Source organism: Balaenoptera borealis (genome assembly GCF_965194805.1).
Source record: "Balaenoptera borealis genome assembly, chromosome: 13".
Lineage (NCBI taxonomy): Eukaryota > Metazoa > Chordata > Mammalia > Artiodactyla > Balaenopteridae > Balaenoptera > Balaenoptera borealis.
In genome coordinates, this window is record NC_138870.1 from 12,933,893 (window position 1) to 13,078,071 (window position 144,179).

Sequence of the window (144,179 nt, forward strand, 5' to 3'; positions counted from 1 at the left end):
AGACAAGCCTCTCGGGCTGGTGAGTGCTGGTCAGCGCCGAGCCTCCGTGCGGGAAGTGCGGGAATCTCTCCGCTTTGCCCTCCTCACCTCTGTGGCTGCGCTCTCCTCCGTGGCTCCGAAGCTTCCCCCCTCCGCCACCCGCAGTCTCCGCCCACGAAGGGGCTTCCTAGTGTGTGGAAACCTTTCCTCTTTCACAGCTCCCTCCCACTGGTGCAGTCCCATCCCTATTCTTTTGTCTCTGTTTTTTCTTTTTTCTTTTGCCCTACGCAGGTACATGGGGAGTTTCTTGCCTTTTGGGAGGTCTGAGGCCTTCTGCCAGCGTTCAGTAGGTGTTCTGTAGGAGCAGTTCCACGTGTAGATGTATTTCTGATGTATTTGTGGGGAGGAAGGTGATCTCCACGTCTTAGTCCTCTGCCATCTTGGTCTCCCCTGAACATTTGTTTTAAATAGTTTTCAGGATGGCTTTCTTTGATGTGCCCTCCTTGCTGAATTCCCAACTGAAAGATATATTTCTTTTTCTGCTCAACATTTTTGAGATATAATTCACATACAATAAGGAAGCTAATTTTAAGTTTACAAATTGACGAGCTTTAGAAAATGTATGTAGTCATATAACTAGCACAGCAATCATAATAGGATAGTTCTGTCATCCTAGAAATGTTCCCTTGAAACCCTCTGTGGTCTATTCCCACTTGTTACAATTAATGTAGTTAAAAATATGATTAAGTTTAAAGCTACCATCTAGCTCTTATTTTCTATTTATCCCATCTGTTATTTGTTCCTTTTTTTCCTCTTTTTTTCTGTCTTCTTTTGAATTGTGTATTTCTTATGATTCCATTCTATAAACACTATTGACCTATTAGCCACATCTCTCTCTGTTTTTGTTCTTGCTTTTGTTTTTGTTTTTAATGGCCATTCTAAGATTTATAATATACTCATTCAACTTATCACTGCCTACCTTCAAATAATATAATTACATTTTATCAGCCTTTGTTCCACTGTACATATGTGTTTACATCCACTACCCCCTACCCTTGGTTGCTTTTAAAATGTTCTCTTTTTCATTATTTTTCAGGAATTTGATTTTGACATTCCTTGGTGTGTTTCCTCTGCTTTTTTTACTTGGTGTCTACTGAGTTTCTTGGAGCTGTGAGCTTATAATTTGAGAAAGTTTTTGCCATTATTTGTTCAAATACTTTCTTCTATCCCACCATCCCTTTCCTTTATTTCTGGGAATCTAATTATATGTATGTTAGATTGCTTGATTTTGTTTCAGATGTCACCGATTCTTTGTTTATTATTGTCTTTTTTCCTCTCTTTGCTTCATTTTGGATTGTTTCAAGTACTATGTCATTAAGTTCACTGGTAATATTTTTTAGGATCTCATCTGATGTTAATCCTACTCAGTGTTTTATTATTTCAGATATTGTATTTTCCATCTCTAGAAGTTACAATTAGGACTTGTTTATAGCTTTCATTTCTGTCCTCAAAATGTTCATGTCTCTTTCTACCTTCTTAGGCATATGTAGCATATTTATAATAATTGTCTTAAGTTCCTTGTTTGTTATGCTATCATCTAGCATTTCTTGGTATGTTTCTATTGATTGATTTTTCTCCTATTTATGGGTCATATTTTCCTGTTTCCAGCATTCATGGTAATTTTTGACTAGATGCTGGACATTGCAATTTTTGTTTTGTTGGGTGCTGACACCACTTGTTTTATATATTTGAAAGTTGCTAAGACAGTAAACCTTAAGTAGTCTCACCACAGAAAAGAAAGGGTAATTATGTGAGGTGATGGACATGTTAACAAACCTTATTGTGGTAATCATTTGGCAATACACACATGTATCAAATATCATGTTGTACACCTTAAACTTGCACAATGTTTTGTCCATTATATCTCAATAAGGCTGGGGAAAAAATAGACACTGAGTTCTAAACACTAACAGAAAATCTTCCTTCTGATTCTATTTTTAGACCCAACAGTTATATAGTCCCAGAGTACAGTAATGTCCAAACCAAAAAATTTATTCTTAATTTTGACCACCCCTGGGAGTATCATTATTCCAGTCACAAAGAAGCAAGTTTACCACCCTTACTACATGGTAATGCAGGGTGAACATAAAATTTACATGAAAATAAAGAGCAAATGCTCTCTGATCAAAAAAAAAAAAAAAAAAAAAGTTATAACAGGAGTAATTATATTACCAGGCTCAAATTTTAAAATACCATGGTTCTAGAGCATGAACAAACAAACAGACCAATGAAACAGAACAAACAGTCTCAAAATAGACCCATATATGTGGGAATACAGAATTTGCTAAATGTAGCATGTCAAGCCTATGGAGAAAAAAATATTTGTCTTTATTTTTTCTCAGACTGTCCCAATAAGTTATTAGCTCAGGACAACTTTACTCTGAATTCAACTTTACTCTGATTAAATTTGGCCAAGTGAACTGACGACTTTCTTATCCTCAAAGTGAGCATAGGCTGTTTTAATAAGAAAGCTTGGTTGCTACCATACTTAGAATGCAAGATGTTGCGTTTATCTTTGTATATGTACATATTACACATATTATTTAAAAGAAAGGCCCTGACTAATGGATCTCTTCTTTCAGTGCTGTGAGGCATATGAGTACAAACACAATATATAGAAAAAAGTCTTTTGACTCTTGAAAGAAAAGCAATTACCAAAAAGCAAACGTTGGTAGTGGTAGTGTGATACTAGCAGCCCATCATTATTGTTCAAGAACACACGTTTCCATCAATAAAATACTGTGTGAAAAAAACCCAACTTGTTTATAATCTTCATTTGTGGATAAACCTGAGGCGTGAGAGGAATAACTAATTTATATTTGTGCAATCTCATGTTCTTCTGTAATTACCACTTGGTACTTTTGTCAGTGGTTCTATGTTTTAACAGGTCTGGATTTGTATGCATATGTCTAAGGAAGATGCTGGCGTTGGTGACTGTGAATTTCACTTCCTTAGTGTTTGACCTAAGGTAGCATCCAGCTGTCACACTAGGCCTCCTTAGGAGCGTGCTGTTAATGGGCACTGGCTGAGCTTCATTCCCCAAGTATAGTATGAGAGAATGAAAGAGACTGTGTTTCTAGAAAAGGACATTTTAAAAACAATTTTACTCTGCTTTCATTTTCCCTACCCTTGTCTAAATGGACTGAAAATGAATTACAGCTAAGTTACCTACTTGGTCCTTTAAGATGTAATTACCTAAACTTGTAGTTTTATGAATTTTTGATATTTTTTCTTACTTCCAAATCCTTTATCCGTTTTCTTTCTCTTAATCCCTTCTCTCTGCTTCCCTTCCTTTTTCTTCCTGAGGAATGATACATGTGGCTCTCCAAACTCTTTTAATTACTAACTTACCGTCACCTTTCATGTCTCCATCTTTTGGTTCCATGCTATTCCTTTTGCCTAGATATTTTCACCATCTTTCTTTCCTGGATAACTTGTACATACAGTTGGCCCTTGCACAACATAGATTTGAATGGCATGGGTCCACTTCTATGTGGATTTTTCTTTTCAACAAACATATTGGAAAGATTTTTGGAGATTTGTGATAATATGAAAAAACCTGCAGACAAAACTCATAGCCTAGAAATATCGAAATAATTAAGAAAAAGGTATGTCATGAATGCGTAAAACATGTAGATACTAGTCTATCTTTACATAGGCATAAGGTGAGTGATATTTAATATAAAATTAGTAATGTGTTAGTTTTCTTACCATTTTATAACATTGTTTTCAAAAAATTAATTACAGTACAGTATACTGCTCTCTCGTAATTGAAGAAACTACCTGTCAGCCTATCGTCATGGTTAAGTGTTTTTTTAAAAAATGTAAATGTTTCCAATACTGTATTATGAATGTGACTGTAATACTGTATGCCATACTATTATAACTATTCATTCATTAGTGTATAGGCTAGGCTATCGTGAAGCAATCATTTTGATTACACTAGGCTACCATAAAGCATTCTTATTGCAGCTTCCTCGTTATCAATGCATGAAATAAATATGAATTTCTTTTTCACATGGTCTTTCCATTTTTGACACTTAGTGTTAGTAATACGTATAACATCTACAGTGTTTTGTATCATATAAGACAATATTGCTGTAGGTACTGACAGATGATTCATCTTGTAAACCGATGATGTAAACTTGTGGTATTGATAACTACAGTACAGTATTGTAAAAGTATTTTCTCTTCCTTATGATTTTCTTATTAACATTTTCTTTTCTCTAGTTTACTTTATGTAAGAATACAGTATATAATGCATATAACATACAAAATATGTGTCAGTCGACTGTTTATGTTATTGGTAAGGCTTCTGGTCAACAGTAGGCTATTAGCAGTTAAGTTTTGGAAGGAGTCAAAAATTCCACACAGATTTTCAACTGCGTGGAGAGTCGGCGCCCCTAATCCCCCCCATTGTTCAAGGGTCAACTGTATTCTTCAAGGTTCAGCTCAGAAACCATCAAATGGACTAACGTGTCAAGTTACATGCTCAGTTTATCTGTAAATATTTGTTCATGAATGAATGAAAGCATAAATGAAACAAGTCTTCCCTAAATTTTCTCCTTCCTGTGTTTTCATCCCCACAGCTCAAGAACAAGAGCCATATCTCAGCCTACTAATATACCATAGTGGATCATAGTATGGGCTCTACTGTCTGACTTTGCCTCTCTGGGTTCAAATCCCGGCTCTGCCCACTAAATAGCTGTGCAAACTTGTTTTCCCTTGTGGCTCAGTATCTTCATCCTTACAACTGTGATCATAATACTGTCTCTTGCATAGGGGTATTGTGAGAATATGATGAGATAATACATAAGGCGCCTAAAATAGCACCTAAGCACTCTAAAAATGTAGCTATTATTATATTCAAGTGGTTCCAATTACCCGACCCACCTCCACAGGACCTTCACAAGAACAGACCTGTTCAGGTGCTTCTTTTCTATATCACATTCACTGATTCGTCAGCTCTGCAATCCAACAATCTCTTGAAGTCTCTCCTAAAACTACAAACTTTTTATATTATCACAAGAAAGACTGCCTGAATGTGACCGAATGTGAAAATTTTGCTTTTTATTATATTCACATAAAATAGTCAGTTACACTGAGTTGTCCAAATGCGTTGGTGAATTAAAGCCTCCAACTCTTACAAATTTTTATACATATATCTATGCATTTATAAATACACACATATGTAAAAGATATATATTTTCTTCCAAAATAAAGTGCCCAAATCTTGATATATGGGGGCATAATAGGGAAAAAAGAATCGTAAAGCTTTATCAGTTATAGACTGTACTTTTGCAATATAAGAATCTGTTTTATATGCATTTATTCGGGTATAGTGAACTCTATAATCACTCATTCTTTTCTGAATTCTCCTAAGTGGATTAATTTATCTGAAATATTAGAAGCCACGTAGCCAACTTAATGAATCAAAGGATGATTCTTACTGTGCCTGCCACAAAGCCTGGGATCCCCAACGGAAGGGTAGTTAAGCCTCATTCTTAATTTTCCTGTTGTTTTGAATGTTGTCTTTCTTCTAAGATGATAAGCAGAGAGAGAAATGAACCAGACACCTCTAATTCCAAATCCTCTATTAGCATTCAATAAAGTCAGGGCTTGGTGAAAAGATTCCTTTCGTCTTTACGTTGCCCTGGGCTTGGTGAAAAATGGTCCAGGAGGATTTGAATTGAGGGGTCCTGCTGCCTTTGTTATAATTAAATCTTGTTGGAGCCACAGAAGAATTAGGGTGCAATGATCAATAGATCAAGGAGAGAACCAACTCAAATTGAAATGAAACTCTCTATGACAATGGAAAACTTTGTGAGAGCATGTTTGAATTTAAGAACAAAACAAGGGTTAAAGAAAAACTAGATGATTTAAGATAATTCAGAAAAATCCTCACTTCAAATAGAAACTAAGGCTCTATTCCCTGGTCCAACATCTTAGGTACTCTTCCTGTGTTCTCACTGTATTTTCTATTATCTTAGACTTTTAGGGTGATCATTTGTAGACTTTGACAAGGAATGGAATTTAAAAATGCCTTTGAAAAGACTTCCATCTATCGAAGCAAGGTGAAGATGCCTAAAAATAGCTTAATATGAACACAGCCTTTGCAGAATCTGGTGATTACATGTTCAAACTGCAATAGAGCATATTTTATTCAAGCAGGCAAAAGATAGATTGTCAGCACTGAAATTGCATTAAAACACTCTGTAACTTCCCAACATATGGGAGGCTGGGACCAGTGGGAAGCCCAGATGTTTCCCAGAGTCAGAACAAGGAATGGAGTATTTTCTTTTATTTGGTGGGAGAAAAAGGGAAAAAGGGCAAGAAAGTGTTTCCAATTACCCAACCCACCTGAGCAGGGCCTTCACAAGAACAGAGCTGCCTAACTGCTGATTTTGGTGAGCATCTTGTTAATGGCTTGCTTGACGTGCGTGGTGGAGCTGCGTCGCCTCGTCTTGCCCTGGACCATCCTCCGGCGACGTACCTCTCTACACAGCTCGTAGAATATCTCGGTGATGTTCCCTTCCCCGGTACAGGCAGAACACTCATAAAAAGCACATGCCAATTCTGTGGCCAGCTTCTCCCCTTCTTCTGTACTAACCTGTCTGGAGTGGTCTAAGTCAGCTTTGTTTCCAACCAAGATGAGAGTCACATTCTTGGGCTTTTTGATCTCATCCAGGATGTTCTTAAGTGGCAGCACTTCCTCAAAACTTCCTCGGTCAGTAACGTCATAGACCAGCACAAAGCCTTCCCCCCATCGCATGTGTCCTTCCCTCTGAATGGTGTCTTCCTGTTGGCAAGGAAAATACGGCAGTCGGGAGACCTGGAAGTAATTGCCATGTATAGATGCTGCAAATGCTAACGGTGATCCCTTAATGACTATTCCTTATATTCAGTGTCATTAAAATTTCTTGGTAGTCTGCCTGAACAAGCTGACCTTCCCAATCAGTTTGGAGTAGAAGCATTACTTAGGGAACTAAACATTTTCTAACTGCATAGAACCTAACTTTTGGCTTCTAATTTTTTCTTGTCACATCATTAAGTGTGTAATCCCAAGAACTATAAAGAAATTATACTCTTAGTTGAGCATATTGCCTCTGAGACTTTTCATCACAAATAAAGAATTGGCCAATAGGTAACAGACAAGTAGACCTTATCCCATCCTTTGAGATCAGAATTAGAGGCACGGCATAGTGGTTTTTGATTTTTTTTTTTTTTTAAATTTTTCCTCTCTTCAGATTAGAGACAATTAGCCACCAGGACAGAAAAACAGTGAAAAATTGTATAGAGAGTCAAACTCAAAGCCAGGGGATTTTGGCTTCTTTTTCTATCTCAACACCCTCCAAATATTATGCAGTTCCAATAATGACAGAACATCATTAGCAGTGATTCTCAAAGTGGGTGATCCCTCCTTCCTAAGAAGGTAGCATGTGTGATTTGAAAATGCATTGCCTTTATAGGCTCAAATGACTTCTGCAGGCAAGTATTTCCCTGCTGCCTCTCTTTAGAATCAGTGCTGGAAGGTGAGAGCATATATAGGGAGCAGGTAGTGATGAGAAGGAAAACTGTATAATTAGCTGCAAGTATATTTCTTGGATTAAATACTTTAATTCAAGTCTTCTTGGGATCCCAAGTAACTGAAAAGCACCATGAAATCCTTCAGCTACCTAACTCTCATTCTTAGTGGTCATGCCTAATCTTGGGAACCAAACCTACCTATGAACTTGTTTATAATTTCAGAACGACTGGCTACAAAACAAATTTATATTAGTTTCATTTTAAAATAAGTTACTATTGTTCAATGATGTGGCTCAAATTTTCAATCGGATGTGGTGAGGTCTGAAAAGAATATTACAGAAGGGATTCTTAAAATAAAGTATTCCAAAAAAAGATTCTAAGGTCATATAAGTTTAGAATATAATATATAGTAAATTTCTTAAAGATTCACCTTATACATAAGCATATTAAGGCTCTGAGAACTTCTCCAGTAATGATATCTGTTTAACTTTATCACAGCATTCCAATGGGAGTTTTGGGAGATCTCCCCAACTCCCCAAAATATAGGTGGGCAATTCTATTCCAGATGATATTATGTGAACGCTATGATATTTTCAAAACCCCTTTGGAGTACTGGGTAATTTACATAAGGATGCATATGCAAATAAGTTAATACTGTTGCAAATAAGTTAATATTGTATATAAAATAACTAGATAATTAAATTAAAAAGTCTTTAGGCATCATTAGTTAATTCTAGGAAAGTATCTTAATTTTGTTCATATTATGCACATCTCATTTTTATTTGATCCAGAAAAGATTTTAGCTTATTCCTCATTCACCTGGCCAGCAGTATCTAGTATCTCCATGGTGACAACTTCATCATCAATGGTTGCTTGGTGTCGGTAGGTTGATTCTGAGGGAAGGAGCAAAAAAGAAGGTGAAAAGGTAAATAAGTGCATGATTTAATTTGATGCTTAGGATTACAAATTAGTCACAGGAGTATGTCTGTTTTTATAGCGTAAGGGAATGTGCATCCTAGGAAGTCTTTGCCTCTTATTTTATTCTCCTATGAGGCCAGCTTCCTGATGCTCTCTTCCTTCTAGAATGAGGCCTCTACATCCTAAAATGAGAAAGTGATTCCTACAAGTGCATTCTACCTTGATACTCCTAAAAATCCAGTTTCTGGAATCATGTTAATTCCTGTTCCTGACAAGATGGCATATAGACAGAAGCTGTTCATTTCTATCTAGACCTCAACCCTAGGAAGGTAATAAACATCAGAGGGAAGTGGGTGGCTAACCGTGTAAAAAATGACTGTGTAAAGCTATGAGGGACCCTTGGGGCAGTAGAAGGTGGTTGGACCTCAGTGACTGGGGGTTGGTGAGGAACAGTTACCCAACATAGAGGAGGGCTGGGCAGCATGGAGGGGAGAGGGAACAAAGCAGAGTTCATGTTGCCTCTTCAAGGTAGAAAAATGGCAGCAGTTGAATACCAGCCAGAGGCTGGTAGGATAATATCAGCGTAGTCCCCAAGCTCTGCTGGAGTCAGGAGAAGTTAGCAGGGGCAAGAGCACTAGGTGACTGAGTGTGCCCCTGACATGAAATGGAAACCAGAAGTTAAAATGGTGCTGCTCTGTATGAAAACTAGAACAACTGTCATAAAGCACTCAATAAATGATTAAGTTGATGAAGTTCAGGTTGAAGAACTCTCTCAGAAAGCACTAGTAAATGATAAGAAGGAAAATTTGAAAGTAAAATATAAGAGATACGGATAATAGAAATAGACATGTTATTTTCTACTATAAAATGAGCCTCAAAGAGAGAATAAAATACATAGAAGGATGGAAAATATTTGAGGTTGTAGTGACTGAGAATTTCCCAGGATGAGAGGCATTGAACAACTTCATATCAAAAGGACTGACAGTATAGAATGGATAAACAACAAGGTCCTACTGTATAGCACAGGGAACTATATTCAATATCCTGTGATAAACCATAATGGAAAAGAATATGAAAAAGCATGTATATATGTATAACTGAATCACTTCACTGGACAGCAGAAATTAACACAATATTGTAAACCAACTATACTTCAATAAAATAAATTTTAAAAAAGAACTAATGGGACACACAAGGAAAAAAGTCCCATGTCTCAACCTGTTACAACAAAATGTAAGGATATCAGTGACAAAGAGGAAAATTTTAAAGGATCTAGAGGAAAAAATCACATCACCTACAAAAGCATGTGATTCAGATTGAGCCTGGGCTTCTCATCAGCAAAACTGAATTCAAGATCCTAATGGAGTCAAGCAAAGCAATGAAACGGCACCAAAAGCAATCCAGAATTACAGTTCTAGATAACAACAATATATCAGTTTGGAGGTGGGGGAAGAGACCAGAGGCAGATTTGAGTGAGCTAATGTACTTGTCTTACTCCAAATGATGACATGATAAAAAGGAAGAACTGAAAAAAGTGAGCAAATTATTCAGCTCAACTGTTAGAAGAGGAAAACAGACTAAATCCAAGAAGATATGAGGAAAGAAGTAAAAGAGAAAACAGTAGAAAAAATTAGATAAGGTTAACAAAACCAAAGCATGGTGCTTGAAAAATTAAAAAAAAAAAAAGGTGGGTGGAGGAAAGGTAAAAATCTGACAATACTGACTAATAAGAGAGAAGGTGCGATCAAACAAAATTTAGCATAAAAAGGGGAAATGATTACACATTCTGGTGAAATAGTAATAAAAATAAAATAATATTATGAACTGTATAGCAAACAAATTTCAAACACTTGATAAATTCTGTGAGAGAAAAAATACACAGATTGGTGCAATGAGAAATAGAACACAAGTAGATCAATACTGGGTAAATAAATTTAAATGCTGATTGTAGATTTCGCTTTATCATAATGAAATAACTACACTCAATTGGCTTTATAGGAGATTGCTATTAAACATTAAACAAGCTGTTCTAGAAAAAAAAAAAAAAGAATAGCTACCCATTACACAAACTCCAACAATAAGTATTGCAAAAGTAATATGAAGAGAAAAGAGAAAAAAATTGTAGGCTAATTTTATTCTTAAACATAGATTCAAAAATTCTAAATAAAATATTACCCAGTTGAATCCAACAGTGTAATAAGAAAAGTACATCATTAACTAGTAGAGTTTATTTCAGTAATGCAAAGTGTTTATAACTATTAGTGCAATTAACACGTTAAAGGACTAAAGAAAAAAAAAACACATGATTACCTCTATAGGTAGATCTACAGCATGATAAAATGCATACAAACTTAAAGTATATGCATATATAGAAAAATACTTTTTTCAAAAAATATGTAATAGCTAGCACATACTGCTTATCATTTGAACACGAATGGTTCTAAATGCTTTACTTATGTTAACTCATTTATTCCGTACAAATATTTCATGCAGTATGTATTACTATCAGATCCATTTTATGTGAAGAAACTGAGGCACAACAACATTTAATAAGTTGCTGAAGGTCACACAGGTGTTAAGTGGTAAATGGTACAGTTGAGACTGGAACCCAGAAGACTGGCTTTAGGAATTTAGGCTTTGAACCACTGTGCTAAGTAGCAACCATATTAGATTATGTACCTATGGGAAAGAGGAGGGCAATGATATCAGAAGAGGGGATGCAGGAAAAATAAAGTGAAATAATATAAAGGCTTCACATACACATGACATGGTGCCAGGAAAACAGCAGCATGATTAACTTAAGTAATAACTCAATGAACTCAATTATTTGCACTTCAAGTACCCAAATCACTAACCAAGCAACTAACTAAAACCTAGAAGTTTCTTTCTCATCAGGGTAGCCAGTAAACCAGTGTTTTTATTTCATTTCCTCTCTATCTGTCTCATGTTTCTGACTTTCATTTTTTCAGCTCATCAACTATTTTACAGTTCTTTTCTGACCACAGTTTTAAGTAACTTTGTTGTAAATCAAATCTCCTACTCAAAATAGAAACCACAGAAAGGGAACTTAACTAAGCAGCATAAGCTAGCCAAGCTAGCCTTCGACCTGCCATCAGTCATGTGTAATGATCATTGCCATAGGCACGGCCCATTGCGAATGTATTTTCCAAAAAATAAAATTTTAAAATGAAGTTTTGTTTGTTTTGTTTTTTTTAGACTCCACATATAAATGATAACCTGGTAATGGACATTTAGGGTGCTTCTATATTTTGGCTATTGTAAATAAATGTACAGTACAGGGAATATAGCCAATAGTTTATAATAACTTTATATAGTGTGTAATCTATAAAAAATTGAATCACGATGTTGTACACCTGAAACTAATATACTATTGTAAATCACTAGTCCTCCATCTTAAAAAATGAAAATGGGATTATGTTCAATAGATTTTAACAAGTGTATTTTACGTTACAGTCCTTTTCCTATAATACATAATCCTTATGTGGTATGTACAATGATTCTCAATTCTAGATCATTCCATCCCCCTACTCTTCTATGTTAAATGGGAGATTATTGTTTTGTCTAATTGAATGCTCTAAAATACCATTTACAGTGACTACTCATCTAGAAGTTTTCTCTCAGTTATTTCCTTTTCATCTTCAGTGCTCCAGCCTGAAGAGGAGAGGCCAGAGGGCAGCACACAGCTAGGATATATGCGCTTTTTGTTTCTCTCTCCACTGTTCTGCAGTGACCTTTGCGCTGCCTTCCCTTTGAAAGGTCTGGCATCAGCCCTGGAGCCTGGAAAACAGAGTTCTGGGCTCTGGCCCATCTCTTTGCACCAAAAGTTGTCTGACAGACAGGGACATTTTTCTCAGTTGCCCCCATGATAAATAGGATATGTATTTCAACCACAGAAGGTCACAGTAGGGGGGGAATAAAATATAGTGAAAATGGTATGAAGTTGTGTGATCTTTGGCTGTTTGTTAACCGAAACGGAAACGTTGAAAGGCAGGAAATGAGGGAATGCTAGCCACAGACAGAGCAGCGGGTGACAGCAGTGATTTCATTTAAGCTGAACACTGGTTTCATGCCATTTGAAGCATTTTTTTCTTTAAGCCCCTTCTCTCTCTCATTAGGAACCCATGTCTACATGTAAAACAGTGGGAACATCGCTTACAGAGGCAAAACGTTGTGCATCCGTGTGCTAGAATTATCCGAAGATAATTCTAAAAAATGTACTAAGTACTTTGGAGTGAAACTCTACTATTCATTCTAAAACATAAGAATAGATGTGTATGTGTTTGGAGGGTGAAAACACTTTTCTTTTTTTCATACTAACAGAGAATGATAATTTTTAGTCTTTTTTCTTGAAGGGTAGGGAGAATGATTGTTTAAGAGATACTTTGAAATGAACCAAATATTGTATACTGTAAGGTCAATATTAGTTTCAAGATGGAATTAGGCATATTAAATATATATATATTAAACATATATCTGAAGTTCACTGTATATGAGAGATACATGATTTCTAACCTTTATTCATTACCATTTTGTAAACAGAAGTATATTTTGTATACTAAAAGAAACTGATGCTCAAAGGGATGTTTTGTGTGATTAATCCTTTCACTAATTTAGCTCTTCTGCAAATTTCAACATATTAATATGGACATTTGGCTAGTACAGTAACAATGGCAGTTAGTAATGTTGATTTATGCTATAGTGGGAATTGTACTAACTGGAGTTCTACTGCTGGTCTAACCACAAACTAGCCATGTAATCTTGGATAAATTTACTTCTTTGGACTTGTTTCCTTATTTGCCAAATGACGATCTCAAAGTTCCTTGCTGTGCCAATATTAAATAGTTCTGTGAGTTGTCTGAGCACCTCTGCTTTAGTATCCAGCGGAGAGCATTTGTTCTGGGTGTGTCTCTCTCCTAGAATGAGCCTCTCCAAGCAGAGGGAATTGTAATGCAGGCAGGAAGAACCAATCTCAAAATCAAAGTGTCAGTGTGTCCAATATGTCTCCCACTTCCTACCCTCACTCTTGTCTGAGCCTTTACTAACCAAGTAGAGACACCATAATCCATTCAAACACAGAGTAGGGTGCCTCCTAGGTAGTAGTAGGCGCTCTCTCTCTCTCTCTCCAACTGCCCCCAACAAGCAGAAGTACATGTACACACACAACTGTACACGATCTAAGCCTTTGTCTGTGTTCTCTACCATGATCAGCATTTTCTGAAGGTAATATGACTCTCAGAGGTAGAGATTCAGTTCTTTTTTTAGAATCTAATCAGAACACAGAAGCTGTCCTGCACCCAGAACACTGCTGACACCTCCATCAATCAGGGGTTTTTCCTGGTTAGGTGGTCCAAGTCCCAAATCCTATAGCCTTCAGTGGTGGTTTTTGAATGCAATTCACAGACCAGCTCTGGCCTCTGACAAAGATTTCACTGGTCCATGGCGAAATGAGAAAAATTTAAGGAAAACTAAAATTGTCCAATGTAAGGGATTGAACTTTTTTCTTGGATTATATCCTTCAAAACACTTGGAGGCTAATAATATTTCCTTCTTTTATGAAATGTAAGTGCCACCAGAATGTGAGTTTAATTCTCCCTCACCCTCTGAGCCTCCATCCCTAATTGGAATTCCTGTGATAGTTCTTCTCCTTAAAGAAAAAAATCTAAATTTGGGGAATCACTTGCTATTATAGTAGCAAGCATTTTCTTTATAGAATTATCTCAGAGCAATAGATATTCCCGTGTTGTTAACATGTTGAATGGTGTTCATAGTCTTCAGCTTCTCATGGAGCAATAATTCTGTTACAGGCTGAAAAACGGCCCCATGTTTTTGAGGAAGGCTGTGCATTCAGAATTCAAAACTGTTTTTTGCAAATATGCCATTTTACTTTCTAAGGTAGCTTTCCCTTTGGGTGGTGGTTTTGAAACTCTATAATAATAGTATGAAGTTACATACAGGAAATGCTTGGTTCATCTTGAATCAGATGGATTGGAAACTCCTGTAGGCTAGAACATTAGTGACTTCTAGTACATGAGTGTACACACACACACACACACACACATCCAGTTTCCAGGGTGACTGAATGAAAGCCTCACCTGGGAGTGAGTCATCTATCTGATACTCCTGAAATCACTCTTGTTGCCTAGCAGCTGCAATCCTTTCGCAGCAGCACGGTACAAGGTTACTCAATAAAATTTCATTATTCTTAGTGAAGGAAGCCTGAGTTACAGATAACTGATGCAGGAGATTTCTATTAATAGCTGTCGTTTTTCAGAAGGAATAAAACCAGAGGGAAAATGGTTCACCCAAGACTAATTAAAAAGTAACATTAGTTACTAGAACATATTCAGAGAGAGCTCAAAATTTTATGAGATCATTTTTTAGAAGCTTCATCTTTCATTGAGACGTACTGGTACAGCTAAGTAAAATTAGTATTTTTCTATTTAACTCCCATAAATTATTAAGATTCTCAGGGACTATAATCTTTATAAAACTTAGATAAGTAATAAAAATATAAGAGGAGAGTAAGCATTTACTTAGGTGGGGCAAACAATAGATAATGATTTTTTCAAACCAAGTGCATTTTTAGATCCACATATATCATCTTAAGATTAGATTGTGGCTATATTAAAACATGTCAAAAATTACTGATGTTGAAAAACTTTTTATTTAAAAGCAAAAACAGAGATGATTAATGAATGTAGAGACATGCTGTTCTCTTAGATTAAAAGATTAAATATCTTAAAGCTGTGAATCTTCTCAAAGTAATTTATAGTTTTAATGCAATTCCAATAAAAATTATGTCATATTATGATAGAGTTTTAAAAATTGACCTGGAAGAATAAACTAGAGATAATAGCCAAGATAATTCTGTAAAAAAGTAAAGAAGGAAGGCTTTCTCTACTGGGTTTCAACATGTTCTCAGGAACATACAATTATCAAAAGAGTGTGGTACTGGCATTGGATGTGACAAGCAAATCTAGAACTGCATCCTCACGTACATGATCCCATGTATGAAAAAAAGGCAGCATTGGAAGCAGTGGGGAAAGGTGGGGATTGTTTAATAAATAATAGGAAGACAGTTGGTCAACTATTTGGAAAAGATGTTGGGTCTTCACCTTTTATTTCTCACTAAAATAAATTCTATAGATTAAAAAGTTAAAGATTAGGGGCTTCCCTGGTGGTGCAGTGGTTGAGAATCTGCCTGCCAATGCAGGGGACACGGGTTCGAGCCCTGGTCTGGGAAGATCCCACATGCCGTGGAGCGACTAGGCCCGTGAGCCACAATTACTGAGCCTGCGCGTCTGGAGCCTGTGCTCCACAACAAGAGAGGCCGTGATAGTGAGAGGCCCGCGCACCGCGATGAAGAGTGGCCCCCACTTGCCACAACTAGAGAAAGCCCTCGCACAGAAACGAGGACCCAACCCAGCCATAAATAAATAAATAAGTAAAATTTAAAAAAAAATAGTAGAAAAAATGTTAAAATAAAAAAAGTTAAAGATTAGATAAAATATAAGATCACTCTCTGTCCCCTTCCCTGTTCAGTTTCCCTTTGTGATGCTTATTACTATTTGACATGTATATATTTGTTTATTGACTCTTCTCTCTTCATTAGACTGTAAGTTCAACCAAAGCCCATGTTTTCTCCCTCTGCTTATTGATTTATCCTCAGCACCTAGAATCATGTGACACATAGGAGGCATTTAATACATACTTGTCAGATGAATGAGTGAAAGCAATGAAAGGAGGCACAAGGGGAAAGAAAGCCCCCTTCTAAACTGAATGTGTGTAACCTTGTAGTGATAAACACAAAAACAAAAACCAAACCAGGAATCACCTTGCCCCACTTCATCATTCTGAGTAAGGCCAGCTTGGTCTGGGACACTGTGCCTGGTAACGAAATGATGTTTGCCTCTCCCTCTTCATATGGATTTCAAAGACGTTGACCTTTACAAAACCAACTGAGGTCCCGAAGCATAACAAACAAAAACTCAGAGGCTTAATTCAGAGTCAAATCTTAGCTTAATTTGGAACCCATGGATTTTCAGTGTTATTTTGAAGATGAGAACTAAATAGATTACGAATAAGTACTCTGCTTTGGACTATGAAAAATACATGTGACGAATACCTCATCCGTTAACACTACTGCTACTTTCAAGATCTACAGATATCAATTTTTGCTGCTTCTTTTTTGTTTTTTAAATAGGCTTAAATCAGATTCATTGGAGAGAAGAGAGGGAGAAACATAGTTTATTTATACATTTTCCCCAAATGAGCATTCACAAGTTTAATATTACTGTTATCCTCTCCTCCCCATGCCATTCTCTCCCACACCCAATTAGCCACGACCGCTGCAACCTCTTTCTCCCACTAGAATGATGCATGCTACGTTTACTGATGGAAGAGCATCAAGTTGTACCCATTTCCTTCTTGTCTCTGGTTTGACCTGATTTCATTCTACGCATTAAAATTCCACAGGGTGGGGCTTCCCTGGTGGCGCAGTGGTTGAGAGTCTGCCTGCCGATGCAGGGGACACGGGTTCGAGCCCTGGTCTGGGAAGATCCCACATGCCACGGAGCAACTGGGCCCGTGAGCCATAGCTACTGAGCCTGCGCGTCTGGAGCCTGTGCTCCGCAGCAAGAGGGGCCGAGATAGTGAGAGGCCCGCGCACCGCGATGAAGAGTGGCCGCCACTTCCCGCAACTAGAGAAAGCCCTCGCACAAAAACGAAGACCCAACACAGCCAAAAATAAATAAATAAATAAGTAAATAAAGGAGTTCCTTTAAAAAAAAAAAAAAAATTCCACAGGGTTCTAAGCACAGATGGCATGCAACACACAACCATCTTCTTACAGGGCTTCTTCGCATGATTTGATAAAGCACTTCCCAAATAGCTGCAAGATGCTTAAAATTGTTGCAACAGAAAATGTCATTCTCTCTTCTGGGTCAAAACTTTGATCGGAGAGAAGGATGAAACAAAATTTGACCTACCGAGGGTGGGATCATATTCCCAGATGAACCGTTTGGTCAGAAATCTCACTACAAGAGCTGTGGAAAAAAAGAACAACATTTCAATCAAATTTGTTAATTTCCTTATAGTTCTTACCCTCATCAGGAAAGAGAAATAGCCCATACAACTATATGTGTTTTATGTTTCCTGGGCATATAAACCCAATATAAACCCGATATACCGATTTATGTTTATTCAGATATTTTTAAAATTTCATATTGTGGCCTAAAAATTAGTGTGATGTTTTAATGGTTTGTTGTGCATTAATGAACATCTTAGATTTGTTCCTTTAGTCACAGAGTTAAAAACATCACAATGTGAAAATGCGCACATACAGAGTTTTTAGCAAAACAATGAATTTAGCCATAAAGCATTACAATATGGGTGTCTAAAGTTTGAATACTGATGATGATTGATAAAGACCAGTTAAAATGTGATGATTTTTACTGTAATGAAAAGATATTTGTATTATGAAAAATATTCAAAATTACAGATTTTATTAGTGAATCATTAAAGCTTCTCAAAAGTAAGGCCAATGAAGTACTTACAGTCAGGATGAGGATATGGAACTATGCTATTCACTTCACTTGCATGATCTCCTCGACCAGCACTTCACCCCTGAGAGGCAGGTACTTGGATTGACCCCATTTTTCAGATAAGGAAACTGAGGCTCTGAGAGGTTAACTCATTTAACTAAGCTCACCTAGCTAGTTAGTGGCTGAGTCAGGATGTGAATTCAAGAGGCTGTTTCCGAAGCCTGTAATTTCTCCATTGTCTAAACTGAATTTAAGGCCAAGGCCATCTGGCTAATATTTAACTAGAAAGTGAGTCAGAAAAAGAGCGATGCTTGAGAGAGGTGGATTCTATTGTCCTTAAAAAACCGATGGGACACATGCTGAACATTTTCTTATTCTTGTATTATAGTTGAAAACAATGGTTTTTAATCTTTAAAAAAACTTTTTTTGGAGGAGAGTATCACAGACAGTTTAAAAATAGAATGTAAGCTTTGGACCCTTTCCCTGGAAAAATGTATATACACACAGTCTAGTATATAATTTCAGCAGGATCACCAGCCCTCTGAATACCCTTGATGGTCTTCCTGGGATCCCACTGACCCTAACTAAAGAATCAATGTCTACTGTATTTTATCATTTAAAAATGTCTATTATGGTAGTTTTACTGAAATGCCCTGTATGTAGTAGTCTATAAAGATAATCCTTGGAGAAACAAGACTATTTAGTTGAAAGTCACTGTCAGTCTCTCCTTTGTCTGTTGCCTCTGTTAAGATCAACAGGGTATATACCCCCCCTACTGCAGTGGTTTATATGAGAGATCCCAGTGCAAATTGCAATGAAAACCTCATAAAACAGACTACAAGTAAACGTGGCTTGGCTGGAGACTGAAAGCAGCAATGTTCTTTCTAATTACAGAGTGTGAGGCTGGATTTGAGCCAAAATATTTGCAGTGCCTAAAGTAGCTAAGGCCACTGACCCTATAATACTTCCCACAGTGAGTGTACTTGTGGTTTGATCTTCAACTTGCAGAGTCTGTCACTGTCCACTCTCTTGAGACTGTCTTTTTTTTTTCGTGTAAGAAACTGTAAGCCCTAGACGGAGATATTCTTCTGTTTTTCAATTGTCAGTGTTAGTAAACATAACTGCTTGCAGTATTCAAAGAGTTTCACATTTTGTCAGAACATGGTGTTTTAACTCAAAAGGTTGTGACCTAGAAAAATTCATTTATCTGGCATCTTCAGGCCATGAGCTATTAAAATTAACAAAATTTTTTACATAACTGAAGTTTGAAGTACCCCAGTTCCCAGACCATTTAAATTTAATCATTTCTCAAAGAAATCTTTATAAAATGTTTTAGACAGGCCATTGCCTTTCAAAACCAAGCATACTGAGTAGAACTAAATCACTCTTAAAACGTCTGGATCTTAGTTAAGAATCTTGATTAGTGCCCTGTGTAGTTATGTGGTGATACTTTTAGAAGCTGTAGAGTTGTTGAGGCAAAACAATTCTTAAGTGCTAGGGCTTTTGCATATTTTTAATTTTTGGTTATATAAATATATTTTTCCATATACACGCATATATAATTTTTTCCTCCCTGAAATACCATGGCTTTCTCTTTTTGCCACGGTTTCCGAGACTACCTCTAATAACCTATCTATAAATGTACTTTGTTACTTTTATTATTCCAAAGATGGATAAGCCATATTAACAAGCTTGTTAGAATCAGATCAGATCATTGTCTAATATTGGAGTAAATTAATTCTGGGGTTTGGTTTTAAACAATTTGTTCCAAGAATATAAAAATGATTCTGGTGCACCTCTGAGTTATCATTTTGTTGTTGATAACGTCATTCCTGCTGACTCCTGGGTTTTGGGCTTAGTTTCAGATTGCCACCTTGCAATGGGCAGTGCTGCTCGGCTTAATCAATGAAATCAATCTACACGTTTTTATATTCTTTTTAAAGGGATCTACATCTTTATGTCATGGTTATTTTAACAAAAGAATCACACATTAAAAAAAAATTCAATCTACTTCAAATGCAGTAAAAATCATCAAAAGCCATTTTGAAAAATGGACATGTCATATATTCATTTTTTGAAAACATGTTTTCATCTCTCACAGATTATTCATGGAAAAGACAAATGCATTTTATATATTATTAAGTTTTCTATAATATAATGTAAAATTATTAGTCGAAAGAATGAAAATAATTTTACATCTTTGGAAATGATATCTGCTAAAGGCTCTATTGTTATTTAAATTGTCTGAGGCGTGTAAGTGACATTCACCATTTATTGATGTAATTACAAAACTTCACCAGTATTATTTCGTCCCTAGTTTTATTATAATTTTATTATGAGATATAATTTTCATATGGGATATATCTTACCAAGTCTCACCTCCTCCACCACGACTACTCTCATCACATGGTTTTACCTCTTAACGATAATACAATTGCTTTCTCAGTGGTGTCCCTATTTTAACTGCACCCCCCAGTACTCCCTTAAACTACTCTCCACACAGCAGCTAATGATTCTGTTAAAACTTGAACCATCTCTCACATCTTTTCCCCAAACGCTCGCTGACCTCATCTCATCGAATAAGTATTTTTTGAGTAACTTCTCTGTGCCAGGTTCTGTTTTAGGTGTTTGTAATAATCCAGTAAACAATTGAGACAAAGATCTCTGAACTTACCAAGCTTATATTCTTCTAGGAGGAGACAGATAAAAAACACATAACCATAAAATAATTAATTAATTATTTAAATAATTTAATTAAAAATAATTATTAATTAATTAATAATTAAAAATAAACTACAATAGTCTGTTAGAGGTGTTAAGTTCTGTCAGATAAAATAGGAAGAGCAAGGTAAGGGGGATTCAGCATTGGGAAATGAGGGTGTGAGAGTTGTTATTTAAGATTGGGTGACCAGGGTAATTCTGGATGAGAAGGTGATAGAAGAAAGAGATGAGGGAAGATATGTGGGGGGAACAGTGCTTCAGGAAGAGGAAACAGCCAGTGCAAAGGCCCTACAGCAGGAATGTGTGCTTGATACGCTCAAGGAATATTAAGCAAGCCAGTATGGCTAAAGCAGAATGAGCAATAATAAGTATAGTAGTTGATTAGATTATTTCCTGTCTGTCATGATTATCAATGTAAGCTAGTTTCCAACAAAACAGAAAATTCACTAAGTAGAACTTAATTGAAAGAAATATTATTAAAAGTGACATCAAGATAATAAATAAATAGGATAAAATTCTGTTTATAAGCAAGAGTTAGAAGGGAAAATTTCTATATTAAAATAGCCATACTATTTCTAAAGGTTAACAAGACTGGGCTAGTTTTTCAAAATAATTGCTGATGTCATTATCACGATGAGGCAGACATCTGAAGTACCAGTTTTAATGCTTAGAATGATATTTTTAAATGAAAATTGATTGGATGTAATCTGTGCAATAAACCAACTTTTAGAAAGAAAGGAACTTTTCAAGGTAAATGAAAGCTAACACACATGATATTCTTATACTTTAAAAAAATTTAAGAGATATACTCAAGAGAGATTCAGACAGAACTTTCCAAGGTTACTTTTTAGACTCATATTCTTAAAAAAAATCCTGTTACGTATGTCATTATTTTTCACTTATACAATCATGAAAAAGCTTGATTAACAATCTGTATAATACAACTGCGTTGTAAGATACTTAAGCATATGAGACCCCCTAAATATTTGTGATCATTGTCTTTTCCATAGGTCTCTTAAAGATGTATCCTTATTATTAAAAATCTAGTCTTTTTGTCTGAAAGGAACTTTTATCTCTTTACTGATGCATATTGAATGTGTTCTCAGTTAAAGCAGTTTCCAATTACCTGTCCTCTCCAAACTCTGGCTTTCTCATCTATAATATATGGATAGCAATATCACCTTGCGGCTCATAGTTGATTCTTTTGCTTCTTCTGGATCCTCATATACCTCTGCAACATGAATTTCAATCATTTCCCATAGCACTCCTTACATCACCCCACCAGACTGATTGTACTCCTTACTAACATCACGCATATTCATCTCTTAATGCCTCTAATCACATTGTTACTGCTGCCTTGAAAGTCCTTATCTAACTAATAAAATCCTAATCATCCTTCAAAATCTAGTTCAAATATAACCTCCTTTATGAAACCTTTCCTTTCTTTCTGTATCGGTTAGCAATTGCCATGTAACAAATACAACCCAAAACTCAGTAGCATACAACAATAAGCATTTATTATGGGAAAATTATCATATGCTTATAGAGTCATGGTCAATTGATTATCTTGGGAAAAAATCCAGCTGAAAGTGTTTAAAATAGTTAGGTCAGAATTTTTAGGATAGGAAAAGAATTTCTGCTTCAATTGAGAGTACTTCAAGGAACACTAATTTTACCTACCCATTTTGACTAACTTTTGAACTTGCCTTTGATCTTGGTAACACACCCAGTGAAAACCCTTAATTTCATATTGTGCTAAGATGGTGCTCATTATCTCCTACATTCATATCATAATGAAAAGTTATTATGAATATGTATTAAGTGATGTATATGGTTTTTATTCTGTAACCTGCAGTACTTTCATACAAAATATATTTATTTTTAAATTGTAAGACCAGGTAACTTTTAAATACTTTTAAATGACCTTCCACAAGAGTCTATTAAATTTAGAGCAATTATTTCACGAAGAGTTTTAATTATTCTGTGAAAAACAAACAAAAACTTTTGTTATAGGAAAAGAAAGCAGATATGGATAATACTAGCATAATCAGAGTCCATTCTGGGTTGTAAGTATATTTACTGCCCATTATCTGAATTATTTTCCCTAGTTTTTTACAACCAAACTTCTCAATGTTTAATACAAGTGTTAAAGCTTAAAAACCATGAAACAATATTATAATAAACTTACACGGTGTCCCAAATGTGAAACTTCTCAAAATTATGATGCATAGAAGATAGAATGTCTCTCTTTTCCTCTTCTTCCCATTTCTACTTCATTACACTACTCACAGTGTAACTACTTGGCCAGCAAAAAATGTGAAACAATGGTATACATTACCAAGCTTAAATAGGTGGCAAAAGTCAACACTAAATTGCTTTCAGTTTGAATTTTATGAGTGATAGGGAAAATGTCACAATAAGTAAAATATTTGAAAAATAATGAAAAAGAGAAAGAGGAAAGAGTTTAATACCACTTGGGAATGGTTTCCTCACTTCACTAAGCACAACCTCAACTTAAACTATATCATAAAAATTATAATGGGAAAACAGTAAGAAAAAAATAGTGCAGTTTTGTCGGTATTGTTATCCACCTTCCTTTATTGAGTGTGTGCTATCAGGTCAGGTGCTGTGCTATATCTTTACATGTATATGTTTACTCTTCATTGCCCCATAGCATGGAATATATGCATGTGATTATGTATATGGATACACATATTATAGGTATGTGTGTACCTCAAGGAAGAAATTGAGGCTCAGATTGTTTACATTTCTTCCTGAAATATGTGCCCACTCTTGTCTGACACCAGTGTGTCACCCTCTCTCATTTAGTGGAAGCCCCTCGTTTTACAGATGAGGAATTTGCCACTAGAAAGCTGACAAGTCTTATTGGTATAGTCCTCTATTGTTACTAAACTCTTAATTTGAAAAATTTCAGGGAGAAAGTTGTATGTACTTTAGAAACAGGGTCTATTTTGAAGAAAATATATTGTTTAGTCACCCAACACTGCTTTTGTGACCAAAAAAGGGATCAAAACCCTGGTGAAAATAAAGGCTTGAAATGTCTCTAGAAAAAAGTGAGTTTCTAGGCGCTTCTGAACATTCCTGGGCTTCCTTTCTTGCCTTCGTGTGGGGCACTGAGCCTACTCCTTTCATTCTGTAATGCATGGTGTACTAACGCACAGAGAGAAAATGCAATCATCCTCATGGTATCATTTGGCTTCATCGGAACATGGTTTGCTGTATGTTTCTTCAAGGTTGCTTTCAAGGTTAATAATTATTATTTTAAATACAATGCAGAGATCCTTACTCATTTTGAGTGTCCCATAAATAATTTCAGGCTGATTTCTTTTTTAACTTTGCACCCTGGAAAGTCCAAAGAAGCTAAAAACTAGTCAGCATATTAAGTAGGTAACCCAGAATGGAACTAAATCAATGAAAGGGAAAAAGAAAGATGTATTTAGAAAGCAATAGACTCATAGATAATGTTACTATTCACCAGAGCATTTCTACTTGTGGTAACCAGTGAAGGATCACCTCCTCTTTCAAGTCTTCACTGTCCTTCCCAAGCCATTAATCACCCCCTATGTGATGTGAAATTGTCACTTGTTTCTTCTCTATTATAAAACGTGCACAGCTGCCTTGTAAATTATTCACTTATACTACCTTATGTGTTACAAATTGTGAGTGACCTGAGATCAGAGATTAAGCCTTGTTCACCTATATCTCCCATGGCTGGCATACTGCCTGATACATGATATGTGCTCAATAAATATTTGAAGAAACCAATGAGGAAACAATTAAAATCTGGATAAATTATTTGGCCCCCGTATTACTACTGTACTCAGGTTGGTACTCTAGTGTGTTTTTATTATCTGAAAACATCTTCTTTACAGCGGAACTTCCAGTGAATATATGGCACAACTTCTCAGGTTCAATGCCTACTTCAGATGTCTATTGAAAACCTGATTCGTCAACCTACAGGACCCTCCAGGCCCCTTCTCTCGGGCCAGAGGAAACCACAGCCCCAGACCTCATACTACTATCAGCCCTAAGTTTAACTCCAAACCTTTGGTGGTCATAAGCGTCAGAGAAATAAAAATGAGCTTACTTACAGAAAAAGAGTGAATTCTACCTTAGACCTGTGGAGATAGTTTATTGCTGAATAAATTAATTTTGTAGAACTAAGTACCTATTTAATAACGATATGAGCTGTTGGATTAAAGTGTATATACTCTTAGAAAATACCATTAAGTAGATTTTAGTTATGATTTAAATAAAGACATTAATGGAACTTCTGGAATGCTAACTATCAAAAGGGTAGTTTGTATTGAATATTGACTACAAGCTTATTTATTTCTCATAAACACTCTCAAAAGTAGGAATTAATGTTCCTATTTTACACATAAGAAACCTGAACTGAAAAGTAAATAAACTTGTCTATTTTGCAGAGCAGTTAAGTGACAGAACTGATTGAACCCAGGTTTATTTACTTTAAAATGCATGCTTTTTCTAATGTCCAATATTTACCACTATATTTTAATATTTCTATGGATATGATTTAATTCTGAATGGTTGGAATTGTTTTCCCTTTGAGCTTACATCTGACAAAGAGGCATGCTTTGAAGAGTGCATTTTTTGTTCATGACTAGATTTCTTCATCCTCAGTGGAGGCAATATCCATGACCAGAAACCATGGCAACATAGAAAGAGAATATGAATTTCAAGATGCAAGAAGGAAATTTTATATAAATAAGATTTTTGTTTGTCTCTTGAAAAGGTCTTTAAAAGATGGAGCAAAAGAAAAAAACAAGTGTGTAATGATACAGACATAAAGTAGTATGTGATAAGCAACTGTTTTCTTACTAGTTTCCTCAGTCATTAACAAGTTCCTTCTTTCAACAACACAGAATAGAATGTCAGGAAACATTTTAGGCAGTGAAGAAGACAGCACAGAAAATAAGACACGGTTCCTATTTTTGAGGAGCTGAGAATTTGCACTTTTGCATGTTCCAGGAAAAATCAAAAGACATGTGGGTAATTTAGAATATTGTCTAAGTCCTGTTATGATGCCTGGGTGAAGGAAGGAAGGCCAGATTGAGGCGAGTCTAACCGACTTAAGTGCCTCAAAGCGAGAAAACCTTCTTGTGTTTTCCAGAAGAGAAAGTGTAATAGACAAAATCAGAGTAATATGTATAAAGTGTCAATCCTATGATTGCTTCTCTTCCGTCTTTGAGATGGATGGGGTTTGGCTAAAATATAAGAGGAAGTTCAGTTTTACCTTTTTCCTTCCCTCACCCTGACCTCAATCATCCTCCTGTCAAATCCAGCCTCCAGATAAAAGTTCCCTATTCCCCACCCCCTGGATCTGACACTTCTGGCCTTTTGTACTTTATTCCTGGGTCTCTCTTCAACCACCAAGCCCCAAGTTCATGTTCTTCCTTTTAGCAGGCTTCTCTTTCTATGACTACACTAGCCTTCCCCAAGAAACATGGGTCATTGCACCTCAAATCAAGGAGTGAACTATGGAAATCTCAGCACAAAGACTTGATCTAGAAGGACCTGTGGGGGACAGCACAGCTCTTCGAAGTTTGAGCTTAACAGCTGCAAGTATGGCTGAAACCAAGAATGTGGCACTTTGGAATCTCAGGACCCCTAGTCAAAGCAGACTAAAAGTCTTTTCTTCACTGAAAGGGGATGGAAATAGGCTGCACTGGAAACGAGATGTCAAAAAACCACCCGGAAATTGTGTGACTTGAAATGTCAGATCTTTTTTTTTTTAATTTTTAATTTTTAAAAATTTTATTGAAGTATAGTTGATTTACAATGGGCTAATTTTTGCTGCACAGCAAAGTGATTCAATTATACATATATATTCTATTTCATCCTCTGAAATGTCAGATCTTAAGGAGAGGGGCTCAGAGCAAAGATGTGTGCACAGATATCAGATTTCAGATTTACTGATATCTAAATTTAATATTTTCAAATGCTTCTTGTATGGCTCTCTCATTAAGTCTTTCTCTCCTCCCCACATATATGAGATTTACACACATTAATTTAATCATTAAATATTTATTGATCACTGTGCTAGACATGAAAGAAAGCAAGACAGAAGATTCCCTAAGCAAGATCTTTGCAATGACTTCATATTAGACCTAAGTTGTGAGCTAAGTCTTGGATGAGTTGAACTTGTTAACTTAGGGAGAGTACTGTAAGCAAAGAGCATATGTTCAAAGGCCTCCCATGAGTCATGGGAGACCCTGGTTCATTTAGGAACCACAAGCGGTTCAGCGTAGGTTGAGTGGTGTGTGGATGGAGCTATGTAGGGGGTAGGTTGTGAGGTTCTTCACAGCCCAGACTATGAAGGAGCTTATATGTCACATTGACAAGCTTGGATTTTACTGTGAAGTCTATGGGCACACAGAGGTTCTGAGTAGGGAGATGGCTCAATTTGAGCTGGTTACCTATGGAAATTGTTCACTGATTAGATGTGCAAAGTGTGACAGAGGGATTGGTCTATATGGAATAAAAGTCTGAGTTATTCTCTGAGGCAGAATATAATGGAGAAATGAGTTAAGTGCAAGTGAGGTGGATTTGAACACGTTGAACAAGAGACATTAATGAAAACATCCAGGTAGAGAAGTCTCATCTCTCCATCCATCTACACATCCATCCACCCATCCATCCATCCATCCATCCATCCATCCATCCATCCATCTTCTATTCTATTTATCTACCCATCTATCATACATTCAACATTTATTTATTAAATGCCTGTCATGTCCCAGTCACTGCTAAGCACTGTCCCACAGGCAGCTGACATCATAGCATGAAGCTGGAGAGAGTTGATCATTGCTAGAACGATACTTTCTAGTGATTGGCAAATGCAGTGGGCATAGTTAAGATGCTCAATGTAGATAAAGAAAAGAGGACTTAGCAGAGAAGTGCTATCTATCTTCAATGTCATCTCATGGTGACCTCTCTTGATTCCTATGTTCTCCTCCATCTCAACTCCTAAAATTTCTAGCTGAACTAAAAAATTTAACAGATCTAGTCAGGGGACAAAAATTTGTTCATATAGCCATAGTTTCTGAAGCAGTCCCATCCCCCATCCCCTACTCCTTGCTCTATTTCCTGTGATGGTCAAAATAAATTGACATAAAAAACATTTAAGCCCCATAAAAGCATGGAGATTGAGCAATTTAATGGAAATTTTAAATTAATGCAGTATAAAAGTGGATGCTTTATAATGCCAGAAGTTCAAATGAGAAGTAAATTAGTTCCAGATGGGGGTCTAAGGATTGCTTTTAAACTATTGTTTATTTAAGCCTGAACATTTTGACTTGTCCTGCATTCTGACAAAAATATCACTCTGAGAAAGAGTTACAGAATTAGTCAGTTCTCTGTGCAGGAAATTTCTTAAAGATAAATGGTGTAATCTCCAAGAATTATTAGGGAGATCCTTTTGTATCTGAAAACCTAGCCTCGGAGTCTAGCTTCAGTGCATTTCAAGTCTTGAAAATTGACTTACTTTGGTATGGAATGGTAAGGTAAGGATTTGGTACTGACAACAGTGCTTTAGGATGACAAATGAGAATGGGAAAAAAAGCAGGACCATGACTTATAATTCTTAACATGTTTGATAGAGAGTAGAGGTTTGAGAATGCTTGAAAGAATGTAAAATCAAGAAAAAACTTTATATTAAATTAAAAATTAGCTTGTATGATTGAATAACAATAAATTTTACAGAATTTAAATTGAAAGTAGAAACAAGGGAAATTAACTTTGAAATATGGTAATCAGCTGATTTGGCTTTGTCTCTTCATTTGTTTTTGAAGGTTAATATGTCAAAAGCTATGGATTCTGTGCCCAGGAATTCGAACCAGTTTTATATAAGTTGGAAATAATTATTCATTTTAATTATAATTCAATTTAATTATAATTTAATTATAAGTGATCCTTAAGAAATAAATTACCAAATTTCCTAAGCCAGAGTTTTTAATTTAATAATTTATAATTATTTTCATTAAAATAATATTTTATACCAAGCCGTTATATTTAAGAAGAATTATCTGTCTTGTATTAAGTATTTTTCTAAATTTTTCAAGAGATTTGGATATAAAATTCTAATTTTTAATTTTTACTCTTTTTTGGAAGAGGATCGTGTATGGTGTTAATGTCTGAATTTCTTTTCCTATGCTTATATTTTACGAGAACACACAAGAAATTGGCAACTGGAAACATATGGAATTTGTTGGAGCATAAAACTGATTCAGAATGACTAAATATCCCAGACAAGCAGAGGAATATCTCATATGATCCCCACTGAATGCTTTCTTTTATAAAGAACCAAGGATTTTACAAGTTATTCCTCTCACACATGGCCTCTGCTCCAGACTCATTTTGCTTCCTGCCTATATGGGCACAAATGGATTTAAGAGGCTGTGTCTATGACTCTGGTCTTGAAGACTTACCTCTAGCAACTGGGTGTCTCCATTTGTAGCCCCATCACCACTCCTATTGCTATCTTCATAACCTCATAAGATAAAAACAAAACATGGAGCCTTAAAAAAGTCAGAGTTTGTATGGAGAACTAGAGCTTGGCAAAATAAGACTGTAAGTGAGAGGAATTGTCAGAGATTGGGTTGGAAAAGGGCCCACACTATGGACAACTTATAAGCCAAGCTAAGATATTTCTACTTATGCTTAAGATGATGAGAAGCCATTAAGGTATTATAAACACAAAGGTGACATGATCATCTTTTTGTTTTATAAAGGCCACTGCTGTTTCAGTGCCAAGGTAAGGCTGGAGACAGGAGGACTAGTTAAGGAGCTATTCCAGTACTACAGAAGGAAAAATTCACTCCTATCCACCAGTAAATGTGTCAAGTCATAATTGGCATTATACAGTATATAGTCTTTTCAGTCTGACATCTTTCACTTAGCAATAGGCATCTTAATTTCTTCCATGTCATGTCCTGCCTTGAGAGCTTATTTCTATTTATTGCTGAATATTCCATTGTATGGGTATACTACAGTTTATCCAGTCACCAACTGAAGAACATCTTGGATGCTTCCAATTTTGGGCAATTATATTTTGGCCATAAATATTCACATGAAGGTATTTATGTAGACATAAGTTATCAGATAGTTTGGGTAAATATTTAGGAGCACAATTGCTGGATTATAGTAAGACTACATTTAGCTTTATAAGAAACTGCCAGATGTTTCCCAAAGTGGCTGTACCATTTTGCATTCCCATCAGAAATGAACGACAGTTTCTGTTGCTCTGTATCCTTGTCAGCATTTAGTATTGTCAATTTTGTTTTGATTTTTTTTTTTTGCCATCCTTTTAAGTGTGCATTGTTATCTCACTGTTGTTTTCTTACAATTCTCTAATGACAAATAAGGTTGGAAATAATCTTTCATGTAATTGTTTGCTATCCATATATCTTCTTTGGTGAGGTGTCTGTTCAGATCTTTTATCCCTTTCAAAAAAATAGACTTTATTTTTTAGAGCAGTTTTAGGTGTTCTGCTTTGCCATCCCTCCCCCTCTCCTAACTCCTGGCTACCACTACTCTTTTTATTGTCTCCATAGCTTTGCCTTTTCCCAGGATGTCATATAGTATGAGAGTTCCTGTTGCTCCACATCACTGTCAGCATTTGGTGTTGTCAGTGAGATTTTGGCCATTCTAATAGGTGTGAATGGTTTATCATTGTTGTTTTCATTTTCAAATCTGTAATGACATATGATGTGTAACATCTTTTTATATACTTATTTGGCTTCTGTGTTTTTTCTTTGGTGAGGTATCTTCAGATATTCTGACCATTTTTTAATTGTGTTGTTTTTTTTATTTTTGAGTTTTAAGAGTTCTTTGTATATTCTGGATAGCAGTCCTTTATCAAAATATCCTTTGCAAATATTTTCGCTCAGGCTGTGCCTTGTCTTCTCATTCTCTTGACAGTGTCCTTCACAGAGCAGAAGTTTTTAATTTAGAAGTTTTTAATGATTTTCATCAATCATTTCTTTCATGGATTGCGCCTTTGGTATTGTATCTAAAAAGTCATTGTTATACCCAAGGTCACCTAGATTTTCTCCTATGATATATTCTAGGAGTTTTATAGTTTTGCATTTTATATTTAGGTCTATGATCCATTTTGACTTAATTTTTGTGAAGGGTATAAGGTCTGTATATAGATTTTTTTTTTCATGTGGATATTCAGTTGTTTCAGTACCATTTGTTGAAAGACTATCTTTGCTCCATTGCATTGTCTTTGCTTCTTTGTCAAAGATAGTTGGCATTATTTGTGTGAGTTTATTTCTGGTCTTTATTGTGTTCCATTGATCTATTTGTCTATACTTCACCAATATCACACTGTCTTGATTACTGTAGCTTATAGTAAATCTTGAAGTCAGGTAGTATCAGCTCAACTTTGTTCTTCTCTTTCAATATTGTGTTGGCTATTCTGGGTCCTTTCCCTCTCCATATAAACTTTAGGATTAGTTTGTCTATGTTCACAAAATAACTTGCAAGGACTTTGATTGGGATTGTAGTGAATCTTTAGGTCAAGTTGGGGAACGTTGTCATCTTGACAATATTGAGTCTTCCTATATATAAACATGGAATTTATTTAGATCTTGGATTTTTGAAATCAGAGTTTGGTAGTTTTCCTCATATACATCTTATACATATTTTATTAAATTTCTACCTAATCATTTTATTTTGGGGGTGCTAATAAAAATGATATTATGGGCTTCCCTGGTGGTGCAGCGGTTAAGAATCTGCCTGCCAATGCAGGGGACACGGGTTCAAGTCCTAGTCCGGGAAGATCCCACATGCCACGAAGCAACTAAGCCCCTGTGCCACAACTACTGAGCCTGCGCTCTAGAGCCCACGAGCCACAACTACTGAAGCCTGCACTCCTAGAGCCTGTGCTCCGCAACAAGAGAAGCCACCGCAATGAGAAGCCCGCACACCGCCATGAAGAGTAGCCCCCACTCACTGCAACTAGAGAATGCCCATGTGCAGCAACAAAGACCCAACTCAGACAAAAATAAATAAATTAAAAAAAATGGTATTATGTTTTCAGTTTCAAATTCCACTTGTTCATTGTTGGTATAAAGGAAGGCAATTGACTTTTTTTAAAATTTAATTTTATTTATTTATTTTTATGCAGCAGGTTCCTATTATCTATTTTATATATATTAGTGTATACATGTCAATCCCAATTTCCCAATTCATCCCCCCCCCCCATTTTCCACTCCTTTGTGTCCATACGTTTGTTCTCCACATCTGTGTCTCTATTTCTGGGAAGGCAATTGACTTCTGTGTTTTAATCTCATGCTGCAACCTTGCTATAATCATTTATTATATCCAGGAGGTTTCTTTCTTTTTGTCTCTTCTTTTGGATTTCCTAAATATATGTGATGGCATTATTTCCTTCTTTCCAATCTGTATACCTTTTATTTTCTTTCCTCGTCTTATTGCATTAGCTAGAACATCCAATACAATGTTGAAAAGGAGTGGTGAAAAGGTCATCCTTTCCTTGTTTCTGATCTTAGCAAGAAAACTTGTAGTGTCACACCATTAATTATAATGTTAGCTGTTGGGTTTTTTTTTTTTTGTAGATATTCTTTATTAAGTTATTCCTCTCTATTCCTAGGTTGCTGAGAGTTTTCGTCATGAATGAGTGTTGAATTTTGTCAAGTGCTTTTTCTGCATCTATTATTGTGATCATGTGATTTTTTTTCTCTTTCCTGTTCATGTGATAGTTCCATTAGCTTATGTCTAGGTAAGCTAATCTTGGCTATAATTTTCTGTATTCACCTCTCTCTCTCTAGATTTCAGGATATGGTATATTGCTCAGCAACTTCAATTTTTTTGATTGGACCAAAAAAAGTAATTGATTTTGTTTGTTCAGCTTTTTTGTTCCTGTTGTAAGGATAAGAGTGATGATTTAGAAGCTCTTTACATTTCAGGGCTGAAATTGGAAGGTTGTTTAGAAGGTTTCAGAGCTTCTTCATCTTACTGTTATTTCTGCCTTTTCAGTATTCTCTCACTCTTCTTTCAGCTCAGCCATATGTGATATATATTCTAGTATTTTTCATGTGTGCAATGCAAAATGGATTTCACTGACCTACATTGGCATCATAGGACTTAGAAACAGAGTTCAATTAACAAGTATTTAATATTTCACCATTAGTTTTATTTAGTTTTTTCTAACTCTTTCAAGTTACTCATATTCACCTAACTTTAGACATATACACATACATATGATTACATACTCTTAATTATCCTCTACTAATAAATAAAAATGTGTTAAATTTTTTCATATACTCATAAACCTACATGTGTTATCTTTTAGTCTTAATAATCCCAGAGTCATTGTTTTCTTCAAATGAGCAAGTTATACTTCAGATTCACTTTGCTAGTCTTATTTTCTTTTCAACGCAAATGACACAAGGATATTCTCTTGCTAGCAATTTCTCTAACAGTAAATTGTGAGACAAGACCAATATCTAATATCTAGAAATTAATGAACACAGAACAATGTTTCTATGTTGCTCACTAGAGTATTTTATAAGAAGATTTCACTTTATAATTACCTTTGTTCTGAAATAAATTAATTTTAAAAGCTCACCAAACCATTGTCATGTTCATTTATTTATTATATACATGATCCTAATATGTGTGTATGGCTGATAACGCTCATGTGGTGTAATTTGAGTGTCAACTATGGATTATTTGGTGGTGAATTATCAACTAGTCTCTTTTTCTATTTTAATTTTTCTAGCATCTTCTCTGGATAATAATAATAATATTTGGGGTCTAAAAGAGGAGAGAAGAGAGGGAGTGTGGGGAGAGAAGGAATAAAAAAATGTAATACCAGTCCCTCTTGTTAGATAAAATTAAACTACTAAAAAATTCATTGGCATGTAAGGACATTGATTGGAGGCAGAGACACATCAGACCATTATGAGAAAAGAAGTGATATGATCTGAGTGCTCTGTAGATAATAGACTATTGGGAGTAGGGCAAGGGAAGAAGTAGGGAGAACAATTTGGAGGTTTTTGTGATATCTGAGATCATGGCAGCTTGGACCAGGGGGGAGCCGTGGAGGTGGTGGGAAATAATCAGATTTGCTTTTGGACTGGCTACAGAGTATGAGAAGGAAAGAAGGTTGGAGGATGACTCCAAGGTTTATGACCTAAGAAACTAGAAAGATGAAGTGCCCTTTCCTTACATGGGGAAAAGCTATGAGTAGAGAAGATTTTAGAGGAAAGATCAGGAGTCAGTTTTGAACAAGATAAGTTTGTGATATCTTTAGGACATGCGATGGAGATGTGAAGAGGTAGAGGATATAGGAACCTGGAGTTGAGGGCAGAGATCCAGGCTAGAGATGTAAATTTGCAAATATGTCAGTATAAAGATGGTATTTAAAGACACGAGACTGGATGAAGTCACCTGAAGACCGTATCGATATAGGAGCACCCTGAACTCTGGGGCACCTCTAACTTTTAGCAGTTGGGTTGATGAGGTAAAAGCAGTGAAGGTGACTGGGAAGTTGAAGTAGGAGAAAATCGTAAAGGGTTTAGAATCATGGAAGCTATGCAAAGAAAGTCTTTCATGAAGAAGAGATTGATCAACTGTTTCAATGTTGCAAATAAGTAAGAGGAGGACTGAGAATTGGATTTAGCTATGTGAAATCACGGATGATGGCGTGGTATGGATGGCAGCTTGATTGGAGTGGGCTCAAGAGAATACAGAGGAGAGGAAATGGAGAGGTAAATGTAGGCTTTTAAGCTATTATCAAAACGTTCTGAATCACATAAAAATCACAGAGATGGACCCATTTCAAACATTTATCAGTCATCATTTTGTTTGACAATACCATTTTTAATCACAGAAATTTAAGATGTTCATTTACTATTTAGTAGTTTAAATGTGGAACGCCACAGAAAGAAGACTAGAACAAAATGAAAGAAAGTTGTAAAATGAAACAGGGGGACAATGTTGTGAAGCATTTACTCAAGTCGTTTTTTTTAGAAGATTTCTTGGATTTTTTCCCATTCTTTTTTCCCCTTTAAATTAGACCTTGACCTTCACTCCCACAAGGGAAGGTAAGCCAGAGCACAAATATAATACAAAGAGAAACCAGACAGCTGTTCCTGGATTTTAGCATTCCAGTGACCAAGATTTTGGCATTAACAATTAGATTCTAGACGGAACCCCTTGTCTATCCCTTCCCCTCCAAACACCCCCATCCTTAGATCCCTGAGATAAGCACTCTTTCTAGTCTAGGAAGAGAGAGGTCAGAGAGAAAAGTAAGTGAAAGAAATTCTGATGTGGAGCTATATCCCTTTCCTCTTCGGCTGAGCCAGAGATGTTGCAGAAGGGGCACGGGAATTCCTAGTTAGCTTTAGGAGGTTTAGAGCAAAGGGAAACCTCTCCTCCGCGACCTGTCTTGGTTCTGAGAGCCCTCTCCAAATCCCTCGTGACTAAGGAGGAACAGTAGGAGTAGCTCATGGGATGAGTGGGCAGATGCATCTCAAACAGGGTCGCAGAGCCACTGACCAAGTAGGACCCAGAGCACATACAAAAGCTTGCTCCATGGCTCGGAAAGTGCCACAGGCGTGTCATCAAGAGCCACTGGACCTGAGCACATCCTATAGTCTGACGAGGGGATTTCAGCAGCAGATGTGCTCAAGTTCATCAGCACAGAGGGATGGCCCTGCCTGAATACCAAAGCCAGCAGACACCTGCAGGGACAAACAGTGAAGAACTTCCAATGCTTGATGGAAGCCCCTGTAACTTCCACCTCACACCAGGGAATAAATAGGCAGCAGCAAAACCCCACAGTGGACCATAAGTCCACTATGAAAAATCTGAAGTTTCAGACTAAACTCATAAAAATTGACTATTTTAAGTTCATTCAGAACACAGAATATGATTGGAGATTGAAATTAGGTAGTTTTAGAAAAATGTATACCAACCACACGAGCCCACAATTACACAGAAAGTGTGTTTACAGGCTCTTTGGGAGAAATTGTGGTATAGGGAAATAATACAATTCACTCTACTTGAAATGGTAAGAATTAGATTTGAGTCCCACCTCTGTAACTTTCCAAAGAATTTCTAGCAAAGGTAATTATTCTAGAGCAAAGGTAATTATGCTCTCTGAGCTCTAGTGCTCTTATTTGTAAAATTAGAACAAGTAAATATATCTTACAAGACTGTTGTGGTTATAAAATGCCACATTACATATAAAAGTGTTTTAAAAAGTATAAATGTTCCAAAATAAAGGGTGAGCAAAGTGACACCAGATTCTGCAATGTACCAGGCTCCTTGTACTGGTAAATATTATATGTATTTTGTGTTGTATTTAACACATTATATGTAGCAATTATATGCAGCTACTATATTATATTATATTAGTTTATATTAGTTTATATTATATTAGTTAATATTACATTATATTTCTGCGTTGTCTGGGAGAGCCTTATTTTACTGCTATTGCCTTGGCATAATTTTTTAAAATGCGGCTTTTACACTCAAAAGTATTTTTGGTTTGGATGATAGCTAACATGGTCACCCTGTCTATACTTTCCATTTCCTTGCAAGGTAAAGTAGGTATTTTTATTTTCTTTTCACAGGTGAGGTACCTAAAGTTTAAATGGCTTCAGCAGTTTATCTATGCTCTCACAGCTGGTTAATGCTGCTCTATGGAAAATCAAATCTAAGCCCACCAACTTGAAAGGTCAGGCTGTTGTTCTATCTACTGTGCCCTCATGTAAGGTACAATGTTACTCTTTTGATTTACCTAAGAACTATGTGTATGTAAACAGAGGCAATTTCTCTGAGGCACAGAGGATGGGACCCACTTAGGCCGACAGCAGCAAGTCAAAAGCAGAGTGAAGGCTAATCCTTGAATTCCTGAGCAGGCAGCTTCCCAAATCCTGTTTACCTTTAGGGATTTGGCCTTTGCATTGGATTGGCAAGCAGTACAAAAACATGCAGATTAGCTTTAAGCAAATCAACTTAGAAATATTACCTTAACAACCCCTCTCTTCAGTTTTCTTTTCTTTTTTATTTTAGTCAAATATTCTGAAAAGAAAATCTCTATCTCCCTCAAATCTGCCTTTTCTTTGGTATTCTAAAGCTTTTAATTGTGTCCAGTTTGTAAATCTAATTTAGTGAAACCTCAAAAAAAAAAAAAAAAAAAAGCTTATGTTTACTTCAGTTAAGCCTGGAGTAAGGTTCATGCCAGATCTCATTTTAACAAAATGAATTCACTATCCCCTGGTAAATATTGGATGAAAGTTATAATTATACTGGTGACCAGAAAGACTCTGGCTCTGGTTTACAGAATTATTTGACCTTAAGTTAATATTATAAATCAAAAAGATGAAAATCTGGGCCTGAAAATGAACATAATTCATATTGTAAAATTTGCTCAAAGGAAAAAAGCATTTTGCAACATTCTTTAACTAAAGCTGTGTCTTTACAAGCCAAATGAGATGAATATTTGGAGGAATGGTCTTTAGTTAGTTCAAACTGAAATAATCTGAATAAAGATGGAGGAAAAGTGGAATCATTTTATAACTGTAATTGTGCAGATATATTTATTTTTCAGAATGGTGAGTGCATAAATTAGCATCCTCTAATACAGACACAAGACGAGAGAAACTGAAACTTTGAAAAAAAAATACATGTAAATGTAGAACCTGTATCTGAAATTATGCCCACTGACCCAGAATACCTCTATCAAAATGTGATGAACTATTTAGCAACATTCAACAGCAAACAAAGTATTGCTCCAGAATAATTAACTGAAGAAAAGATCTGAATACATTAGATGGTAGACTGTGAGAAATTCATGTGTTAAAATGCTGAACAAGACAAGAGAGACCACTGAATTGTTTTTTACTTGGAAAAATGTATGTTCATAAAATTGGGGCTAAGCCTTCTACCTTTTCTATAAAAATGTGTCTCTGGAACCAGACAGCATGTCTTGGAGTCTGGATGGATAATAGTTGTCTGTGTACATGAAACATGTCAAACATATATGTAAAGTACATCAGATTCCCTCAGAATAACGTGGAGGTGTGTTGGGATCTGAGATCTCCTCTCAAAGAGAGAGTGGTTAGGTAGATCCAAGAAAACACTGCCAAAGTTTTGTGAGTGCAATATCTTCTTAGATAATTGAACTAAGAGGGAAAAGCCAGAGGGAGAAGTTTTCCAGAAGACAAGGCTACAGGTGCATTCATAACAAATTGCAAGTGAATTGTAGATAATAAAGTCAAAGGACACAGAAGGCTAGGCAGACTGGGGACTTTGGGGGTTTTCAAAAGGACCACCAGCAATGCTAACTGGAATAAAACAAGAAGAGGTGAATAAAGAATGTAGAGACCCAAACCAAAAATGACCTAAAAAAACCCAAAAAACAAAACCAGCAAATGATGGAGAATGCCAGTGATGTCAGCACAAGAAGCTTCATAAAGAATAATCTTAGTGTATTAACAACTTAAAGAAAAAGCTTTATATGAGGTGACTTGATAAATCAGTCATTGATGCCAAGGGCAGAGGCACTGAGGGGACGTGAAGTGAATTAAAGAAGGTCACTTTTATTAAAACTACCGATTCCATAGGTATTTAGAGATTTTTTAAAACTCATATATTCCTGCTCCAATATTAATGTGTCTATTTAGCTCTGAAATTTTGGTCTCTACAATGAACATCAATGCTCTGGACAATGGTTCCATGAAACTCATTAGTGGTCCTTTAACTGTTATTATTGCCCCTAAAAGTAACTGAGAAAAACAAAGCAGTGTTTGTTTATTTGCTCTATATTAAAATCTAGAAAATTTTCTCCTATTTTTTTATTAATTCATCTCAGGCTTTCCTTACATAAGCTGAATTCTGACACTTAATTCTTAGCATTTCTTTAGAATATTAAAATGTATCATTATTATTTAAAGCAAAAAAATATGTATCCACATCTGTTATAGAAAAAGGAAACACCGTGTTAGGCACTGTTAGTTGGGGAGGGGAATGAAATATAGACACACAAAACAGAACTTATACCCAGGGCTTTGCAGTTCTGATGGGGAGGTGAATGCTCACTAGTAACAATAATACAGGGCAGAATGTGACCTGTGTCACACATCGGCAGGGCAGAGTTCTCCTCTGTAGGAGAGTATGGGAGATTTAACGCTAATGGAAGAAATTCCAGTTTTAGTAATTTATCCCCAAAGATGTTTTCGACAAATACAGAAAGGTATATGTACCTAGATGATTCCTATGTCATTATTTAGCCTATCTATACTGAACATTAGCCATCTTTACAGAATTTGGAGTTAATAGGAAATGAAATATTTAAAAGACGGTGTGTATACATACTTATGTATATGTGTATAAATGATATCTAGGGCCAGCCTACAGACCCTTACTATCCCCTTCTGTGCCTGTGACAGACATTAGTAACTGATCATGGCAGACTTTGCTAGCGCTCTCACCATGGCCTATGATCCTTCCTTCTTGACATATTGATCCTGAGAGTCGCTACCAATTGACTGAGGCGATGCAAGATGAGTGCATTTTATCATCCAGGATATAGGCACATTCTTGTGCCATGCTCCTCGGATCTGTTGTCGTCCTCGGGAGCAATGAAGGGAAGGCAGTGCAGATGGAGATCTGAGGTTTCTCACTTTTGCTTCTGCCACAGCAGCTCCTCTGTTTAACACTTTGCGCTTCAAAATAAGATTTCTTTGGGGCAATGGACTTGTTACTAAGAATTCGAAAAATATTAAGACTTTCCAATGTGGTCCCTTTCTGTCTTTCTACAATCTTCCTAATTGATAAAGACAAGATCCCTGATACTAAACAGCTGGTTCTGTGTGGAAAAACACAGTTTATGGATGACCGTATAACACGCTTCCCAGCACACCAGCAAGCGAACTATCTATTCCGTCCGTGAGATACTTTGCTGTAAATACCACAACTGTGCTTACTATTTTTATTCTTTTAAATTTCTTGATATTTCATTCACATTATGGTATTTAACTATGTCAAAAATGAGTTACTTTTATTGTGTAAGTAAATTTAAACTCGTGTACTTTCATGCTGCAGAGCAACTAAGCCCGTGCGCCACAACTACTGAGCCAGTGCTCTAGAGCCAACGAGCCACAACTACTGAGCCCGTGTGCTGCAAATACTGAGGCCCGCACACCTAGAGCCCGTGCTCTGCAAGAAATAAGCCAGCGCAATGAGAAGCCCGCACACCTCAACAAAGCATAGCCCCCGCTCACCACAACTAGAGAAAGCCCGCACAGCAACAAAGACTCAACGCAGCCAAAAATAAATAAATAAAAATAAATTTATTAAAAAAAAAAAACAAAAAAAGACTCGTGTGCTTTGCAGGAGCAACTGATTATTAACTGACTTTATTTTTTAAATCCAAAAATTATTTAGATCAAACTATCTTTTGTTCTAATGGTTTTAAAGATAAAAAGTGGCCTCTAATTCTCTTATATAGGTTAAAAGTTAACTCTCTAAAGAGTGTAAATTGCTACAATTATTTCAGAAAAGTATATGGCAATAAATACTAAAGCTAAAAATATGCTTACGTTATGACCCAACAATTCCGCTCCGAGTTATTAATCCAATGGAAAGGATTAATCCTTTCCAATCCAAAAGTCATATACAAGCATTATTTTGGTAGCAATATTCATATTAGTCCCAAACTGGAAATCTTCCAAATGTCCAAGAGTAGAATGGGTACATTGTGTTGTGTCAATGGCTATAACGCTATATAGTAACGTGGATAAATCTTGCAAACATAAAACTCAGTGAATGAAGTCAGACATAAAGTGGGTTGTCCTGTATACTTCCATGGATGTAATGTTTAAAAACAGGCCAACCAATCTATATGCTGGAAATGAACTTAGCAGTGACTGTTGGAGGCATTAGTGACTGGATGCAGGCACGAGGGCACTTTCCAAGGTCTGGCAAAGTTACGGTGCTGACTTCCCAGGTGATTTCATTGGTGAAAATTCGCACAGCTTTAAACTTATGATTTGTGCATTTTTCTGTATATAGATTATACTTCAATAAAAATTAAAGAAACGAAGTAATAGTTAACCCACCACATCCAACCACATCCAAAATAAGATGGCAAGCTCAGGCTTTATAGATAGTCAGATCTGGGCTAGGATTTAGGTCTAGGGGTAACTTGCCATGTGATTTGGACAAGTTACTGAGGTTCTCTGTTTCATGTTCATTATCTGAAACAGGGCAAAGAATATCTAACTCATAGGATTGTTATGGTTACATAACAATCACATAACAATTCAAGACTTTCCAAGCATGGGCTCTAGGCACGCAGGCTTCAGTAGTTGTGGCTCGCAGGCTCTAGAGCGCAGGCTCAGTAGGATTGAGCCTATAACAATCATAGGATTGTTACGGTTACATAACAATTACATAACAATTACAGAGTGCTTCCCAGGTAGAGAGCGTTCAGTGGCATAATGAATAAAAAAGAGCATAGTATAATGTCTAATATATCATCATGATATAGTAATAATGACATCTAATAATTACAGAATGCTTCCCAGGTACCCAGATCTGTTCTAGGGACTTAATTTTCTCCTAAAAACCCTGCAGGGCAGGGCCTTTACTTGACAAAGGGGGAAACTGTAGAGCAGACTTTAGACTCATCCAAGATCACACAGCTATTAGGGGGAAAAGCCAGAATTAAAATTCAATTGGGCTACATACTTAACCACTGTATTATCTTGTGTAATAAGAATCTAATAAATGGTAGTTATTACTATTACAAGAACAAATCCTGGCAGAGATATGGGAGGTTATAGGGAAAAATTGACTCTGGGCTAAATTGTTGTACTCCATGAGGCAAATGGTGACTCTCGGGTTAGGCTTTGAAATTCTGTGCTAAATAAATAAATAGCTGCTATTATTGTTATGCAATTAGCAGACCTAATTTGAGACAGAAAATGATAGTAAACAAATGCCGTATTATCACTGCACTTTATAAATTGAGAAAACAGCTGCGAAGAAGGTTAATGACATGCTCAACCTCAGTCCATTAAAGCCTGTTCCCTGAGGTTATACACTCCAGGGAAGCAGGATACCTTGTCAGGCTACATCTAAAATCCGTCTTGGCTTTGGTGGAATTCCAGATAATTTTTTTGCCTCTGTCTTTTCAACATTTTCTATAATGAACACACTTTATTTCACTGTGGAAAACTCACTTTAAAAATAAAGTGAAGTACAAACAAAGACCAATCTCTGTAAGGCAATAAGAACCACATGTCTTGTAAATGGAAAACATGCCGATTTCTCCTTTTTGTCTTGGAAGCAACTTGCCAGGCACACAGTCCACAGCTTTGAACCGTTTACATAAACACACTCAAGCCAAGGGTTTGCACGCAACAGTTAAATTGCACCCACACTGGCATCTGATAGACTTGGAAGGGTAAAAACTGGTATTCACTTCAGCTGAATTCACCTTAGGCATCTCTTACAAACCACACACCAGCAATATTTGTAGTAGACTGTAACATCCCAAGTCACTTTGAAAGAAAAGCCTATTAATGCTGAGGTGAGGGAGTGCTAAGTGGTAGCTAAAGGTAAAATAGACCGTCCAGGAATTGAGTGACGCAAGAGGATCGTTAATCCACCAGAGGGCACTACCAGTAAAGACAACAATTTCTCAGGAAAAGTGTCCATCCCTCTCACTCCCCAATCTTTTTTTTTTTTAATAAAGACGTATGAAGTTTATTTATTTATTTATTTAGGCCACGCGGCGTGGCTTGCAGGATCTTAGTTCCCCAACCAGGGATTGAACCCGTGACCTCAGGGCCCTCAGCAGTGAAAGCGAGGAGTCCTAACCACTGGATGCCAGGGAACTCCCTCACCCCCCAATTCTAAGCAGAGAAAGCTGATGGGATTAGGTCAACCTAATTCCACTTTTTTTCTGCTTGCTCTTTCTGCATAAATCAGGTGAGGTCTTTCCATCCTGTGAAGGAATCGATGGACTATGGGTTACCTTTACTCTTATGACTCAAATTGCCGTCATCATTTGATTGTAAACATGTCATTTTGCAATAAATGTCGAGTGTTTCCCATGGGCTAAGTCCTGAGCTTGTCACCATGACAATAATAAATTAACTACAAGACCACCCTCTTGCCTGCAAGTTGGAGATAAATAGCTTCTGAGATAACCAAGAGGCATATGAAATAACCCAGGAACTAAAAATATTAGAAGGTTGGTGTTATTTTGTTTTGCATTGCTAATTACTGTTGTTGAGTGGTGGGAAAATTGGCCACAGTCATTTTGGAAAGCCATCTGAGGAAAGCAGAGAAGGATGTACTACTAGAATAGGGAGAAAGGAAAGCAGAAACCAGCATTAGCAAAGTCACAGAAGTAGAAATTTCATTACTAAGGGAAACTAATGCCTTTCATTTAATATTTCTGGCTGTCTACATTGATTTAGAAAACTTATAAATGCATCAATTCACCTACTTTAGAGACCAAGTGATATATCTGTCCCACCTACTGTAATAAGTGGGCTTTTCATGTTTTCTGAAGCTGTTATCTATAGTGTTTTATTTTCCCTAACAGAGTAGACTCTGAAGCAAGCCATCTTTTGGAGACTGAGGTCCTCACTGTGTCCTGCCTGATCCTGGACAAAGTAGGGGTTTGCTTCAAGAACAAAGAACACATGACATCATCCCATTTGTGCCACTGAAATTCAAGTCATGTAGCAGTGCCCTAGGGGTGAAGTTTAACACTGACAACCTGAATTGAGAAAACCAACCCAGCTGGAACACCCCCCTGTGGTTTCCCATGTACTAGGAATAGAAATTTGCAATGAACAAATACAGTTTTTAAAATTTAATTTTCCCATAGTATTGGACATTTAACAGAACTTTTTTTTATTGGAACCAGATTTATACACATATTCTTAGATACTAAAGCTTAATACAATTGTATTACTATTTGGAGGAGAAAAAAGGATTCTTTTGTCATAGTAACTCTTCAGAAATAACACTGCTTTTCACTTATATTAAATTCTCTACTGTTTATGTTATGCTACTTAGGAAAGTGCTATTTTCTTGTTAAATTAATATGTGTGGACAAGCATTTACTCACCACACGTCAACATGACCTCCTTATAAGTCATCACTCCTAATATTTATGGTCTAAGAATGAGGTAGTTTGGGTGAGTCACAGATTTATACTTAGCCCAGAGATTAAGAAAAAAATTAACACCACAATTTCCCTTAAGTAATGGAAAAAATTTGACTTGTTACACATTTATTTTCTGGGTCAGTGTTTTTCCAGCAAGTCCACAGAGCCCTAGGTTTAGCCCAGGTTTCTTTATGTTTTCTTGAAAGGAAGAAAGGGGGGAGTTGTCATGGATGCTTAATTTTAAATTTGATTACAATCGTATGCTACTTTAAGAGAACATATCTAACTGTATCTAACCATCGAATGTGATGGTTACTATTCTGAACAACGAAAAATATGAAGCAGTGGTACAGACTTTGAATGTTACAAATGAATGAAACTGAATTAAATTTCCCAAATAGCAGGGCCCCAGACATGTACTTTACTTACAAAAGAGATCCTTTACTCACTCTTTAAACATTTGCTTATCCAGCATAGAAGAGGGAGAGTCTAGTGTTTATAAAATGAAGAGAGAGCGATGAAATTCAGAAAAATGCCAACAAGGTCTATGAGAAAATAATAGGGAACCATAGTCCCTGGAAAATGTAGGAATAATTGAATAGCATTGATAATTTACACAAAAAGAACATTCATGGTGCATTACTTTTGGCATCCTATCATCTAAATAAGATGTCTAGAATAAATAAATTCACTGAAGGCAAATGATAGGATTCACATAAATTTTACTAATAGTTACAAATTATCGTCTCTGGTGATTTTTCAAGATAGATATTGTTATGGGTTGAATTGATATTGATATTGAAGTCCTAACCCCCAGTGCCCTTGAATATGACCTTATTTGGAAATGGGGTCTTTGCAGATGATCAAGTTAAGATGACATCATTAGGGTGGGCCCTCATCCAATATGACTACATTCTTATAAAAAGGAGAAATTTGGACACAGAGACAGACACATGCAGAGGGAAGACAGTGTGAAGACACAGGGAGAACACCATCTGCAAGCCAAGGAATGTCTGAAGCTACCAGAAGCTAGGAGAGAGGCAGGAATAGATTCTCCCTCACAGCTCTCATAAGGAACCAGCTGTGCTGCTGACACCCTGATTTGACTTCTCGCCTCCAGAACTGTACGATAACGCAGTTCTGTTGTTTGAGGCACCTAATTTGTGGTACTTTGTTATGGCAGCCCCCGGAAACAAATCCAGATATATATTTCTGAGCCCTGTCTTTTGGCTTGTCATTTACCACAGAGTCTCCCTGGCCATCAACAGAGCACAGAAGTTGTGTCCAGATTGCCCTTAGATTCAACCACCTGATCCGGTTCTGGACCACGTCACACCACCATTCACCTAAGGCAAGTTCCTTTTAGAACTGGCCAGAGCAAAGCAATTAGGAGGGCAAGTCTGTTGTAAAAACTCACATATTGCATTATGGAGCCAAACAAATTCTATTTTGATTATTATTCCTCATGAAGGAAGCAGTGGCCCCCAATAATTAGAAAAGAATCACGGGTCGATTGTATTTCATTTTCTTCAAGGAAAATTTGGCCAAATAGCTAGAGTAGTCTGATTCGTGAAAATTTTGCAGAATGTAAAAAACACTGGAACTGGACTTCCCTGGTGGCGCAGTGGTTAAGAATCCCCCTGCTAATGCAGGGGACACGGGTTTGAGCCCTGGTCCTGGAAGATCCCACATGCCGCGGAGCAACTAAGCCCGTGCACCACAACTACTGAGCCTGCACTCTAGAGCCCGTGAGCTGCAACTACTGAGCCTGCATGCCACAAAAATTGAAGTCCACATGCCTAGAGGCTGTGCTCCACAACAAGAGAAGCCACCGCAGTGAGAAGCCCGGGCACCACAACAAAGAATATCCCCTACTCGCCACAACTAGAGAAAGCCCGCACGAAGCAACGAAGACCCAATACAGCCATAAATAAATAAATAAATAAATAAATAAATAAATAAATAAACTTATATAAAAGAAAAAAACAACACTGGAACTACAAGAAGCTACCATAGACATCCACTGATGGCCAGAAGTCTTCTGGTGCTTCCATAACATGGCAGTTCATTGGTTCCCTACCCAACAGGGTAATAATGTAGATTAAAACTTGCCTCAGTCACACTCAGAAATCATGTTTATGAACATTACCTCTGATATTGTTTGGGTCAGATGAAGACTTAAAACCTTGCATGCAAACAGAATTTTTACATTACAGTTTTTAAGATATATTAAACTTCAGAAGGGGTCTGCCCTAATATTTGATGAAGGAGCCTTGGAGACGCTAATTTAAATGCGATGATAGTATCACACATTTTCTGTTTTTGACAAATAAGTTACACATGCTTAGGCATTTAGACACTGATGTCACACTGTCTTGATCCTTGCTCTATACAGACTTGGGAAAGAAACTGAATAGTATATGTATAAAATGATTGGTTATGATGAGAAACTCAGCTAAGACCTATTCAGACAACATAAATAAATAAATAATAAAATAAAATAAAGAAACCAAATAAGGAAACCTAAATGAAGAAAATGTAAAGCAAAAAGCAAAAAAAAAAAGAACAAACAAACAAAAAACAAAAAAGGAAAGGAAGCAGGCATTGTATTTAGAATATATAAACACCACTAAGTTTTTTCGTCCTTCATTTTCAGGAAGGGTCTATGATGCATTGTAACTATCAGAAAAATATGCACACACCTGGGGCCACCTCTGTAGGTGTGATCAGAATCTGCCTGTTGGAAAATAAAAGATGAAAAAACATGAAATTAGAGAAAATGACACATAAAAGGACAATTTAAGTTTCCAGCAAAGTAAATATATGGCTAAGTCGATCAACCCTCCAGCAAAGTCCTCCTGGGCTGCGTTTTCACAGGAAAATGAGGGTGGAGGGGATCACAAAAGTCTTGGCTCTGATCTACCCCCGTGGCCTGCTGACACAGGCCCAGCTCCCCAGAGCACTGGGGTCGCACTGGAGCAGCTGCCAGAAGAGCTGCTTTCATTAAAATTGAGAGGAAGGAGTACAGGCAGTGGGGCTGGGCAGAATAATAACTGCCCAATCTTCTGGGACCTGGAAGGGGTGAGGGCTAAAAGGAGGAGAAGGTTGCTGAAGCACTGGGTAGGACACGCTTGGTAGAAGCTAACGATCATCTTGTTCTAGCATTTAGAGCTTTTCTGCATTCCTGGGGTCACTGCAATTTTCCGGGGGACTCTGAAAGCAGCCAGTTGTTAAGCCAGGGTATTCCCCACTCAGGCTATGAAGGGGTTCATGCTACAGAGCAGAATTCCTAACCATTTTCATGCCATGGACCATTTTGGCATAACCGGTAAATCAATTCTCAGAATAATATTTTATAATATATAACATAAAAGATGTAATTATGAATAAAACCTAGGTTGAAATACTACTATTAAAATATTTTAAAATATTGATGTACTGTTTTAAAAATATTTAAAAAAACAAATGTTTGATATAGCGATTACATGCTTCTTTTTTTTTTTTTTTTTTTTAAATATTGAAGGACCTGGACCAGTAGTAAGATGGTTAAGTGGGCTTCCAGAGCTTCTTTTTATTTATTTATTTATTTATTTATTTATTTATTTATTTATTTATTTATGGCTGTGTTGGGTCTTCATTTCTGTGCGAGAGCTTTCTCTAGTTGTGCCAAGCGGGGGCCACTCTTTATCACGGTACATGCTTCTTTGTTAACATTTTAAATAAGATCTAGTCACGAGTTTAATAATTATCTAAGAATTATCATAATTTCAAGTAAATTATGCGTATAGATGACATTTTGAAATATCAGCAGCAACTGATACATATAACTGAAAATATCTGTGGTTTCTATTGGTGACAGTTACCACTATTGCTAACAACACTGTGCTTTGTATCAACATTTGTAATGGAAGGCAAGGCTAAAGTTCACTTAAATGAAATTTAAAGGTTAGCGAAAATGAAGATGAAATGTATTCCTGTGCAAGTTGACAGACCCTCTGAAGACTGCTTGGTGGGTCTGGACCTCAGGTGAGAAACATTGCTATAGAGGTTTACCCATCCTGATACAGAAGTTTACCACAAATGCCACATCAGTTTTCGAGCAGTTGTATTATGATTACCTACTTCAGAAAAGTGTTAACTTAATCTCTATCTTTCTGGTGATTAAGAAGTCACTTCAAAATCTTACAGTATGACCAAGAGGTAACACTGTGAGGACCAAATACTATTGGCTTGTAGGTTGGAGGAATGTTAATGAAATCAGTGGATACAGAAAACAGATAATAGTTTTGGTATTTTCTGTCTAAACCAAGATATGCAACAAATTCTGCAGGAGCGGATGACATTATCATTGCACCGTGAGTCCTCAGGGGGGGAAAAAAAAGTAGAGCAGGGTATTCATTACAGTTAATAGAACAGGATAATTAAAGCCTAATGAGACTCTGAAGTCAGGCAGCATTTCATTCAAATCTCAACCCCACCGCTCATATTTGGCAAATGATTTTAACTCTCTAAACTTCAGTTATCTGAGCTGCCAAATGGAGATAAAAGTAGTGCCCATCTCAGAAATATTAAGGGATTACATGAGATAATGCACGGTAATGTATTAAACCAGTGCCTGCCGTAAAGTATCCCTCGCCTGTTGTGAAATGAGAAAAGAAGGACCAGCTACAGATTAATAAACATCTCTCACCCTGTCTTCCCTTTCAGCTTCTTTTCTTGGACCTGCTCTAGGGTCTTCCCTTTAGCGGATGGACTCTGTTTTTCATTCTGACCTCTGGATTTCTTCGGTTCAAGAAGGCAAGAAAAAGAAAAGAGGCCACTTAGATTGCATTTGAGAAAGATGCACAGGACATACCAGAATAGCTTAAAAATATTTGCAGTCAGCAGATAAGAGTGTAGGTCTGGTATCAGCTCTAAAATATTTTGTAATTTTGGGAAATAGTTTACAATCCAGCCACCCCCAGTTTTGCTTTGCCAAAATGTCAGGAGGGACACGCAAGAAGCTTGAGAACTAGCAAGTAATTTTTCATGTGAATTCCCACTAGCCAGGGCTGACTGGAAGGATATAATTTATGGCCATTCTTGGGAAACAACCATATTCCTGTTTCATGAAAATATGGTACTAAAACTGATCAACTGCTTCCTGTCCCTAAAGTGGTAGCTCTAAACTTACCAGGAGTGTCTCATTTTTACTCTTTTTGGCTCCCACCTTATACTTAAGGATGCAAAAAGTAAAAACAAAACCACAAAAAAGAGCTCTAACTCCAAAACACACAAAGATAACTGATGACTAGGAAATGAGAACTTAGGCTGCTTATTTCTGGAAGCTGGGCTTTTCTTTCTTATCACAGTGAAATTCAAATGATGGCATCTGCTGATAGGGAAATTTTGCTTTCCAATTTTTTGGGTCACTTTTTTGGAATATATTTTCAAACTTAGAAAAAAGCTACAAAAACAGAATAAATAACTCTCATATACTCTTTATTGAGATTCACTCACTGTTTACAATTTGTTCCATTGGTTCTATCATTCTCTCTTTCTCTTTATATAATATATATAATTTGCATTTTTCTTTACCATTAGACAGTAAATTGGAGATATTGTGCATCCTTACCTCTAAGTATTTCAATATATATACTTAATAAGGATATTTTGTAATGTAGCAAATTAATTACCAATATCAGAAAATTTAACAGTGACACAATAATATTATCTAATCCACAGTCCACATTCAAATTTCTTCAATTGTCCCCATAATGCACTTTATATTTACTTTGTTTTCCTGGTCCAGTATCTAATCCAGGAGCAAACATTAAAATTAGTTATTATACATCTCTACTAGCTCTTAAATTGGAATATTTCTTTAGTCTTTAAAAAAATATATTTAAGCCTTTGACATTTTCAAAGAGTACAAGGCATCTTGAAGAGTATATAGTTTTTGAATAGGGACAAACTAAAATGTCCCTCAACTGGATTTGTCTAGTATTTCCTTGTGACTAGATTCAGCTTATGCATTTGGGGGCAGAAATGCAACAGAAGTGACAGTGTGTCCTTCTCTGTAAATCATATCAGAAGACACAGGTTGTTGGCTTGTCCCATCATTGGTGAAGTTAACTTTAATCGCTTGATTTAGGTGGCATTTTTCAGGGTTCTGTACAGTAAAGTTGTTATTTTTCTGTTTGCAATTAATAAATGATTTGTGAGAGATCCTCTAAGACTATGTAAATATCCTGATCCTCAACAAACTTTCACCCGTTAGTTTCAGCATCCATGGATGACTCTTACCTTAATCAATTAGTACTACAATGGTTCCCAAGTGGTAGTTTTCTAAATCTGTCATTCTTTCTACACTTATTAGTTGGTATTCTACCATAAGTTATTGTTTTTATCAACATAGACTCATATATTCTTATTTTATTCAAGGTTGTAATCCATTACTCTCAATATTTTGTCCCAGAATTGTCCAGCAAGTGCCCTTTCAAGCTGGCTCCTGTGTCCTTTTGACAGGCCCCCATCATTTATTTGTTGAGCACAACAATAATAGTATTTCATTCTTTTGAAAAATTTGCTGCCTTGCTGTACAGAAATAAATCTTTGGTTCTTACATAAAGATGATTCATTTTACTTTTACAGGAAGGAGAATAATGATTAATGATTGATTTAACTATATATATGTATTTTTTAAAGTATGTATTTGGCTTTTCAGGATTTGTGGTTTCTTTATGTCAGTTATTGATTTCAGGCACCTCTTTATATTTATGGATGCAGGAATAAATCAGGCCAAAACCAAAACAAACAACAAAAAATTCTAACCAAGTCTATCTTCCTGAGAATGGAAAAAGAGAGACTTGATGGCTTAGAGACTTAGCCGAGGCCTTAGACAACGAAGGAAAATTGTGATATTCCATTGTTCATATAAAAAGGGAAGAGAGCAGTAGAGATTACCTTAAATGTTGGAAAACGGACAGAGAGAAAAATGCTCATAGCTACTTTTCTTTGTATAAATCTGCAAATATGTTTCATTATAATGGCGGATATACTCTCTGTAGTTGAGCAGTTTTTTTGTGGAGTTCTATATATATAGTAGCACATTTATGTCATTTTTGTTTTAAATCCTTTCCTTGATACTGTACTGAAAGAAATAGTGTTAGATTGTGTGGATTTCACTAATTCTCAGTCTGCAGCTCTGTGATCCTTGTTGGGGAGCACAGTAACGTTGTTGGTCCCAGGTCACTTCATGAGCTAGAATGCAGCACATGAGGATTGAAGAGATGCAAGAGATGTGCAGATACCACTGAAATATGGCTCTTTAAAGCCCACATATTTGGAAGATTTTGTAAAGGCTCCATCCATAAAGAAAACATAAAAGAACTATACAGTAGAAGGTATGCAGAATTTGGAGTGTGACCTCAGAAATGTCTTTTAACCTTTTAATCACAATTTCATCATCTCTAAAACAGGTATGATAATCATACTTACCTTACCTATCCCACAGGTTATTATAGTAAAAAAAAATCTGCACAATAAAATACTTGGCACGGACAAAGAGACATATTAATTATGACCACACTTCATTCAAGGACATTTGAGGACATTATATTGAGTGTTGGAAATTAAGAATCCATTTGCCCCCATCACATGGATGGTAGCATAGTGGAGATGAAAATTTAAGAACTGAGCTGGAAAAATACATCTTGGGATGCTCAGTAAGCATTAAAGCCTAAAGGAATAATGCTTCTTCCAAGTAGAAGCATCACTGAATGTTCCAGTCTACCTGGGATAAAGTATGCCACTGCATCAACACAGCAAAACCTTCATGTATGGGCAATTGTAAGGAAAACCTCATAGTCAATGAAAGTATATTCTTTGGAGTCCCTCTATCTCCCCTTGAAGCACTCTCCTATCTCAGGGGTAAGCTAGTTACTGAAAGTCCCTTGTACAGTGCACAGACCTGCTCTCCATATGCTCTGGACCTTCTTTCTGCCTTCTTCCCATTCATATTTTGCCTCTTCAGGAACTAGCCAGATTCCCTTCACTCAGTGTGAATGGCTGATGTACTCAATTAATTCTCCTAGAAATACATGCATTTTAGAAGAGATTTTAGGGATTCATTCATTCCTTCAATAGATATTTATCAAGCACCTATTCTGTGTTAGGAGTTTGGACTCTGACCATGCAGAAGAAACATACAATCTCTGCACTCGTGTAGTTACAGTTTGGTGATGGAGAGAAATAAACGATCAATAATGTCAATAACAATCATAATAATAACAGCAAGCCATATTGTTGAGCACTTACCAATTGCCAGGCACTGTTCTAACTGTTTTACATAAAAAATCCTCCCCCCAAACATGGATGTATATGCAGTTATTATTCTCATTTCAAAATCTTAAAAATTAAGTCTTGTGAAGCTTAAGTAACTTTCACACGGTTACTACCTGGCAGAGGCAGAATTTAAAACCAGTCTGGCTCCAGTAGCTGTTCTCCTTGGTAAAGAGAGTAGAGGGCATCGTAGAAGCATACTGTAACCCATGCTAGGGGTAGAAATGAAAAGCTTTCCTGAGGAAGTGTTGAATAAACTGAGATTTGAAAGATGAGTTACTATCTTAATCAAAATGAATCTCATGAAGCTTTAGGGCTCCTCACACAGGACAATGGTAGGGGAATGGGAAGAGAAAGGTTTGAGGGCAAAAGAATCCGAATCTCATGGTTGAAATGTTTAACTACTCTGGTTATGCACAAAATGGACCAAGGCCCATACATAGCCCTGACAAAGAATTGCCACCAGGAGAAAACATGGGGGGGTCAATCAGAATAAAGGAAAAAATCAGGGGATCAAGTCTTCCAGTATACCAAAGCTAAGATATTCCAAGCTAAGAAGAGTGGGACAGCTTGGGTATATAAATACTAACTACACAAACCGAACATGCAGAACCAAAAGCCCACTGGTCTTTTCTCTCACTCTTAGCACTGCTTCTAGGGCAAAAGGATAATATTAACCATGCATGACACATTAAAGGAAAAAGGGGTAATATGGATGGGAGTACTGAAGTGGGAAAAGCCAGCAGAGAAAAGTTTTTCTTTCTTTGCTCATGACAATCTCTTTTGTTCTCAAGGAGGGAAAATAAAGCATGAACAGTGAAAAAAAAAACCCACCAAATTTACTATACAGTTATAACTTTATATTTCTGGGCTCTTGGAGATTATCTAGTCCAATTACCTTATTTCACTAATGTGAAAATGAACCCAGAAATGAAAGTCTTGCTTCTGGTCACACAGCTAATTACTGGCACCATGAATAACGGAACCCAGGACTCCTTATAATGTAGTACCAGACCTTGGAGTCCTATAATATACATCTGTATTGTGAAAAATTTAAATTCTACCATTAGCAGTAGCTTCACAGAATGATATTCATGGTAAGCCTAAATTGTTGCTAAGAATTTTGACAAACTTTGCTGAAACAATACAAGTTATTGTTTTCTCCTGAGCCCCTGGCCGTGTTAATGAGGATCCCTGGCTTCATGGTGACATGGCATTTCTGCCTTTTGTTGAAATATGACAGATGTAGGTGGAGATGAGTGTTTTCTTTTTGCTGTGAGCCAACAATGTCAGAAGCGCTGCACAAACTCAAGCAGACATTACCCTTGCCAGGTGGCCTGATATTCAGATAGCAGAAAGCAATAACATAGTAGGAAAAGTGGATGACTCAGGCTATAGGGAAGAAGGGATGGGAATTTACATTTATAATTTTATGTTGTGACTCACTGAGCCATTTTTCCTAAGTTGTATTTCAAACAATGCCAGCTAATTTTAAGATGAATATATAGATTTGAGATGAAAAGGACACAATGACCCCAAGGAACTAAAATTCAACATGGATGTGAAGAATAAGGCTAGAAAGGGGAAATGTTTCCAGTAGAGGATAGGACATAAATCTGAAACAGGGGAAAGAAAGTAATTTAATAGTCAGATGGTCTCTGATGCAATTCCACATCTGCTCAGTGGGAGTGTACCCTAGGGTCCTGCCAGGAATACAGAAACCACCATAGATCTTTCAAACAGAAGGCATTTAATAGAGGGAAATTGTTATCCAAAACAGTGGAAGAACTGAGAAGCCGGTCAGGAGATGGGGAGGCAACAGCAGAAAGCTATAACCACAACTAGAGGTGATGGGACAGGAGGAGGAAGTGGAGGGCCTAGCTTCTGAAGACTTCCAGAAGGGGCTGGAGTCAGTGGAGACTGCCTTGTAGGAGATGGGCTCATGGAGGGAGGGGCTTTTTTGAGGTAATGAGAACTCAAGAGGAAATGTTGATACTACAGGAAACACAGCAAGGAGCAGAGAGAGAAAGAGGGAGACATATGGTGGTTTTCCCTCCTTCCAGCCCTTCAATCTTCTGTCATTGCCTTGTACTGGCCAAACATACCAGGGAGGCAAAGGACATGGGAGCCTAGGAAATGTAGTTCCATTTGAAACAGAGAAGAGCAGAAAAAGGGCAGAAATGAATCCAGAATTACTCAGTTTGTTGACCAGAACACATAGCAGAGTTAATGAAGTCTGACTCTAGCAGATCCCGTTCCATTGATCTCTGAGCCAATCCTAAGTGAAGCAAGTTTTCCATTAGGACCTCTGTTGCCATGGGGTCTGGATTTGTCCATCCTCCTCTTTAGTGCTTTTGAAGTAAGCTCCAAACTCATTGTCTATTTGCCAAACTTTGGAGTTTTCCTAAACAACCAAAGTGTTTGGTCTATTACAAAGTCAACCTCCAGCTCACCACAAGAGTCTACTCTGATCCTGAAGCATTTTTCTGAGACTCTGAAAGCCTGTTAATAAGCAGCTCTTATGAACTCCCTCTTCTTAGGGATGTGAGTAAGGCCTGAACCCTTAAATTTGGATGAAGATATTGATCCGAAATGAACAGATCATCTGGTGTCTTGCTGCAGCCACCTATGGGATGCTCTTGATCACCACCAGTGTGTCCCCAGGCCCTGTGTCCCCACCCACCAGGTTGGGTCTCTTTGATATGGTCAATAACAGAATTTCCCAAGCAGCACCATGCCTTCATCCAAAGGCTACCAGCCTTGGGGGCAATACAGCCTCGGTTCAGTTCTCTGCGCTTGGATCGCCCCTGGTCCACTAAGCAGTCAAATTGAATTTTCCTTCTCTATCTGTCCTTCAGTAATTTGCCATCCATGAGAGAGGTTAATTAGCACAAAATAGTCAAAGGTGTTTGAGAATAAGATAGAAATAAAACTAAATTTCCTTGGGAAACTTGACCTTTCATCCCTGGAGAGAATCGAAAAGGGTGTGATTGAAGTTTTCCATTGAAGTGCTCTCTTCATAAAGCCAGGGTGCCACTTTGAAAATTTCAATATAAGAGCAGATAGCAAATAATCTTCCTGGCACTGAGGATCAAGGTCTCAATCTGCTCCTCCAGAGCAGACTCTGAGCTAAGTAAAGAGGGGGAATGAAGTGGCCTGAAACCCCCAGTGGATTTGAGGACACAATCATCTCCTCAACCACTTTTCTTCTCCCTTTGGCACTTGAGAGCTGAAGATGAGAGGACGGCTCCTTGCTCCCCTGCTGAGCCCTGGTGCCATTAGTCATGGCAGGGCAGCAGCCGCTCGAAGACTGCAAATTACAGCCCTGTGCCTCTGCATGCAAACTGTCCCAGTACCACTCAAGAGACTAGATTGGAAGCCCATCTACCAACCGCTTCTTCTAGCCAGCAATCTTTAACTTCCGCCAAGACCTTTTTTCACTAAAATAAAGTTGCTTGGCCTCCAAAAATAACATCTGTTGCTCAGAGTAACATTTTCAAACAACATAATAAACTGTACTTCCAGAAAATATACACTCTGTACCTCCCTAAGAGTCCTCGCAAAATGGATGATGTGGGATTCTGGGCTCCCTCCTGCCATGTACCGCCTGCCCTTGGGCAAATGGTTTTGCTGTCATGGGTGGTATTAAGAGTTACCATGCGGAAGGTGCCTTCACATGCAGCATGCAGTGACCACAGAGGCTTTAAATAACAGCCCTACCCAGATTTGCTATGCAAGCTTTCACAAGCAGAATGTTTTCTTTCTAAACTGGGGTCATGGTGCCCTGGAGTTAGTACCAGGGAGACCCAAGAAGGTTAAAAAATAACAATAACCGTAACACTCCCAGCTTGGTACATTTTTAGATTCCCTGAAAATTAACTTTGCTTTCAGGGATCAGCTAACGCCCTCTCTCCAACATCCCAGGATTACTCTGCAATTTGCTAATCTTAGAACCATATCTTCTCCATCTCTCCCTGTCAGTCTTTAGAGATAGAAGGAGGTGCTTTGATCATGGTCTGCTCCATGACTATAATAAGCTCCCCTGACCATCTCCTAGGTGTAGGTCACTAATTACAGGAGAACTGGGAGAGGATATGGTGATGTACAGTCATTAACAGCCCTGGAGATAATTCAGAACACTCATTTCTGTATGCACAGCGTGGAGAAGGACTTAGATCCATGAAAACCCATCATTTGTAATTTGGGCAATAATTCCAGAGACATTTGTATTGTTATTAACCTCTTCTGCCTTGGAGGAACCCTATCCCACCCCCAAGACAATGCCTGACTCTTCTGGAGCAGCTGTTTTCAAAGTTCAGAATCACCAGAATCACCTGGAGGGCTTGTAGCATAGAGATTCCTGGACCCCAACTTCAAAGTTTCTGATTTGCTAGGTCTAGGGTGGGGCCTGAGAACTTGCATGTGCAAGGTGATGCCGATGTTGGTGTTCTGAGGACCACACGCTGAGAACCACATTCTGGAGGAGCCAGCGTATATGCTGGTGTCTGAAATAACCCTTTAAATGTGCCTCACAAACAGGCAGCCTCTTGAGTTGATTCTGATGGCAGCTGGAATAGAAAAAGGTGCTTTTAAAAAGGTGGATAATGGATGTAAACTTTTAAGATAGATGATATTGTTATATAAATTACATCCAAATAATATTATTTTTTTCATGTAGACTTCACTTTTTAATATTTTTGTAAAGACACAAAATCACCTGGTATCTTTTGTTTGTTTGTTTAATCTTTTTACACCCCTCGGGCTATAAAAGTGAATCATGTTTTAATTGGTTCTGTACCCAAATCAAGGACAAAGCCTTTCAGACTGGTAACACAAATTTACAATTTGTCCTTTGAAAGTTGAATAAGAATTAGAAATTATGCCCTGAGAGAAGGTAAGTTCAATTTTAGACCTCATTTTCCCCCTTCATTATACTTGCAAGTTTGGTTTATGATTGCTTCTCATCTAATTAACCAGTTAAGCTCTTAGCCTTTTTTGTTGTCACACACAGAGCTCCAAGCCTCCACTTTAATAGTACACTGCGCCAAAACAAAATGTGTACAATTCCCTGATCTCCTAAAAAGACTACATTTCCTGAGATTTACGTGCCGTTTTCATGTTCAATATTAATGACGTGGATGTGGTCCCTCTAGCTTCAATCATCCACCACAAACCAGAATGAAGTATAAGCTCGGTCCAGCCTCTGCCTCCCTCAGTCTGCTTGCCTACTTAGCAAGCAAGCAACCCAGCAGTGAACGTGTCCTGTTCTGAGTCTAAAGTCTCAGCCTCCATCCAGCTTTAATGCTCATTGGTCCCAGAACCTCGACGGAGCCCTTGACTCACCAGACTTTTTCCATTGTAAAACAGAGCCAATAATCAGTGCCTGGACTACTTCATTGGGTTGTTTTGATGATCAAAATAAGAATGAGATAACATGAGTGAGTGCACTTTGGAAACTTGCCTTAAAAAACAGCAAGGTTTCCATCTTCTTGGTGTCATGTTATGGGTGCCCTGTATTCGCAGTGATGGATTGTTAGTTTGCCCTGGTCCCTGTTCACAGGCTGCATTCCTGCTCCCAGTGAGTGGTTTCTCAAATGTATTCTTGGAGACTGATGAGAGAGGATGACAGCTCCACACCCACTCAACCACCACGGCAGTGCTAACATTTCACTGCTGCGGTATGGGTAATAAAGTCACTTCCAAATACGTGATCCCTCTTAACCCTTAAACCCTGTACAGTTAATATTCGTTCCCCCAATTTACAGATGAGTAAACAAAGGTGCAGATTCTTATTGTCTTCCCAAGTACAAAGTAAGGGACAGAACCCAGCCCTCTCAAAAATCCACGGTCTTTCCATCACTAAGATGCTTTTCTTCTGGGAAACCAAATTTAAATAACTAAATGAACAGGTAGGTAGATAGGTAGGTAGATAGATAGGCAGGTGATAGGCAGATAGATAGATCGGTAGATAGATAGATAATGGATGGACAGACAGACAAGTAGACAGATGGCCAACCAAAGGGTGTGTTCTGTTGATACACTAAAGTTTTCGCCTTTGTTTGAGAAGAACATTATTTTAATGACTTTTGGGAAGAAACGGTTTGATTTAGTTTACAAATCAAAGGGATACCAAGGCAGGGAAATAAAACAAGAGAATGGGAGTTACCTCTGGTTTGCCAGTGAAATGAACCATAAGCCCAGACTGTAATCTATAAGGCTTGAAGTGATGAGGTTTAAATGCTTTCAGCTCATGACAGGTTCAATAAGCGCCAACCTATAAAGACAGATCTATAGCGTTCCTTCTAGCTATAAAGGGCTCCCCCTTAAATGTGTACAGAATTTTATTTTTATGAGTTTCTAGTCAGTCATTCATGTGACAGCAATTCCTGGCCTGTACTAAACTTCCTCTTTTAATGATTAATCTACACTTCTTATAGAGAGCAGGAGGTGGGAACATTAACAGAAGCCAGAATCCACAAAAGCAATGAAACAAGGAGGGCACACACCAACACATCATCCACTTAAAAGTGTGTGTGTGTGTGTGTGTGTGTGTGTGTGTGTGTGTGTGTGTGTGTGTATCAGAGATCTCAGCGCAGGAATTCTGAGGGGACCAGATGTTAAGACCCAGCTTGCAAAGTGTTTTGTATTTTTAATTACTGTAAACCCCATCGAATATAAAGTGAGACATACATATACAGAAATGGCAATCATAACTGAATTCAACTACTCTAATGATAATAAGACTTAGGACCACTTTAACATAAAAATACAACTTTATTTAAATAAAATTAATGTTCTAAATCATTTAAAAATAAATATTAAAAGAGTGAACCCTAATGTAAATGTGGGTGACAATGATGTATCATCGTATGTTCACTGATTGTTACAGATGCACCACTCTGGCGTGGGATGTTGAAGCTGGGGAAGGCAGAGAGGGAGTGTGGTTTAGGAGTTTATATGGGAACTCCCTGTACTTTCCATTCAATTTAGCTGTGAACGTAAAACTGCTCTAAAACATAGTCTATTTTTAAAAAGAAATATTCATAACTTTTTCAGGTCACACTTTCTGGAGTTGTAGCCTTTAGGATCACTGCTATTAAGGGCATTTCACGAACATGCAGGGGCCAGGGATTCCAGTCTCTGAGTGAAATATGTTGATCTGAAGGCTAGACTCTAGCTGAACTTTTGGTCACAGACCTTTGTTGTGAATAAATGTGTTTTGTAGAGCATACGATGGGCAACCACATTTTAAGGAAGCCTGCAGAACTCTGCAGTGTTAAGGCACTCTGGGTCAAAATGACATTTCCAGCTCTCACTGAAGATACCAAAGCTTTCCCATACGCTCTGCCTCCTAACTACTTTAGCTCCCCAAAGAGAAAATGACCCTAAACAATCACTTTTGAAAAATTGAAATCACTTCCCTCACAACCAGGGGAAGTAGAACCCTATCTGACTGACTGTGAGCATAGAGCTCTGCAGACAACTTAAGGGAGCTTTAGAAAATCTCAACTATATGCATAGGTTATTACTCTTTTTGATTTACCAACACAGAGGCTTTAACGGATGTATTTATTGGTTTTATCACTGCATAACATGAATGAAGATTTGCAGGTCTCTGGCTTATGAGGATCACTGCAGTGTGATGCCACTGTCTTACTTTGGGATGTGTGTATCCCTCTGTTTGGGAAGCTGTAATCAGAGCTGGTGATTGGAGCTGAAGTTTGGCCTTCTTGCTGCATTTGTATGAATTGATTAATACCGTTATTTTTTACTCTGCCTTGTGGTCTTCTGATTTCTCCCCACATATCAAGACCTTGAGATCATAGTACTTATGATACATGGTAGACATTGAACAAATATTTTCATTGAAAGACTAATGAAATAAATGATGAATAAATGCCAGGTGAGTTCAGAGACCAGATAATTTGAATGATTTACAGGGTTTATGTAAGAACAGCAGATAAGGCTGGCCTCTGGATTGGAGTTAGACTGTGGGAAATCCCGCATGGCCAGCAGAGAAGCCTAGGGGAGAAGGGGAATCGATAAAGTGTTCTCAGTGGGGCAGGAACACAATGAAAACAGGAAAGCACGCTTTAGTAAGAATGTGGTTAGGAGTGACGATGAGTCAAAGTAAATATCTAATAGACACACCTACAAAGCAATTGTTCTCTCTTTTAATTTTATATTGTTACTAAATTATTTTGAAATGCATTTTAGGTTAACCTGAAAAGGTCTTGAAATTTCAATAAAATTATTGTAAATTATTCTGTTTCCTTGAGCTCATACAAATGAGTATTTTGTAAGTGATGTATTTCCACAGGAAATAATATTAACACATTTGAAGAGTGCAACCTACCTAAAATAATGGGACCTATTGGTTAAACATCCTAACGATAAAAATTATGTTAGTAATTAATAAAATAATGATTTGTAGCACTCTAGTTTTCATGAAGTATTTTAACATGTATAAGACCTAACACTTTTTGTTTACTTTTTTAAGCTATATAATAGCATTTTAAAATTAATTTTTATTGGAGTATAGTTGATTTACAATGTTGTGTTAGTTTCTGCTGTACAGCAAAGTGAATCAGTTATACATATACGTATATCCACTCTTTTTTAGATTCTATTCCCATATAGGTCATTACAGAGTATTGACAAAATACTGTGCTATACAGTAGATTCTTATTAGTTATCTATTTTATATATATAGCCAGGACATGGAAGCAACTTAAATGTCCATCGACAGAGGAATGGATAAAGAAGATGCGGTACATATATACAGTGGAATATTACTCAACCATAAAAAAGAACAAAATAATGTCATTTGCAGTGACATGGATGGACCTAGAGATTGTCTAAATAGCTTTTTAAAAATAGCTTTATTAGAAGATTATAATTATCACACCACAAAATTCACCAGTCTAAAGTGTACAATTCAATGTATTTTACTGTATTCACAGAGTTGTACAACCATCAACACAGTCTAATTTTAGAATATTTTAATCACCGGAAAAGAAAACCCATACCCATTAGCAGTCACTCTTCAGCCCACCTCACCCGCCCCCAGCCCTATGCAACCATTAATCATTCTGTATCTACAGATTTGCCTATTGTGAAAATTTCATATAAATGATATCATACAATATGTGATCTTTTGTGCCTGGCTTCTTTCACTTAACATAATGTTTTCAAGGCTCATCCATGTTATAACATGTATTAGTACCCATTCCTTTTTATTGTTGAAATTATTCCATTATGTAGATATACCATTTTGTTTATTCACTCAACAGTTTAAGGACATTTGGGTTGTTTTCATTTTGGGGTGACTATGAATAATATTGCCATAAACATCCACGTACACGATTCTACATAGACATATGTTTTCTTTCTATTGGGTGGGTATATAGCTAGAAGAATTGTTTGGTCATATAGTAACTCTATGTTTAACATTTTGAGGAACTGCTATTTTTTTTTTTCCAAAGGGCTACACCATTTTACATATCTATCAGCATTGTTTGAGAGTCCCATTTTTTTTTTACATCCTTGCCAATATTTATCACTATCTGTGTTTTTCATTATAGCCATGTTAGTGGGTGCAAAGTGATATCTTATTATGGTTTTGATTTGCATTTCCTTAATGGCTAATGATGTTGAGCATCTCTTCATGTGCTTATTGTTTATTGTATGTCTTCCAGGGAGAAATGTCTATTCAAACCCTCTGTCCATTTTTAAACTGGGTTATTCATCTTTTTTATCATTTAGTATAACGTTTCTTTATAAAATTCTAGATATAAGTCCCTTATCAGATAATTTATTTGAACGTACTTTCTCATGCTCTGAGCCGTTTTTTTCACTTTCTTGATAATATCCTTTGATGCATGAAAAGTTTTTAATTTTTGTGATGTCAAATGTATCTATTTTTCCTTTTGTAGCTTGTGTTTACATGTCATATCTAACAAACTACTCCTTAGCCCCAAGTCACAAATACTCCTAGTTTTTCTTTTTTCTTCTAAAAATTTATGTTTTTAGTTCTTATATTTAGATTTATGATCCATTTCGAGTTAGAAATTTTATATGGTGTGTTACAGGTCCAAATTCATTCTTCTACATGTGGATGTTCAGTTGTCTCAAAACTATTTGCTGGAAAGACTATCCTTTCTCCATTAAATTGTTCGTGATACTTCTGTCAAAAATCAGTTGGTCACATATATGAGTTTATTTCTGGGCTGTCAATTCTGTTCCATTGATCTATATTTCTATCCTTATGCCAGTAGCACAATTTCTTGATTATTGTAGCTTTGTAGTTAGGGAATGTGCATCTCCAATTTTGTTCTTCTTTATCAAGATCATTTAGCTATTCTGGATCCATTGAAGTTCTGTATGAATTTTAGGATCAACTTATGAATTTCAGCAAAAATGTCAGATGAAATTTCAGTAGGGACTGCAGTGAGTCTGGAGAACAGTTTGGGGGGTACTGCCATCTTGCCATCTTAGCAATAGAAATTCTCCCACTATATAAATATGGGTTATCTTTCCATTTCAGTATTCTTTAATTTCTTTCAGCAATATTTTGTAGTTTTCAGTGTACAAGTATGGCACTTATTTTGTGAAAGTTATACATAGGTGTTTTATTCGTTTTATGCTATTTTAAATAGAATTGTTTTCTTTATTTCATTTTTGAATTGTTAATTGTCAGTGTATAGAAATATAACATTTTTGTAACTTGATTTTGTATTCTGAGATCTTAATATACTCATTTAATATGTCTAGTAGATTTTTGTGTGTGTGTGTGTGAATTCCTTAGGATTTTCTGTATACAGGATCATGCCATATGCAAACAGATATTGTTTTATTTCTTCTTGTCTAATCTGGATCCTTTTACTAAAAAATACCTGTAAGTTGCCTTTTATATTTATCTATGCAGTTACCTCTACTGATGCTCTTTGTTTCTTCACATGGTATCAAGTACTCCCTTGTGTCTTTTCAATTCTTCCTGAAGGATTTCCTTTAGTATGTTTTGTAAGGCAGATATATTAGAGACAAATTCTCTCTCAGCTTCTTTTTTTGGGGGAAGTGTCTTAATCTCTATGAAGCATAGTTTTGCTGGATATTGACTTCTCCGTTGACAGCCTTTTTCTTTCAGCACTTTGGTTGTCCTTCCACTGCCTTTTGGCCTCCATAGCTTTGGAGTAAAAGTTAGTTGTTATTCTTATTGAGGATTCATTATATACAATGGATAATTTTTCTCTTGCTTCTTTCAGAATTCTCTCTTTGTCTTTGCCTTTTGAAATGTTGACTGTGATATGTATAGGAGTGGATCTCCTTGAGTTTATCCTGCTTGGAGTTTGTATCCTACTTTTTTTTTTAAATCAAATTTGTGGGGTTTGGGGGCCATTATTTCTTTAAATAATATTTCTGTTTCTTTCTCTCTTCTACTCTGGGATTCCCATTATATGTATGTTAGTATTCTTAATTGTGTCCCACAGGTCCCTGAGACTCTATTTATATTTCTTCTTTCTTTTTCCTTCCTGTTCCTTACACTGGATAATCTCAACTGACCTATATTCAAGTTCACTGATTGTTTCTTCTGCTGTTGAGTCCTGCTAGTGAATTTTTCTCATTTTAGTTCTTATAACTTTAAAACCAGAATTTCTACTTGGCTCTTTATTTGTAATTTCTCTCTCTTTATTGGTGTTCTCTATTTGGTGAGATATCATTTTCATACTTTCCTTTAATTCTTTTGACATATTTCCTTTAGTTATTTGAACATATTTGTAAAAGCTGATTTAAAGTCTTTGTCTATTAAACCCATGATCTGGGATCACTCAGGGACAGTTTCTATTGACTGCTTTTTCCTGTGTATGGATGATACTTTTTTATTCCTTTGTGTGTCTCATAATTTTTTGTTGAAAACTAGACTTTTTAAATAATATACTGTGGAAACTCTGAATTTAGATCACTCCTTCCCAAAAAAGAATTTTTTTGTCATTGTTATTATTTTTGTGTCGTTGCTGTTGCTGTTGTTTGTTTGTTTTATAACTTTTCCAGACCAATCTTGTAAAGTTTGTATTCTCTGTAGCATATAACAGCTGAAGTGTCTGTTCAGTTAACTTACTAATCAGCTGGTGATTGGTCCGAGACTTCTTTAAAAGTCTTGAAAAAATGTCTTCCAACTTTTTTTGTCAGACTTTCCCTGTGTGTTGGGACATGATTTCAACGCCCAGGCAGTTAGTTTATAACTCTGTCTTAGACTTCATTTTCTACTTGCACAGAGCTTCAAGATTGGCCAGAGATGAGAGATTGAGGCCCTCTCACATCTTTTCTGGGCATGCATATAGCTTTGTACATGAATACAACCTTCTAGATCCCCAGGAACATGTTAGAGCTTTTCAAAACCCCCTATGGACGTCACATTTCCCTTATCTTCCTTTTAAGTCTCTAGTTGCTTGTCTGTAATGTTAAACAATCACTACTGATTTTTTTTGACAAATGCCCCGGGGATAGGATTTTTCCTCCAGCAGGTGTTCTGAGTCAGATCAAATAACAACAACACCCTGAATGGGCTTTTCCCCAGGCTGTGAGATAAATCAAATGGTGACAATGCTCCATAGGTAGAACTTTTTATGGAGCTCCAAACCCGACCTGACTGCCCGTCCATTGACTCCAAGGCTGCCATTTTTCACAGTTACGTGGTTGTGAGGCGGTTTTCAAGGTTACTGTGCAGAGTTGGGAAGAGAGTAACAATAGCAGATCAAGTTAAAATGATGCAAACCCTATAGTTCTTAATGAGGTTCAGCAGTTTTTCCCAAATAAACTATTATCAGATTGTTACAAGACTTCAGTTAATTTCCTGTGGTCTAAAAAGTTGATTTTGATGGTTTTTCCAGTGTTTTCATTGCGTTTATGGGAGGGTGAATTTACAGAGATCCTCATTCAGCCATTCCAGAAGTCTCCTACCATTATTTATTCTTAAAGAGAAATGTAATTTGACTGAAACTTTTCATACATTATAAGTGATTCTTGATCTTTGTTTTCATCTAATTTATTTAAGTGATTACACATTTTAGTTCAAAGTTCATGAATTTATGACATGTGGCAGAAACCTAAATTTTCCTACTTTTTTCCAGTCCCTTCTTTATATCACATAGTTCCTCATATTATAAATAATATTAAACCTCCTAAGTGATCCTCCTTTCTTTCCCCTTATTTTGATTGTGTTTCTTATCATTGGTACCCAGAACAGAACACAAAATTCCTATGCTATCAGACATTTGCAGAACATAGGAGGGCTTTTCCATCTCCCCATAATCGGTATTATGCTTATATTGCTGTTGTCTTTCAGTGTACACACCTGCTTGAGTATGTGAACATGCACAGATCCATATCAGCTTGAAATAGGACACTGAATAATGAAAATTGTAAAATAGATGCTGAAAAAGTTAGTTTTTCTCTGTTGGAGGTCAGGTACTTAGGTATACTGCAATTTGAAAATGGTCAGAAGGCTAGTCAGCTGACATCTTTCAAACTGCCTACCATGATGCATAAATACTTTAGGAAATAATGGAAAGAAAAAAAGTCCACCCATCTTTCATGATTATAAGGATATAATTTAAAATACCAGCACACACAAAATTTTACTTGGTACTTTCTTTTGTATTCTTTAAAGATATTTTAATTTAAAAAAAAAACTACATTAATCAAGTTTCTTCTTCTGGGTAATGCATTGCCTTAGAGAACTTTTCTAATAATTGATCTTTCAATAAAAGAATACACTCCCATTAACTAACTACCCCTCACACCCCTTAAGTACCAATAATACAAACAAAAAGGGTAAACACATTTATTTGTAAACACATTTATTTAGGGTGGCTACACCTTTCTGATATCTTATTAAAATGTTATAATGTGTGAAAATGATTGATTTTATTGAAAACGTCATCACTTAATTTTTCTACATCTAAGTGATATACAGGTATGCATAATCCTTTTGTTTACTTTCAAATAAATTTAAGAATACATTTTGGCATAATAATTTCTAATTTCTTGAAAACTTTAAAACTCATACAGAAAAATTCTCCCTCTGTAATTTAGCTGACTTGTTTATGAATTTCTTCTGAAATTCATACCACTGCTTAATAGAGCACCTCACATTGTATTTCTTTCTGATACGTCCAATGGCTCCATGTTTGATCATGAAAGGCAGCAAAAATAATCACAGTATTTTAAAATTAAAGACACCTAAGCTGTCAGCTTAAAGGAACATTTGTTATCAGTCTCCTAGCCTATAAACACATTGGCTACAGCTGAAAATCTAGAGACCAAATATATACATATACATATATATATACACAATATATATATTGAAAGACAGAACCTATAAAGGACATGAGGAATAAAGAAGCAAGAGACAAAATGAGAGACTAAAATTGTGATCTCTCTTGATTCCATCTCTTTCTTTTCTACTTGTATCATCTATTATTTTTGCTGCTTAAAAGCATGATATTACACTTTACTGTTTTGCTGTATTAACCAGAAACCCAGAGCACATAGAACAAAGGGAGCTAGAAGCATATATTTAGACATTTACATGCTATCATCCCCAGATCTGCCCTTTTCAGCTTTTTTTCCCAAATAGTTTGAAACCCTTCCCTGGATAACTGCGGGAACAGATTTCACGTTTTTACTGCTATATTGGAGCAGGAAAGGGGAAAGCTAAATGGTATAATGGAAGGATACACTGCAATTCTCTCATTTTAACTATGTGTTAAGAACTTGACTCTATAATGAAATAAGTTCCAGAGTAGCTTTTAGCTCTCTAGAAACTCACTAACTACACTCTTCTTATTCATTTCAACCATTCTTCTGACTGAAACATTGTATTTTCCCACTCCACTTAAAATGACACCATTGGGTTTTCTGCAGTATTTACTGTTATGTATTTTGGGAGACTGTAGTAAAAATATGAAGACTGGGAGCTTGGCAGTGATGAATAGACTTGATCTGTACTCTGCAAAGTTAAAGTACCAGAAATGATCAATACAATATCAAGGAAGGTACACAAGACAACATCCATCTATTTCTTTTCTTTTTTTTTTTTTTCATTAATTTTATAAACTGTTGTTTTATTTGGGGAGAGAATATGTTTTGGATTCATGAAGGCCTGGACTTGAGTTCCAAGTTCATCTCTTACTGTGTGATCTTACACAAGTTACCTATTATATTTGAGCCTCAATTTTCTCATCTGTAAAATACGGATAATGAAACCTGATGTGAGGGCCAAAGCATAAACATAAATTAAATGACTGCATTGAAACGAAAGTTTGACTCCTACAAACCTCCAAGACATTCATCTAGGACATGTGCATAGCAACATTCTCCAAGTTCCTCAATTTACGTGGAGATTTGGTAAAGGGACCAACCTATTAGAGATGTGAAAAAACTATGCTTTCCTGAAGAAAAGTTATTTATTGGTAAATAACTGTTTTCTTTTCTGGAGTTACAGTTGTGTTAAAAATGAGGTCAACTCTTTTATCTCAGAAGAGGTGAATGTTTACAGTACAAGTTTCTTAATTAATTACTAAAAGTTTGTGTTGAAATTATAACTCTGCTTTCTCTAGTTAGTGTGTTGCCTAAAACACAATTATTTCCCCATGCCCCTGTTAAACGAAGATTTTGGGCATCAGAAACGTGAAAGGAAAAGAAAGAAGGGAAGGGAATTCCCTGGTAGCCCAGTGGTTAGGACTCTGGTCTTTCACTGCTGGGGCCCGGGTTCAATCCCTGGTCAGGGAAATAAGATCCTGCAAGCCACGCGGTGCAGCCAAAAAAATAAAATTAAAAAAAAATTAAAAAATTTCAAGATGGAGAGAAAGAAAGAAGAGAAGGGAAGGGAGAGAGCAAGAGAGAATGTGTGATTATGTTGGGGGAGGTGGTGAGGAAGAGCGGGCGGTAGGAACGAGTGTGTATGTGTGTTGGCCGGGGACTGCTGAGGGCTACTACTTAGCTATCCTGGGACCAAGGTAAACCCCTCCATTGTCCTAGTTAAATTTGTATTATATTAATTAAATACAATTGCTTCTAAAGACAGCAGCGATTTTCTCCTTACCTGATCGGCCATAACTTTTTGTAATCTCAAAGGCAGTTTGGAAGAAAAGGATCTCCAAAGCCAATGTAGTTCAGAAGGGCTGAAAGCTAGGGTTTGGCACTGCTTTTATCTAACCAAATTGAACTGTAGAACTACATTAGGGACTCTGCCATCAATCACTGTTCAAGTCCAGGATGGGAGCCCTGTACCTGCTCGAATGCAATCTTCTGCCCCACCGTGCTACAATTAAATGGAGAGATTTTCTGAATTTCCATCAGAAAAATTCTGAAGTGTCTGGCTTATCCCGCTGAATGCATTATCTTCCATATTTAGGTTGCATCATTCTCCAAAAAATTGTTAGGAAACATTTGCTTGCTGCCACGTAACATCCAAAAATATCAAGGTATTAAGAGAGTGTGAGAAAATGCCTACGGGTTTTCTTATTCCAGTTGCCGTCTCTGAAAGCCACAACAGAGTGAGTCATGGCTTTTCGCGGAGAAAATTACCAATCAACAGAGAAAGCAAAATGAGGCACTGAGGGATCCAGGGTGGGCAGTTCCAGTTATACACTTTATCGCAGCTTCTCCACTGCACAGCGGGAGCTTCAAAAGATCGTTTCTGGACTTTGCATGAAGCACCTAGGACAGCACTTCACAAGCTTGGACACAGATCTTGAGGGTCAGTGGCCAGGCCAAAGTTGTAATGTAATGCAAAGCAGATGGGTTGAGTTTAGTAGTTTGGGGAAGAAGAAAGAAGTGACATGAAATTCACCCATATGAACCCATCTGGGGAGATTTCCAGTGCAAGAAAATTAAAGAAAAAGATAACAGTATTTCTTAGCTAGGGATTTAACTTTTTCTAAACTGCAAAGTCAAAAAATCTCATGGAATACTGTCCTTTCCAACAGAGAGGCATGTCATTCCACATGAAACCTTGGAAGTTTACTGCAAAGGGCTGATATAGGAAGTGAACAAAGGTCTGAATTATCAAATTATAAATAAAGATGGATTAGGAGTGATAAATTAGGAGTTTGGGATTAACATAAACACACTACTATATATAAAATACATAAACAACAAGCACCTACTGTATAGCACAGGGAACTATACTCAATATGTTGTAATAACCTATAAGGGAAAAGAATCGGAAAAAGAATAGCTATATATACATATACATGTATAACTGAATCACTGTGCTCTTCACCTGGAACTAACACAACATTGTAAATCAAATATACTTCAAAAAAAAAAAAAAAAACAACAGAAAAAAAGAAAGATGCAGCCCTATTTTCAGTGTGAAATGAATCCACAAAGCATATCCACTGTGGATCCTGAGAGCACCTGCCTTGGGCCATTCGGTCCCTCAGGTGCCTTCTTCAAACTACTCCTTCCTCTCCTGGAGTGAGAGGTGAGAGAGCTGGGGCCCTGAGTGGGGAGGCCTGAGTTCCTGGCCGGGACTCTGGCAGGAAGAGGAAACCTGCCTCTCTGCACAGTCCTGACAGCCCAGCTTCCTGTAAGTAGTAGCTCCACAGACTGTGGTCAAGAATGTTCCAATGAAAAACTCCACGCCCTTAAGGCAAATCCAGTAAGTCATCCCCAACACCCTCTAACTGGAGGCACAGGCTTTGAGACGGAAGTCACACCGGCTGAAGGTGACAGCAAGGATGTGGAGCCCTCCTGTCTGCTAGGAACTAGGTGACTGAACCGCCAGCCGTCCCTTGCACTACTGATAAATATCCGAGGTGGCTGTCTGCCTCACTCATAGGTAAAAGCCTCACTCAAGACTCCATGGGGACATATCTTCCCCCTCTGATGTGGGAAGGGACGGAAGGGGAGGCCCCTAGCTTTCCGAGTGGAAGGCAGAATTTTTCAGTATTCTTTACCAAAACTGGGGAATAAGACCACACAGCCAGGTTGCGCCTCGTTGTTAGGCAGACCATGAATTATAAGGATATTTCATAAATTCTCAGTCTCAATTCTTCTAACATGTACAGAATGATTAAGAGTGACAATTCTATTGCATCCAGACATTCATTTTTTCCACTTATTCTTTCTCCCTTGGGAAGAAACCAAACACAGATATCAATAGCTTTGAAAATTTGTTTTTGGTTCACCTCCTGCATCTGAGACCCTGGTTTCATTTAGAACCAGCACATACATAGCAGGCCAAAGAAAGCCTTCAATACTCGCAAGGCAGTGGAGGCCCTGAGCGATTCCCAGAATGACTGAGTCATGAGAATTTAACTCAGAAACCCAACCTCCAGTAAGGGAGTCTTCTTCTTCCTGACGAATCTTAATGATCTGAACAATATGTGAAATATTAAGCTAGAACCTTTTTATGAAATTTCACATCCAATTCAAAAGCGGGCTTGGGGTTTGTTTCCTTGCTTGTGTCCACAGGTATGCCATTTATCAAGATGGCTAATAGCTGAGCTTTGCAGACTTAAAGACAGAGCAATAAGTAATTGTAGAGACACAGTGTAGGGTGTTGGGCGCCAGGGCTGCTAGGTTTCAAATCCTGGTTGTGCCACTTACTTAACCTTCTCTCCTCAGTTTCCCCGTCTATAAGCAGGGATAATGTTAACTATTTCATAGAGTTGTTATGGGCTTAATTAATATACATAAAATGTTTAGAACAATTCCTGGAACATCAGAAGAGCTCAATAAATGTTAGATTTTATTATTATGTCTGGGTGAACCTACTCTTCATCCCATATAGGAAGAAAGGAAATGATAAAAGCCTGCTGGGGTAGCCCTCTAAGTTTACTTCAATGAGGAGAGAGTAGAGAATGGAAAAAAGAAGGGGAGAAGTGAGGTCACACATACAGCCAGGTGGAAAATGCCCTTGGGAGGTCATTGCAAATGGCTCTGCTATTCACACAGTAAATTCTGGAAGAATGTCTTTATGGCCACCAGCAGGAGCCACCAGGAAATTCAATCATTTTCTCTTTTATACTTTGAAGAATTAAATTTCAGTTCATGAGATAATTTTATCGCAGAAGAAGAAAACAACTGGCAGATTAATCTTGAAAAATGTCTGGCTTCTTGCTAAAAGAACTATCCATCCACACCAAGAAAGTCCTCCCAAGGGTTAACCATAATGGAATCAAAGAATAGCTGCTGGGTAGTAAGAATTTCAGAGGTAAAAAATAATCAAATATTGACTCCAAGATGTAAGATCACATCATAAGGTACACGGCTTATTTCTTCTCTCCTCATCTAAAGCCATTAAACAATATATAATTCCAGGAAAAGTGAGCCAATTGCTAAATTGCAAAACATGTACTTTCTACATATACACGTTGATTCCAGAACAACATCAATGTTGAGTGATATAAACTGTTCGTCTTGACTTTCTGACTTAACAATAATGATCTTTCACTTCCTGATGACCTCAAAATATATTACAGACATTATCTCATTAAGAAAGTATTAAAGGGAGATTTGTGTCCAAACATTATGAAAAAGTGGGATGGAAGCTAAGTGGGTTGGAAGACATAAATTGCAATGAATGTAATAATAATAACTTAAAATATAATAATATAATAACATGTAATAATATATAATGTAATAATAACTCATATCATATCATCTTTAATGGTTTAAAAAATGCCTTTTCAGTCATGATGTCATTTAAATTTTAACATAAACCTGTGAGACAAGTGGGAGAACATATAATAATCTGTGATCAAGAAAGCACTAGAGTATTCAAATTGACTAATCAACTTAGTTTAGAATTTTAAAAAGTAAATGCTAAATAAAAATAATTTTGTTTACAAATTTAAACGTGTAATGGTATACTCATTCCCCACTTTGTTTGCAACTCAAAAATTTGTGTCATCTTCCTGAAATATATGCTGATAAAGAAAAGCCTTTCTTTTTAGCAGCCAAAAAAATGTAAGCATCTATCTCAATTGTTAGTGAAAGAAAGCCAATGAAGGCATGAAATATGGTATTCGATCCAAACTTCTAGTTCAGGTGTACAATTTCTAACCCAGGAAGAATATTTTCCCTGATGTTATGTGAAGTTTTATGCCTTACAGCATGTTTATTTTACAATCTGTCATTCTGAGATATCAAAAAATTAGAAAGCTATTAAGATGTTTTCTCTTCTTTAAATAACTGACCTGCATATATCATTTTAGAAAAATTATTTTATTGCAGTTTATCCTAAATCCATAAAAAGCACAGTTCTTACACAGGCCCATGAATAGTATAGAAAAAAAAAAGCTCATCCTGATTAACCCTAAAATCACACAATTCAGGATTAGCCTGCCATGAACCCAGCTGGGAATAATGCCCAGTTTTATTTCAACTATGTATCTCTTCATCTTCTCTGAAGAGCTTAATGAGAAGCCTGTAAGCAAACACTTAATATCTCTGTCCTCCTATCAAATTTTTGTAGGAAGCCAAGTAACTTTTCTAAAAGTAAAATGTGTGATGTGAATTTATGGAAATCCACTCTATACCACTGTCACTCCCCAACTCCCGTAACCAAGACACCCAAATCAAACCCAATGACACTTAGCAGTCAGAATATGACGCTGAGCACAAATCAGGGAAGGGAAGAAAGGGGTGAATCACAACACCTTTTATCCCATTTCCTCACCCACACCAATAGTCTCCAAAGGGAGGCAGGGAGAAAATATTCAAACTTCTGTTTCTATTAATTTTAATCTCATCTTTTAAAAATGTCTACATTTTATATTTTTTATAATGCAAATAATATATTAGTACCATAGTGACAGGTAGTTAATCCAAATGGGCCTAGTCCAAATAAAAGGGAAAGATGTTCCTTTGTATAGAAGACTAGTTTTGCAGGAAAGCAGGTGTTATTTATCCTCAAACAGAAGTTGTTTGCTTTTCTAAACTATTGGCTTGCTTCTTCTTCAGAAAAGAAGTATGACCTGTGACACTTTTTTCTAGAGAAGATACAATAAGCCAGAATGTCTGAAACTTTTTAATCCAGTAAACTTTCCCTACACGTGCTACGTGATCATACGGGCCTAATTTATCAGGAATGCACAGAGATCCAGATCATTATTACAAGCTGTAAACCTGGGAAGAGAGTGTGTTTGAACTGATGAATTTAATAGCATCCAATGACAGCAAATCATAATGACAGAGGGTGTGTCACAAAAGCAGTCAGAGGCGATTTATGAAATATGCATATTACCAAGTCAGTTTGGGGGTGACTGTACTTCTTACTTCTTAAATGGGCCAACCCTCAGGAGTTCTTTCAGAATATGAACTGAGGTACTTAAAATGTCTCCCTTAACTGGCATGATTTGAAATACCACAAGGAAGAATGGAGGCAGGCATAAAATGATATTCTGTTTTAGATGTAATTTTATGTTCCCGTAACCTAATATAACACTCTGATGCAAAGTGACAGAAAAGCAGCTCCAGTAATTTGTCAGACACAGACCAAACACTGCACAAATAGCCTCCATATAATTCCCCCAACACTTACTTTATTCTTAAGCAGGCAAAGTCCTGGGGAAGGGTGCACGCCCCTGATTTTTTTTTCCTGGTGGCTATGTTTGTATAATATTCATTTCCCCCAAAACATTTAGATCTTATGTTGATTGCCACAATTGCTAGACTACACACAAATTGAATCCAAATCATGCAATGTTTCAACAAGTAGAATATAGAACACAAAATATTTAGTTTCTTTGGTCCAGAGGTATATTCTATATTCCTAAAATAGTGTCCGTTAGCAACCTAAACCTCAAATGCATTCCTTAAAAAGGAAGAGTATGAGCTGGGAGAGAATTCTGTGAGCTACAGCTTGATATTCTAAGACCTTCATTATAATCTCCATGTTAAAACTGTGCCTCTTTCTTCCTTGTTGTAGGGAGGGGGAAAGTCTCAAGTAATTAAATTACCTCAGTTTGTCTGATTATTTTTCCGTCTATATAATCTGGCCCTGGAGGATTCAACTGGAGGTTTCCCCTGCATACTTATTAGAGGAGGTCATACTTACTAGAGAAAAGAAGTTGTATTGTTTCCAGATAGGTTGCTGAAATTCCAGAAATTGAGTTAAATGAAAAAGAATTTAATCTCGGTGACTTGATCTTGGGTTTAAAGGACTCAGACATACTAAAATAATCTCTACCGATCACTCTTTTTAATGGAAACTAAGACTGATTGAACAACATACAGGAACTTTCAAATACACATGTAATTTTATATTTACAGTTCTATAGAGTAGATGTTAGTTGTTCCCGTCTTACTGGAGATAAAACTGAGTCTCAGAGTTTAAGTAACTAGTCTAAGGTCATGGAGCTACATGATTGCAAAGCACATTAATCCCAGGGCTCTCTCTTCTACTCCACACTATGCCACCTTTACTGAGTTGGTTCTAATAAATCAACAACTTCAGTAAAATGCCTGTTCAGAATATTGTTGTCAACAAACACAATATAGTCACAGCAATGAGTCCCAACCTGTGTAAACCCCTGCCTCACACATCTTCTTGAATGTAGAAACTGTGACTGGCTTCGAACCAATGGAAAATGGCAAAGGTGATGCGACGTCTGTTCCATAATTATGATGTTACATAAGACTGGGATGAGAGGGACTTCCCTGGGGTCCAGTGGATAAGACTCTGCGCTCCCAATGCAGGGGGCCCGGTTCAACCCCTGGTCGGGGACTAGATCCCGCATGCATGCCACAACTAAGAGTCCGCATACCACAACTAAAGACCCCGCATGTTGCAACGAAGACCCCACGTGCTGCAACGAAGACCTGGCGCAGCCAAAATAAATAAATACATACATACATACATAAAATATTAAAAAAAAAAAAAGATTGGGATGAGAGAGTTCCTTGCTTGATTTGAAGAAGTAAGCTGCCATGTTGTGAGAAGGCCATGTGGCGAGGAAGTGTGGGCACCTCTAGAGCTGAAAGAGGATCCTGGCTGACAGCAAGGAAACTGGTATCTCAGACATACACAGCTGCAAAGAAATACATTCCGAGAAAATCCTAAATGAGCTTGGAAGCAGATTTTATCCCTAGTCAAGCCTCTCGATGAGAATGCATGCCAGCATACTCTTTGATTGAGACCCTTAGCAGAGAACCCATCTAAGATGATCCCAGACTCCTGACTCACGAAAACTGAGATCATAAGTAGGTATTGTGTGAAGTCACTAAACGTGCAGAAATTGGTTATACAGCAATAGAAAACTAGTACAAATATCATCTGTCTTCACAATGCGTGGGGCCTCAGGCACACAAGGTACTACATTAAAGACCCGTGAAGATTAAAGAGTTAAACTGTTTCTTCTATGGTAATGCACTTCTGAAGGAAGCAAAGTCGATCTCCTTAATGATACTCATCTGTGCCAATCTACAAGGCACATCCCATCCACCCCCTCAAGGAATGCTGATGAAAGATGAGCTTTTAAAAGTTCCTCTCTATGGCATGCAAGAGTTGCAGAAGCCATCAGCAGCATATTGGCATTGCGTGTTTCAACACGAATCCATAGGCTCTGAGGTTTGGTTTGGAAGTCAGAATTCCTTGATTTCCAAGATGGTAAGTTAAATCAGAGTTAAAAGTGGTACTCCTTCTTAATCTCCTGTCTTCCTTCACTTCCTGTCTTCAAATGTGCAATAAACGTGCTCTCACTTCTGGGAGTGATTGTTACCTTGATCCTCGTGGATTCTTCCCTTTACCATATGATGCTGTGAAATTCTACATTGACACCAACAATTAAGTCCAGTGCAGCAGTTTTGGGGAATGCCTACAGGCCTTTATGTGCTGAACGGCCAATGTCCTCATGGGAGAATCTTCTGTTTGCTTCGATAAGGGTGACAATATTCCTGAACGATCAATTGTCAGAAACAGAGGCCCCCTTCACGCTATTTCCCTCCCTGAATCACCATTTCCTGCCACCATAGTTTTAGAGTTGTCTTACTACTCTAAGAACATAATATATTAACTTGACAGCAAAGATGAGTACACACAAAAAAGTAGTAAAAACAAACATTCATTCCCTGAAGCTACAAATTAGTTGCTCCTGTCTGTTTTGAAGACTTGTAGGGCTGATTAATTCAGTATTTGGAAAACACTGCTATGTGCTCTCATTCTCAGCTATGATAAGCTAGGAAGGAGTTAGGTAATGAGTGAGAGGTTCAGTGATGCATTTGGAAAACAGACTTTGAGCCTTCACTGTGGGCAACGAACTAAGCTGGGTTCTGTGCTGGGCGATGGCCCTCAACATTGGCTTCTCACCAAAGTCAGAAGGGGAACTTTAAAAAATGCTGATGCCTGGGTCTAGGATGTGGCCGAAGATTTTTTTTTAAAGCTCCCACGTAATTTCAATATGCACTGACAGCTTGAGAGTCAGTGGAAAAGGGGAGCAAAGTGAGTATGAAGCTCTCAGGAAGCTTGCAATTCAATTCAATTTAATGAATTAAAATTTGAACCCTCAATAAACAATCAAAATACTTTTCCTTGGACTTCCCTGGTGGTCCAGTGGTTAAGACTCTGTGCTTCCACTGCAGGGGGTGTGGGTTTGATCCCTGGTTGGGAACTAAGATCCCGCATGCCACGTGGCAAAAAAACCCAAAAATAAAAACACAACAATTTTCCTTGAGAGCCTAATGGCGTTTGACCCCCTCTTTTCATTTTCCAAGTTTCTTTTCTCTGACTACCAGGTAATCGCCACCTTCAGAGGCCTAGCTCTCCATGTCTTCCTCTCCTTTCTGACTCCTGAGAGCATTCTGGGCAACTCCAACCTTTTTCTGCGAAAAATGCACTAAAAGAACTCATTTGTTCCCATTCATTCAAAAAATATTTATTGAACAGCTACTCTGTTCTGGGTATTGTGCTTGGCACCAGGATATAAAACAATATAAAACAAAAGCAGTTAGTTCTGGCCTTAATAACTAGAATCTAGTGGGAAGATAGATGGGCCTTTCAACCATCAGCATACTTTTTACCCTTTTCAAGGTAGGTACAAAGTGCAGGAGGAAAGTTACCAAAGGAGAACTTAAGTCTGATTATGGAAGTTGAAGAATGTTTCACAGGTAGAAACCAAGCTAAGCCTGGAAGGATAAATATTACTTTGCCAAGTAAACAGTCAAAGAAGATAGCTTCTTGTGGTTAAAATGAAAAACATAAATAAAATTATAGAGGCATGAACGAGAATCGTGAATACTGGATCATCTGCTGTGAGTTTGTGGGAACAGAGGGCACGTGGAACAGAAGGGAGGTGTAGACCAGCGTCATCAAGCTAAACAAGGCCTTAATTATTTATTAGGTTCTTGGGAAGTGGCACACATTATGTGTGCGCGCTTTTAAAGTACATTCTTATTGAAATTTCATGGGACATATGTACACTAGGTGTAATTATTCTCGTTTACAGATGAGAGAACTGAGGCCCAGAAAGGTCAAGAGCATTGGTCCAGGTTTGGGGCATCAGTGCTAGTTCTTATCCAGGTCTTACTCCAGACCCTAAGCGTCACTTGCTCCACGTAAGGAGAAAGTGAGACGGCTAGGCAGGTACCCAATTTATAACTGTGTCATCACTTGACCTCCAGTGAGAGCTCTTAGTCATTTCTCATCATCAATTTCTCCTTTGGAGTTATGAAACTAATAATCTCTCCCCTTAACAATCCCCTCTCACATGGGTCTTGGCTGTGACCTAGACATCAAGACTTGTAAAGCTCCCCTACCTAATTCTAATGTGCACCCAAAGGCTGAGAATCAATTGCCAGAGGACATGAAAATGGGTAGGGAAGTTCCTTAAGCAGCTTGCAGTTTAATTCAGTGACCATCCACCCTGGGAACCCCTCATTCCCCTAGATCTCCTCAGATGCCACTACCTTCCACTGGGGGAAGACACTTCATTTAGTGTCAAGAAACCTCTTAAATGTGTATGAAAGCGATGGCATCACTTTTGAGCAATAATAAGGTATCTTAGGGGAAAATTCTGGGGTTGGACCCTCTGGGAAAAATAATGATTTTAAAAGATCTTCCTGTATTATTATCAAAGTGTGGTCCCTGTTACCACAATTAAGAAATTACTAGCATGATGACAACATCGAGAAGTGAAATTGTTGATTTTTTTCCTGTTCAGCTTTGACAGCCATCCATAGTGTCTGGACGTCTGTTGAGCCGTGCACTCAAGCCAAAGATTAACCCCCGTGCGGGAAACATAAGAAAGCAATGCACATTAAATTCTAAAGTTTTAAATCTTCGTCTGAGGAGGAAAAGGTTAGAAGGAAAATTAAAAATCGCGATATCAATCTGATATATTATTTAGAGAATCTGTCTTGGAGTCGAAGAGATGAGGGAGAAGAGAAGAGGGTGGAGAAGGAGGAGAGGAGGAGAGGGAGGGAGGGGGAAGGGGAAGGGAAGGTGGAGGGGGGAAGAGATGGAGAAGGGGGAGGGGAGGGGATGGAGAAGGACGAAGGGTGGGAGGAGAAGGAGGAGGCGGAGGGAGAGGGGGAGGAGGAACAGGGCGAGAAAGAACAGGGGGAAACTGCTTGATTCAGAAGGAGAAGAGGAAGAAATAAAAAAGAGGAAAGATTAGAGGCTACTTCGTCACAGCCATATGGGATAAGTGACAAAGAACAGGCCCTGCTATTAATGAAAATGAGCTGCCGAAGTACAGGACAGTGCAGAAAATAACAAAGCATTTAATTATATAGTGACAGTTGCAGCGCTGGGGATTTCCCGGAGATTAATGGAGCAGCTGGGAAGAGTCGATGGCCCTGGGGACAGCCAAGATGATCCCAGTCAATGAATAATACCCAGGAAATGTCTCTTGTTAACTTCGTTAGGAAGCAGAAAATGGAGGAGGACTTGGGCGCTTGCTTTTGCTTTCTTCTTTCTCTTCCTATTAAAAAAAAATTAACACAGGGGACAATTTGGTTTCAATTAAGATTCCTACAGAGATCATTAGACTGCCTATCTCCTCTCTCACTCGTCCAGTCTCTTAACTATAGGTAAAACTTTTCCACTACCCCAGGCTAAATTGGGAGTTATGACCAGGATAATTTTTGAGAAGGTGGGAAAGAAGTAACAATAGACTTCATGAGAATTGGGATTTCAAGAGGTGGTAGAACCAGCATTCCAGTCAACAAGTAGGATTAAGGCACCATGAAGAATCCTAAGTAAAAGGCACTACTCTTTTTGGAGAGCAAAGCTTACAACGAACCTGAGAGTAAATGTAGCATTTAGCGCAACCAAATGCTAAATATGAATATATTAATGCAAAATTTAAGTATGATTTGACTGGCAGCCAGAAAGTTCTTTTAGGTCTGGGGTTTTAGCACTATTACTAATTTGCTCATACTTCAATGACCAGCCATAACACTGTTAGCTCTTAAGTCTGACGATGTTAGGTACAAATGGGAATTAAGGTCATACACATATACTGCTTTTTCTTGGTCTTTTGGCTATTTTTAGTAGCAAAATGAAATACTCTGAGACCTTGTTTTGCATTGTACTAGGGGAACTACATTGAAGTAAGATTTTTTCATAATTTTATAAGACTGCATATTGTTCTCCTCTGAATTGTCAGGAAATAAATACCAAAGATACAGGAACCTAGAAATTTTCTTCCCACCAGAGTAAATAAGGATAAAGAACACCAAGCTGGGTTCTAGAGTTACAAAGCTAGAATGGCTTCTTGGACAAGCAGTAGTCTTATTATAAGGATGAGAAGTAGATATCCAAAGAGATGGATAACTTACTTGCCCAAGGTCACAAGGCTAATTAGCGGCGAAGTCAAGACCATAACTTCTGCCCCCTCCTTCACCCAATCCAATGTTCACATACTTCCGCCAGTGTTTTCTTTTTCTCACATGGCCAGAGTTAATGCCTTCTCTGAAGAGATGTCTATCTTTCACGCTCTAACAGAATAGGCTTTTGACAAAGGATAAGAAAGCACATTCTGCTCAAATATCCAAGGTTGGGTAACCACTGCTACTTGGAGAAGGTCACAGTGTCTCTACAGATATATTGAGGAAGTTACACAAACACATAGACAAAGGTTTTGAATCTATTAACATTCTTCTTTGATCATCATGCATGAAGAGATGCTCAGAAAGGAGGGAGTACAAGTACATCAATGAAAAGGGAACGGTCTTTGGGATAAAGTCTTGCTCCAGCACTATAGCTCCTACTCTGAACATGTCATTAATTTTTTTCTGAACTGTGGCTTTACCAAGAAATGAAGGTATCCTTTACATACTTAGTGTGGAGATAAAAATGAGATACCATTTAAACTGTATTTAGCACAGAATGGGTACACATAATGTGTGTTTATACCAATGGCATATTAAAATTGTATTTAGCATGTAACGGGTGATCAATAGTAAGATGTTATTTGCTTTTCCTTCAAAGGGCTTTTCCAGCCCCAATTACAGTTCTTAGAGAGAAATAAATGTTCTACTTGAGAGAAGGAGGAATCTATTATCCCTTCCATAGCTCTCCGTTCTCCACCGGCAGGAGTTAAGAGAACACCCCAACCCCACACGTCCTTTCAGAGTAAAGAGCTCAAGGGATCTCTTGACATCAGTCACCAGAAGAAGCCAGGGTATCCCACACTGTCCCTGTTCCCGATAAGTCAGACAGAACTTTCCTTGTTGATGGAGATGTTCTGTATTTGCACTGTGCTACCTGGATTACTGAAATAGTCTCCTAACTGGGGTCTCTGTTCCTACCTTTGTTTTCAATCTCTCTCCCCCAGTGCACACCGTATTGTACTCTTAGTGTAGAAATTAGAGTAGTGTTATTAAAACATAAGCCACATCATGTCACTCCTCTGCTTAAAAAATGCCAATGGTTTTTCCGGTAATTCCGATAAGAGTTAAAGTCTTTACAGTGACCTAAGACCCTATGTGGTTTCACCATCCTCAAGAATCTCCTTGACCTCTTTCTCTTCCTCCACTCCTGTCTCTCCAACTAAACTGGCCTTACTTTTTGGTGTCCTTTCAGACATAAGATCTTTGCACTCGCTGTTCCCTTTGCCAGGAATGTTCTTTATTCAGATGACCATATGACTCACTTCCTCACTTTCTTCAGATCTTTGCTTAAATGCAGTCTCCTTCCTGACACCTTCTCTGATCAGTCTATTTAGAATTGCAATCCTCAACACTCTGTTTCTATTTCCATCTTTATTTTTTCCCATCACAGCTATCATACTCTGACATAATGTACATTGCAAATATTCATTTTCTAATTATATCTCTGACCCTTTATAATGCAAATTCCATTGTTCTTAACTATTTTGTTTATTGCCATATTCCCAGAGCCTCAGACAGTGACTAGTATATAAATATTGATTGAGTAAATGATTCTACAGCTAGACTGTTAGGAAGAAAGGGCTTCTGGGAGAGGAATTTACACAACCTTCACTATAAGTGAGGGTTATGAAGTGAAGAGTTCGGTAAACCCCACCCTCAAAAATGTATGAATAAGGCAGAAAGCCACAGTTTTCTAGTTATCACCTATTTCATCAAGGATACAGACCAGAGATTCTGACATTGAGAAATCCGTATGATTTCTTAGACTCCGTACATCTTCACATATGCTCTTTTCATAATCATCTATCCACTTCTTAATATTAATTTTAAATGTTACTATTCTTAGTAATAGTAAGACAGGGAGGAGTTGGGGGTGCATTATATAGAGTCTGGCTTAGGGATTAGATTGGGGGTTCAAAGAACTGCAAGAACTAAAGCAGCTGTTGACACCTTAAGTAAAGCCTGAAAGACCTTCCATCCACAGGGCCTATGGTGAGGGACATAGGAGAGCACGAAAAGGCAACTTGGGTCTACAATGGGTCCTCAGAGATTAAACAGTGGGAAGACCTTTGGGCTGCTCCAAAACCTGAAAGCAAATGTCACTGGTCATGGGTTATGTACACATCATAGCCCAGGGTTGTCCAAAGGTGGTAAGATGTTCCTTAATTTTTAAGTTAGCTCAGGTTCTGGTACTAGAGCCAAAGAGAGTTTTTGATATTCGGAACATCCAGGTTAAATAGCTGAAAAATATAAGGATAGGTTAAAAACAAGACCAAGATCCCTGGTTGAAGACCCTGATAATGGACAGAGCTAAAGATAGGAAATACAAAAGAGGGAATAAAGGCATCTGGAGCAAGTGTATTCATTTTCTGTGGCTGCATAACAAATTGCCACAAACGTAGTGGCTCAAAACACCCTTTAGTATCTCATAGCTTCTTGTCTCACCACACTGCTCAGGGGCACACCGGGCTGCCATCAAGGGGTCAGCTGGGGACTGCGGTCTCATCAGAGGCTTGACTTGGGAAAGATCCATTTTCAAGCCTCCTCAGGTTGTTGGTACAATTCAGTTCCTCATGGTTGGGGACTAAGATTCATTTTTTTGCTGACTGTTGGGGGAGGAGGGTGGGTGGGGGGAGACTCTGGGCACCTAGAAGTTACCCATAGTTCCTTGCCACACAGCTGTCTCACAACAAGGCATCTTACTTATCCAAAGCCAGCAAGGGGAGGGTGTCTCTCTCACTCCAGTCTGCTAAGACAGAGCTTTATGTAATGTAACTTAATCACAGAAGTGACACCCCATCACCTTTGCCATTTTCTATTGTTTGGAAGCAAGTTACAGGTTCTACCTGAATTCGAGGGGAAGGGACGTGACTCATTAGGGATCATCTTAAGGTGTGTCTGTCACACTCACACAAGCGTCACCATAGATCTCCAGATAAACATATTTGAGTCACAGGCCACTGCCATACATGACAGCATCAATCTATGTGTAGCCTAAGAAATGACGTATGGAGTCTAGATGTGGAACTGAACATTCTCCACAGTAAATCTTCCCTCTCCCTCACCACCCTCATACAATCAAGCATTGACCTCTGTTGACTATGCCTTCCTGAAACCTCTTAAATCTGTCCACTTTCTCTTTAAAGCCCTCACTGTGGTGTCAAGGCTGTCACCATCCCTTGCCGGGACTGTTGTGGTAGCCTCCTAGTTGGTGTCCCTACCCCTCCACCTCTGCCCCACCTCCCTGTATAATCTGGTCCTCACAAGGAAGCCAGAGTACTTTTTCTAAAATATAAATTTGATAACATCACTCCCTGATTAGAGCTCTTTACTCATTGCCCCTCACAGTTTGGTTAAGTTACAAGATTCTTAACATCATCTGGTTTCTGCTTACCTTTTTTTTTTTTTTAAATAAATTTTTATTTATTTATTTTTGGTTGTGTTGGGTCTTCGTTGCTGTGCGCGGGCTTCCTCTAGTTGCGGCGAGCGGGGGCTCCTTTTCGTTGTGGTGCGCAGGCTTCTCACTGCGGTGGCTTCTCTTGTTGCAGAGCACGGGCTCTAGGCACGCGGGCTTCAGTAGTTGTAGCACGCAGGCTCAGTAGTTGTGGCTCGCGGGATCTAGAGCGCAGGCTCAGTAGTTGTGGCACATGGGCTTAGTTGCTCCGCGGCATGTGGGATCTTCCCGGACCAGGGCTCGAACCCGTGTCCCCTGCAATGGCAGGTGGATTCTTACCTTTCTAGCTCCCCTTGAGCTTCATGAGCCAGCCAAGTTCACTATTTCTTTGTTTTTCCAAAGTTCCACGTTTTCTCTTGCTTCTACTGTTGATACACTGTTTCTACTGCCTGTTACTTTCCCCCAACCCTACACTCCATCTTCACCCAACCAGCTTGGCTTGTTTGTACTCATCTTCAGCTCTGTGATCTCTGATCCCCCAAGCCTAGGTTAAGTGTTGCTTCTGTGTTTTCACATAGAACCATGTACTTTTTATGCTGGCACTTATTGATTTGTCAGGAACTGTCTCGCCTGTTAGCTGCTAAATCCCTGAGACTAACACAGTGTTTCAACCTAGCGGCTTCTGAATAACTGTTGAATGAACAAATGCCAAGTTTTCTTATAAGCAGCTCTCTTGCCACTGTCCCAGATGCCTTACACTCATTTATTTTCCAGTGTTGAAAAATATAGAGAGATAACTAAATATCACCGATGCAATAACTTTTCATTTTGAGATAAATTTGGACTTACAGGAGAGTTCTAAAAATAGAGAGTTCTGTACACCCTTCACCCACATTCATGTAATGATAATATCTCATGTAACCATGGTGCAATTATCAAAACTAAGAAATTAGCATTGATACCATACTATTAACCAAACTACAGATTTTACTTGGATTTCACCAGTTTTTGCAATAACGTCCTTTTTTTTTTCTCTTCCAGGATACAATCCAGAATGTCACATTGCATTCGGTTATCATGTCTCTTTAGTCTCCCTACACTTTGTGACAGTTCTTCAGACTTTCCTTTTCACAGCCTTGACACTTTTAAAGAGTACTGGCCAGCTCTTTGCAAAATGCCCTTCAATTTGGGTTTGTCTGGTGTTAATCCATGGTTAGATTGAGGTTATACATTATTGGAAAGAATGCCACAGATATGATGTACCCTTCTCAGTGAATCATACCATGTAGATATGCCTTGTACCTAGTGATTATTATTTTATTTAGTTGTTTGCTTATTTAATTTCCCCTTTAGTACTTGGTTAATGTGGTGCCTGCCAGGTTTCTTCCTTGCAACATTACTATTTTTTCCTTTGCAATTAGTAAATGTTTATTTTAGGGGAGATCTTTTGAAACTATGTGAGTGTCGCATTTCTGCTTAAAACTTTCACCCACGAAATCCATCCATGGTTGCCTGCATAAATTATTCCTGTGATGTTATAATGTTCTATTCCTCTCATTCATTCTATATTTATTAACTGGAATTGTTTTGTAAAGAAGAACTGCTATTTCTTCCTCTTTATTTAGCTGGTTGTTTGTTTATATCAGTGTGGACTCAAGGAGAGCCATGTTATCCATTGGATTATAATCAATACTATTATTGGATTTATGTTGTTATTTACTTTGCTCAAATTATTCTAACTCTGGCCATTGGGAGCCCTTTCAGGTTGGTGGATATGTTTCCCTCCTCTCTCGTTTTCCAGCACTTTCTTACTTTCTGGTGTCACAAGATGTTCCACGTTCATCTTTCACTTGCCTACCCCAGCCCTGGAACCCCTTCTCCAAGGAATTCTGGTTCCTTTTAGTGGAGAATTATACCTGCCTCTCTGCCACTGTGACAGTCTTATCTGTGCACTCATTCTCATGCTCCCCACGCTGAAGTCCCCTCTTTTATTTCCCTCAAAGAAAGACACACTTAAAATGACAGTTTTAGAAACTCTGTGGGTCCAGGACATAATGATGGAGACACAGCAATACAGTGTAGCAGAAAGAGCCATGAACCTAGAGCTGGGAGATGTTTCTGATCATCTGGCATTTTGACTCTGGGTCTGGTTTGGAGAGAAAAGTACTGTAAGTACGGGAAACTATAAATACCATTGCAAGTGAGAGAAATCTGCCTACAAACACTTGGCTATTATTTCCCCTGCATTCATTCTCCTGTTCCTGAATTTCAGAGGTAGGCAAACGATTCAGGTTATTATTCTATAAAAAGGCATGAATAGGGGAAAAGAGGCTTGCTTCTTTTTATTCTCAACTTTCCCACCCCTCCTCCAAGATAATTTGAATCTGAGATTTTTGCTTTGCCAACAGGAAGAAAGGTACGTACCTTTACAAGAACAATCAAAACAATGACTCACAAACTCGGTGCAAGGATTTAAGATTATTTCCCTGTTTTGAAAGGCTTCAGAGGATTATGCTAAATTATACGCTGAAGGGTGAAAAAGAGACAGTGTGCAGCTGGACTTCCACAGCTTTCCTGACACACACTTACAGGATCCAGGCTGGGCTCTAAACAACAAACCCTGACTTCCTTCAATGGCACATTCCAGGCCTGCTGTGAAGGAAGGAAAGGCAGAAGACATTTCAGCAGGATTGTAAATGATCCTTTCGAAGTCACTAGAAACAGATCTCTTGAAACACCCTTTTCCTACCCCCTCTCACATACGGTCTGCTGCTCCTCAGTTCCCCAAATCTATACATTCTCCCCTCAGAACCTATACTTTTGAAAATAGGTTTTATTAGACTGAGTGTTTTGAATTAGAGAGAAAAAAAAGTTTTCTGATCTCCTGAAAAAAAAATGGTGTTCACGTGAAATCTGTATGAGGAATGCTTTACTCTTTTACTAGTATTTCATTAGCTCAGATTCATGCACCGTATATACAGTCTTGGTGTCGTTTAAAAGCCTGGAGCCCATCTTTTCCAGGAATGCTTCACTTGATGTCCACTAGGCAGTTGCCAAGAAGGAAGTTCTACTTTGCTTTATTTGTTAAAGCAATTCTGTTGACAGCAGCAGGATCTCTTGCTATGTCTGTTTTTCACCCTCCGGTTGCTGCAGGATCCTGGGTTGCTGGTCTGACCACTGAGAACTTGATGAAATCCACAGAGAAAATCGTACCGGTGATGTTATGATTTCGCCACCAACTCGAAATCCACTACCTCTGCAAGACCAATTTCCGGTTGCCAGATGGCATGTGGTAACTTATGTCAAGGAGTCACCCCTTTACATCCATCAGAAATGGAGAGAGTTTTTGGTTTGGTCTGGTTTTTGAAACATCTACCTATATTATCTTCCAGAATACACTTTGTGGAAAAGTTTAATGCATGACCCAGAAAGCTAGAGAGCTTCTCAAATTAATGCTTGCAAAGTGACTTGGGTCTAGCCCTTCTGCACATCATTATCATCTTGGCTAATGAACAAATAAGGGATGAAATGGAAAAATTCTAATTAGCCACCTGGAGATGGTGGCAGAATTGAGGCGATTCCCACACTGCCTTCAGGTGTGTTGCTTTGGATAAAGTCCAGTATGGCTGAGGATGAGACTAAGGTGTCAGAAAAGGAATGAAGTGCCAACACTACAGGACCACCTCACCTCCCCTTCCCACCTCAAACATAAGGGGCGATGCCCTGAATGCCAAGGGTGCCTAATTAGGAAACAAAGAGTTGGATCAACAGAGGTCATTGTTAATCTCTGAATAGTTTTTGCCCACTCATTTTTTTTTCTGCTAAGTAGGCGGCTTTCACCCTGCCCTACGAATGACTGTGTATCCTGGTTCTGTAGCCACCCAGGGGAAAATCTCCACTTACCTTGTTAATGCACAACAAGGTTGGCTGTGGGTTATTTATTCATTTTTCTCCTGTTGGTTTAGTTAATTACCCAAATCCATCAGCATTTTTTCGTCTCAAATTGAACTGAGGTCAAAAGAAAATCAGTTCAGGAAGGTGGGAGGAAACAGCGTCGGCTGCAATGTGGCACCAAACTGAGGCACGCAGCTACCCAGAAGCTGCAACACTGATGATAAATAAACTGTTCATACGCCATCCTCCTCCCCAGAAGGTTCACAGCTTCAGTTCCATCCTATGCTCCTGTCCCCAGATCACGGCTTAAATTGGACAACGTAAGGCGAAGAGCCACTCAGTCGGATGGTTTTGGGTTTTGTGGATTGTGAGCCACATTACAAGCTAAACGGACAAGCACATGGAAGGGATGCAGCCGTCCACCCATGAAGCTCAGTGGGCTGCAAACGTGCCCCATCCAAAGCTGAGTGTGTAAGCCCTGACTACCTGAGGAGTACAATCCCATCACTTCCCGCCTCCTTTCAGGACATTTAAAATCCGAGGAAGGAGGGCTGTTCCCCCACAAGTTTACATAAGTGAGACCTCTCTAGTTAACGATTTGGTGAACAGGATTCATCTTAAGGCAAATGAGAAAGAAGCCCAGGAGGAGAAGGAGCACACCGCCCATCCCAGTGAAATGGTGTAAAGGCAGAGCTTTCATTTATTTATGGGGAAAAAAAAAGAACATTTCGTTCTGCCCAGGCAGAGCTTTTCTGACTGAAGAGTTGACCTTGGCTCCTTGGATGGAGATAATTAACATTATCAGCTTGTTACAAGGTTGGCACAAACAAGCTAGAAAATGACACCTTGTCTTAATCATTCTTTTCCCCTGAGCAAGTATTTCTCAAACAGATGCAACCCCACACTTGGGCTTCATATTAGCAACACTGCTCAAGTTTAAAACCCTGGTGGAAAGGTCAATCACGTCTCCTCTGCTACCAAGACTGTGGACCTTGCACCAAAAATATACTAAGAATCAACTCAAGTAAACACATTGAAGGGAAGACTCTTGAGGATTTGTGAGCATTTGGTTTACACTAAAAACAAAACCCATGCCACCTCTCTGGGCTGAGAAATGGTTTACAAAGACTGTTAGAAATGGCGACCCTCCAAGTACTGTCAGTAATTCATTCAGAGAAAGGTATTTTGTACATAACTATACTGCAGAGGAGAGGTTATTCTTCAGCATTCATAGCACAGTTTATATTTTAGAAATACTGTGTAATCTTTAATTGTTGCCGCTGAAACAGAACAGTCCTAGGTGAGAATAAGAGGAGAAATAAGAAAGGTCAGGAATGAGGGAGAAAGGTTCTAATCGTAAAATAACCAAACCTCCTCATTGCTGGCATCTTGAGGGATCACAGGTCTATTGGACCACAGACCAAGGGTGTCAATCTCATGTACAATAACAATCACTCACATTGGCTGAGCACTTATTCGTTGTCAGGTGCTGTTCTAAGTATGTTCATGGATTCTTCCACTTAATACTTAACAGTGACAACTGAAGCAGTCTTTTATTCTCCAAATATCTATTTAGCACCTACCATGTGTCAAACGCTAGTCTGGGGGCTGGGGCTATTGCACTGATCAAAACACACACAAATGCCTGCACTCTGTAACTTACATCCTAGTGCAGCCAGGATTTGAATCTCAGAAGTCTGGCTACTGGGCTGTAAAATCATCACAGTTGTTAGTAGGTGTCACAAAAGGTAGCCTCTTTTGGAGACCAGTGAGAATCTCTTAGATCATAAAGCGTTAAATGTGAAACAACTGGGAGAGATGTGTTTTCTGTGACTGATGTGGCTGGTTTGCTCTTCTTGCTGGGAATAGTAGGAGCAGGGCCTGAAACTGAAAAGAGCTGGCGTTTGGATTCAGCAGACCCAGGTCCAAGAGCTGGGGCTTCCCTGGTGGCGCAGTGGTTGAGAATCTGCCTGCCAATGCAGGGGACACGGGTTCGAGCCCTGGTCTGGGAAGATCCCACATGCCGCGGAGCAACTAGGCCCGTGAGCCACAGCTACTGAGCCTGCGCGTCTGGAGCCTGTGCTCCGCAACAAGAGAGGCCGCGATAGTGAGAGGCCCGCGCACCGCGATGAAGAGTGGCCCCAGCTCGCCGCAACTAGAGAAAGCCCTCACAGAAACGAAGACCCAACACAGCCAAAAAAATAATAAATAAATAAATTAAAAAAAAAAAAATACCCATGTCCATGAAATAACACAGGGGGAAATAGTATGTTAAACATTAAAAAAAAAAAAAAAAAAAAAGATCTGGCTCTGCTATTTATTCCACGGATGCTTGGGGCAAGGTGTTAAACCTCTCTGAGCCTCATCTGGAAGAGAGAAATGATAACAAGACCTACATTCTTTGTGTTGTGATGAGCTATTAAATGAGATAAGAGAAATAAAATACTTTGCAAAGTGCCTGGCGTTGTCGAAAGTAAACTATTCTTCTTATTTGTTGTTTATGGACCCGCAAACAATAAAATATCAGAAGCTGATTGAAGTCATCTTGGAATGTCAGCCCTGCACTCTATAAATGCTTGCCTGCACGGACTGAGGCAGAGCAGAGGTCTCTAGCCCATCTGTCTTCAGGGTGTGTGTTCACGGGCATAGGCGGTGCGGAGAGAAAGAAGGCGCAGCTTCCTGTGTTATCCAGGGGCACCAAAACGGAGCTCCCTGTATCAAGGAGCCTGAGTCTTTTATCCTGTGTCACCAGCTTTGCTTGCTTTAGGTCTCTGTCCTCCATATGACCAGGTCACCCAGGGCCCATAGAAAGCAGAGATGCCTAAAGGTCACAAACTGCTTTGTCCACAGGGATGTCTCTTGGTCTAGCTGCTCCACCCCTGGGGCCTCAGTTCTCTTTCCTTTACAACCCCTGGATCTACTTTCTTTGCTCTCTATCTTCCTGTCCTCTCTCTTAGTAAGGATGCTTCTATCGATCAGTCCATATGGTCTGACCTGTTAGCAGCCTCCTTTGTGTGTAGTTCCCAAAGGCACCCCCCTTCTTTACCAAGAGGGGTGCAGGACTCAAATCCCCTTGGGTCACGCCCACTCAAGTGATCGCTCAATGCAAGTCTCTAAACTTGGAAATTGACCAGTTACGATTCTTCAGGATATTGATCATCCCCATCCATTTGGTCGCCCTCAAGGCTGATTTGGGCTCCATTCCTTAGTTTTCACAGATGATTATGAACGTCGGGGTAAGGGGGCAAATGTGTGCACAGACTCAGAGACCTCATTCTGTGAAATGCATATTGATTCTCAGTAGGCTCTTAGTGCAGGAAATCAAAGCTTCTGGGAGCCACGCTCCATTTTCATGAATAAGAATCCAAATGATCACAAGTTTAGTGCCCTGAAAAAAACACAAATTTGCCATCTTACACTTCCATAGGTTAGAAGTCTGACACAGGTCATTAGTGCCTCTCTGGAGGCTCTTGGGGAGAATCCATTTCCCTTCCTCCTCCACCTTCCAGAGTCTATCCATAATCCTTGGCTAAAGGTTCCCTTCTTCTATCTTCAAAGCCAGCACCATTATATCTCTGTGACCATACCTTCTTAGTCACACTTCCCCTTGACCTCAGCCTCCGACCTCAGCCTGGAAAGGTTCTTCAATGTCAGGGAATCATGTGATTAAGCTGGACTCACCTGGAGAATCTAGGATAGTCTCCCCATGTCAAGGTTCGTAACTTCAACCACATCTGTAAAGTCCCTTTTGCCCTGTAAGGTAACATATTCACAGGTTCTGGAGATTAGGACATGGACATCTTTGTGGTCATTATTCTGTCCATCTCATTCCTCTCTCTGGACCTCCAAGGGAATTCCACATGCAAATATATTCCTGCCATCCTAAGGCCCTCAATATTTTCAATCCATTACAGTATCTACTCAAAGTCCAAAAATCTCATCAAAATCTCATCAGTTCAAAAGTCCCAAATCTCATTATCTACTTCAGATAAACCAGGCATGGCTGAGGCTCTAGGTGGCAACATAAGGTAGCTTTTTTCTAATGTGAATGTTTTGAAATAATTCAATTGTTGTTATTTCTATAGTTTACACATTTTGTCAAAGGTTTCCACTCTTGATGGTATTCTGAGGCGTTTATTGAAAAGACCATGAGTGTTCTTTTTTTTTCCTGCATGTCCCACTATGTCTACTGTATGCCATTACAATCTTCCCATTCTGATTGCAACTCTCTACTCCCAGGGTAGAGCTAGTTACATGTTTTTCTTATATTCCTATATTCTAGATTTGCCACATATGGAGGAAAAAGCTAAACATGAGACTAAATAGAGACTAAGTATTAAGCCCATCGTATCTCAAAATTTTTCAAGTGTTTCAAATGTAGAAACCACTGCCATTCATAATTGGTTGAGGTTCTGATTTTCTGGACTAGCACTCTTAGCCAACACACACACACACACACACACACACACACACACACTCACATACACACACTCATCAAATAACAGTGGAGATTTTTCAATTATCTAATTTGATCTAATGGCTAGTCCAGTATCTTCAAAACGTGGAACGTGAAGAATTCAGTTTTGTTTCTAACTTTATCGATACATCTTTATAGAAAGAGCATTCCAAGATTAAAGTGAACTTGATATTTCTTGGCAAGTTCTTTCTTTTTGTTTGCATGTGTCCCTCAATAAAATGAAACCCTTTCACTGTAATAAAATTACTCTACAGTAATTTTTAAGCCATTCAAACCAGAACATGTTAGAAATAAAACCTATCGATATTGTGAATGCTATTGGAACTGGGCACAAGATACACAGGACTAAACAATAGTCTTGGTTGAGCACACAGACAAAGGCATTTGGGAAATTATAATGAATATCCTGGAGGTGACCAAATAAGATAAAAGTGTTCACTTACTAACTATGGCAATGCTACATTGCATAAATAAAAGATAATACAAAAAAAAACTTCTTTCGTTATACCTTAAATAAAACACATTTACAAAAGCTCATGTTTTCTCTTGATGGTTGGCTTGAGGAATTTCTTAATTTGTACTGAACAGAATCTCCTTTTGACTGACTCTGAAAAAAATGACCTAAGAAAACGATATGTAGAGTTTCTGCTTTGCCATCAAGGCTGTTTACACCAATTATACACCCAAAATAGCACCACCATAATGTAATTTTGCATAATGAATGACGGAGTCAAAAACAATCATCAATAATGACGACAGTGGCCCTTTGCCTTTATAAGAAGCATCGTAGTCTTCAATAATATTTATTGACCTAGAAGTCTCCAGCAATAATTAATCATGAATTATTCATAGCAGATAAAAGATTTCCAGTTATTTGATGGGATTCAATCTGCCCTCATAAAATGTTTGAAGCCTTCTGGCATTTTGCCCTGTGTAGGAGCCCGATTCTTCCAGCTATTTGGTTCACAAGAACATCTTGCATTTCAGTGGAGAAAAAAAACATCCTCTTATTGTGATAAATAATGCAGCAACTCTCTGAAATCCAATATTTTTAACACACCCCATCATTTAAAATTTTTGACTTGACTATATATTTTCCTTAATGTTGACATTCTAGGACTTTCACATTTTTAAATAGCTTCTGAGTTTTGCTTTTGGGGCTCTTCCAGGTCAAATTATTAATGTATCCTCCCTTCGCACTGAAGATGTTTAACACGCTTCGCATTTTTCACATATTCAATGCTAAGCTCTCCCATCTTTCTGTACAACTTCCGCCTTTCTCCCGTAACACCTCCTTCGCATACAGCTGCGCCTCAAAAGGCCAATAAGTGGTTTCAGCATGAAATCATAGGCAGAATTTGGAATAGAAATATTGTTTTAAAAACTGAGCTGAAGAAAAGTGTAACATAAAGCTAGACGATCTCTTGGTAGTTTAAGCAACGGTTCCTCTGTTCTGGTTCCTCATTTTCCCTAGTAATGGTTCCAGTGAAGTAAAGTACTTTTCATGGATACTGATTAATCAAAATGAATGTTCCCAAGTAACAAGGAAGAGAAGACAAGAGAGGGAGAAGGGAAGAAGGCATTCGCTGAGCATCTACAACTCTGCATTGGCATTTTGTTGGAAATTTTCCGAGTACTGTGGATAAAAGCACAGACACCAGAGGCAAACTGCCTGGGTTTGAATCCTAATTCTGCTAGAGTCCCGTCTCTACCTGCAAGACCCTGGGCAAGTTATTCACGCCCTCCTCAAGCTCCTCATCTGTAAAGAAGGGATAATAATAGGGCCAATTCATAGAGGAGTGGTGATGATTATGTGAGTTCATATGTGTCAAGTCTTATAACAGCGGTTGGCTTATAGTCAATGTTATAAGCATTAGCTAATTATTGCAATTGCTGGTTACCATCAGATCTCATATGGGTTTGGTGTACAACAGCCCTAAGAGAAGATGGTTATTATCTTCTGCATTTTACTGAAGACGAAACTGGGGTGCACTGAAGTTAAGTAAGCTGACCACACACACAGTTAATATATGGCCTGTCATGCTCCAAACCTGTGTTCCTGCCACTGAAGGGAAATGAGGACTGAAAAGCTGGCTCTGGGGAGCTTTAAAGGGGCTTTTCCTGCAACTGAATCAGCAGGATGCCCAAAGCTCTTCACCCTCCCTAAGCATCATTTAGTTCCTATCCCTTTCATTTATTGCTTGGTTGTCTTTTTTCCCCTCCTAATTCCAATATTAATGACATATGTGAATTGGTATGAAGAAAACATATAATTTTGAAAGATAAGAAATGAAAGGGAACCATAAAAATCCCACTGAACGTATGGTATTTCAGTCTCCCACTGCCTCCCTCAAAGCTTCCCCAAGTATTTCCCACTGATTTCTCTCCCTCTTGTTGACTCTTATAGCATTTATGGCCTGAACTCAACTGCTAGAACACTGTCTTGTGTACAGTTTAAGACACTAACTTGCACAGATCTCAAAAAATAAATTTCTGATAGTAAATAGCTTATTGAATTTCACCTTTTGAAAACCCATGATGAGCTTCATTTGAATAAACCCCCTCTGGCCAAGGATGGACCCATTTGAGCCTCAAAAAGAATAACTACAATAAATTAAAATGCAAATGATGATGACATACAACAACAAAAAACACATGAGGATGAGGGTGCATCACTTTTGGAGAATGCTAAGGAACCAACTTATTATTTTGACAGCTGATAATAGAGAGTAAGAATTAAACAATTTTTCTGTCTTTTCTATATAAACTGAACCGCACAGTAGCAACATAGTTTTTAAGAAGAAGTTTCTCCTTATAAAAATATTCCCGCTAATAAGTAAAGACTGATATGGAACACTTCCATCATCACAGAAATTTCTGTTGGAAAGTGCTATTCTAGAAAGTCTACTCTAGACAATGAGTTTCAATTGCTACCAGACATTGAGTGACAGAAGTACACAATAACCCCTTGCAAAAAACCAAAAACAACAACAACAAAAAAACCTGAATAAAATGAAGCCTCTGGATCGAACCACCAGTTTCCTGTATTTACAGGAAATACAGGGGGTAGAGAACTGTGCTACATAACACTCTGGGGGTCCAGTTGGCAAATTCCAGTTTGCGGGACACTGCTTGGAACAAATGATGCACTTTTCTTAACAAAAATAATACCCCAAAAAACTGATGGAGGAGGAAACTTAAATCTCATAAATTCCACGAATTACATAAATTCCATATGTAAGACACATATCAAACAAAATTACAGTCCACAGCCTTTATTAAAAGCCTGTTTCAAACAGACTGTAAAATAAATAAGTACTAATTTTAAAACAATTGAAGTCTCTCCTTCTGTATCGCTGTTGTCTTTTCAAAAGGGCCCTGAGCCTGAATTGAGTCAAAAATCAATCATTCTAATATTTACAGCTTAGTTGTAACCATGTCATACAATTGATACAGTGTCTATGTCAGTTTCCTGGTTTTGATAATGTATTGTGGTTATGTGAGGTGTTAATCATTGGGGGAAGCTAGGTGAAGGGTACACAAGAGATCTCTGTTTGTTTTTGCAACTCTGACAATTTTCTAAAAATATTTCAAGATGCAAATTTGTCAAAATCAATCATTGTGCTGGAAACCATCACCAGCTGATTTCTAGTTGCAAGTCATCCAGGCCCAACAAAACACTAAGGGCCCTGAGACAAGGATAATCATATAATTCTTTGGACTTCCCCCCAAATATTGGCATTTTATTAGGCATATGGTGGGAGGATGAAGAGGGTAGAAGAATTGGGAACATAGGAGGAATTTCATAAATATTTGTAAATTGATAAGTGGGAGACATTAAGAAATCATGGGTTAAATTTTGGGACTCAAGGATTTAAATGTATGGTTACTGTGCTCTTGATTTCACCTCTTTTGGAAACTGCTAGAAAAATAGTTTCCAGTTATAAAATATATGAATGGAAAAATAGTCCCAGGCATTGGAACAGATAACCATTACTCACACTACTAAGTGTGGTTGAGTCTTCCTTTAAAACATCTAACTCAACACATGTTGCCAAATGACTAGGAAGCTGGCTCAGTTATTAGGTTCAGTTGTAATTTACAAGATCCTTAATGCAAAAAGAAGTCAAATGCTTTTCAGACAGACAAATATTCACCATTTTTATTCTTACTTTTTAATTTTTGGCTTCACCACTTAAATTACTGTCCAACGGCATAAAGCAAAAGAGAACTTTAAAAAACATTTTTAAAAAAACCTGGAAAAGCATCACTGAGAAAAAGATGTTATCTTTCTATCCAAAACAGTGGAAACTTATGAACTTTTCTCAATATCGTAGTTCTGTCTACACAACCATTGCGTAAGTTTTATAAATGCCACTGTCAGCAAGCAATTGAAAACAGTTTTTTTCCAAATGTTGGAGGAAGAACAACTATCTTATATTAATTAAAGCTAGTCTACATTGGCTTTAATTGACTGATGGAGCATGGTGTTAATAAGCTCAAGTTTATTAGGTTCAATTCCTATGTGGGCTACTTAGCTTCTCTCAGTAGAATATTTGGTACCATGGTCTTCAACCATGTTTAACTCCCAGACTCTTAACACTGTAGTTTAGCCCAAGCCACCCCTACTGTTGCCAAATAGCTCAAAGTATCATCTTAAAATCAAAGCTCAGCATGTCACAGTTGTTGAGGTTTACACTTTTTTTTTTTTAAACAAAACTTATCTTACTACGAAGCGAATGAAAAATTCTAGTCTTAAGGGACCACAGAAAAAGCTCACATTTGCTCTGCCCCAATAGAGTAATTTTTGGCCTAGTCTACTCCTGCTAGAATGTTAACTTCATGAGTGCAGAGACCCTGTCTGTTTCATTTACCCTTGTATCATTGGTACCCGTGACAGTGCCTGGCACTCAATGTTTATTACATGTAGCTCACTAAAAGCTATAGGCTTTTCCAAAGCCGAAAACACCTATTTCAAATGGAAACTGAGTACTTAGCAAACTTAAACAGTGGTTTCCAAAATGTGGTCCTCAGACTAGCAGAATTAGCATCCTCTGGGAATTTGTTAAAAAATACAAATTCTCTGGCCCTACTACAGACCTGCTGGATCAGAACCTCAGGGCTGGTGACCTGAAACATATATTTTAACAAGCCCTCCAGGTGATTCTGAGGCATGTTAAAGTTTGATATCTACCGGTATAATCTAAGGAAGAAAACTCTTTCCCCAATTCAGCTCTGATTTGCATCACATAAACTCAGCTATTTCAGCACAGAAACATACATATCCTGGAATGAGTCTCTGGAAAATGACTTTCTGTAAAGACTAGATATGTGGGCCAATAAAAGTTGATCACTGTTATGCACTTTATATAGCAAGATACCTTGAATCGTAAGACAAGAATGTGTGTAAGGCTTCCTCCCAGACAACCTATTTTATGGCAAATCTAAACAGAACTTATTTAATGAACATGGAAGTAACGTGATATGGTGTTAATGTCCCCACACCAAGAGTCAAAGACCTTTGTTTTTCTTTACTAGCTGAAAATTATCCAAAAAACTCACTGGGATTCCTCATCATTTCAGTGAGCGAAATAATACCAAAGTGGAAAATTCTATGATTCAGTAAGAGTATCCAGGGCCTAAAATGTTCCAAAACCAACATATTTCTAGATGACAGAAAGAAGAGACGGATGATACACATGTTGCATCCAAAAAGCTCCTGACAAGCCAGAAGAATAAATTAAATTGAACAAAACAGTATTTTAGAGGATACAAATTAACTTCTACACCTGGATGAAACATACACATACTCAGGTACAAGTTTGGGAAGATCTGACTCAGCAACAGCATATATTTAAAGAAAAAGACTTCATTTGCAGTATACACCCCATGAGCCAACACTGTACCCACTGTCACCCTAAAAGCAACAGTGACCTTAGAATGTCTTAGCAGAAGCAAAGTATCTAGTATCAAAACCACAGCTGTGCTCTGATCTGGTCTGGGCATCCCACATCTGAAACGTCTGCATTCATTTCCAAGCCCTACATTTCGTGGAGTGCACAGCTGGAGTGGAACAGCAAGGATGGTGTCGTGACCAGAAACCGTGATCTCTGCAGAGCAAATGAAATCACTGTGAGGAACCACACAGTGGAAAAGAAAACTCAGGCATGGGTGGAGGCATGCTGGTTTATCTTCAAATATGTTAAGGTCTGTCCTAAGGAAGAATTTAAAGTGCTCTATGGAACTTGAAGGGGTTAAAGTCAATGAGTAGAAACTGACGAACAGCCTTTGGTTGCAAAGAAGGTAAAGTAACAGACAGGAAGACTTGTTGTGATAGTTTTATGTGCCAGTTTGTCTGGGCTCTAGGACCCAGTGATTCAATCAAATATTACTGTAGGAGTTGCTGTGAAGGTATTTTGTAGATATGGTTAACATCTACAATCAGTTGACCTTAAGCAAAAGAGATTAGCCTGAATGATGTGGGTGGACCTTATCCGATTACTGGAAGGCCTTTAGTGCAAAAACTGAGCTTTCCCAGAGCGAAAGAAATTCTTCCTCTAGCTTGCAGCATTCACTCCTCCCTGACTTTCCAGCCTGCCGTCTTTCTCTACAGATTTCAGTCTTGCCAGCCCAAATAAATATAGAAAGACGTAATTTGTGTGTGTGTGTGCATGTGTGTGTGTGTCCTACTGGTTCTGTTTCTCTGGAAGACTGTAACTGATACAGTTGCTCAAGGATAGAACGGTCTATTTCTTCTCATGCTGAGTTCCTGTTACCAGAGATATTCAAGTGCAGGAGAGGAAACCACTTTGGCAACAATAAAGAGACCATTTAGAAGATATGATTCTTGATGAAACTATATAGCACATATAGACCACATACCCTAACTCAATTTATTCACTTTATTGAGGAGCCAGTCTTCATCTGCTCTGGGAATATAATAATGAGCAGAAATAGTTACTACTCTGCTTTTTTGGAATGTACATGAATCCTGTACTATGTGCAAGATATTCTAGAACACAAAGTTGGCACTCAACAGATACTTGTTGAATGAATAATTGAATGAATGAATAAAAACATAGTTTAAGATTATAGGGAAATATATAGATACATATATTTATATATTTTTTGAGAAATGTTTCTGTAAAAATATGTAAATGTTTTAAAGCTTTAATTTTTTAATAAGGATAAGATTTGCTTATCAAAAAATTCTATAACATGCCATATTTCCTTCTCCAATAAGGCATAAGTCCAAATTATTTTCCTAAACTCTTCTCCTTTTTTGACCCCCTTACGTACTGAGCCTAAAAAAACACCCTGACTTAATGTCTATTCATTTCACACATTTGAAAGTGCAAATTCCTTCAGCATAGACTCTACAACCTCTGGATAGTCTGTAACATTATACACTCAGTGGAGGAACACTCATAGCCAACTACTGACCTGAGCGTGTTCGCCCAGCCTGCAGTGATGGACAGCCAGGAAACCGACCGTACTGCTTTTCCAAACACGAATGTTAAGGAACACAGGGGAAGAACTGCACGGATTTCAATAATAAAAGCATGATAGTATTAGGACCATATTTATATCACACTTGTAACTTTTCAAAGTACCTTCACAGCCTATCCGACCTGCATCACTGTAAAAAAAAAAAAAAAAAAGTATCATTTGACAGATGAATAAAAAGAGAGAGTCATGGATGGGATGAAGGTGAAGTTTAAACCCCAATCCTTTCACTCGGTTCGGTTGGGTGCTTTTTTTTCGCATTAGATCATACTGACAGAACATGGCTCATCATATTCTCTTTTAACAACGGAAAATGTACCCTTTAGTAGAAGATGATTCATCAGTCTTCTTACTCTTGATCCAAAGCTATAACAAATGGAATACTGCATTACAGGGGAACTTTCCTACATATACAGGTTGCTGAGAATCTTGGTTGTATTGATTGGCAACTTACCCCGTACTCCCAAGGGGCTTTGCCTTGCATTGGTAATTCACTGATTACTGGAAATTTCTTATAAAAATAAAACTCTTCAGATTTTTTTTTTACAAAGTTCATATTACAAAATTCTAACGATCATTTCATTTCCTAATAAAAGGTGTTTGAGAGGAACGGGGTGATACAAAACGAAAACACTTAGTAGCAAAGTTGCAAAAGCCTTGCACAGTCATAAACTGGGATTCTAGACTTGGCTGTGGCTCCAATAAGCTGGGTGATCTAGGTAAGAATCTCTCTCATGTGTATGTATAGGAGCTTTACCTGTTTGCTTATTCCAGGCTGAAATTACCTATTTCAGGCTGCCTTGTCTTCATAATATATCTACTTTCATTTTTAATGGGATGGAAGAAATTATGGTTGTTTTTCTGAAACCACATCAATTTTTAAAGGCAGCTGGAGCAATAGGGATGCGTTTGCACTGGAATTTTGGCTTCAAGGCCAGTACCACCTTGAAAATTTGGCTGATTTCCCCAAACCCATGAGTTGGAGAAATACCAGTAATAAAAAGGGGAATTACAAGGATGATTTACAATTTTCTTCACTCCCTCTCTCAAATTTAGTCTTTGTCCATTGCTAAGAAAACAAGTCAAGATCAAAATGGAACCAATTGGTAACTGATAATTAAACTACAGCAAAATATTTCAATAAATAAATTAGCCATCAGATAAAAATTAAGGACAATTGAATTTTGATAATATATCCCAGCAGAAAAAAGCAGAGACAGACATATGTCCTTTTGACTTTGAAAAACAGTTCTTGATTTTGTTTTGTTTTCCAGTATTGTTTCTTTCCTAATTATATTTTTCTTGGGAGAAAAGCTTAAGAATTGGCCACTGCCAGCCTACAAAAATGTTTACCCACCAATAAACAACGGATTTTGATTCTTTTAATTTTTCTTTCCTCTTCTTTCTTTCCTTTCCCTTTCTTTTTCTAAGTCCTTACAAGCACGATTCCTCACCTTTGCTTAACTTCTGGGCATGCAAGAAAAGTCAGCGTGACTTAAGCCTTGCACAGAAGTCTGACTTTTTGTACATATCCATAGGTATACACCTGCAGTTTGAAAACACCCTTTTATTCCTCTTGGGGTGGAAGAATCAAATGAACATAAACTCATTTTGGCTGTTTGTCTCTTTTTGCTTTTCTATCTTTGCAGGTAAAGGAAGGTATAAATGCTTGAAAGCCGCAGGTAACCACATCACCGTATTTTATGACAAGGGAACAGCTATTTTTCCAGCATTATCCAAACTTGTCTCAATGCCACCTTCCTCCCTTTGGCCCAGTCCATTAAAAAACAACTACTTCTCTAACTACCGTCTACACAGGAACCAATGGACCTGATTTCCGGTAATCTTTAAATTTCAACAACCACTTAGGAAAGACTTCTTCACACACACACACACACACACACACACACACACACACACACACACACACGTTTCCAGGAGCTGTGGAACTTCTGCACCCACCTGAAACACAACCTATCCCTCTTTTTACCTAAACAAATATTTAAAGAAAAATTACCATTAATATTATAGTGTATAATCTTAGAACAAGAATAACCGAGAACTTGAAGAGCTGCTTGGGAACTTAAGTAGGTAAAAAGTGAGGTACAGGACCATTGCCAGCGCTCACATTCATGTGATGCACACAGCTGAGGCTATTTCCTCTGCTCGTGGTCCTGAAACTGGACCCAAAGCCTAGGCATTACTGAAGCCACAGATCAATTTGCTATATCTTCCTGAAGAGTCCATTTTAGTCACTGATTGGGGATAAAATTGTTTTTATATTCAAACAAACATAGACATATTGTGGATCAATATTAAAATTTGCCTATATTTCTATAAGTAGTAAAACATGCAAAATAATTACATGATTGTAATGAGATGCTTGCATGACCCAATCCCCTAGATCTTTCTCCTCCTTCTTTTAGAAGTACTTTGAAGACAATGTTTAAGAAGGATCATACTACACCATGAAGTATAAATGAAGGGAACGAACTGGTATAGCTACTTGGGTAAAGAAAAAGTTCTAAAACATAAAGCTGAGCTCTATAGCATAAGGAAATTGACCTACCTAAGATGCTATTGATATTGTCTTTATTTAATATATACGAGATCTCGTAAACATAACTCAGCCATAAAGAAACATATATGTTAAAGCAGTATCTGGCGCTCATTGGAAAAGTCACATTTAAAATCAGAATTGTCCCTGCCTGTCCCACTTGAAAATAAAATGAAAAAGGGTTTTTAAAACTTTTAATAATTGAGAGAGAGGGGGAAAAGCAAACAAGAACAAGAAAAAGGAAGAAAAAATAAATCTCTTTGTGCCAAGGGAAACTGTATCACATGCTTGTTTGTGTTTGGCACCCAATTCATAGTCCAGCAATCTGAGTCTATGAACTTAAGCCTCCACGGACGAGTGCATCAATTGGCTTTTGAATCAGAGAATAGCATTACTCCATTAACTTTGAGACTATCCCTTTCAAGAAATATATTTAGCTATGGCACACAATATTTCAGTCCTAAGATGAGAACGTCAACTGTGAAATGCAACTGAAAATTTCAGTTGTTTTTCTCTCGACGACTCCCACTTACTACACATTCGAATAATGTGAATCCAGGAAGCATTTACATAAATATGGTGTGCGTTGTAGGTTTTACGGCAGGTCTTTTTGCTTTCATTACTTGGAGCCTGCCACATTACAGGCTGACACACACGAGTAAGGAAATCTATGCCCTACATGCCATGTTATTACTGGCTGCCTTACCCTTAGCCAGAGAAAGGAAACGTTTACTCTGCTGGGGCAAGAGAAGAAGCAAAGGGCTGGGAAAACTTGGCTCTCCACTTTGAAGATTCCACACAGTGTTCGCCATGCTGAACCAGCAAGCTCGCCAAGCCAGGAAGCTCACTTGAAGACAGAACTGCAAGAACTGCCAAAACTAGACAGAAGGAAGAAGAATCCTCCCGATACAAAAGACCCTGTAAATACTGCAATATACATACACATGTACACATACCCGACATGTTTTGTAATTAACACATTATTAAATTTCGCCTGTGCTGACGCTTCTAATGTCAACCTGTCAACCAAAGACTTCTGGTTAACGTTAAATTCTGTTTTAAACATGGAGGGCTTATCTGTTACCTGGGCTTAGGAAACCATCTACCACATACCAGAAGCACTTTCAAATTTAACGGTGTTAATTTATTGATGACACCATAATACTTCTGGCTGTTTTTCCAAGATTTCCAAGATATTAGCCAGGAGAAGTGTTGTTATGATCAGCAGCGGTCAAGCTGTAATTGACATAAACCAGACTCTGGATTTAAGAGAAAGAGAGACACAGAGAAAGTGTGTGTGTCTCTGTGTGTGTGTGTGTTCAGAGTGTGCTGAGCAGCAAAACAAAATTTTTTCTTATAAACTTTCTGACTTTTACTGAAAACCCAAATATCCACTTGAATGTAGATATATCTTTGATTGTATGGTTTCACTAGACAACTTACAAATGAAGAAGAGCATACCTTGAAAAATTGTAATAATATAAGCTAATATACTTGAGCACTTACTATGTGCCAGGTACTGTTCTAAGAGACTTGCGTGTAATAACTCAGTCAGTCCTAACAACAACTCTTTGAAATAGGCACTATGACATCCTTCATATTATTGCAGAAATTGAAAATTTAAGTACCTTGTTAAAGTTGCTAAATTCACACAGCTAATAAAGTGTAGAACTGGGAGTCAGACTTAATAGTGTGACTCCAGGTCTCCTGTTCTTGACTCCATTAGCAAATGGCCAATATGGTCTTATTTACCCCAAATTCCACATTGGTATTGAGTGTGCAGGAAAGCAGATGGGCCAGGTAAGGCTTGAAGCCTCTGAAGCAATTCACACAGACCCAGGTTCAAATCAGAGACGCTCAGTTTCTACCGCTCCAAGGTCACAAGCTGCCGCCCCTTCTCAGGAACGTTTGGTGAGAAATGGATTGTTTGAGCCCACGGGTGGGTCACGACCATTTGGGAGAGGCATTTGAGTAAGTGAGGAGCCGTAGTTACATTCCAGCAGGTATAAATTCTTGCAGACTTAAACAAACAAAAGTTACTTATAAGACAAATTGAATCTGTACAATAGGAAGGCGAAGGTGGGATGCAATGATTAGGCAGAGATATCCATATTAATTAAGAACTAGTACAAACGTGAATTCACAGTCTGGTTTCAAAGTCGAGAGATAAGGTATGAAGTACTCTATGGTTGTTTTCACTGAACTATGGGAAAAGGTCTCAGAACTGTCTCCCATGCATAAGTCAAACCGATCTACTTTATAAACGGGAGGTGTGGTTACAAGGTCTCAGGAAAACAGTCTCACGTTGAAATAGGAAAACACTGTCTGTGTATAGATGACAGACAAAAAGGCAATTGTTTAAAGGCATGTGGTCTATCACTGTCATTTTCACCTAAATGAAAATAAACACGCATGGTAGAATGTATATAAGGGGGACAGGAAAACCAGTCCAAAGAAGAGCCATTAATCAAGAGTCATCGGATTTTAGAGTTGGAAAGGACCTAAATGAACAAGTTCAACTTCTGCACTTTCCATAAATTAAAACCAAGGTCAACAGAATGTGGACTCTGTGTGCAGGTGTCATCTTCAGCTCTGGGCGTGAGGGCTCTCCCCTAGGGAGAGGGTCTGCAGTGAGAGGACAAGAGGATGGTGTGTAGAACCTGAGAGCCCCGATCTTTGAGAGAGGTAGGCCAATAAGAAGCAGCGCATGAAGATGGCTGCTTAGGGTCAATGGAGAGGTGGCAGGAAAGCCAAGAAGTGTGATGTCATGGGAGCCTGGGAAGGAAGGAGTTTTAGGAAAGCGTAAGTGGTTATGTTGAACGGTAACAAGAGTTCTAAGAAGACCAGAACAGGGAAAGATTCATTAGATTGGTTGGATATTGATTTGTGGTGACCCTCACAAAAGCAGTTTCAGCAGCATGATCACAGTGGAAGATTGCCATGTTTAAGCAATGAATGGGAAGTCCAAAAAAGTTAAGACAGTGAGGGCAGAGCCCAAGTTCAATAACCTTGGAGAAAAGAAAAAGATGGAGCAGTGGACAAAGAAATGCTCAAGGGGAAAAGGTCAGTAGAGAATGAGAAGAATCCTTAAAGAAATAATTGAAACAACTTGGGGGAAGACAAAGGAAACTGAGGTCTAACTGAGGTCTAATTGGTGGATCAGCCTTGACAGGAAGAGATACCCAGTTTGCTCTGAGATAATACAGATGAAAAAGGGTGGGTATACGGTACATAGAGTTAAGTGGTTCTCTCCACTGGATTTTTATTTTTATGTTTCACTTTTCAAATGATGCAGAGTTTATTTTGGTAAATGATGTAAGGTTAAAAATTCCCCTTCTCTTATTGCCTGTGTTAAATTTTGCATGCATGAATGTTAAACGCTGAGCTCTAAGTCTAGATCCCTCGGTCGCGAAAAATTTAGACCAGCTCTTGTTAGAACATGTCTTCCCACACACGGCATCTCCTTGATCCTCCGCTCACTGGAACAGTTTCCTCATTCTCCAGAGCCTTCCACCAGCTACAGAAATTGTTTGTTCTCATGCCATCAGGAAACACTGAGGAGATTAATAGGGAGGAGTTTAACGATCTTCGATCTCCTGAAGGCTGGCAGTTTCTTAGCCTTGTCAACTATCTATTTTTTTTTGCTTGGTTTCTGCCAGAGGCCAGAGCAAGTGGCAAGCAGGACAAAAGAGTGATGGCAGAAAAGAGCCCTCTTGAGAAAATAAAAAGAAAAAAGAGAGAGAGAGAAAGACTTAGAACTTAGAAGAGGGAAGATTTACTGCTGAAATTATACCAGAGAGCTGGTTTGGAAAGAGAGGTTGGTCACAGAATTTAAAGCTGCTCATGCGTGTTTGTTCAAGATTATGTGGATGACTTGTTGTACTGGATGATCCGAATGGGTTTCCCTCTACAAACACACACCTACTAGGTGTCTGTTTGAGTCCTTTCCTGAGAACCAAGAGCTCAATGGGCAAAGTCAATTATGGGTCTTTCCTCCAGTGAGAGATCAAAGCAACGTTATCTGAAAAACCACGTTGCCCTGATATTTCAGCAACATGTACTTAACATTTAATTATAAAATCTGAGATCCATTTCTCAAATTAGATTAGATACATTTTCACTTCTACCATTTCACCCTTCATCTTAAAGGTCTGCAAACCTTTACTGAGGTGTGAAATACAAAAGCCTCTGAATTACCAACGTGAGCCACAACTGGATCATTTAAATTCACCCCAGAGGTTCTGACAATAGCTGTCTTACTTGAGGTCACACACGCCCCACTTTTCACCAGTCCTCCCCAATTTTAGACGTGTTGGGTGATAATACCATTCTGTTTCTTGTAAAGATATATTCCCTCGGCAAGCATTTATTCAGCACCCAACACATGCTTGACATTGAGCCAGTTGCTGAAAATATCAAGATTGATGAGATATTACATTGGCCCCTCAAGATCTCATATAGAGAAAAAAAGAGCAAATGTATTTTTTAATTTCTACAATCTGATTTCTTTGGAAGTTGAACATCCTTCCTCAGAATACCAAGACCTGTGATGTATCCATTGCCTTGTGTATTACCAGCAGAGCTTCTTTACCATAAAGAAGCAAAAGAGGACATAAAACCTGGTTATGCAAAATGAAAATTTTAGATAAAGAGAAAGAGGCTTCATCTAAAAGAGCAACACAGGAGAACAGGAGAGAGAGAGACACACACAAACAACCACCACAAAAATCTTACCTGACTTGCCCACGCCTGCTCTCCCAAATATTGCCAGTTTGACCTCTGAACTTTTAGCCATGCCGGCTGCTGGTAGACAATTCACTGTGGTTCAAACTAAAGAGCTGAGAAGATCTTTTTGGTTCCAGCCCTTGGTTTCACCATATCATTGTAAAGCAGCAATCCTTCAACAAAAGAGATTTGGGAATTCATAACTGACTGGAGAAAGAAACTCATATTTATTAAAGCATCTCCTATGTGCCAGCACCAGTCACTCGATCAACATCTTCCCTGTTGATCTTCACCACAATCCTGCGAGAGGGTCCTAGCAATATACTGTAAACCATTCAACTAAAGAGTGATAGATCCAGGACTTGCACGTAGATCTGTTTGGTTCTAAAAAATGCATTTTTACACAAGATAGCATTTTCAAAAGTACTTCCTCAAAGAAAGTTTTTTGTCAGTAATTGATAACAAATACTTGCCTGTGAATACATGTATTTACCATATGTCTGTAAACATCCAATATACATACACACATGGGGAGAGTCACATTTGGAACTCTTATTTCCCTTTGGGCTGAATAATACACATTCATATTAGTGTATCCCATTGTAATACGATTGAATTTGCATTCCAAGGTTTAAATTTTATCTCCGTTCACACTAGATCACATGGTTGAGTCATGTGACAGATACCTATGTTCCAAAATTGATATATAACATCTAGATTATATTTTTCTGGGCACAATGCCCTGGTACACAAAAGCTAAATGCCATGTGCTGACTTCTGATTCCTTTTCTATGACAACCTCAAGTAAATTAGTTTATGGTACTGTCCTGACACTTGGGAAATGACATTATATACAATGTAAGCACATTTTGTATAGTTGGGTGCTTTAGGAAGGACACCTAGGTCCTTGGTACCATGGAAATGTAAAATTGGAAAAAGCCTTGGAGTCAACAGAAAAATCCATCCAGCCTTCCTTTTTGATCAGACAACCATCTAACAACCATCCTGGGTCTAATTTATCACTTCCAGGTATGGGGGGAGGAGGAGCATTATATCAACTTTTTCTTTTCTTTCACTCAGAGGCCTTCAAGTAGCCAAGCAGCTGTTAGGAACCTTTGCCCCATTCTAGATGTCTACTTTCTAGGAAAATGAGACCCAATCATCTTCCCTGGTTCTTCATGGGACATCTGTTCTTGTTTATGTTTTTTTGACCCTCACCTTCCCTCTTGACCATGTGCAGCTCTCTTCTCTGGTATTTGCCATTTTAATCACTCTAAAAATGTGGCATCCTCTGCATTCGCCCCTTGAGATATGACCTGACAAATGACCCAGCAAAAGTTTCATGCGACCTCTTCTTCATCTGGCACTGTAGTTATATTTCAGCACACTCATATTAAGGCTCCCATTTTTCACGTGAATTGCAGGCTCCCCTATTCTGAACGTCTGCTATCGATGTTTTCAACCTAAATACAAGAGTTCACTTTCAAGTCTGTTATCTAAACACATGAACTGTTCCTGCCAGAGTTTTGGCATCTACAAATTTTCAAAAAGAGCTTTTCCAGAGAAAGAAAAAAGTAAAAGTCCTTCTGAAAAAGTGTTTCTACAAAGACATTAACGTGTAATCGTCTCCTTCATTACGCATCTAAACTATGGACCTGTACCTCACAAATTTTGTATTTGCTGATTTCCACAGTGCCAGAGCTTCCTCCGAAGGACAGAAAGGTCAACAATAACACTGGCTGTTGTTTACTTCATCCCAATAATGAACAAACTCCCTAGTGATCATTAATAGTACAAAAACCAGAAGCTTTTACATCTGTAATTTGTCCAGTCCCACACTTTCGGCTAAAGATAAAAAGAATTTCATTATTTGTCATTTTATATGCATTCATTACGAAAAGGCCTCGGGTAAGCTGGGACGAAGTGAGAGAGTGGCATGGACATATATGCACTACCAAATGTAAAATAGATAGCTAGTGGGAAGCAGCCGCATAGCACAGGGAGATCAGCTCTGTGCTTTGTGACCACCTAGAGGGGTGGGATAGGGAGGGTGGGAGGGAGGGAGAGGCAAGAGGGAGGGGATATGGGGATATATGTATATGTATAGCTGATTCACTTTGCTATAAAGCGGAAACTAACACACCATTGTAAAGCAATTATACTCCAATAAAGATGTTAAAAAAAGAAAAAGATACAATCAAAAAAAATTTGAAAATCAAAAAGGAAAAAAAAAAGAAAAGGCCTCTATGCTTAAGGCTCAGTGGTTCATCACAGAAGCATCACAGAAGCATAATCTATCGAGATGTATTAACTAAATTCCGAATAAGAATGGCAAGCATTTCTCTGAAACATAGAACATGCAAGTGTCTGGAGCTTGTATAAACAACAATTTGTTATTTCATACAGAACTGTTCATTCCCATGCACATAAAAATCCAAATAATTTACTATCTGATTTACGCCTCAAGAAAGTAGCCATCAAATGTGGTTTTAAAAAAAAACCCCAAAACATTTGTTAAGTTAAATTTTTCAGTAACTCCCAAATGGCCTCAGAGGCATAGGAATTTCACATAAGAAAGAAAAATTGCGTAGGTTAAATTTTTCATACATAACCTAATAAAGATGCAGCTAGTTATTGTAAATCTTAGGTTATGTTTAGAAAAATCCCTTAAAGGAAGACACAAAACTGACATATATCCTTCAACATTTTCTCACATGAAAATGTGAAAAGTTACATTTGATAAAGATAGAAAACAAAGATAAATGTGTAAATTGTTTTAATAAGTGACCTGTTGCCAAGTCTCTGATGTTTAAAATAATTCATGATCCAAGACCTTCCATAACACGGATCGAAGAAAACATTTTTTTTCATGTTGTTGTGCAGAAATATTCTGGCTGGGTCTTGAAGCTGCCATTCACTTTTTACGTGGACAGTGCTTTATTAGGACAAAAAATTCTCAGTTCTAATCACTCCTAAAGCTAAAATCACACTTAGGTATTTAAGAGATTAAAGGTTTTTCCTAAACATAAAGGTACCAAAACAAAGCTTAGAAAGAATAAGAAAAGAAAAAAGCAAGACTCCAAATTCTATGTTACATTAATGCATGCATTGATTCATCCCACATTTATGCTAAATGGTCACCTTCAAGGAGCTTACAATTCAATAGGCCTATGACATTTACTTCACTAATAACCCGATTTTCATATTTATTTAAAAATAATGATTTATCCATAGTAAATCAATCCCAAGACTATTACACTTTTCAAGGTCCATGCTTTCTATTTCCTTTTGGAAAAAAAAAAAAAGCAAGCATCTTTATATGGTAATAGTTTTGTAACTTCTATATTTATGGTCTCATCAAAATAAAGTGCAGGTGTTTAGGGAAACAAAGAATCTAGTCTGGTCGTGGGAATGAGATTCTCTTTGGGCTGCTCCTTCTCTAGTTCTGAAATCAAGTTTTCCTGGTCTCATTGTCAGAAATTCTCCCTTATCTTATCACAACGCAGCACGCACAGGGATGAGGATGATTGTACGACACCCCTGGCTATACCGTTGCTCGGAAAGCAACAGGTATCCTGGAAATGATACACAAACAAGCCCATCGTGGACCGCAGGTCACTTGTTCTCGACCTAGGGAGCAAATGCAGCCTAAGTCAAAAGGGCATTCTCGGTCTCAGCTGGGACGGAGGGCGCTGTCAAGCTCTGGGCGCCGGCGCTCACATCTCCCTCTCGGTGACCCACAAGCCCCGCCTGGGAGGACCCAGTGACCAGGAGGACCGCCCCAGAGGCCGAGCGTTCAGGGGCTCGAAAGGGTCTGCAGGAAGTAATCCCGAAAGAGCCACCTGGGCACGTGCGTGACACTCACCTGTTCATACTCTCCAGGCCCGGGAGAGCCGCGGTCCCCTTGCAAGTTCGGAATCGTTGCTCCGGGACCGCTAACCCTCCCACGCTGCGCAGCCCAGTCTGCGGGGGGGCGTTTCCCAGCTGCTGGGCTGCGATCGCGGGTGGGAGCGGCGGCAGCTGCGGCAAGTGCTGGCGGAGCGGCCAGGATCTCCTCGCCGCCACTCGCTCCGACTAGCGGCCGAGGGACTGCGGCAGGACGCGAGCTCAGCCGGGAGAGGCCGCCAGGATGCTGCAGTGCGGCGCTCGGGCGCCCCCTACCGGGGCCAGCGCCCGGCTCTTCCCGCGAGGCCGCCCCCGGCTGGTGAGTGCGAGCATCCAAATATCCGCCTTCGCGCTGCACCGGAGACAGGCTTCCCTTTGCCCCTGCTCAGTTCCCGGTCTCTAGGTTCCCACAGAAGGACCTCTTTCCTTGGTCAAAACCTTGCGTGTGAAAGCATTACTAGGTGATGTTTTCTATTCCATACTTCAAACCATCCTCACAACGTCCCTTAGAGACGCGTTTAATTATCCCCATGATACCCGAGAGGAAACTTAGAATAACTTGTCCAAGGCTAGTAAATGGCTGGAATGAAATCCAGACCGGATTGGAAACTGAGATGCTGGAAGAGACATGAATAGTGAATTCAACTGAAATTCATATCTGTATATTTGAGAAAGTTCCAAAAGCTTCACACTGTCCTTACAAGATCCGCATTTATAACGTTTGAAGTCATCGTCCATCCTCCTCAAAACCTAACAAAGATGATTAATATTCGTGCTGTGCCTTTCACATCGCTCACCTCATTTGGTGTTTTATACCCTCCCTTGAGGTAAGCACTAGTATTTAAAATTATTAGCCTTTCAGAGAGGAGGAGGTGAGTTTCAGACAGGTGAAATCATTTCCCAAAGACTAAGAAACTTTTGATTAGAGGAGCAGGAAACACCTACGTTATTTTTTTCCTTTGAAACCTAGGTGTTCTTAGCAAGATACCAGGTGGCCTCCAGAAAACCACCGCATAGAGTAGACAGGGACCTAGGGCTAAGTGAACAGTCTTCAGCGTATCCCTGATGGAAGAGATGTAGCCAGCGAGGCAGTTTCCAGGGCCGGCTGACCTGGAAAGCCACTGCAGACGCGAGATGTGGGCCACGCTGACCGGAACTGCTGGGTCTGCGGCAGAGGTAAGAATTGCCTCGCTGTGCAGGAGTAGTCCTGCAAATTCTTGGAGAAAGCTCAAACACTGTTTCCTCTGTGACTTTCCTGATCACTAATCTGTCTCCTGCCCCCCCAAACACACGACCTGCTTTAGATGACCCGATTCTATGTCTCAGCTCCCTGTGATCTATCATGGCCTTTGCATTGTATTTGTTTTTATTTCTCAGTCTTCTCCATGAAAATTTGACCTTCCTGAATGTAGGAATATAGCATATGCATCTCTGTATTTCCAGCCTCTACAGTCATGCCTGGCACATAGTGGGTGTTCAAAAAACAGTTGTTGAGTGAATGAAGAGAAAGAACAAGTTGGGACAGTGTATGTTGGATTTATTTGTACCTGCTGAATTTGGGACAGAATAGCTAGTAAGTAGATGAACATTTGGGTCTGAAGTTCAGGAAAGAGGACTGAGAGAGAGAGATTGCAGTGTCTTGGCATGCAGGAAGATTTTAAAGCCTGCGATGTGGAAAGAATGGTCCAGGTAAATTATTTGGAATTTTATAGAAATCCAATTACATGGAATTTTGTGGCACTGAGGTGTTCAGGTCTCACGTGTTACCCATGGAAGGAGTTAATAAAAAGATCTGTATCTATCTGTATCTGTACCTATATTTCCTTCTTACAGAGACTTAAGTTGAATTCCTACTTTGCCACTCTTACCTAATTGGAGTTATTGAAGACGGTCCAAGCCAGGCTCCTTTTGTAATAGCTCTTTGCGAACTTGTCTACAGAACTTAGGCAAGTTGTCTCCATCCTCCTACTTAGCACATATAGGCCAGCATTGCTCTCTCAATTAGGGAAGCACTTGCAGGCACACCTGTAGCTCTTGACGCGCTATACCCAGAGAGGTGAAATAGCTACATTGGAGCCTGACACCCATTGTGTGATATCTTCAGTATGTAGCCTATATTCTATGGGAGTGTTTCCTTTGTCTCAAAAGTGGCAAAAAAAAAAAAAAAAAAAAAGAGCCAGTCTCCCTTATGCTGACTGCTTCATGGATCAGAAAGAAGGAGAGAGGATATTTTGCACTTAAGGATCCACAATAATTGCTTGCTGGGCAGCAATAGCCCTGGGGAGAGGTCTTGTCCTCCTCTGGTCGCTTAGCCTGACTTCAGGCCTGAGCTAACTTCTAACACAAAACTAGTAGATGAATCATCAGTGTAAGCCCAAAACACATTACAAACTGGAAGTGTGTGTGTGTGTGTGTGTGTGTGTGTGTGTGTAGTTGCCAGTCATGTTCATTGTAAATAATTCAAGTAGTTGAAAGAATACAAAGAAGTAGAAAATCACCCCCAAAATCATACTACCCAGAAATAACCATTGTTACCATAAGAGACCTTCAAGATGTTGTAGAACATAAATGAATCAATGGGTGGATATATTAAATGGCATGTAGATATGCTAAGTGCAATCATACTCTTTTAATAAATAAATAAATGGTATTTTTAATTTAAAAATACACTAAATTAAGCAGAAGATAAAGAAATGAAAGTGAACCTTAAAAGATGGCTGAATTTTAGATGTTAACTCACCTCACAAGATATTTTATCCTAAAGATTGAAATTATTAATTATACAATAATTAGATCTGAGTTAAAATTATTAATTACATAATAATCAGATCTGAAGTTAAAATTATTAATTACATAATAATCAGATCTGAATTCATTATGTTTAACCATATATTTGTTTATATTTAAATTTACATGGTTATTTATATATTTATATGGTTCATATTTAACCATATATTTGTTTTAGTCAATGTCAATTGACTTCTTGCCATTTAAAAAGGAGGAAATTAGTCTCTTATTATTCCTCTCGCTTCCCCTTCCCTTCTCCTATATTTTTACTTCTATATTATTTTTATCAAGATTTACAATTTTACATTTGTTCTGTAACACTAATAAAGTGCCACTAAAACTAATAAAGTGCTTTAAAGTGTGATAAAATCTATATCACACTCGTTAATGTATATACACCCAATATGGGAGCACCTAAATATATAAAGCAAATACTAACAGATAAGATATAAAGGGGAAAATTCACAATAATACAATAAAAGTAGGGGACTTTAACATCTCAATTATAACAATGGACAGGTCATCCAGATGGAAAATCAATAAGGCAATAGTGGTCTTAACTGATACGATAGACCAGTTGGACTTAATAGATATCTACAAGACATTACATCCAAAAAGAGCAGAATATCCATTCTTTTCAAGTGCACATGTAACGTTCTCCAGGACACAGTAAGTCCCCTATATATGAACAAGTTCTGTTCCGAGAGTGAGTTTCATCAGTCCAATTTGTTTGTAAGTCCAACAAAGTTAGCCTATGTACCCAACTAGTACAATCAGCTATGTAGTACTGTAATGTAATAGGTTTATAATACTTTTCACACAAATAATGCATAAAAAATGAAGAAACACAAAAAATAAAGAAAACATTTTTAATCTTACAGTACAGTACTTTGAAAAGTACAGTAGTACTGTACAACAGCTGGCATACAAGGGCTGGCATCGAGTGAACAGGCAAGAAGAGTTACTGACTGGAGGAGGGAGAGGAGGTGGGAGATGGTAGAGCTGAAGGATCGTCAGCAATAGGAGATGGAGGGCAAGCTGCAATTTCACTCATGCCTGACTTTGACGGCACAGGTTCTGGTTCCTTGCTGGATTCAACTCTATCTACCCTCTTGAAAAAATGATCCAGTGATGTCTGGTTAGTAGCTCTTTTTTTCTCATCATAGATGATACAGTAGCACTGGATTGCATTCTGAACAGCTGCTGCAACCTTCATATACTGTTCTACGTTCGGGTGCTGTGCTTCAAAAACTAACAGTGCCTCCTCAGATAAAGGAAATCCCTTGCCATTTTCTGTGCCATGATCCTCTTCAGTTCTTCAGTTACTTCTTCTTCCTCTTGTCTCTCTTTGTGCTTTCTCTGGGCCTCCAATTCTGTCAAGTCTTCATTAGTAAGCTCCTCGTGTTGCACAGCAAGTTCCATTGTTATTGCTTGGTGCTTCTTAGCAGTACCAGCTACTTCACTGCTGCTTTTACACTTGCTTCCAGACATCCTGGGCTTGAAATAAAGATACTGTACTGCTGTACTCTATGCAGTACTGTACAGTAAAGTAGACAAAAGCACAACTACTTGTAGAGAATGCATGCATGTGACAATGTACACCAGACATGTGAACTAACTTATGTGACTGGACATGTGAATGCACACTCACATCTTTGAAAGTTCACAACTTGAAAGTTCGTATGTAGGGGACTTACTGTAGATCACATGCTAGGCCACAAAATAAGTCTCAACAAATTTAAGAATATAGAAATTACATGAAGCGTTTTCTCTGATCACAATGGTATGAAACTAGAAATCAATTACAGAAAGAATAATGGGAAAAGAGCAAACATGTGGAGACTAGACAACATGCTACTAAAAAACCAGTGGGTCAATGCAGAAATCAAAAAGGAAATCAGAAAATACTTTGAGACAAATGAAAATGGAAACACAACCCTCCAAAATCTATGGGATGCAGCAAAAGCCGTTCTAAGAGGGAAGTTTAGAGCGATACAAGCCTTCTTCAAGAAACAAGAAAAATCTCAAATAAACAACCTAAACTACCACCTAAAGTAATTAGAAAAAGAACAAACAAAGCCCAAAGTCAACGGAAGGAAGGAAATAATAAAGATCAGAGAGGAAATATATAAAATAGAGATAAAAAGACAACAGAAAATATCAATGAAACCAAGAGCTGTTTTTTAGTAAAGATAAACAAAATTGGTAAACCTTTAGCCAAACTCACCAAAAAGAGAGAGAAGTTCCAAATAAACAAAACAAGAAATGAAAGATGAAAAATAACATTGGATACCACGGAAATGCAAAAAATCATAAGAGAATACTATGAACAGTTACATGCCAACAAAATGGACAACCTAGAAGAAAAGGACAAATTTCTAGAAACATACAGCCTGCCAAGACTGAATCAAGAAACAGACAATTCAAACAGACTGATCACTAGTAGTGAAATTGAATTTGTCAATATTCACAAATCAATCAATGTGATATACCACAATAAAAATCACATGAGCAGCTCAATAGATGCAGAAAAAGCATTTGACAAAATTCAACATCCATTCACGATAAAACTCTCATCAAAGTGGGTATAGAGGCAACATATCTTAATATAATAAAGGCCATCTATGACAAACCCACAACTAACCTCATACTCAGTGGTGAAAAGCTGAAAGCCTTTCCCCTAAATTCAGGTACAAGACAAGGATACCCACTCTCACCACTTCTATTTAATATAGTATTGGAAGTCCTAGCTACTGCAATCAGACAAGAAGAAAGGATAAAACCATCCAAATTGGTAGGGAAGAAGTAAAACTCACTATTTGCTGATAGCATGATACCTGATATAGAAAACCCTAAATTCCCACATGCTGCGGAGCAACTAAGCCCGTGCACCACAGCTGCTGAGCCTGCGCTCTGGAGCCCACGAGCCACAACTGCTGAGCCCACACGCCACAACTACCAAAGTCTGCACACGTAGAGCCTGTGCTCCTCAACAGGAGAGGTCACAGCAATGAGAGGCCTGTGCACCACAACGAAGAGTAGCCCCTGCTTGCCACACTAGAGAAAAACCACACACAGCAATGAAAACCCAACTCAGCCAAAAATAAATAAAATAAATAAATTTATATAAAAAAGAAAACCCTAAAGTTTCCACCAAAAAACTATTAGAATTAATAAATGAATTAATCAAAGCTACAGGATACAAGATTAATATATAGAAATCTGTTGCTTTCCCATATGCTAATAATGTACTATCAAAAAGAGAAAGTAAACAAAAATCTTATTTAAAATCACATAAAAAAGAATAAAATACCTAGGAATTAACTTAGCCCAGTAGGTGAAAGACCTATTCTCTGAAAACTATAAAACATGGATAAAAGAAATTGAAGATGATACAAAGCAATGGAAAGATATTCCATTCTCATGGATTGGAAGAATTAAAATTGTTAAAATGACCATACTACCCAAACAAATCTGCAGATTTCATGCAATTCCTATCAAAATATCCATGACATTTTTCACAGGACTAGAACAAATAATTCAAAAATTCATATGGAACCCCAAAGGACCTTGAATTGCCAAAGCAATATTGAGTAAAAAGAACAAAGGTAGAAGTATCACCCTCCCAGATTTCAGACTATACTACAAAGCTACAGTAGTCAAAACAGCATGGTATTTTCACAAAAACTGACACATAGATTAATGGAACAGAATAGAAAGTCCAGAAATAAACCCAAGCACCTATCATCAATTAATCTACAAAGGAGGCAAGAATATACAATGGAGAAAAGACAGTCTCTTCAATAAATGGTGCTGGAAAAACTGGACAGCCACATGTAAAAGAGTGATATTAGAACATTTACTCACACTGTATACAAAAATATACTCAAAATGGATTAAAGACCTAAATGTAAGACCTGAAACCATAAAAACCCTAGAAGAGAACACAGGCAGAAAACTCTTTGACATAAATCATAGCAATATTTTTTTGGATATGTCTCCTAAGGCAAAAGAAATAAAAGCAAAAATAAACAAGTGGAACCTAATTAAACTAAAAATCTTTTGTATAGCAAAGGAAACCTTCAACAAAACAAAAAAAAATTCCATTCCAACTATGGAATGGGAGAAAATATTTGCAAATAAATTTATGGATAAGGGGTTAATATCCAAAATTTATAAACAGCTCATACAAGTCAATATATAAAAAAAAAAAAATCCAATTAACATGTGGGCAGAAGACCTGAATAGACATTTTTCCAAAGAAGACACAGATGGCCAACAGGCACATGAAAAGATGCTCAACACTGCTAATTATTAAAGAAGTACAAATCAAAACCCAATGAGATATCACCTCACACCTGTCTGAATGGCTACTGTCTAGAAGTTTACAAATAGCAAATGTTGGTGTGTATTCAGGGAAAAGGGAATCCTGTACACTGTTGGGGAATGTAAATTGGTGCAGTCACTGTAGAAAACAGTTTAAGTTTCCTCAAAAAAACTGGAAATAGAACTACCATATGATCCAGCAATTCCATTCCTAGGTATATATCTGGAAAAACCCCACTAATTTGAAAAGATACATGCACCTGAATGTTCCTACTAGCACTATTTATAATAGCCAAGATATAGAAACAACCCAATGTCCATCAACAGATGAGTGGATAAAGATGAGATATGCATGTATACAATGGAATAGTACTCAGCCATAAAAAAGAATAAAATTCTGCCATTTGCAGCAATGTGGATGGAAATAAGTGTAATAAGTCAGCCAGAGAAAGATAAATACTGTATAACATCATTTATATGTGGAATCTAAAAAATAAAACAAATGACTGTATATTGCGAAAAAGAAGCAGACTCACAGACATAGAAAAGAAACTAGTGATTACCAGTAGGGAGAGGGAAGGGGGAGAGAGATAAGGGTATGGGATTAAGAGATACAAACTACTATGTATAAAATAGATAAGCAACAAATATATATTGCATAGCACAGGGAGTTATAGGCATTATCTTGTAATAACTTTAAATGGAGTATAATCTGTAAAAATACTGAATCACTATGTTGTACATCTGAAACTAATATAATATTGTAAATCAACTATACTTCAATTGAAAACAAAATGATCAAAAAACCCTTTAGAACTATACAATACAATACCTGAAATAATGAACTCATTTGATGGTTTTAACAGCAGACAGAAATATCAGAAGACAGGATTAGTAAATTCAAAGATATGTCATTAGAGAATATCTAAAGTAAACCATGGAGGGAAAAAAAATGGAAAGACCAAAACAGAGCATGAGAAATGTATAACATGGGTGAAAGATCTAACACACTTGTAACTGGAGTTATAGAAAGAGAAGCAAAAAAAGAATGAGATACAAGCAGTAACTGAGGAAATAATGGCTGAAAATTTTGCAAATCTGATGAAAGATTGTAATCCTCCAATTCAAAGACCTCCATTAATCCCAAGCAAGATAAATAAAAGGAAAACTACACCTAGGCACGCCACTGTCAACTTACTGAAAACCAAAGTACAGAGGAAATATTAAGAGGAGACAGGGGAAAAAAAAGACACATTATTTTTAAGGGAAAAACAATGAGAATTAGCAGTAACCTCTCAACAGAAAGTAACGAAGACATAAGACAATGAAATGACATAATTAAAGTGCCAAACTAAAATTCTATATTTACTGAAATAAATCATTCTCAGAGAAACAAAATTTGAGAGAGTTCTTTGTTGGCAGAACAATGAAAAAAAAAAGATTACAGATAGAAATAAAAAAATTCAAGTAGTAATCAGCAACTTCAGATAGGGTAAAAATATAGGTAAAATGAATGAATATTGATCAATAAGAACCATAAGCATTAAAATATCTTGTGGGGATAAAATAATACCTAGAAGTAAAATATATGACAAGAGCAAACAGGTGGGAGAACAGAAAAGAAGTTAGGCTACTATATGTTTCTTCCACAGTTTGGAATATGGCAAAATTACTAATTTAAAACAGACTAATAGTAAGAATTCAGTTTGCAATTTCTAAGAAAACACTAAAAGAATCCAAAAGTACAGTAATAGAGAAAAAAATGAAATAAAAACACTTCATTAGTACACAAAAAGGCAGGAAAGGAGGAATAAAGGAACAAGTAGATGGTACGAATTGACAATAAATGAGATCTACTTAAGGCACTCTATCTCAGTAATTACATTAAATGTAAATGTATTAAAAACTCCAATTAAAAGGTAGAGTTTCTCATATTGTTTTAAAATGATATGACTATGTGTTTTTTTTTAAAACAGACCTTAAATATAAAAACACAGATAGACTGAGAAAAAAAAACATGGAAAAAGATATGCCATGCAAACACTAATCAAAGGGAAAGAGTGATTCTGCAATTGATCTTCATTCTGTACCATTACATGTATGAAAGTCAGCCAAAAGCCCATGTTCTTGATCATTATGCTCCGCTATATTTACAGTACTGCTGAGTCCATCTCTCTTAGTGAGATTTCCCTGCCTTGGCCAAGGTTGATTCCCTCCATTCTTCTTTCCCATTCTCAGTTCTGCAGCTGGTGCTATTCTAAGCATAACAACAAGAATGTTAAGAATGAGCATGTTTGGAGAAAAGTAAGTTATGGCTAATATTTTGTATCTCTTTGGAGAGGATTTTCACCCTGAATCCTTTTCCCTGCCATGGTGGGAAAGGTTGTTGTAATTACATAAATAAAATGAGACCTTTATTAGGAAAGGGGAAAGCCAGTGAATGCCCATATGAGGCTATAAAAGCAAGTTTCTTATTGAGCAGATTTTTGAACCATAATCGCTGAACTAAATGTAACTTTCAGGAGCCCATCTCTGTTTAAACTATTTTTCCCAGCTCACTGGAGATTAAATTGTTCTAGTAGAATTGGAATTCTTATTAAAATCTTATTACTTTTGTGTATATTGATTTTGGACTGGGCAGTAGTGTATGTGTGTGTGTGTGTGTGTGTGTGTGTGTGTGTTGTGTGTCTATGTGTGTGAGAGAGACAGAGGGAGAAAGGGAGAGAGAGAGAGAAACTATCTGTTGATAGAGAATGCAATTTAGTAACCTCTATAGTTAATAAGCTGGGCTTGAAGAAATTAATAAATTCAAATGGAAGAGTAAAGATTTTATTAGAAGTTAATATTGCTCAGATGACATCAGATGAGCTATACCTAATAAACTGTCAGGAAATTAGAAACACATTTTCAAAGTTCTGACAATTTGTGGGACCTGCATAACATATTCATAATAAAAATCAGCCTACCACACAGTCTACGTGCAAAGCTAAATTTATTTACATAGGAAAGTCCACGTGGTTTTCCACTTTCTAACTTTGCCCTAATGATATATGAAAACTATTCGAACTGCAACATTTTTTTAAACCTCACAAATCAGGATGAAGTAATCAGACATATGACCTGTGGTTAAAAAAGGTTAAGAAACCATATGCACTCAGGATCATTTTCCTAGCTGTTCCGTCCTAAATTGGGTTGAAAGAAGAAACTATTCTTAAATGAAATGGTAATTTTATGAATCCAATTGATAGTATGACCATGGACTGGAATGAGAAAATAGTGAGGTAGGAAAAAGTGGGTGAGTAGGAGGTGAAAGTTTAAGAATATTTTACCAGCTACTAGAAATTCTAAAGTTTAATAACAGCCACCAACTGATTCACATAAGCAGCTAACTCAGGGAAAATTGTAGATGCTGAAAAATAATACACCATTTATTCACAGATTTTAGCACAGTGCCTGGCGCCGAGATGGAACTCAATTCATTTTCATTATTGTTGAACAAAATAAATAGAATATAATCAAGTATATGTATAATCTGTGGATAATTAAGCATAAAATAAATACATAGCAATTTCTGATTTAATATTTCATCTGGTGAACTGTCCCTAGCTAAGTGTCTCCAAAATTTTAAATAAAATACATTAAAAAGATATTAATAAAGATCAAAGCTCACACCAACACTAATACCTAAAGCCAAAACTTACATAAAACCACCAACTTTAACAGTTTAGATCATATCCTTTCATCTTTTTCTTTGTATTCACACATGAACACACATACCCCAAAACATACTTATTTTTAAAAGTCACATATTGAATCATAATCTACAAATTGTTCTTTTCATCATTCAACATAAAGATCTTTTCATGTCACTACCTATGGATGCGCCTCATTGATTCCAACTGTGTCATTGTACTAAGGAACTATGTACCAAACATAATTTATTTAATATATTTAACCATCTAAAAATACATTTTAAAACCATCTAAAGGATGCATTTTAAAATAAGAAATACTATCCATCATCTTTTAAAAATGCAGTATTCCCACATGTACTGACATAAAAATATTTCCAACACAAAAACAGGATATAGTATATAAAATTTGATATAATTTATGTATAAAACCCTATATAATTTCTATGTGGTTACACAAACATACACACATGGCTTCATAGTAAATATATGAAGGCTGTAAAGCAGACAAATGAAAACAGTTACTTCTGGAGAGGTATCTAGGGTTGGTGTTCATAGATAAAGGGGACATTAAGTTTATTTATAATGTTTTAGTTGGTTTTATTGAATTCATCTTATAATGAAGATATATGTATTATAATTGTTAGAAATTATATTGTTCTTTAAAAAAATAATGAAAATACAAAGTTAATATTGATACATGCGTTCTGGAGATGGTTGAAAAAGCCTGTTCAAGGAAAATGGGCCCAGCAACAAAACCATCAGTACAAAAAAGGATACATGGTCGGCGTCTACAGAGTTATATCTGTAGAGTTATATCTCTTACATGAACGCTGCCAAGATGCTTCATACGTTCTTCTCCTGTGGTGGTGAATGATATTTCAGCCAGCTTGCTTAGGAAGAGTGATGACAGGAAGGCATGAAAGTGAGTTGAAAGATGCTGTCACTCATGTCTGAGACTGGGAGCGGGAGCTGTGCCACTGGCAGTCCCGGGCATATTAGTGCTACCACAGGGCTGATGGCACAAGGGGCTCACTTTTATAAAAGCCTGACTCCAGTACAGCCCCCTTTAGGTGGCCTTATTGAAAGTACCCTTTTCTGTATTTCACACACAGTTTGCCTTTAGTCCTTCCTTTCCTTTAGCCAGAAGGTAATATCAGGAGATAGCATTGCTGGAGCAAGCACCAAAATTTACAATTTACTTCTTAATATAACATGGAACTCAGAATTTCAGAGGCGGGCAAAACATACAAACCAAGAAAAAGCTATTTCTAGGTGTTTACCAAAAACATTGGAAGAAAGCAATTTCTTTTACATTTTAGTAGCTTAAAGATCTGCAATTAAAGTAAACTTTTAACTAATACAAGAGCTGAGAATTCTTTAATTCTGATACGAAGAAGTGATTGTCACATCTGAGAGTGGAACAAGAGTAACCTAAAACTGGCAGAAGAACATCAATAAAATCTGGATTATGTAATAAAATAAGTCTGGAATCAAGGAGGAGAGAGCTTGTTCTCCTACTCCTAGTCTTTTACTAGTTCCCTAAAAGGACTGAATTGGGAAGTAACATCAACTATCGGGCAATATAAGCAGATTGATGTAATTATTCCTAATTTCATAACGTAAGACAGTCATTCTTTGATTATACATTTTTGTTTTCATTGTAAAGACTCAAGTTAAAGAAATGCCTCAGATAGACCCAAGTTAAGATTCTGCAAATCAGGTAAGCAGATCTTTTATCAAAACTAGGTTGAAAAAAATCTTAAGCATCTAAAAATATTCATGGTGCTGTCCATCATATAGTCTGATGAATGCACAGCAAAAGAGGGCAGATTTGATATTTAGAGGTTTTCAAGTGTGCTGATTCTGGCTGGTGGAAGAGAAGAGGGATGAATACCCGAGAAGAAGCTCTTACGTTAGAGCATGAATCTATTCTTACAGCATTTTACCAAATGCTATGAAAATGTTTACCTGCTATTAACTGATCTGTCGCCCCAGCCAGAGAGCCTTCTCAAGGACTGGAGTTATGTAGACCAGGCAGGACAAGCCAAGGTGAAATAGGAGGATGTGAAAGTCTAGAGAGTTGTTCAATGAAAGAGGGACAGACAGGCAGGTTTTTTTCAAAGCCAAAATATAGAAGCAAGAATCCGGGACTGGGAGACAAGCAGAAGCAAAGGCTGGTTGGCACTAAATAAATATATACATCTCTTTGTCAATTGTTTATTTAGGAATTCCATCCTCTTTTCCACTCCCTCCAAGATGTCCAGGTGCCCGTGCTGGCCAAGTCCACCATGCTCTCAGCTACGATGACTCTCAAGTCTGAGTTCTCCAGTAAGATACCCACACCATTCATGTCCCTAGTTTAACTCCCAGAAAGTGAAGATATTTCTCTTATTCCCAAGCTTTCCGTGGGCTACTTGAACACATAGAAGCCTTGTTATAGTCACCCCACAGCAGAAAGGCTGGGATACCAAACTTAGGCTTGTTCCCCTCTGTGGCATATTTCACTAGGCATACCTTTATAGTGGGGAGACACTATCAGCATAGAGTTGACTTATTTAAGAAAATACCCACACGTATTAAATAATCATTAAATGTATAGACAGGATGAGATTCGTGTACCCTGCAGACACAGTGTTTAGAGCGCACATCCTTCTCGCCTGTGTCGGAGTCAGGGATTCTGGTCCTCCTCATCTCTGTCCAGAACCTCAGCCTGGCTTGCTACCTGTAGCTGTCACTTAACTATGTTCCTAGATTTTCACCTTTCAAGAAACACGTTTAAAATTTGACCTCCATCATTTACCATTACCTGGAAGCATTCCATAAGGAATGACATTTAGTCTTAGGAGACTAGGGTGTTCCTCTTCCAAAAAGCTTTCACGGTTGTGATGAGGGAGGTTTTCCACAGTCCCTTGCCTGCTATGGTGAGGAAAGCTTTGCAGGGATGTAAAATTCTCTAGCAACCTTGGTGGGAAATGAAGAATTTGAGACTTGGGTCCTTCCTGGAAGACATTGCCCATTACTGATCTAAACCTTCACTTTATAGTGAAGTGACTTTTGTTTTAGAGCTATTTATTAAGTATCCCCAGGCCTGCCCTATATGGAGAAAATCCATCGCTTGCTGCTTTTAATATGTTGTGACAATATACTTATGTTAGTTTTGGTTCAGGGAATAGTTTATCTGTGGGGTTAATAGCAAGGATTTGTTAATGGCAAGGACAGAACATGGAACTATTTAATTTTGCGTTTTCATCTCTGAAATAGATAAACTCCATAAGGTTTTAGACAGTTGTGTGTTTCTACATTTTGATATAAAACAGCAGGCTCAAAATCTGAAATACAGATAACAATCAGGTTAAAGTACTTGCCACTTTCTTTTAACCATGGATGCTATCTTGCTCCATGGGCAAAAAAAAAAATTAGTGTAGATGAGCTGATACATGGTAAATTATAAGCACTTGAATGAACATACACAACTTAATTGGGAGGCAGGTATGCATTATTCTCATTTTAAAAGTAATAAGAGGAAATAAGTGATTTGCCTCTTGTGCCCAGCAAGTTACAAGATGAGCTCCTATAAAGTTGTCACCAAGACACATTATTTTTATTATAATGCAATAGACTTCCAAATGATTGTCCTCAGACTGTAACAACTAGATTATCAACCTCATATTGCCAATGTGAATAAAAACAATAATCTCCAATATACAGACAGCACTTTTATGATGTTCTAATTTCTTTCACTCTACCATTAGCTTCATTTTAGAGATAAAGAAAGGGAAACGCAGAATATCTTGTCTACATTTACAAAGTTGGTAATTATTGGATGCTACTTGGTTATATTTTCTTAAATATGGAATATGGATTTTATTTTGTAAAATATATATTTGAACCTTTAGTCTTTTACTTCTAGGTTGTCTGTATCATTTATTTATTTAATGAACATTATTTAAGCTCTAACATAACCAAGCACATAACTGTGCTAGATTGAGAGGATACTCCAGGGAATAATTCAGACACAGTTCATTGCCTATAGAATTTACAGCATGTTGGGGGGAAGAGAATATTAAACAAGTTTTAATTCTTATGAAACACTTTCAAGGCGTTTTTGTCACACTTACACCCTAGTTAGTCACAGATATAGTGTGTATATTTGCACTTGCATTTTGTGTTCTACGACCTACTAGTAGACAAGATACATTGAATATTAGTTTGGTGGTAACTTCTCTGAATGAACCAACTCATCAACTACACATAAAGAGGGCTGGTGGTGTTCAGGAGACAAGGATTGAAATCAGTGAAATGGGAAGGCTCTGAGCCTGAATTCCAGTGCAGAGGCCTGGAAGGATGAACATGAACAAGAATACAAAGGCAGGAAAGGGAGTTGGGGTATGTTGTTAGGAGCAAATTCAGCATTTGCAGAGGCAGAATCCATGAGCCACATTCAGTAGAAGAGAGCAAGGGATGGTTAAGACAGGGTCAGAAGCAAAAGCCATAGTCAATCTCAAAAGGACAGTTGTGACACAGAAGGTAAGCTGGCTGGTGGATGCTGCCTTTAATTCAGTAACTCAAAACTTCCCTTGAGAGACTTCTCTGGGGGCTATTCTAGTCCGAGAGAGGAGAGTATTTCCTGATAGAGTCCATCTCCTGAATACAACTAAGAAAGCCTTTTCTAATTCCAATGAAATTAGGAGGGGAAGAGGTGAATCTTGTTTTTCTCAGCAGAAAAAAATCCCCTTCTAGGTAAAGACTAACTTTCGTTGGATAAACATTTTAATAATATGATTGGAGAAGAACTAAGATTCTCAAAAGGTAAGTGGAGCACCAGAGGATAGTTGATAAATTGCCTTTTAAGGATGGTGGGGGGAGTGGGCAGAATGGGCAAAGGGGGTCAAAATATACAAACCTCCAGTTATAAAATAAATAAGTCCTGGGAATGTAATACATAGCACAGTGACTATAGTTAAATAATACTGTATTGCATACTTGAAAATTGCTAAGAGAATAGATCATAAATGTTCTCATTGCAAGAAAAAAATGTATAACTATGTGAGGTGATGGATATAAATTAGACTTATTATGGTGATCATTTCATAATATATAAAACTATTGAATCATTATGTTGTATACCTGAAACTAATATGATGTTATATGTCAATTATTTCTTAATGAAAAACAAGGAAGGTGAGTCAGCTGCCCTGAGTAGTTCTTTAAGTGAGATCATTTAAATTTGGGGTGGAATCTGAATTTGTTGGGACAATAGAAAATAATTTAGAGATTTATGGGGAAAACATCAAGAAAGACACCTATTGGCTGGTAGCTAAAGACTCACTCTTGGAGAAAAAATCTAATGGAGATTATTATTAAGTTGTTTCCTATGAGCTGTGGAAGTAAATTTGCTCTTTTAGTTCCCCAATTAAAATCTTCATTGCTCCCTAATGCTTCTGTGAAGTCCATTTGACTTTGGAGCACATGACTGAGTATTGAGTCCTTATTAAACTTGGTACAGGAAAAAAAATATGTTATTCATATGGAGAGCTGTATATAAATTACAGTATTAATAAGAATAGATGCCACTTTGCACTACTATGCCCTAATGCTTTACTTACGTTATCTTATTGAATTTAATCTTTACCCCAATTATATGATTTAGTGTACAGTTCTGGTTTTAATTGCCTTGGCCTTGAATTGACACATACTACTATTTCTCATCTTTCATTGGCAAAACTTAGTTATGTGGTTACACTAGATATAAAGGGAGCCCAGAACTGTAGTCTCCACCTTGACAGCCTCTTCTCTACTTTGAAACAGAGAGCATACATTCGCTAGACAGCCAGCCAACCTGGCCACATCAGCCAGGTAAGTAGGATCCCTCTCATGTAGATGAGAAAACTGAGTGCCTTCCTCAATGTCACACAAATAAAAGTGGAAGATCCTCCTCCATGCCAGGTATTTCTTAGATGCTGAATGTTCACCTTTTAATTTAAATTTAAGGCAAGGATTCTTTAAGTGAAATGAGTTAGATGAAATAAAGTTAAGTTGGCAGCCCCAAATACCAGAATTAAAAGACAGCAGAACCCGTTCAAAGGAATGAAGGAACAGCCTCTTTATGTACTGATGAGGAATGAACTACAAGATATGTTGATAAATGGGAAAGAAGGAGCAAACCAGTACGATACAATTTGTATATTTGTAAATTGTCTTTATGCACACGCATGTGTCCTCATGCATACCTAGACTATCTCTAGAGGGAAGGTAGATGTACAAGGCGCTGGTACAGTGGTTTCTTCTGGGGAGAGGAACTGAAGGCTTGGAGAGGTGCTTACCTTTCATTATATACCATTTATACTTTTTGAATATTTTATTACGCATATGTAATTACCTATGAAAAATTTAAAATTTAAGTTAAACTACAAAAAGTATCAGAAGAGAACACAACCCTTTGAGAATTACTGCCTTATCTCCAGGATGGAGAGAACTCTTTAGTACTAACCTTCCACCCACACTCTTTTGGCTGGTGTGGGAACCTACAAGTATATACCACTCCTGACTCCCTTTGACTTGAAACTGTAGTGATTCCTGGCAACCTTTGGGGCATTGACCCTGGTCCCATGGCCAATAAACAGCTCTGACGTGGTTCCACTTCCCCATTTCCTGGCAATTGAACCATCCAAGTTGACCGAGCACCAACCGAACCCGCATCACATTTACCACTTGTGCCTTGATCAACTCCCCTGAGACTGAATGTCTAGCTAGACTTTCTGGATGACTGGCCCAGTGCAGCACACATGTAGAAGATCTGCAGAAATGAACCAAGATGTACAATTGGCAAATGAGTGATTTGTGGACAAAGGATAATAAGATTTCAAAAGTGAATTCCTACGATTAAGGATTTTAAAGACAACAAAAATCACTTTTTTCTGTTCATGTTTATTGTAGCAAATCGTTAGTGGTTTTTATGCCAACTATCTAGTTAAGTCAAGATTTAACTCAGCCAAAGCTGATTTTCACAAACATGAAAGCGGGTGCAAACAACTTAAAAATAGCCTTGAATGGAAATAATTACTACTTTATATGATCAAGAAAGTATATCTTTTTGCCAGAAAGTCCCTTTTCTACTTGGCAAAGACCTAATTACCACGGGTCACTAAAAGAGAATTGATGCATTTGTTGAAATTTCTAGATTCCAAAGTTTAAAGTTGTTTACTAGAGTTTAGAAAATGCTAAAAATTATCTTTCAGTCCAAAATGACTTCACAGACATTAATATTGTTCCAGTGATGGATAAAATATTGTTCAAGCCCTTTTGTCTTACTTTTGAGCTTTTATTTTTAAGGGAGCGAATGCAACTAAACAAATGTGGAAATTAATCCTTAATCCTAACAGTTAAATCTTCATTTAAAATTATATATACAATAACTGTCTCCACTAGAAGTTAAATACTTTGAACCACAAAGTCAAAACAAAATTTATAATTAAAAGCTTTTCAGACCCTAGGCTCTATTAGGATAAGTTATACCACATTCTTTAACTAGAACATGATGCCCTGCTTAGAAGGCAGATGGAGAAATATTAATTTGACTTTTCATACAATCTCAAATTTTTCATGTTGTTTGGGGTATGGTACCCATTGCATACATTCTTTAATTCATTTGTATATTCATTCATGCCAGACAAACATTTTTAAGATTATTCATTTTAATTGCATTTGGACAGTAAAAACAGTCAGTATACAATATGCTTATTCTACTTCAGCCTAAAAATGGATGTCTCTGCTCAAATGTCAACTTTGTGAACCAAATAAGAGAACCAGCAATTACGTTTAGTAGTTAGATATGCGAGAATGAAAATGAATACTGGCTGCTTTCCTAATAGTTTTTTGTTCAGCTGGTTGGTTTTTGTTTTTTTATTTTCAATTTTGCTTTTTTATTTAAATTCTCCTCCTAGTCCCACAGAACTTTAAAACTGAAATGTGCCCCCTGGTGCTTTCCATTTGTTAGATTTTATTACTGATCAAATGAACTAAAGACAATTGCCTTCTATTTAAAGAGTTGTTTCATGAACTTTTTGGTTCACTAGCACTTTTAATCTTATTATCAATTACAGTATGTCCCAACATGAACTAATGGACTAATGGATTATGTCTGTCAAAGAACAGGAACAAAAGGAAGCTTCATCTCTGGTGGAGAAGGATATATTGTGGTAAGGCTTTGCCCTTTTTCTTCAAAACGCTGTGCTACCAAACATCTATCTTTCCCTTCATCTCTGTGCCCTCCCCGCAAACTCCTTTGCAAGTTCCTCCCTACCTTACTTCTGGATACTGAAGCTCCTTGGAGCCCTTAAATGGATCTCTCTATTTTCTCTCTCTCTTTCTAAATTTTCTCCGGCAGCCCTATAGTGTAAATGCTATCTCCATCTCTGTGCAGATGATGCCTACATTTATATAACACTATAATAACTATGACATTTTCCTTGTCTGGAGCAAAGGCTGAGAGCAATGCAATACTGTGCAAGGATCATAGAGAAGAGGCTAAACCAGGTGGGAAGGTCACGCTGAGGGATTGTGAAACCAGCACCACCAGCATTAGACTGTCAGCTGCCTTCAGAATCTATAAAGGAAAGCAGGGAATCCACTGGAGGATGCAGCAGCCAATAGTACAGGTTTCTTTGGAGTAAATTGTCAGTGTGTTGTATATTTCTCCCTTGTTCTCCACCAGCCATGTGGGTGGGAGGTATTCCCTTCTCACTTAAAGCCTGTAAGTCAGGATCTGTAGAACCATTTAGAGTTTAGCACACAGGTTTTGAAACACATGACTGGTATTGGACTCCCTTGAAGGACAAGAGCTCCATAAATGGAGGAAAGAAGGTGGGAGTGGGGTGAGTTGCAAGTTGACAGACTTAGAGGAAAGATGTATGTTTTCCAGGTGTCAAAGGTGAACTTCATGAGCTGTCTTGAAACAGGTGACTTCCTGTTTCTCAAGAGGACTTCCTGCCAGGAGAGAGGTGACCTCTGCATGCATTGGCTTGGAGTGTACCAGCTGTTCACTTTCACCCCACCCAGAAGGCACCGATGCCGCATTTCAATTATACCAGTTATTTCTCCTCTATTCCACCAACCCCTTGAAATCCTGCAGAGACCCAGAACCATCCTACACTACTGGAAGAGTTAAGGGCATGCCCCACTGTGGGACTCAGAGTCCAAACGCAGGACAGCTGGTGGAGAGCAGAAATTTCAAATAGAAAGTATCTGGAACTTAGTTTGAAAACAATAATGGATTTGTATTTTGCCTGATACTGGTCTGAGAAACCCTGAGACTTCCCCATTCCGGTGGAAGGAAAGAACCATTCAACAGAAAGGAGTTAAAAAGACAAGTTGAGAAAGTATAAAGCTGCTGTCTACTTTCAATCTGCTGGGTGCAGGTACTTTCAAGGAATGGTTGCAGGTTTATGTTATGTCCACGGGTGAAGATCTCTGAGCTCTAGAATTAAATACCTAGCTGAACATTTGACATCTACATTTGGTTGCTTTGTAAGCATCTTTAGCTTAGCAGATCCAAAAGTTGATTGCAGCTCCCTCTCAAAGCTGATCTGATTCTTCCTCCAGGCTTTCCCACCTCCTTACAAGGCTTCATCATCGACCCAGTTTCCTAAGCCAGAAAACGAAGGGGAAATCCCTCTCTCCTCCCACCATGCCCTTCTTCTATTTTAGCAAGTCCTGTTGATTCTGACTGCAATATACATAACAAATCCATCCTCATCTACCTATAACTATTGTTATAACTCTTGTACGGGGCACAATCATCTTTCACCCAGACCACACTAAAATGGTCCCCTAAGGGTCTCTCTACATCTAGGGTTGCTATTCTCAATCTTTCAACATAGCAGCCACTGTGATTAATTATGTAACCATTTTATTAAGGTGGCTCAACTCCCAGTATTTGCTGAGATACAGTTTCCCACTAAGTAGTATCTTCCTGGGCAATATCTCAGCTTGATTCTCTAAGTTTTCAGTCACTTTGGATCAGTTGGTTTCATTCAGCTTCTCAGACTCAGCCCTGTTTATCTGAAGACTTTAACCTCATCTGCAATTCGGCTGTTCTGCCCACCCCACCAGCCAGCAGGGCGCTGGCAGTTCACGTGGCTCTGAGCAGAGAGATTTTGCTCTTCTTGACTCCCTCCCTGGACCTGGGGTAGGGAGAAAAGACTAGGGTGGTACAGTGCTCTCCTTTGTGACCAGCTTTGCAAGGCCTCTCCTGCCTCCTTGTTTGCCTGGTAACTGCCTTTCCATCTCATTGTCCGTGACCTGCAGGGGATCTCCTGGGCATCGTTAGTCCTTTGTAACATCCAGCCATGTCTTCCATTGCCCTGCCACAGCAGCCCCCAGTGTACCCTCTTGTTCCACACGAACAAGCCTACATCCTTCCTCTAAAACCTCTCCCACTCCTGCAGGGAGATATGAGATGTAAGTTCCTCACATCTCAGAAGCCGGGAACCCATGGCGGGGGTGGGCGGAGGCTCTCAACATCCATTTCCCTCTGATTCTTTATACCCTTAATTAGTAGCACAGAGCTGGGCAAACACTGGTGAAGAGCCCATAGAACCAAGTCCTAACCGCCAGGCCCCCCTCATACCTACTCCTACTCCCCCAGCAAACTCTGAGGCTGATTTAGGAAGGAAGAGAAAAAGAAAATGGAGGTTATGTAATAACCACATTGCCACGTTCTAAGAATCTCTGAAATCAGTTCTAACTCTGTTCTTCCTAGGATCCACGTAAACGAATACATTTCCAACTGGAGCCTGTTTAGTTGGGTTTCTATCACCTACAAACCAGAAAATAGTGACTCCTACTATTACACATAAACCAGAGGGATTTATCTAAATGCAAACATAGCCAAGGACCAGGCTCAACAGCAAACTTACCAGGAGTGCTTCCTATTCTAACATGTGGCTTTCTGGATGCTGTGGGTGATTGTTTGTTTGCTTTGTTCACGTTTGTTTTCATTTATGTTTGAATAGTACAGTGCTACTAAAAGCATGGTCCATGACAGAATAAGTACAGAATTGAGAATTGAGAGCAATTTGCCATTGACATAACATTCAAACATGTGATCAGTGAACTCATCTCACTGAAAAAAAAATAGACCAGTTTGGGTGTTTTCTTTATATTTCATTTTCCTAGTGATTCATTCTTTTTTGCAACAGTAGCAGTCTATGGGAAAAAAAGAAAGAAAGAAAAAGAGAGAGAGAGAAAGAAAGAAGGAAGAAAGAAAGAAAGAAAAGAAAGAAAGGAGGAGAGGGAGGAGTGAAGGCAGGAAGGAAGGAACGAAAGAAGAGAAAAGAAAGCTAGCTCTTTACCACAAATGGTTTGAGTTACTGCACTAGTATGTATTATATATTCTCTGTAAACTGACTGAAATTCCTTATATAAAGTGGGAGAGGATAAAATAAGTACACAAACACGCAACTTCACAACTTTGATTCTCTTAGCTGATGATTTACTCTTCCTCCCACTGATGTTCTCTTTCCCACCCCATCCAGCTATATGCACCTACTCTTTTCCCCACCTACTTGGCCAATTTCCTCATCACCTTACTGCCAACCACCACAGCTTTCTTCAATTGAGTTGCTTGAAATGCTATTTAAACTAAAATGAACATATATCATGGTTCCTAAATAAAAATATTCTTGTGTCCCTCAATAGATCATGATCTTCAATAAATTTTTATGCTCTAGTGACTTGTGCCTAAATTCTTTTATAGTTTATCATAAAATTGCATTCGTACCTTTTCAAGTCCAGCATTTCACAGGTTATATAAGACTTCTTTCTTTAAGCTCCAGGAAGATTAGTGAGCTAGTTTGCATTAGGAAAAGCAAATACTAAGAGAAACAAGGAATAAAATATTTACATAATGGTGGTGTTACCCATTTTTCTGAGTGCAATCACTTGGAAACTCTCCTTCTAATTAAAAAGAAAGATAGACAAATTAAAATTGGTTGGGTCTATCTCAATTTGATTGTAGTGGTTCATTCAATACATACCAATAAGAAAATACTTTGTTAAGGATCAAGTGAAGGATTGCCTTTCCCTCAATCACACTTGGCTTCTTATCAATGTTAGTATGGGATTAGTTTTCTTTTCCACATGGAGAAAATATGCCAATGTATTTGTCTACAAGATAATAAACCAAAATCCAGAAACATTTTTGTCCTTATATTTGGGTTTCCCATCCACTTGGTTAAAGATTTGGTTAAAACGAAAGCATAGAAAATAGAGAATGACCAAGGGGTCGGGGGGATAAACTGGGAGATTAGGATTGACACATATGCACTACTATATATGAAATAGATAACAAATAAGGACATACTGTATAGCCCAGGGAACTCTACTCAATGCTCTGTAATGGCTTAAATGGGAAAAGAATCTAAAAAAGAGTGGATATGTGTATATGTATAACTGATTCACTTTGCTGTACACCTGAAACAAACACAACACTGTAAATCAACTATACTCCAATAAAAATTTTAAAAAGAAAAGAAAAAGAAAACAGAATGTATTTGGAATTTTATGAGTTAAGAAATTTAAAAAAATTTTAGTAGTCAGTTTAGTGTATAGAAATATATTACCGTAAACTATGAATGCTTAATACAGTTCAAAGATTCTAGAAATCAGGGAAGATAAAGGCAGGACAGCAATGCAACAGAGAGGAGACTTGCAAAGAGACTGTGTGTGTGCATGCATGTGTGTGTGTGCGTGCGTGTGCATATGTGTGTCTGCACATGCATCTGTGTGTGGGCATGCATGTGTGTGTGTCTGAGCATGTGTATGTGTGAGCGTGCATGTGTGTGCGTGCATGTGTGTCTGTGAACGTGCGTGTGTGCGTGCACATGTGTGTGTGGGCGTTGATGTGTGTGTGCGAGCCTGTGTGTGTGCGTGTGTGCATGAATGTGTGTCTGCGCATGCATGTGTGTGAGAGCGTGCATGTGTGTGTGCACGCACGTGCATGTGTGTGTGAGCGTGCATGTGTGTGTGCGCGCGTGCGTGTGTGTGTGTGAAAGCGAAGGTGGAAGAGAGGTTCAAGGAAGGAGAGGAAGGCTGTGGAGAGAGACAGCTCACAGCAGTTTTTTTCGAAAGTTTTAAAGAGGTTCAAACATTCTTTGTCTCCTCATCCTCCAATTTTACAACGTTTTCCATTTTCTCCACTCCCCCCTTGCTCATTACCACTTATCACCTGAAAACGCATCGCCGAAGGGAGAAATGCAAGCTGGCTTTCTGATCGCACTGCCGTAGCAGCGTTCCGGGACTTCACCAGCAGGGAACTGAAAACAGGGACTCTCGGCCTCCTTCCCATCCCTTCCCCTCCGCTCACTTCCCATCTCCCTGGCTCCTTCCTTTGCTTCTTCTCCCCACACCCCACAACCTTAAAAAACAAAGACTTAAAAGCGAGCTATGGTGAAGGTTGTTGTGAAGAGATTAACAAAAATACAGACTTTGAGTCAAATATTATTGCCTTAGAGACCCACGCACTGACCTACGGGATATCCTTTTCATTTCATACTCTCACCAGGCATTTCTGGAACAGCTAATGTACTGGACTGACAACGTCCTTCCTTTCTCTACTTTGCAGTTGTGGCAGTTTACCTTCTCCCTCCCCCAAGCTGGGAGTTTATCCTTGAACTGGTGGATGGTAGAAACTGTTACAAGGTCAATCGATCTTGTGCTTTATAAAAGCCTAGGCTCATTAAAGACATTATTTTATGCTTCCAGAATGTGGAAGGGAGAAGAAGTATCTTTGCAGGGAGAGAGTGAGGGTGAGAGTGGGAAGAAAGACTCCGGCCTCTCCCCAGGGTGGGCAGAGGATGCTTTCGGGCCATGCCCTGGGGCTCTAGGCACTTGAGTTTCAGCACCAGCAAAGACCCTGTGCCTCAGTCTATGAAGGAATACCACGGCTGGACTTCAAAGGACCATGAGGACTTGTGAACAAGGGGCATCTGAGCAGGGACCAGTGTGGATCCCATATGGAAAGTACCTTCTCAAATATTTGCTTTGCATAAAACCCCAGGACATTTGCACAACCCTGGAGGGCTACTCAGAGTTTAGCAAGAGAGATTGGTGGCATAGGAGTTTAGAGTTGAATTTAAATTAATTTCAGCAATAGAAGAAGCATGGCATTTCTTGCACTGAAATGTGTGCCCACTCTATAAGTATCATGACTACAAAGAGATACAAATAACAAAAAATACTTAATCATATGATATATATTTATATATATATATATATAAATATATATCATATGATTATATAATCATCATAAACATTACCTCTCAGGATTGCATGTGGGAATTAGAAACCTTTCCAAGCAAACCTCTGTTTCCCTTTTAAGTGTTGTGAACGTCAAAGTCAGGAATTCTTCTCGAACTTGTGTGTTTGCAGAATTCTAATACTTACGCTTCTGATTTTCCAACTAGTTAGAAACTAAGGAGAGCTCTTTGCTTTCAGTTCTCTGACATGACTCACAGTGGAATTGTATCTAAAACAGTTGCCACCTTGACTCTTTGAAGTAGGACTACAGTCCTATACCACAGTGTGAGAGCCGAGTTTCCTCACAAATCAGTGACAGTGAACCTGCAGGGTCGCAGCATGCCCTCAATATGTATTCTCTCTAATTCTTGATTCCCCTTATTTAGTAGTGTGTGTCTGTGTGTATGTGTGTGTCTGATGGGGGATAATTCCATTTATTTTTCTATAGCATTACCATTTATCATATTTAAACATTTTTCCTGTGTCACTGACCCCTCCATTCCAGGAATATGTTGTTTCTCCTCTCCACACTAGAGTGTAGCAAGGGAAAAACTTAGCTAACAATTTCACTCAGTGGTCTGATAAGTTCTCATAAGTGCCTTGTTTATAGCAGAAGGACATAAATGCATATTTACATATATCACTGGCAAGATTTCCTTTACATATCTGATGGACATTAATTTGGACTTAACTAGTTTCCTATAAAAAGAAATTGCATGGGGCCAAGGAAGAATATTATGTGTTTGAATAATTTTCTCTGCCTGCTGTAGACATTAAATTAAATTTATATGCTAATTATGACAATAATGGCCATTTGGATGCTTCTACACTACAAGCATCAATTGAAATGAGGTCCCCAGTTGACACTGAGAAAATCAAAGGATCTTAGTCTGAGGAGTAAATATGTGATTATAGTGATTATATGTGGATTGTGAATATATTCTTCAATAAAGAAAACAGATTGGGATTTACAACTTTCCTCTGAGAATCAATTAATGAATTAACACCTATTGAAGACCCACGGGGTTTCTGGAGCTGAACAAATTACTTCATCAACCTGCAAAGAACATCACTAGCGGACTGAGCTGTACACTGAACCCAGCAGAGCATGGCCCTCAGCAGAGCAATTAAGCACATGGAATTTATCTTCACTGCGCATAGCATCTGCATTGTGTATTCTGGAACACTGTTCCTGGCTCTGTCACCTGCAACTGCATAATAATAACCAAGACAATCTACCTTCCTGAGTTTTAGTGTCCTAATTATAAAATGGAAAATCATTGCCCTGTCTATGGAGAATCTCCAAGAAACAAGGAGCGGGAAATTACTTTTAAAATTATTAAACAGTCTACACTCATACAATATTATTTCTCTGTTTCATTTTTTTTCTCGAGACTTTCTCAAGGGGTTGTTTGTTCTCATGATTTCTCATTCCTTTTCCTTTTTCTTCTAAATCCTCATTCCAATGACCCCACATGGCTAAATCAAAACAATGGCCAATTCTCAGTTTTCAGCTTACTTACTCCATCAGAGTATTTGACACAATCCACAGGTTAGTCCATCTTCCTTGAAAAACTTTCTTTCTTTTTTTTAAAAATTAATTAATTAATTTATTTATTTTTGTCTGCATTGGGTCTTCGCTGCTGTGCCCGGGCTTTCTCTAGTTGTGGTGAGCAGGGGCTACTCTTGGTTGCGGTGTGCGGGCTTCTCATTTCGGTGGCTTCTCTTGTTGCAGAGCACTGGCTCTAGGCATGTGGGCTTCAGTAGTTGTGGCACGTGGGCTCAGTAGTTGCGGCTTGCAGGCTCTAGAGCACAGGCTCAGTAGTTGTGGCTCATGGGCTTACTTGCTCCACAGCATGTGGGATCTTCCCGGACCAGGGCTTGAATCTGTGTCCCCTGCATTGGCCGGCGGATTCTTAACCACTGCGCCACCAGGGAAGCCCGAAACACTTTCTTCATTTAGCTTCCAGACATACTTTCTTGCTTTTCTCCCTAAATCACTGGCCGTATATTCTCTAGAGGTTCTTATCCTTCTCCCTAATATTTATCCAAGGGCTTAAGACTTCTCTACACCTGTTTCCTTCTGTTCTCTCTACACTTACCTAATATCATGACTTTAAATGCCATCTCTATTCCGATTACTCCCACAGCAGTCCAGACCTCCCTTGCAAACTCCAGACTCATATTCTACTTATAACCCCAATGGGTTATCAATATATATATATCAGATCAATATTTTTTACACCTTAAATTTACACAGTGTTATATGTCAAATGTATTTCAGTTAAAAAAAAAAAAATTGCACTAAGTGCCTTAGCTAAATAGGAGAAACAAAGATAAAAATTGTGAAAGGAAAAAAATATTTCATTATTCACAGATGGTGTGACTGTGAACACAGAAAATCTTAAATAATCTAAATACATTATCAAATTAACAGGAGAATTTAGTGAAGTATCTGGATACAAAATGAATATATGAAAAATCAATTTTTTCCTATACAACAGAAGAAAACAGGGAAAAAAGTATCACTTACAATAGCATTAAATCATGTCAAATTCTGAGGAACAAATAAAAGATGAACAAAATCTCTATGGAGAAAATTAGAGTTTTTATTGAAACGCTATAATGATTAAATTAATTAATTACTCTAATTAATTATATAATTAATCAATTAGATAATTTAAAAGACCAAAATAAAAAAGAGAAGTAGGTCATGTTTGTGGATACAATATTTTACAGATATCAACTTTATCAAAATTGACCTATGCATTCCACATAATTTTATTCTAAATTTTGTATGATTCTAAAATATATATGAAAATGTGAAGAGCCAAGAACAGGCAAGCCATTCTGGAAGAAGAAAAATGTTAGACCAGAACAATCCTTTACCAGATATCAAGATTTATTTGAAGCAATGTTAATTAAAAAGGTGTTCTTTTAGCACAGAGAAAGGCAACATAGACCACTGGAACTGATCAGGAGTTCAAAAACAGGTCCATACTTACATCGATCTGAAATATGATACAGACAGCATGACATGTCAATGGGGGACTGGCAAACTTTTCAACAGATGGAACTAGGACAGTTAGTTGGATGGACACACACACACAAGGATATTTCCAGGTAGATAAAAACATAAAGATGAAAGGCTAATCTATCAATGTTTAGGCAATAACATAAGATAATATCTTCATGAAGTCAGGGAAGAAGAATATTTCTTAAAGAATATACAAAAGTCACTAAGTATAAAGGAAAGATCTGTTAACTCAACCACATTCAAATGAAAACTATGCCATGCATAAAACAAATTCTAAGGAGAATAAACAGGTAAGCCATAGAGAGGGAAGTTGTATTTGCAACATATATTTTAAACAAAAATCTGCTATACACACACAAATCCTAAAGTTATTAATGAAGACCCCCTCCCAAAAGAAAAAATGGCAAAAGAGGCTTCAACAGCTTCTCTTCAGAAAAGGAAATCCAGTTACCTGTTTGGGCTGAATTGTTTCTCCCCAAAATTCATATGCTGAAGTCCAATACCCAGGATCTCAGAATGTGACCTTAAGTGGAAATAGGGTTGTTGCTACGTGTAATTAGTTAAGATGAGGTTGTACTGGAGTATGGTGGGCTCCTAAATCCAGTATGACTGGTGTCATTATGAAAAGGGAAAATTTGAACACAGACACACACAGGGAAAACACCACGTGAGCATCAAGGCAGAGATGGAGTGATACATCCATAAACCAAGGAATGCCAAAAATGTGCCTGTAAACCACCAGATGAGGAGAAAGGCAAGGAACAGATTCTCCCCACAGCCCTCAGAAGGAATGAAACCTGCTGATCCTTGGTCTTAGACTTGTCACCTCCAGAACCATGAGATAATAAATTTCTCTTTAAGCCATCCATTTTGGGGAATGTCATTATAGCAGCCCTAGCAAACTAATGTGTGGTCAATAAACCTAGGGAAATGTGATCAGACTAGTAATTAGGGAAATTAAAATAACAATGGTCTATTTCTACACATTGACTAGATTGGCAATAGTGCAACAAGATCAATTAATGGTGAGAATATAGAGCATTAGGAACTGTCATACACTTCTGCTGACAGCTATTTTCAAAATAGTTTGGAACAACAATTTGATATCATCCAGTAAAGTTAAATGTATACATAACTCCTTAAACCAGCAATTCCCCTCTTAGGCATACACCCTAGGAATTAATCAGTGAGTATATTGACTTCTCTGAACCAGGATACATACATTAAGAATGTGTAATAAGAAGCAAAATGAGAAACAAACTTGATATAGATATAGATATATAGATATAGATAGCAAAATAAATAAACAGATCAGGACAATCTTTTTTTTTCATTAAGTCATATTTGACATACAAACTTAGATTAGTTTCAGGTGTACAACATAGTGATTTGATAATTTTATACATTATAAAATAATCACCGCAATAGTCCAGTTACCATCCATCACCATATTAGATCAGAATATATTCATACAATGAAATACCTTGCAACAATGAAAAGAAATAAACTAAAGATACATAAAAGAACAAGGACGACTCTCCCAAACAAAATTTTAAATATCTGATGGGTATGATTACCCAGGTGTTTGCTTCATAATTATTAAACTGAATATATATATTATGTAGTTTTCTCTGTTTAATTATATTTCACACAAAAAAAATCTAAATATTTTTATTAGGCAGAAAAGAGTCATTCAACCACCCTTACTTGCACAGAATCTGAAGGGGTAAAAATACGATAATAGTAGCAATGAGATTCAGTTTAAGGAGAAAGAAGAAAACAGGTATTTGGTCAGGAGTTAACAAGTGTCTGCTGCACATATGCTATTCATTATTTGAGATACTTGAGTGCAATTATAGTTTTAAAGGTATGTATTTTTTATACGACTATGTGCATAAATGAAAGCCAACTATTTCATCTGATGGTCAACCAAAAATAAAAGGAGATCTGTTTGAAAACTTGAAGTAGAAATTTGCTACACTGAACTTACTAAGAACCAATATGTCCGTGGCTAACTTGACTCATTTCTAAAGGATTTTCAGGAGACAGTGTGCATACTTTAGGGCTAATCCCTGTGTGAGACAGATGTAGACTATCCCGCTTTGTGGATTTGGCTTTTTATCCAACTTGGCATAGCGCTCTGGAGGTTGGCTCCTGAAGTATTTCCTGACTGCTGAAATCCTGAGGATACAAAACAGGCTTACACTTTTCAGGAGTTGTCATTGAATTTTCATCCCTTGCCCACTTTTTCTAAATTCCAGAGGGTTTTGGTAATTCACCTTTTGTAGGTTGTCTGAGTCAACATTTACCCACCATCCCCTTCTCCCTAGTAAACTTCTCTCTAGGGGGTGGCCTCATGGGAGTGGAGAGAGACACAAGCAGAAATCTCCTATGTGGGGCTCCTTGGAAAACTTGCTTTCTTGGTACAAAGGGACCTTCTCTTTGTAGGGAGTTCAGTAGAGATACACTGGCAGGTGTATCCTTCCACGATGAAGCAGCAAGCTTGAAGACCAAAGCAAACATACCACAGATTGTGGAGCAGAAACTTGGATCAAACTCTGCTCCCTATCAGCCCTGCTGAACAGCTGCAGGGACCACCCACCTCCAGGCTCCTGACATCACACACCATCAATTGCAGAGGTTCATCCCTAAGATAAAGTATTTCCAGAACTATTAGAACGGCAAAATTATTTCTCTCCAGGGAGATAAACAGGCGCCATCTAGAACCCTATGTCATATAAATTACTGAGTAACTGTCATTTGAGAATTGACTTAAAATCAATAACATACCTAGATAAAAGATAACTTCAAAAGCAATTTTGAAATGAACTCTTAGTGAATTATAAAATTGTAATGTCTTATATTTAAAAAAAAAAACAGTGAAAACTAAAACTAAACAAAAATGCTAGCAATGAAGAGGACTTCCAATGCTGAAGAAATAACACTGGTTTCGAAGCAGTTGTTTCTGAAATTCATTCCAGATCTTTTTTTTTTTTTAAACCTTGAAAAAGTTACTTAACATCTTAGTCTCAGTTACATCATCTGTTAAATTAGTAAATAATTTCTTCTTTACAAGATTGTTGTTTTATGTGGAAAATAGTAATTCCAGTCCTGCTACATGCTACTTATTCAATAAATAGTGGCTATCATTGAAGTTTATAAAATCAAGTCATTTTCTAAGGTCACTAGTTATGTTGTCTTGAGGTTATTGATTTTCTTCCAAAAAAATAAGTGGATTGAGTAAAATGACTCCCTAACATAACACGCAGTTGGTCCCTATCATAAACCCACATCACATCAGTGGAGCTGTAGAGAAAGAATATCATCCCTGGGTTCAAGTCTCAGCTCTGACCTTGCCCAGCTATTTGACCTTGGGCAGGTCAGTGAAGAAACCTCAGAAATCCTTCTGTGTAAAACTCTGGAGTTGAGTGAATATGATCTCTGATATGTCTGATACTTTTGGTATCAGATAAAATTCTCTGATACTTTTGGTCATGGTGGGCAAACAGACAATAGGAAAGTGGAAGCAGAAGTGAGTCGAAAGAGGAATTCGTTTGGCTGTTACCATATTCTATGATCAACTGCTGAGACTTGATGTCTGGCACAATTTTGATAAAAGGCACAAGCCTGCTATCTTGACTCCAGTGTCTAGTGTCGGGAACTTTATTTGAGGCAAAGGTGCTTCCCTGGCTCTAGGATTAAAGAGGAAGTTCCAGGCCAATGTCAATGAAAGGACTGTAAAGTGGGGGGAAGTGAGGCACATAAATTATGAAAGTGAAAGGATGTAACCCCAGCCGAAGGAAGAGGTCCTAAATGCCACACTAGACCTCAATGAAGATGTCACATAATAATTATAGAAAAGAATTATAAGGCCAAAGACCTGAAAATTCCCTTTGAATTTAAGGGACCAGTTACTTGAGGCAAAAGCACTGGGTTACAATCACGTAAATGTAAGTAGCTAGTTAATTTCAGAGGAAAAGAGAACTTTAGAAAGCTCCTACTCACACGACAGTAAAAAATGTGACCATGCAAAACAGCCCACAGCAACATAGCTTGGCTTAGTCCAGCTGTTCCTAAGGAAGCATTATGATGCCCTGTGTGTGTGGTCTGAGTCTCAAGCTAGTTGAACTGCTTAGAAGAATTTAATCTACTATGTTTGTACATCTGATTTATTTGATTTACAAATTCAGTGCTTAGCAAGATGTTGTTAGATCTGTATTTGGGTATTTAAAATAAAATCTCTATATGTCTTAGGTGATTAACCATTTGAGACAATCCAGATATATTGAAATTGTCTTTGTAGTTTAATACGTCCAAGGGAATTTGACTAAATATGGAATGATGTTTGAAAAAAGTTTGATATGATATGTCAAATGCAAAAAAGCATCTTTTTCCAAATTCCTATATGTTAAAAATAAAATAAGATCTTATAGAAAAAAGAAAGTCTTACAATTTAATTTTCAAATGGTAACTTTCACTAAAGAAATATTGATTAAAATCCAAGTATTAGATAGAATCCTTGTTCTTGCACAAAGTCCCCACGTGTATTATCCCCTTCAGTATTTTTCTTTCTCTAGCGCTGGCTAACTCAGAGAAATTCCCGCAGAAGAGATAAATGATTCCCATTCTAAGCAGGTGGGCACACATCTTTGAAAGAGTTTTATTCCAATGCCTGCATTTGTAGCGCCACCTAGTGTTAAAGAAGGATAATGACATCTTCAGAAGTCAAGCAAGGAACTATTAGGTATAAAATAAACTACAAGGATACAACATGGGGAATATAGCAAATATTTTATAATAACTATAAATGGAGTATAACTTTTAAAATTGTGAATCACTGTATTGTACGCCTGTAACTTATTTAATATTATGCATCAACTATACTTCAATTAAAAAATTGTTCAAAATTGAAAACAGAAAAAAGAAGTCAAGCAAGGGTGGGGTCTAAAGCCCCCATTTTTCCCTCTGATGTTTCATGAAATTTTGTATTTCCTTTTTAATATCCCCATAGCACATTCTATTTGTGTTACTGACCATATTTCTTGGCTTTAGGGTTAGAAAAACTTCTGCCTTCAAAGAGCTTGTGTTCTACTGGAATTTTTATTCTGTCATTTACTACAGTCAGTTCATACTGAAATGTTATATGTATATATATCTCCACCTCTCCTCCTGCCTGTGAGCTTCCTTTCCTCCAAAGTACTTCATTACTAAAAGGTTTTGCATAGAGTCAGTATTCAATAAATGCATGTGGAATCAAATAGGTGTTCAAAAATAATTTACAAATCAATTCATTTGATAATTTTAATGAGCTGGCTTTTCTCTTTAGATCTTTGGTCAACAGCTATTCTGTTTGTCTATTGTATGCTGGAAATCACCCTGCTGTGCACTTTCTGACTAGAATAAGAGGTAAGGTAATGGAATTTCTCTTCCTTACCATGAGAATGATTTAATGCT

At 37.8% G+C, this 144,179-nt stretch overlaps 1 protein-coding gene across 4 annotated transcripts; it reads right to left on the reverse strand.

The window, feature by feature from the left end:
* Positions 1–5,089: 5,089 nt before the first annotated feature.
* On the reverse strand, positions 5,090–110,772 carry RERG (RAS like estrogen regulated growth inhibitor). 4 transcript variants are annotated; one of them, XM_082352605.1, is made up of 5 exons: positions 110,567–110,769; positions 106,711–106,874; positions 17,493–17,549; positions 8,386–8,459; positions 5,090–6,871 (listed from the first exon to the last, which is right to left on the reverse strand). In XM_082352605.1, the coding sequence occupies exons 2-5, from the start codon at positions 106,769–106,771 to the stop codon at positions 6,431–6,433; spliced, it is 633 nt and encodes a 210-aa protein (XP_082208731.1). In that variant the 5' UTR covers positions 106,772–106,874; positions 110,567–110,769; the 3' UTR covers positions 5,090–6,430. The 4 variants fall into 4 exon arrangements, with proteins under 4 accessions (XP_082208731.1, XP_082208732.1, XP_082208733.1 ...); XM_082352606.1 differs by having other exon boundaries at positions 5,090–6,838; positions 110,567–110,763; XM_082352607.1 differs by lacking the exon at positions 17,493–17,549 and having other exon boundaries at positions 110,567–110,772.
* Between the last annotated feature and the right edge of the window lie 33,407 nt (positions 110,773–144,179).

What these genes read in the sequence shown, in the direction of transcription:
- RERG (XM_082352605.1), bottom strand. Translation starts at nt 106,771, where the DNA reads ATGGCTAAAAGTTCAGAGGTCAAACTGGCAATATTTGGGAGAGCAGGC. An exon ending in GGAATATGATCCCACCCTCG is followed by an intron (nt 8,460 to 17,492) that starts GTAGGTCAAATT and finishes TCCTTCCCTCAG; the next exon opens with AATCAACCTACCGACACCAA. An exon ending in TACTAGATACTGCTGGCCAG is followed by an intron (nt 6,872 to 8,385) that starts GTGAATGAGGAA and finishes AATTACTTCCAG; the next exon opens with GTCTCCCGACTGCCGTATTT.